The sequence below is a fragment of the Gymnogyps californianus genome, chromosome 10, assembly GCF_018139145.2.
Source record: "Gymnogyps californianus isolate 813 chromosome 10, ASM1813914v2, whole genome shotgun sequence".
NCBI lineage: Eukaryota > Metazoa > Chordata > Aves > Accipitriformes > Cathartidae > Gymnogyps > Gymnogyps californianus.
Genome location: NC_059480.1, coordinates 28,103,821 through 28,247,638, shown reverse-complemented (window position 1 = coordinate 28,247,638; position 143,818 = coordinate 28,103,821). Strand labels below are relative to the sequence as shown.

The window sequence follows — 143,818 nt, the reverse complement described above, 5'->3', positions numbered from 1 at the left end:
AAATGCAATATTTGGAAAATAACTAAACTCTACAGGTAAGAATGAACCTAATATTCAAGATTTGGGGCATCTGTTTCTCAAACATCAAGGTCTGGTTCCCCTGTTGCTTTGAGATCTGCAGACATATCCTGCAGGTAATCCAAATAAAAGCTTCTGAAAGCAGGAAATACAAAATTACGGTGGTTTATTTCATCCTTTTGCATATCTTTCACTTTTTATTCTGGTCAACCACAAAATCCCCTGTTTTGGGTGCTGTGGAGGTTTGTGCAGACTGACGCTGCACATGTATGCTTTCCAGCCAGATGTGATCCGAGGACGGCAGTCAGGCCATTTGTTGTATGGAGGCCACTGAGGAACTGTAACTTTCACCTGCTCAGGAGGACTCTGGGTGGGTGTGCCGCCTATCATGGAGGTACTGTAAGCTTTCTTACAGGTCATACTAGCCTTTATGGTGTGGTGGAGAAATACAGGATGAAAGTAAGCCTGGAAGCTGTGTCATTAATGCTTCAGCACAAGGGCTGCACTAGGGGAGGCTGAGGAAGTTGAATGAATGAGCCTTTAATGTAAGCAGACCTACCACATCGTGTTTTGTGTGTAGAAGACAATTAGTAGGCAGCAGGATGGCAAAATGAGCTAAGGGTGTGACTGAGGCAGTGAAGCACTGGTGTAGGCGCCAGGTTTGTTGCTGCCTGTTGGGTCCATGTTACGACCCAGACTGGACAGACCAGAGGGTTGTAGAGGTTGTGGGGTCCCCCCGGGCTAAATTAAGGTGAAACGACACCAAACAATCTCTTTGAATGTTTTATTTGAACAATCCAAACTGTGGAAGGTGTAACGGTGGGCAGCGTGGGTTGCAGCAAAACGTTCACAAGAAGAGAGAAAAGAGAGGAAAAAAAAGAAAGAGGGGGAAAAGAAAAGAGATAGTCACCACCCTTGGATCCTGCGGCGTCGGTGAGGAGCGTGGTAATCCTCCGGTGATGGGTGCACCCAACGTGGCTCTTTGCAGTTGTGTCTTTTATAGTCTAAATCTCCGTCCACAGTCACGCCTCTTGAAGACTTATATGGGTTCATTCTAGACAGTTCTCAACATATATAGTAGTGTTCCAGAGGGTTCTTTATCTACTGAGCATGTGCGGCTTATTGGGGTGGTGGTCTTAGGGACTTTCCAAGGAGCTACAAGCGCCCTCCTCAAATAAGCTTTGTGTGGCCTCTGGCCATCTATGGTGGGTTACCAGCCTGGTTCTGCGGGAACACAGGACTGCATACCCTCCGGCACACCCCCTGTGCCCATGCCAGCCAACTTCTTGCTGATGGCCCTCTTTGTTATGCAGACTGTACCTTGGTTGCTACAAGGTTTGAGACATTGACAGACGTTAACTCTTTCAGTCCCTCACAGTCCATCCATTTGGTTGCTGCCTGTGATTATATATTTAGGCACAAAGGATGCCAGGCAATCAGAAACAATCATTTAAATGTAGGATAGTCAGCTTGGTCTCTTTAACAGCATGTAGATTATAAGCGGTTCACATGTAGTCCCCACACTAGGGATATATCAGGTGATCTGCAGTGGGATTATGCCAGTCCGGTTCAGCAGTCTGAATCCCTGTTAGTGGGAGGAAGTCAGCCAGATGGGATTTCTGAGTCTGAAATGCGTCATCCTGGCACCTACCCACCCGCTACTGCTCCATCCTTTAGCAGTGTAGGAGGGTCTCATGGTGGTTGGTGTCACTTTCCACCTGTGAGTTATCTCTGGAGTTTCCCATTTCTGCAGCCTTGAGTTTGGCAAAAGCCTTCTGGATCTTAGCCATAGGGAAATTTTAGCCTATCGTGTAGTCAGAAGAGTTGGCCATCCATGTGCTGATGGCTTCTAAAATGCTAGTATCTAAAGTAAGAAGGATGAACTAGAACCTGACGTATCATGGGAAGAATGTTGGATGAGTGAATACAAGGGGCTATTTCTGACTACTACATCTTTTGAATGGTTATTTGTAATCATATCTAACACAGACTAGGCTTGCACATTGCAAACATTTGAACTCATCATGGTAATACCCATTTCACTGTAATGGTCTGTACAGAATGAAGTACATAGGAATTGCATCCAGCCAGCTGTAGAACTTTAGGTAATGGTTGAGCTCAGGTTTAGCTAATAAAAAGTCTGGAGATAAGAGGAAATCTGATTAATAATAATACTGAGGATTCTGTAAGAGTCAGGCTGGGTTTAGCAGTGCTAGCACTGAGAAGGGCATCACTTCCTAGCTGGGCAGAGCTGACCCAGCCTGGCCCTCACAGGATATCTGTCGCAGGGGAGCAAGGTTATGTGCAGGTGTGCTCTGCAGCAGCAGCATTGGATCCAGGGAGTCTGCTGTGGAGTGAGACCTAATGAGTAGGACAGGAGCCAGGCTGACTATGGACAGCCACTCAGGTGTCTGCAGTGGTCTAGTTCTTCTCCAGGCTGGATCTATTGAGCTTAATGTAAAGCCCATGTTATGGGAAAGCAGTTCAAAACTTCTGTGGCACAGCTGTACGGAACTGCTCTTAGCAGCAGTATAGCTACAAGCCTGTGGTGATCTTGAACATGGTGCAGATTTGAGCTAGCTCTGGATAGAACTGATTCAGGTTCATTTATTTCATGCCATATTGGTGTAGATTGGAGATTAATCCATCCACAGAAACCAGAATTAGCTTTGTGTTTTCTAGCTAGCCCATCATGGCTAGACTCAACCTGGATCTATATGTCAGAGGAAATTCTTCCAAGTTATGTTTTTTTCCTAATTTAAAAAACCTTAGGAAATGTAAAAGAAAAAAATCTTCATGAACAGAATTAATATAGCAAGGCATTATCCTATACCCTTCTGGAATGCTGAATTCAGCAACACACAGATTGCAGAATTCTAGAAATAAAGCATTTATAGCGTACTCCCACACAATAATTCTTCTGTAAAGAAATAATCTTTCAAATGCATATTCTCATTCTAAAACGTAGAGCAGAGCATCTCTTGGGCTCATAGTCACTTAAGGCTATTTCAGACAAAGAACATCTGCTGAATATAGCAATCATTTTGCTGTTTTCTGCATGATATTATCTAACGCTGTGGTTTTATTTATGTGTTCTGCAGACTGTATCCACCCAGCTGCTCACAATATCCACAGCAGGGAGGCTTTGGGAGTCAACACTGAGACAAACTGTATGCCATGCAGTACTGAAGGAAGACATGCAGGATTTCTAAAGCGATGTGTGCATCTCTTCTAGCTGGTTGCTTACGTATGCATTAGACAAAATGAAGGACTCATTCCATTTTCTTCCAGATGGTTTCGTATCATTAATCAGGGTTAGAACTTTACTGTGTTGCTACCGCTGATCTGGAACTATGCCTAGCCCATTGGATGCACGTGATATGTTTGTGAATAATTTCCATTATTACTGCCATTTTCAGGAGGCACAATTAAGTTTGAGGATTTGAACATTAACAATACTTCCTGAGCTTCAAATTTTTGTTCATCTACTGCATCTTAGAAGAAAAATGTTTTGTTGAATTTAGTGTTAATTTCTTCCATTCATTTCTTTTATTTTTAATTTAAGATGCGAATGCTGCTATTTTCCTCCTTGCTGTTTGAATCATGCAGAGCTGGGAGAAAGGGCAGTCAAATTCATAATACCCCTCCCTTTTATATTGTAAGGATTGACCTTTTCAAGGGATGTCTAGAGAGATCTTTATTCACACCTTCAACTTTTCAAGGGTGTTGCAGGTCTTTGTAGAATCAGTGTTTTACCGGGTAACTAAAGCTCTAATGAAGTTTTGCTATAGTGAGCAGATGTAAAATATTATGGTACTGTTACCTTCCAGGTGTCCCTTTATAATTTGTTGGAATTTTTGGTTGAAGAATGGACATTATTTGCATGTAGATAGTAAACTACCTGTCTGTTAGATAGAACTAGCTGTTAATTTTAGAACTGTTTAAATCTTAGTTGGCCAACACTGCCTTATGAAGGAACATTCCCATTCTGTTTAGTTTACATAGGAGTCAGCCTAAAGGAGAAAAAACAAAGCGCTGCCACCCAGACATTACTGCTTACCTTGTGGCAGAATCCATGTGTTCCAGAATCATCAGCGTTTTAGAACTAACCTTCAAAAAATCTCAAAAATTATGTGGTATTGTATGAATCAGTTTGTATTGCTCATGTTAGTTAAGGATGCATGGTAAGTGTTGCCTTGGCCTTAAATCTACATGGCTTACACTGGTTTAAGAGACTTCCACAAGAGGGTGCACCAGTTCCACAAAATCCCACATAAACCAAATGAGCGTGTCCCCATGGGGGGGCGTATCTTCTGTCATTTTATGTATTAACTCAGGTATCTAAAGCAACTTCGAAACTGGATGGGTGCTTTACTCAGTTTAACGTCCCAGAGTGTCTCTCCAGTCTGTAACAGATACATGACTGGATGCATGGCGCTTTGCGGGTGAGCAAGTCAGGAAGTTGAATTTTGAACAAGAGACACTGCTTCCAGAATTCCCGTTCGCACTGATGAAAGGCTGTCTTCAGACTCCAGTCACAAAATGATATTTAGACGTTTGGGTTTTCTTAGGGTACTGAAATGTGTTACCTGTTCCTGATTTATGCCTGATGCCCTGCAAATGCTCACTACATGCATTTTAAGAATAAAGTTTTAGGATTTTTTTTTTGTAGTTTTGAAGCATCATTAATTTTCCTCTCAAACTGGTACAACACTGGATAGTACAGCTGCAGAAGAAGACTCCACCTAGAAAGATGACTTCTTGAGAGACTGCTGACTTGAGTATGACTGATACAATTTTTTTCTGTTTCTATTTTGTGATAAAATTATTTCTTGTTTCATAAGATAGACGGGGACTCTTAGTAACGCTTCAGCTTGAGTTCTGTAATGTTACTGTACTGATATGCTAAAAGCATTAAAGTGTTCCGCTGCATGTGTAGGCCAAAGTTCTAGGTCCATTCCTCTAAGACTGCAGTCCTAGGAGAGTAAGGTATCTCTGCAGAAATGATTAACTCTAACAGATTTTCCAGGAAAAGGGCCTCGCTTTTGAACCATGCATTCCCTGACCAAATACATGAATCATAAATCACAGAGATAAGATTATCTGATAGTCAGCAAAATAACTAGAAGTGTGGTGATATTCATATGTGTAATACAATTTTTTTTTCTGAGAAACGCTGTTTTCGCCAAATTTTCTGGTTTTATTAAATAAGAGAAACAGAATGGTGTGCTTTTAAAACTTTTAATTACTAGTACAAGATATTAAAAGAAGGTGAATTTGAGACGATGGAAATTAGTATTTTTTGTTACTGCTAGCTGCAAATGTAAAAGTTGGGTCTGGATTCAAAAGGTTTCATTTACTAATATTGATGAATTGGAACTACTCTAGTTTTGATACTTTTCTTTTGAGCAGTGTAAAAGAGAAGACTATGAGGTTTTACTAAGAAATCACCACCACACAGTGAATATGTCATTTAACTAGCAAGAAGATTTTTATTTTAAAGAGTATAAACTACCCACCTTCTTCCATTTACACCAGTTCTAGATTATCGTGTGTAAGCAGATGAGGGTTTGTTTTTTTACTTGCTTGTGGATAGGACCAGAAGAATAATCTGTGTTTATATTTTTTTAAAAAACACTGTGGTTTTAGGTCATTGCTGCCCTCCAAAGAGCCAAATGCATCTACCAGTCAGATATGCAATGCTGCTCAGTTATCTAAGATTCCTGGCTATATCCGATAGCAATAGGGTACAAGGAGGAATAGTAATTACTGTAGTTATTTACTTACTGATCATATTTTTCTGAATATAATGGCATTTCCAGAAGCAATTCTTCATTCTGACAGTGTCTTGAAGTCATCCATTCTTAAAGCCATAGATATACAACACAGATGCTCCCCTCTGTGCCTCCCAGCGAAGTAGGGTCCCAGCTGCTTTTCTAGGCTATGGCATGAAGCATTTACCGCTCCCGCAGATCCTCCTTCCGACCTGAAGTTACATGTGCCAGCCTGGCCAAAGTTCAGTCAATGTTGAGCGTTTCCAGTGGAGGGAGACTTTAATTAATAGAAAATTTCATCTCAGCCTGTTTGGACCTTGAAATTTCTGCCGTCCTCATCTTACGGACAGCCCAGAGCGAGATGTAACCCACTAGGTGTCACTCCAGCAAAGGCTACCCGAATACAGGTGTTGACTAAACCTTCGCTGCCCTCCTCTCTCTTCCTCTTCATTAGTGAAAACTGGCTTGCATTATTTCACCTTCATCTAAACACAGCAAGCACTTTTTTCACTTCTTAAAAAAAAAAAAAACCAAAAACAATTAAAAAGTCGTAGTATTAAGAGGGAGGATAGAAGTATGCACAGAAAATAAAAATTATAAATATTTTATTTATGCAACTTGTAAGGGAGAAAAAAAGAAATCTATATATAATAGGTTGACATACCATATGATGAAAAATGGACTATTGCAAAAGTCTAATAGGTATGGAAGCGTTAGCATATGTTGATAACAGGGTGAACTGATCAGAGATTCTCTTTTCCCTAAAAAATGTCTGCATCATTGACATTTCTTTTCCCTTGGGACTTACCTGACCTGACTTGCTGGCACATGTCTGTGTCAGAACAAGGGTAGGGCTTGAAACGTTATTTGAAAGTGGTTAGCATTTGTCATCAAGCACTGGTATGGAAAAGAACCATCTCTTTGGTTAATTTTAAAGCATTACAGTAAAAATTAGCTACATAGATGTTTCATATTGATTTCTGTAATAAATGTACATCTTTTGTCCAGTACTGTAAAACATTAATAGATCGGTTTTCCACTGCTAAATCCAAGTCAGAAGTTTAGCATTTTTACTAAAATAAAGGTGGTGTAACTTTGTAGTCTGTTTCCTACTGCAAATAATAATGATTCAGTAGCTTGAGAATAACAACTTTCATTCCTTTTTTCTTATTTTCAGCATTCATATCTGCTGCTACATAGCAGAGAGAGGCATACACATTTGTATGTTCTCTCTGACTTTGAAGTGCTAAATGGTTGATCCAATGTGTCACGTGCCGTTGTGTGAGTCAAGGGACCTGTGTCCTCTTCCAGTTGCCACTCACTTGTTGCTTAACCTTGGATATGTCTCATTTTGTATTTTTGCTTAATTGTTACAGCAGATGATTAAGAAAATATTAATATATATTACATAATAATGATAATATTAAGGAAAAAAAGCCTGGAACTGTAGATTTCAGTATTTTATGTAGTAATAATATGTACTGATTTCTTTACTTGTATGTAGTGGAAAATCCAGTGCTAAAAAGCAATTTTAAAAAAAATGTAAAATGTTATGTAGTGATTGATTAAATTGGTGAAATGATAGAGAGGTTCTTGGAGGAAACTCTCGTACTACTGAAGTCAACTTCCTTCTCTTCTTGATTTGCTGTGTAAAGTGAGGTAGATTATTTTAGACGTAGAGAGTATAAGCACATTGGGAACAGTAGCACTGAGATTCCTCACGAGGAATTTTTTTGATGCCTTGAAATCAGTGAAGACCACCTAAGAACAGTGTTACGTGTAATCTCAAAACAAGTTAACTTCCAACCAATATAACTTCCTGTAGGCGTGAGTTTCAGTCATGCAGCTTCTGTGTTGAGTAGCAAGATCTTGGAATTATAGCAGTGGTTTTGTGATTATCATACTATCAATTAAATGAATTATCGTACTATCAATGAAAAGTAGTCTTGCAGTACTGATGGTTTTGCATGATGACCTTGAATCACTTTTTTGTGGAAAGGCTGCCTTATCTTCTGGAAAGGCCGCCTTAGATACTGTGGAAGGGTGTGTGCCACGTAACACCACATAACGTCCTGCCTTTTCTTTTCAGTAGTTTCAATGTTCACCTGCTCCATTATTGAGAAGACGAGAATGTAAACACGTTAAAAGTTTTGGACAGCTGACTGAAGTAGATAGTGCAGTTTAGAAAGATATCCTGAAGGCAGGGAAGTATTTTTAACTTTGTTAACTTATTTTCCTGGTTACAAAGAATCAGGAGAAAAAGGTTTTAAAACATGTTGGTCTATATACTGCATTGGTTTTGCTCCCAAAAATGTCAATCCGCAACATCCCCAAAACTGTATCTGCAGGGATTCTTAATCTTTAATGAGAGGGCTTCCACACACACACTGCTAGCCACTGCCAACAGTTTTTCCCTCTGATTTGATGGCAGAAGATCTTTAACATGGCTCAGTTTTACCTTTACGTGACAAGAACCATAGCTGTTTCCCCATGTGTTACTGCACTGGGCACATCTAGCATCACCGTGGCCGCCTTTTTTCACTTTCCTTCAGGAGCCTTTACTTTCCCTTGAAAAATAAGTTGACATTAGTTTCTCATTGTTTCTTCCACAATGTGTACCTTAAAGGGAGTGCTCCAGTAGAGCAGCCTAACAAAGGTCATGAAGAGGCAGTTTGCAAGGTAAAGGCATCCTGAGAACATGTGAAATACAACTGTGGAAAAGGTTAGACTTTGATTTCTGAGTCTCTATAGTAATTGGGTTATATTGGAACCTTTTTAACGTTGCCTGATTTTAAAATGGTGGTATATACCACTCCTAAACTTGTTGGGAGGGGAGAAGTTGTGGAAGACAGAGAATGTGGAGTCTAACAGCTTTCTTTTCTGCTGGGTTGTCTGGCAGAAATACACTGAGCTAAAATAAGAGCTTGTGGCCATGACTGTTCCTCTCCCTTTTCCTTCTTGCTGAAAATGCAGAAAGCAAGAGTCTGTGCAAGACAGACTTGGGATGTAATGGCTTCAGGGGAACCGAGAAGAGACAGCACACCTTTTGTGTGCTGCCTTGTTCCCCAGCATCCTTCCAGTTCCCACCAACATTTGTTGACTTCATATAAAACATCAGAAAAGGACAGTTAACCTTCCTGTAATGGGATGTGTTCTAAGAAGTTAAGAATGTTCATTGTGCAAGTATTGAGGTAGAAAAGGAGGTCTTGTTTCTGTCACTAGAAAAAAATGTGTTGGAGCCTGAGAACTCTTTTTTTTAGCGTGAACATTTAAGTCAAAGACGTTTCCCTTCTTTCATCAGTAAATAAGTGAAGTGTGCATACTGATTATTCCATTATTTGCAAGTCAGAATTGTAAATTGCTGCATTCACTCTGATGCAGTTTACCATCTGAAAGAAATAATTAAAGCTTTCTTTCTCTTGCTTAAGATTTAAACGTGTATTTAAAAATGAGATCATACTTCCATGGTGGTCATAGTTTCTTTATATATTTGTGTGGGGTAGCCTCAGAAATGGGTGTATGATCTGCTGGTGTGCCGTGATGTATTTCCTTTAATTATACATTTGTTTTGAGAAAGATGGTTATTCCAGGCCTCCATCTTCCCTCAGTTACATCCTTACAATCCCACTGCAGGGGGAGTTGCGTGTCCCTTAGTGTGTAGTTCAGCCATATGTGCTACTTATTTATATCTCGTGCATGAAATAAGCTATGCCAAACAGATAATTTCTGTTCTGGTAATAGAAGATAAATGCAAGTGTGTATACAGTTCTTTCTCACTAAATGAGGATATGACACATTGCCAGTCACCGTGCTTGGTAAAGCTCTTGTTTTGTCGAGTCCAGACAGAGTGTAAGGCTGTGCCTGTCTGATGTTTCAGACACTCAAGAGTTCAATTAATTTACAGATGATGATTTGTTTTCAGCTCCTGTAGATATGGATGCCTTCTTTACTTAGCCGCTATTGTGTCATTCTAGAAGAAGTCAGCTCCAACTGCATGAAGCTCAATTTTTGTAATTTGTTTGCAGAAACGGCATATTCTCCCTGCATTATAAACGCAGCTGTGCAGCATTTTCAAAACGCACCGTAAAGCTTGTGCCATCTTAAATGACAGTTTCTTTCCAGCTGCCTGTATTTTCTGTATATGTGGTTTCATAAAATCTCTGAGCACAAGGAATGAAAGACTGGCTTTATTTAAAAAGAAAACAATAAGACAAATAATATAATAGGTGTTCCATCAACAAATTTTACCTTCTGAAGTTATTTACCTCTTTGTAAGTTTTTTATCTGGCCAAGTTAGTGATGCAGATGCACTTAATTTTGGCGGTGTCGAGTCCCTGTGAATTGATGGATGTGTCCTATTGAAATTTCCTACAGCCATACAAGCGTGTGATTCACCGGGGAAGCGTCCCAGGCCGTCACACCAGCAGCTGAACTAACCCACCGTGCTCTCACACACGCACAGCGTGCAGCCAAAAGATGACAGCATGCTAATGGCTTTTGGACAAAAGAAAGTTAACTATGCTCTTAATGAATTCCACCTATAAAATACGCCATGTAAGTAGGTAGTAACTTACTGTAATTCATGATATTTGCTGTACTACATGCTTTTCTTTTTCAGAGTGTGTCACAGGCAGTAACTAGCACAGGCCCAGATCCCGGCAGCCCCGTGCGAGAAGGGGACTGAGCTCAGGCTGTGTAGGTACAGAAAATGAGTCACGGTGACTCTGTTCCAGGATGGGCTTCTGGTTTGCTTCTTAGTCATTAATTGGTGTTCTTTGAGTAACTTGCACTGTGAAATTCTGTAACGTTTGGAAGCTGAGCGCGCCGTCTTTGGCTTTAGCGAGGACTGTTTATTCCAACGTGCTGCGTGACTTTCGAGCTGCACGGCCTGGTGTGGTGTTAAACTCGCACGTTCTCGGCAGCAGCTCCCTCCTCGCGTGCAAGCACACACGCACGCATGCCTGTGCGCTGCCCTTCGCCTGTTACCAGTTATTTTTTTGCCTGAGGAAACCCTCCTTGGTAAGACGCTGGGGCTCGCAAGGTTTACCGAGGTGAAACTCGATGCTTAACGGGTGGTAAATCAAACGCCAAGGCGTTTCTTAGCCCTTTGCTGTTGGGAATGACCCCGTCGCTGCGCTTTCGGTTTTCTCTGGCGTCGTGCGCGTTCAATGCGGGGACTTTAGACACGCGAAAGGACACGAATCGCTGTCGCGACTGTGGGAACAGGGCATACTTGAGCCTGGCCGGCTTTGTCTCTTCGTTCGGGGGGGGGGAGAGGAGGCTGGCGGGGCGGCGCGGAGGGGGCGGGCCGGCTTCCCGGCACCGGCGGCGGGGAGCAGCTGCGCCGCCGCCGCCTCGGAGCTCCTCCCCGGGCCGCGCAGCTGCCTGCCGAGCGCTCTCGGGAAAGCGATATTTAAAACAGCGAGGAGAACATGTGAGGAGCAGAAGGAGCTGCGGGGCGGGATGGGCGGTGTGTCATCTACCGCTGGGCGGGTAGGGCGGCGGTGAGACCGGGCTGCCGCTCCCCGCCGCGCCGGGGCTCGGCTCCGGCTGCGCCCGACCTCCCTCCCTGCCTCCCTGCCTGCCTCCCTGCGCCGCCGTCTCTTGGTAACCCCGAAGGCAACTCGAGAAGCAGCCCGGGACGTGCGACCTGAGACGTTTCTGCATTTTTAAGGTGGAAATACTGGCGTGCGAGCGCCCGGCTGCAGCAGTCAGTTAATTGATTCCCCCCCCTCCCCCCGAAGACTGATCTGGTTGGGAAGGTTCCTTAAACTGCGTCAAAACGCAGGAATCTCACTCCAAGGGAGCAAAAGCCGGTAGGTTTCAGCGGGGGAGCGCTGCGGGGGGAACCTGCTTGCCTGCACAGTCTTCAGCCCTGCAGAAAGTTGCGAGGCCGTCTGTCCGTCAGGGTTTGCTTGCTTTTTGTTGTTGTTAGGTTTTGTGCTTGGGCTGTTGCTTTTTTTTTTTTTTTTTTTTTTTTTTTTAATTTATTTTAGGACCACTAGACTTGCTTTCTCCAGCAAGGGAAAAGGAGGTGTGGTTCGCGTGAGACGGCGAGTGCTTAGGGACTGAAAGTTCCCAGCAAGAGATCTGCCTCTGTTGAAATATATTGTGCAAATATAGCATTGCTCTTGGTGATTGTTAATGTTGTTTCTAGATGATAGCGACTGATTCCGGATGTTAAAATGCTGAAGTAGAAATGCCAACAATTCTGATACTGTTCATTCTCACTGCTTTCTATTTATAGAGTTGTTGGAGGATTCAACTCTATACAGTAAGGCAGTTCTTTAAAAATAGCAGCAAAACCTAAATGATAATCAAGCGAGCAATAACAGTCTTGAAATAGCATTAAAGATATGGCTGAAAATGACCAGAAGTCACTTATTTAGCTCCTCGGCACAGCAGGACTCCTTGAACCCTGGGAGATCCTCCTGCATATCCAAGGGGCTGTTAAACCTGGGCACGATGAAGTTGAAGCATCTGATCCCTTTCGGAGTTGAGGATTTTTAAAGCTCTGAAGTTACTTGAAGGTTTAAGGTACCCTTGGTGGTTTAGAAGGAGAACTGCCTGGTATGTCTGTGGAAGAACAGAGAGAGCAATTTTGGAGTTTGTTTTAACTGGCAAACAAATATACCAGTTGCTTTAAATTTAATCTAAAAATGGGAAACTGGAGAGGTACAACTTTTTTTCTTTTTCCTGGCAATCCTGACGTGCTGTTTCCCAGGGTGGTGCAAAAGCCTTATAAATGAATGTTCCAAAACAAGGACGACTTGGTGAGAAATTTTCCAGAGCAAATCATCAGTAGTAAGAAATTATTGCCAAATTTTATCTGTTTTCTGGGATTTTGTTTTGAAATGAGAAGTTACTTTGCTTGGAATGCATTTATCCAGGAAGTAATCCTTAATGTGCTCCACTCTGAGCTTTGAGGCTACGTGCGAGGAGATTGACGAGGGTTTAATTAAATGTAATCAAATATTACAAGATTCCTGATTAAAAGGTATAGAGCTTGCTTTCTGGTGACGTACGAGACATAGTATTTATTTGTACTTTAGGGAAAAAAATTTTTTCATCTTACAAATAGTTTTGTTCCCCCCCCCCCCCCCCCCGTTCCTGAGTAACTAGCGCCCTTTTGTTTTCTTCACTGCCCGGTTTTAATTCTTGTTGACTAGCCTAGCAAGAGGCAAATGAGCTTGGTGTGTCACAGCAGGGTGACGGGAGCGCAGCCTGTGCGTCTGAGTCAGAGTGTGAGAGAGTGTGTGGGCATGTGAGAATGGCTGTGTGTGAAGTGGGAGTGTCGGGACGTGTATGAGACTGTCGGTGTCAGATGCGTCGCAGGAGGAACAGGGTGTAAGCACTTGAATTCCTGTGTCTAAAACACCAAGGATTAAATCCTGGCCCCTGCTGAAGTCAGTGTGAAGTTTGCCCTTCGTTTAAGTGAAGCCAGCAGTTCGCTGACGATGCTGCTGGGTGGATGTGTGAGATTGTATGAGGGAAGATATATGTGAATGGAATGGGAATGTGTACGTCTACCCATTTATCCGGTGGGAGAAGAAATGGTGCATGAATGTTTAAAGTGTGGTGGGAACATTCAGGGCTGTCTGTCTGCTGATGCTTCTGTTCTCAGGTCTGCGTGTGAGGGAGGCATAAAGATGAACAATGCGATGTTCACTTTTGTGGAATATAATGAACTGAAGTGCTGTTTATTATTAAACATCCTCACAAGGAGGAGGGCATCAGACTGTCCCCCTTTCCTGCCCCCCTCCGGGGACTGTGTGTGCGTGCCTGAGTGTCTCTGAGATTTCATGTGCGAGAAGACGATGAGTGTGTGTTTGGGATTAATTAGCCTGAGTTTAGCTGGTTTCATGCTTTACGTGCCTAGGGGCTACCCACAGTCACAGAGAAGGGAGGAGTTTGCTGTTGCTGGCTCAAAATCCTCTCCAGGGGTGATCTTGTTCGTGTCAACCATGAGCAATTAGAAAGATTAACTGTCTTGTTTTCCTTTCTGCCCTAGATTGATTCTTGTGAGGCTCTGGGACATTTGAAAGTGATTTGGAGAGAGCAAAGTCTGTGTCTGATGGACACCGAACCAAAGCCAGCGTGTGTTGTGCAGCAGGCTCACTGCCCAGGAATGAAGTGCCCTCCTTCAGAGGACTTTCCTCCTCAGATAAGACTGTCTGAAAAGATACCACCAGTGAAGCCTTGCTTCAAGAAGAAGCAGCAAGTGCAGAAGAGACTGGACACAGAAACTCTCCGGGCTTTGCGGCCTATCTTTACCAGTTTGCTAGGAGCTGGGACCTTGGATAGGGTCTTTGTGCCCCGAGGCCAAAGTGGTGGTCATAGTGATTTATGTGAACCTGCTGTGAAAAAGACTCTGGACCTCGGTTCTTCTTGCCCCCAACCAGAAAATAATGTGACTGTGCTGATGCCAACAGCACCAGATGTGCAGAGTCAATTGCCAGTAGCTCGTCCTTCTTCTGGGCATCCTGAGCAGGATGTCCAGTCAGGAGAGCAAGGCTTCTCACCAGAAACTACGCCTGGAACTGCTGCTGATAACAGTAACGAATCATTCCGGGATCATCCTTTGCACCCAGCTTCCAGTGATGGTGCAGCTTGTCCTTTGTTCCCAGACAAGATTCTGGAAAGCTACACATCTGGCTTATTCCAAGAGAATAGCTGTCCAATGCAATACAATTTGAACCCAAGCAATACATTCAGTGCTGGGATATTCCAGGATAAAAGTGAAGAAGCTTCTCTTGATCTGGTATTTGAGCTCTTGAACCAGCTGCAATATCACACCCATCAGGAAGACGGAATAGAAATCTGTGTGGATTTTCTCCAGGGCACTTGTGTTTATGGCAGTGATTGTCCCAAACATCACACAGTCTTGCCTTATCATTGGCAAGTGAGAAGGACAGCAACCCAGAGCTGGCAAAGTGTGACCAATGATTCCCAGGAGCATCTGGAAAGGCTCTACTGCAACCCTGACAATGATAGGATCAAAGTGAAATATCGGTAGGTAACTGAATTTACTCCCTTACTAGCAAGGGTGCTTCACTGAGCAGCAGTGCAGAAATAGAACGTGCGTTCTTTTTTCCCGATGTTTTGTATACAAGTGTTTTACAAACCCTGTGATAATGTTACCTGAATAACATCTAACAAGTTTGCCACAACAGAAGATTCTGGCATGCCTATTAAATGTGCTATTTAGCATCTGGAAAGTATTCTTTGAAGCTGAAGGACTTGAAGCATGTGAAGTAAGAAAGCTTCAGCTCTGTAGAAATTGAGAGAGTTCACAGAGGCTGTTGTGTAATGTTGTTCCTGATGTTCCTAATGAGTCTTTTCTCTGTATTAGAAAAAGTGGCAGCATGACTGAGCCTTTGCAGCGATTGAAACAGGAATGATACAGCAATTGCTTTCTGTCACTGAGAATGCACATTGACTGTATGCACTCCAAGCACAGTTTTCGTAATTACATTCTAAGCAACTAAAATCAGATAGGTGCTCTGTTACGTCCTTTGACTGGAAATTTCATATAGTTGATAATATCTGGAGATGTTTCAGCTAATTCACTATGAACAATCTGAGCGATACCTCCAGACGTGCTGATCATCTATTTAAGTTGTCATCTAAAAATGTTAAACCATTTATTAGAAGTTACTGTTTCCTCTATACATAGTAGCATTTATTTATCTACTTGTTTTCTGAAATTAGAAAACAGCTTTTAAGTTTCCCTGGTTATGTTATCAATTTAGGCTTGATCTTGCACCCTGAGATCTAAAACAACACTTCAACTTTTATAATCCAGGTTCCATGTTGAATAGTAGTGGGGAGTGCTGATGTTTACAAGTTCGTCAGATCTATATAGTCCATGTTCGTGTGAGTGCAGCAGGGTGTAGACTGCTTTTTTTTTTTTTTTTTTTTTTTTTTTTTGGAGGAAGTGTACAATGCAAATTTCTCGTATCTTATCTGCCCTGCCATAATCTGTGAGCCCGGTGCAACTCATTCTGGTCATAGTCAGTTCAAAGTGACACTTCTGTAGTTCTGCAGTAAAAACTTCAGATTGCCTTTGCCATCTCATTCCTTGTGGTTTTGTTCTCCCTGCCTCTTCTTCCTTCCGCTTCCTGAAGAAAGTGTATCCCTTCTTCCTTAACGTTTTAATTTTCATTTACTGTGCTGGGATTTCTTATTAGGCACCAGAGACCCAATCTAATGCTTAAAGTCAATGTGAGTCTTTACTTTCACCTAACTGGATGTTGGATTAGGCACTAAAACTCAGGCTGCATCAGCCTACGGATTCATCCTTTTTACTGAAGACAGTACCAGAATATAGATACCCCACACTGAAAATGAAAGTGAAGTAGGAAATAAGAATTATATGTAGTAGGGAATAATCATATTTTATAGAATTGTCTTGAAAAAAAAATGCCAGTCTGTTTAAAAAAAAAAATCTTGTAACTGCGTAGCAGATAAAATTTGCTGTATTTTACAACAGAGAAACTTCCCCTTTTTCCAAGTATTTTACATGATTTCTGAAAACAAAACAATACATGTAGAAATAAGACATGCAAGTAATTTAAATTTGAGCTCTGTGCAAATGAGCAAAAAGTTCTCTTTTTGAAGCCTGTATTGCAGAATCCATCACTACACACATGATCTACATGTTCTAAATGATGGAGTTAAGAATGATTAATTTTAAAAGAAACAATGCTTCGTAATTGCTTATTCATCTCCAGCCTGTAAAATTGGCTGAATAGCGTTGTCCGCCTTTACACTTACTTTGCAGGTTTCCAGTCTGGTGGGTATTTTGGTCTCTTGATACACAGAGTTTCTGTCTGTCTGAACCAGTCGGGAAGAAACTCATCGGGTGCGTTGCCAGTCATATGACATTCTGTTACCGGGGGTGAAGTCAGAGGAGCAGCGTGATCTCCGAAAACCCAGGTGTGCTGGGTCAGAGCTCTGCTGCTGGTCCTGCAGTCGGCCTGAAACTCTGCTGTCGAAGTGGAGGCAGATTCTTTGAATACAAACTAGACTTCATCTTGTTGAGTTGAACTGGCTACCCAGGGAGTGTCTGCCTGACTCTTTTCTTTGGGTAAAAGTAGACTACTGAGACTAAAATTATTTTAAACAGCAGTATTTTCTAACTAAATTCTGTTTCGAGCTGCTAATTCTATAGCCTGTACTCTTCTTCCTTCTCTTAAAAGATGTTGCGAAGATCTTTGCTTCAGTCAGTGCTACACAATCATGCCCCAATGCAAGCTTGGATGGCTGTTGTAAATTTATAATATCCGCTTACCGTGGAATGACAAATTGGCAGTTTCTGTAACTCTTGTATGTATTTCATGTTTGAGCTTCATGTTTGTAGATAAGTATCAGTGAGAACCTAGGAGTGAAACTTTTTTTAAGACTAGAGCTTCTGGTTTCAAACACTGAATCTGATATGCCTTACAACTTAGACTTAACAGGGTTTTGAGCTAGATTTTGAAGTGCGGGGTTAATGTTTTACTATGTATTGTCGCCAGTTTCTTCTTGCAACATCATCTTGTATCAGAAGAACCTGCTAAACCTTTAGCTGTGGACTGCTTGGACTCGCTGTGACTCTTCATGGAGTTCACTGGTGGTCACTGCAACCTGGCCTCCCTTATGTTCCTGGGCGATGTTGTGTCTCCTGGCAACAAGATGCAGATAGCAGCGTGTTGAACCTTGCCGCGAGGCTCGCAAACATGCTAGAACAGCTCATCGTTCACATGGTTACCGCATTATTTGGCTAAAGCTATTAATCTCTTGTGGTCAGACTAGCTTTACAGGCCTATCTATACAGATTGCATACAACAAGGAAATGTCTGTTCAGCAGTTTGCATGTCCAAGAAAGGCCGTGCAGAAGCCAGCCTGACAACCAGTGGGTGGTAGTTGTTTATTCCTCTTTGTTTTAAACACAGTTTATATGGCATAGTAAGTAACGATTACAGTCTATATGCATAATACTGCTGTTGTGTACTGCTCCAAGAAAGTTGGGCCGTTCAAGAAAGTGTTGGGCTATTGGCTCAATTAGGGAATAAGCTCTGAATTCAAATATGATGTTCTTCAAGTAGCTATTTATATGAATTTTTCTTCATCTTAATGTTACTGAGTAATGTAAAATATACATTAAGTTGTTACCTTTCACCTAAGGGAACATGATCTTGAAGCAGGAGAAGTGGTAAACCTTGTTTAGTTACTTCTTTGTAATACGACTACCTCAGATACTTATTGCAGTTTGGCCTCAAACTGAATATAAAACTTTATCATAAGTTGCTCATAGTTTTGCTTTCTTAAGTCTATCAAGTATTTAGAGCCAAATACCAAGCTATCTAAACAAATGGGGGAATATGAACTTAAGCAGGTTAAAATACTTAGAAGCACTCAGTTTTCTTCATACATGTGAGGAGAGGCCCTGGAGAAGTTCCAGCTTGCAGCAAAGTATTAGAGAGAACAATGCCAAGTACTGCTTTCCAGCATGAGAGTACCCAAGCTGGGATATTTTAAGATGCTGTTTAGTAAGGGGAAATACTTGGCTGCAGAACTGAGCAGGTTTTCCCCCCCGACACACCTGTCCAATCGTGCATATGTTGCTTTTCAAAATAAGCAACATCATTACTGATTACACAAGGATTTGTTTAAAACAACTCTGCAGTTCCTGACCCATCAGTTCCCCTTCTTTGGCTGAAAATTCCACCCCTTCTCTTGGCAAAGAGACATCCCTGTGTGCTATGGGAACTGCAGCATCTGTTCAACTATGTGTAACCCGGCATATACCAACTCACGTGAAACAACACCTTCTCATAGTTGCTTTGATTTCTTTTCTTTTTTTTTTTTTTTTTTCCTGTAAGTTTTGTGAAATGGCTCCTCCTAGCTAGAAGAGAAAGGTCAAAATGAAATGGCTCCAGTCAGGGAAAAGCAGGTGGACCTCCAATGGTACGTATTCTGCCTGGGAGCAGTTGACTAATTACTCAGTAGACATGCATGGTTCTTGGATGAAGTCAGAGGAAATATTGTGTGTTCCCCAATGGGGTTATCAATGGGCGTATGGAGGGACCTGGGAAGGAACGGTAAGGACAAAAATAAATGTACAGGAAACTAGTTTTCCTTTGTTCATGTGTTCATGGGATAACTTGTTTCTCTGATGCTGTTAGAATATGCTTACATGATTTTAAAACCATACAGAGCACAGTGGAAGCATTTCAGTCATTCAGGGACTTCTGCAGGTCGTCTGACCAACCGAATAGTTAAATGTAGGAAGTTCTCTTTCTGATCTGCACAGCTGCCACAGTGTACGAGATAACTGGTGTGTTATTGATAACACCGGAGATGAGAAAATAGCTGAAATTCACTGTGCCTGGCGATTTTGTGTGCGGTGTTTCTTGAATATACACAGTTGAATGGTTTTGAACTTCTTTTAATTCCTTGCTAGAAGGAATGCAAGACAGAGACTCTAAATAAAAAGCATGTGAAGTGATTTTAGAAGTGTTTGCCTTGTGCTTTATAACAGTATGCTCCAATGAATTCCTATTTACTCCACTTTATAGTATCATTTACATATGAAATAAAACTAATTGGCTTCTAGCTATACAAATCTAGGGAAGTTACAAGTGTTGGGTTGAGCTGCCATAGGAATCGGCAGTCACTCATATATCCCTTTTCTTGTTTCACGTCAGTAAACAGCTCACAGTTTTGGAAACAGCTGTCACCTGGCTTCAGGTTGAGGTCAGTCTGTTCCCTGTGTACTTACGGTAATAAAACAGTCCTTTCTGAAACAAAGATTTATAATTGGTGAAACAGATTGCTCAGAAGAGTTGCTTACAGGTAATCCAGCAGGCACAATGTTGTAGCATTGTCTGCCTGCCCGTTTCGGTAAGGATGAGGAACAGAAAGAGTCTGTTACAATTATTTGCTTAGCAAGAGCAGTGATCGTGAAGTTCCTTCCTAGTTGGTACACGTATGTGTTGAAATCAGTAGGGATTTGAGCTGAGTAATAATTGCAGAATTCAATACTTGTAGTCAAATGTATAAAGGAGTCCTTTTTTGGGAAGCTGGATGTGGAGGGTGTGACATGAAACATTGACATGAAACATTGGATGGAACATTCAGAAACAAACATCCAGAATTGGTGGTCACTAGTTAATGTTAGATTTGTATGTGATCATCTTATGTAAAGCATTGATGAAATTGATGCAGTTTCATTATTTGTCATAAATCTCAGAGGTATTTTAAGTCCTGAGATTGGATAGAATTCTAAAAAAAAAAAAAAAAAAGCAGGCCTGTCTGTGCAGAACATTTTTGAAAAATGGGGCTTTGAAAATGGGGCTCCAGCTAAGCGCTTTAGAAAGTGTTCATATTGCGGCTTTGTGAAAGCGAATGCCTCTCTCGTGACATGAAAACCCTGTCCCGTATCAGCTCTGTTGCCACTCAGAGCTATGCTTGTGCTGTCTCTAAGGCATATACCGATATAAAAATTAAAGCTGACAAACAAAACTCTCTGCAAAACATACCCTCATCCGGTGTGGGTAGGAGACCTTTGAAACCAGCAATCTACCTCAGACAAGGACATCCATGTTTATCCTCTACTGCAAATAGAAGATGTAACTTGGATTTGAATTATGAAATATGGTACATGCGGTAGTTTTGAATGTGTCTGACATCCTCATTGCTACGCATTTTTAGAACTTAACAGTACTTCACACTAAAGGACCACTTTAACCAAGTACCTCGTTCAAAAGTGGCCAACAGTGGGTTTCTTGGGAAGAGCAGAAGAGAACAAACATACTTCTCAGTACAGTCTCTTATCTTCCAGCAGTCATGCCTCAACAACTTCCTGATCCAGAGATGGTATCTTTGTGCGTGAGAGAGCTCGACAGATTTTTTAATACCTCCCCCCCCCCCCCCCCCCCCCACCAGGAGAGATCTGGGGCCAGGCTTTCATCTAAGCTGTATATGTATCTGGACCAGTATCCCAGTAGTTGTTTCAGGCTTACAAACATGCAAGTCAGGCTAGACCCTCTCACTGTGAAAATTACGGAAGATTGCTTTTTCAGGCACCCTCAGTCACCAATTGTAAAGGCAGGAAAACCTGCCTTTCCAGCTTTTTTAAAAATAAATATAGGAAAAGCAGTAAAGCTACTACTATATTGATAGTTTTTTTTTTTTCTCTGATGATAGAGCCTTTTAAGTGTAGAGGTAAATCTTTCTGCAGCACCTTTCTCTTTTTCTGAGTCTGTCCCACTGTGCACCTCCTGCATGGCTTACAGTCACAGCAGAGAGAAGCAGTGTGACATGATGAGGGAACAAATTAAGTAAAATCTGAGACTAATTTCCTGCCCTGTCACCTGCTGCCCCTCTCTTCAGTTGAAGAATGATGAGATGCTGATAAGATCAAGACTGCGGGATCATGTTTGCCAGCTTGTATTTGTTCTTGCCCTGATGCAAAGTATTGCTTCTGTGAGGGAAGGTTCCTGTTTTCCTTTCACACTCCTTGTAGCAGTAACTAGGATTTAGCTGCATTTTTATTGCTATGTTGTGACGAGCTGTTTGATGAATGTCCCTTTATGAGTCTTACCTGGGCCCTTGCTTACTGTTACTTCCTATGGAATCGGTATTGGTTTCGATGGGAGCAAATTTTGGCTGCTCTTGTCTAAGATCTGATGTTCCTATTTCAGTACCTTTGCTTCAAAAGAAAGATCTTATTAAGACAATATACTTTAAGTGAAGTTCGGTTTCATACAGTGGAGTTTAAACGCTTGGTCCCTCACCCAAAGCTGAACTACAACCTGCAACCTCAAACAACTGTTTGCTACAAATAAGATGAAACGGTGCTGATTTTGGGTCACCAGGAAGTGTAAATGCCTGACTTACATCTCCTACAGTAACTGAGTTCAGTTTGACTAATCTTTCAAACTTAAGTACAAAAGGTTTGCATACCTGTTTGGATCTTTTAAATTCATTCGTTCCCCTGAGTGGCTTTCAGGTTGTTGCTATTGCAGAGAGGAACTGGTTTAGTCATAGAGAGAAAATCAACAGTTTCATCATCTGAGTGGTGTTTAACTCTCAGTCTTGCTTTGTATCACAGCTGTTCTGATGGGAACCGAGTTTCATTTCCTGTACAGACCTTTGTTGATCGCTAGGTTTCTTGTTTTTTCTGAACTCTGTTTGCGGTAAGACTCATGACATAGAACTGAACTTAGGAGAAGAGTTCGAAACCACATGCATTTTCATAGCACTTACAAAAAAATATTTCTCCTAGTCATCTATTTGTACATAACATCTAGCGAACATTTGTCTTATTGAATGGAAAGAGCACAGATGATTCACACATTCAACTGAAGTTCTTCAGAAGGATGCAAGGAAGAGTGAGCCCAAATAGCCTTATTTTAGCAGGCTACATTCATCTGAAAAAAGACTTCAATGTTGTAACTTGCTAGTCAAGGTACCTACTCAGTTCAGCGTCCTGAAGAGACTATGTCTTTGTGTTATTTCTTATAGTTAGGGTACAGAGAAAATGTAACTTACTCGAGGAACCAGGTTCTGCTATTGAGAGCACTTGTGGAATTTTATTTTGAATTGCGCTGTTGTACAACACCAAATTTGGGTTGGTGTGCTGTGTTCTTAAGAGAGTTCAATACGCTTATTCTTTCAGTGCAAATGATTCCATTGAACTGCTTTATTTTATAAATAGAGACCTTTATTTGGTTAGTCAGTGAAGAGAAGTTCTTAAGAAATCTCTGTTCCCGCCTCTGTTGCAGATTCTCTCTGGGACTTTTGAGAAGCTATTTTAGTCTCTGTATATCTGTCTTTCCTGGGGAAAAATGGGGATAGTAATTTTCTACCTCAGAAGCAAGATGAGGCAAAGTTTTGTGGTATTTGCAGAGAGGTTTAATAAATATTTCTGTAGAAAAAGACAGTGTTGTTTTTATTACTGGTTTCAAACTGTACTGAAGCCTGTTCCTGCTGCATGATGCAAAGAGGTAGTGGGAGTAACACTTTGCCCCACCAAGGTGCTTGAATACATCTCCTGCTTTCCCAAACGTCTGACAAAGTATAGCCTTCATCATCTCCTTCCCACTCTTCTCCAGACTGATATTTCCGGATAGAGACTTCAAAGTCCATGAGTAACAACACTAGATTTTTTTTTTTTTTTTTTTAATCACGTTAGCTACAAAACTCTCCTTTTCCTAATCACAAACTGCCCAAGAAAAGTATAAAGAGCGATGGACCCCATTCCTGGAGCTCGTCTTTTGGAGGCGCTGCAGAAGAAGTGTTGAGAGGGGCCTGTTTCACCCCTGCGCACAAGAAGGGATTTTAATTGCTGGGTTTGTGTGTGTTCGTTCTGCCGCTGTTGTCATCATAGTACCCAAGTGTTTCATCGCCATTGCATGTGAGCATCTCCCGGAGGTGCAGTTAGTTGTGCAGTCACGTGTCCATGATGTGTTGTGTGTTCTGTCGTGCTCCCTTCAGGGCACAAAACAAGGTGAGTGTGCCTTGCTGGTTTATTGTTGTTTTTTCCCCTCTCCTAATCTATGTGTTATCCATAATCTATACATTACGGAGGATACCCTTTACTTCAGATACTGTACACTGTACCTCAGAAGCAGTAAATCATTATACTGTGCTGAAGATAAAGTGATGTTATGCTAAAGAACGTATCGGACATAACCTTGAGCATCTCACATTCTTGCTGTTCTTGAACCCTAAATTTGGGGTCTTTCGCCTGTATTTAGGCCTCGGGCAGTTGAGAGGTACAGTTGTCACATCTGCTTTCATCATTGGTGTCTTAAAGCTGAAGCCAGGAATGTAATCACGCAATCACTTGCTGTAATCGCAATTCTTTTTTTTTATGGCTTTGCATTATGTAGGCTGGTAATAGGCTTTTTAGTATACAGAGGAAGTGCTTTAACTGAAAAGCTATTATTAAACGACTTTCCTAATATATTTTAGGGTTTCAGAGCTTAAAAGCCAGTAAATGTTATAATTTGAAAAAGTTAATACTTCTGAATAGAGAAGTACACTGTTAAAGAATGTAAATGAGCATTGGAGTAATATAGATTTTATGTGAATCGAGGTTTTTTGTGAAAGAGTATCTTTCCTTATTCCCAATATTATAATTAGGAAGAAAAAAATCAGGCTTTTGGGCACATAGTGTGTTTTTCAGATGCAGTCACTTAAATAAATGCATTTGTCTAAAATTTCCAGCTCTATAAAATAATGCAGTGTTATTCCGAATAGTTTCTTGTTAGGTAGAAAATGTATGTGGAGTTTAAAAATTTTTAGTTAAAGTATTCAGGGAAAAAATAAAACACTCTTGTGTAGATTTTGGGGTGTTTAGATATTTTGGTCACTTAATTTTCTGTTAAAATTAATGGGAAGTAGCATTCTGAACACTTTACCAACTTGAAAAATAAAAATACCATTTTTAAAGCATCCCTAATGTAACAGAAGTTTGAGTTCCAGGAAGATTCTGCTATGTTACATCCTGAAACTGCTAAACCTTTCCCTATTCACAGCTAAGGGAATGGATAGAGGATACCATACCAAGAAATATCTTGACCACGTTTTTTCTTCAAGAAATAATTAGAGAGAGCTTTTTTGGGTTCTGAGCTGCAGCTCTGACTCTGAGAGAAACATTAAGTAAACCCAGGTAGCAACTACCCAGAGCCGGTGTCCCCATCTTTAATTGAAGAGTGATGGATTTGTATTAAACAAGCTGAAAGCCAGTGCTAGCTGTGCAGGAGCTTGGAGAGCTCTGCTCTGCTCTCCGTGTCACGGGCACGCACCGAGAGGTGGGTCGCTGAGAAACGCTGTGACCTTTACAGTCAGACAGACTGAGCGGTTCTATTTAGGAATGGGAAAACAAGAACACTTAATGTGTTATATCGTACATAGGCTTTCAAGAAGAATGTTTGAAGGGGTGGTAATCAGCTGTTTCGGTGCTTGATGCTCGGGTTCTTGTTACAGCGAATTGTCAGCGTAAGTCAATGAGCGATGACCATCCTGTCCTTCTCAGTTTGCTTACAAGGGAGGAGAATCTGATAAAGAAGAGGCAGAAACAGTGAGCTACAAAAATGTAAAAAATTCCAAACAGCAGACAACCATTACATTTTTCAGTACTGAGAAATAATTTGGCACGTCCTCTACAGGTTTCGCAGAAAAACGTTTAGCTTTCAGAGAAGCTGTTTTCACTGTAAGCTGTCACTACCTGCCAGCCTTATAAATCTTAGAGTCTTGTGAGATACGTAGATGCACACTTAGCTGTGCACAGATTTTATTTGTTGTAGGGAAAAACTTACCGCAGTTTGTTTTACTGGAATTGTATGTGAAGATTTCATGTAGAAGAAAGCCATGTAAAAACCGTACGGTTCCCCACCTGTTTTGCAGTTAGAACATGTCTGCACACAAATGCCCTTTTTTGCATACGTACTGTCAACCCAGAGTTTTAGGAGTTCATCCTGAAGCTCTGCTTGCTCTGCATTAAAAGCATGAGGAAAAGCAGTCTCATACTGTGTTTATCTCGGAAAGTGTTTTTCCTTCTACAGGGTCCCTCCCATTGCATTACTTTGATTCTCCTTGCTTTGCTACAGAGCTATGTGTGTCTGCTGGAGACTGTATTTTAACGCAGTTGAGCCCATATTAGAAATACCCAGGTCATGTGTTGGAAGCCGGCCATGTTTCAAGTGCCTGTGGAATTTGTTTTCCAGTCTTCAAAATTGTACAGACCTTTAACTTTTTAGGATATTAACCAGTATGCGATTACTTCTAAAAGTAGAGTTCAGCATGCTAGTGGATAATCTTTATTGTGTTTAGAGTGTATGTTGATGTATTGGGTTTGCGTGGCAAGGTTTTGGTAGCCGGGGACTACAGGGGTGGCTTCTGTGAGAAGCTGCCAGAAGCTTCCCCCGTGTCCGATGGAGCCAATGCCAGCCGGCTCCAAGACGGACCCGCTGCTGGCCAAGGCTGAGCCCATCAGCGATGGTGGTAGTGCCTCTGGGATAACAGATTTCAGAAGGGGAAAAAAACTGCCAGCAATTGCAGCCGAGAGAGAGGAGTGAGAAGATGTGAGAGCAACAGCTCTGCAGACCCCAAGGTCAGTGAAGAAGGAGGGGGAGGAGGTGCTCCAGGCGCCGGAGCAGAGATTCCCCTGCAGCCCGTGGGGAAGACCATGGTGAGGCAGGCTGTCCCCCGGCAGCCCATGGAGGTCCACGGGGGAGCAGATCTCCACCTGCAGCCCGTGGAGAGAGGACCCCACGCCGGAGCAGGGGGATGCCCCAAGGAGGCTGTGACCCCGTGGGAAGCCCGCGCTGGAGCAGGCTCCTGGCAGGAGCTGTGGCCCCGTGGAGAGAGGAGCCCAGGCTGGAGCAGGTTTGCTGGCAGGGCTTGTGACCCCGTGGAAGGGACCCACGCTGGAGCAGTCTGTTCCTGAAGGACTGCGCCCCGTGGAAGGGACCCACGCTGGAGCAGTTGGTGAAGAACTGCAGCCCGTGGGAAGGACTCCCGTTGGAGAAGTTCGTGGAGGACTGTCTCCCGTGGGAGGGACCCCATGCTGGAGCAGGGGCAGAGTGTGAGGAGTCCTCCCCTGAGGAGGAAGGAGCGGCAGAGATAACGTGTGATGAACTGACCCAAACCCCCATTCCCCGTCCCCCTGTGCTGGTGGCAGGGAGGAGGCACAGAAAATCGGGAGTGAAGTTGAGCCCGGGAAGAAGGGAGAGATGGGGGGAAGGTGTTTTAAGCTTTGGTTTCATTTCTCATTATCCTACTCTGATTTGACTGGTAATAAATTAATTTTTTCCCCAAGTTGAGTCTGTTTTGCCTGTGATGGTAATTGCTGAGTGATCTCTCCCTGTCCTTATCTCGACCCACGAGCCTTTCATTATATTTTCTCTCCCCTGTCCAGCCGAGGAGGGGAGCGATGGAGTGGCTTTGGTGGGCACCTGGCATCCAGCCAGGGCCAGTGCACCACAGTTGATTTTCAGATTCTCTTTACTTTGCACTGCATTGGCATAGAACTACTGCAAACATTTTTTCAGTATCAGTTTCCGTTATAACACATGCAACATACAAAGTTATAATAAAATTAAATAATCCTCTGGGTTTTACCACCTTTAAAAGAAAATAATTTACTCATAAAGAAAAGGTTTTCCATTTCTTTGCACGTTCTTGGAGGTTGCAGACCTTTGGAGTAGGGAGAACCGTGTTACGGTATTTGACTTGAAAAGAGATCGAAGTGAGAATGAATGCTCAAATTGTGAGGTTTTGTACTGAAAAATATCTTTTTGGGTATTTGTTTCATACAATATGCAGCACAGTACCTGGGGGTCTTGATTCAGGACTTGGATATGTGCAACATAACCCCAAAACAGTGAGTCCAACTCCTCACTCCAAAAGGATAATATAGACAATATCAATTGCTAAACGTGCTTTTCTCAAAAATGCCAGCTTTATTAGGCACTGAAATTCAGAATTGTAAGACTACGTTTTGATAAGAAAAAGCAAATGTCCCTAAAGCAGCATTAAAAATATATTCAATAAGAAATTCACTCAAAAAATCATGCTTATGGTGCTGCCTGCAAATACTATAAATAATAACACAGCTTGGTATTTCTGAGGGATGATTTCCTCATGATTTCACGCATTGTTTTCAAATAAAGTAGATTGTAGCTTGTTGTTATGGAACAAAATGACTACATACCAGGAAGGTGGGGTGATCTGTTACTAGTTTTTTCACTCCAGAAAGCATGTGTATTTTTTTTAAGCCCTAGATTTAATTTCAGTCCCTTCATACTGGTCATTTATTTTGGTTAATGCTAGTTTTCCTTCTGACTAGATCTGTCTCGTATCACTTGTATCTGACGTTTGTCTTGTCGTGCTATTGTTACATGCGTTTTCTTGAGTCGCGTGGGTGCCCGTGCCCTCGCCATTGATGCGGTGGGCTGTGGAATGTCAGCTTTAATTAGTGTATCAGACTTCTTGCGGTGGGATGCAGCTTGGGTGGGAAGACACGGGTTATTAGAATACACCTCCTACGCAGAATAGCTGGTTTCCTCCTGTACTCATATTCTAACCATAACGATTTTGTATGCCGTTGACGCAAGTAGGGAACAGGCTGTTAAACCTTCTACGGATTTGGTGTGATAGTGTTGTCTTGACAAAATTTTCATCTTAATTAGTGTGGTTCTATGACAGTTTTTAGAGAACCACGTGCAGGGAACTGGCAAGATGTTCCTTTTCGGTAGTAAGTTCTCGGCGTAAAGGGGAGGAAAGCTGGCTGGAGCCGTTCCTACTGCAGGCAGGTCTGCTGGGACCTGTGGCAGGGACAGCCGCCCTCGGGGTGAATTGTCCCCGAAATGAGTCGGACAAAGCTCGTCCTGGTTGGGGCTTGGTCTTGGGGAGTTGGAAAAAGAATGATTTTTGTGTCCAAGGAATTTTAAAAGTAGCTCATGGAGCTGCATTTTTAAGACATTTGATGCGACTTTTGGGACTGCTCTGTATCTTTAAGTCTATGTGAAAGCTTATTGAAAACAAAGAGAGCAATCTAAATTTACCCAAACAGCGGTGGATCAGATCCCCTGATTGTGAGCCCATAGGAACAGGCACATTGTCCTTCTATCTATGGCAGGAAGGCGCTTAATACTTCAAACCGTGCTTAGTACTTCACAGACCCAAACGCAATTAATTGATGATGATAAATACTAAGAACAGCTATGCCCCTATACCTCCTGTTGAGAAATGAAGGATCATTCCAGCTGATCATCATTTTTTAAAGTGGGAACTCTTCAGTAGTTTTCTGTGAAAGTAGTATAATAAAACTCTTCAGTAACTGTACCAGTAAGAGTGTGAAATAGCTAGCAAATTGCAGCCATTCTCAAGCAAATCTGTATTCATAAAATCGTATAGATGTTTAGAATAGCTGTCACTTGATGTGGCAAATTCCATTTGAAAATAAACTGTAGATTTCAAGTATCAGCTTGATTTATGTTTACTGTTAAGAATTCAAAGAAAATATTTTATATAGTCTCAAAAGCTGCATTTCCAGTTGCCAAAGATTAGTAACTGTTAATGAATACCAGTAAGCTGACAACTTGTAAAGAGATTATAAAAGTAGAAAACTAATTATGTAAACAGCATTATTTTGGAAATATGTTAATCCCGGTTCTAAAAAAACGGCTTTTGTAGGGAATGAATATTACTGTCATTTCTTCCAATTTCTATGAATTTCTTAAGTTCTTGATTGCTAATAAACCAGTGATTGTCTGATGATCAGCAGAGCTTTAGAACTCCGTGCTTTACTTGAGAATGTTCTTTAATTTGATGTCTCTTTCTTAACACTGACTAATGAAACAGCGTTAGAAACTGTTTGCTGAGGCATTCCACAGTCACTGTTAAACGTGACTTTGTAAAGTGTAGAGAAAATGCACTTTTATTTTCTCCTTTAGATAAAGGGTAGACTCTGGTTCTTAATTTGTAGCACGCTGCTGCTGTTAGGTCCTTTTGAAAGCGCCAGTCACTCTACGTGAAGTTGCATACTGGCGTTGATTTTTTGTAGCGGCAATATAGCTACTAGAAAAAAAAGCCAGTATTCCTCAGTGTAGGCTCCAAAATTGTGAAATCATGTTTCCTTTTCATATTATGCTAGTTCTCTTCTGCTGCATGTGATGAAAGATACTCAGACTCTCTGGTGGATTGGCAGCAGATGCTCCTCATCTGGAGCCATTTACATTTTCTTTTCTTCCCTGAAACACTAACTTTTACAAGAATAACCTTTTGAATAGTATGTGGCTGCTTCATCAAATGTGGTTGTGTGTTGTATTTACTTAGTATGCTCAAAATGTCAAGGGTATGTATATTGATTTTTGTACCATTCGTGCATACTGAATAAATAGCACTGGCCGAGGAAGACTGCTGGGTTTGGTTTTTTGTCTTGCTGTGCTGAAGACCATGTTTTTTCCACCATTGTCCCCGGAGACTTCTGCAGAGTTACTTTGCCCTCACAGCTCTTCAGTGTCCTACTCTACGCGCTTGTCTCTGTGTTGTGCCCACTTCAAGCTCATGGGACATCCTCATGGTCACGGGAGTTGTGTGACATGAGCGCAGCCAGACCGAGGGTATCTCTGAAGAGGACTATGCCAGCTGTAGTTCTGACTGTCTAGTTTGGTTGTCTCTGAATGATCTTTTTAATGGATGGCAAAAGGTGAGAATTCTTTGTTTTTCTTGTTCTTTCCAGGGGACATGAGTTTTGGGTGGATTTGAATGTTATGAAATTATATGAAACTGTTGAGTTTGACCAAATGCGGCGGCTGTCCACACCTTCCTGCCCCAGCTCCAGCTCCAACTACTACACGGTCTGGAAATACTTCTGCAGGGACCACTTTGGCTGGAGAGAATACTCTGAGGTATTGAACACGTTCCAGAATCCTGCTTTTGGGTTGTAACCCAAACCTCTGTGTACAGTATACGCTATAAACTATATATACATTTTTAGTCTGTTTCCTCTTCAAACATTCAGGAAAGTTACTTATTGTTGAGGAAGATAATCAAGAAGGTCAGTGTTGAACTGAAAAAGCAATAAAAGGAGAACTCTGCTCTGCTGGACTGCACCTTGAATTGTCCCTGAAAACATCGGAGACGCAGAGGCTGACCAAATTGTCAAATTTGAGAGCAAACTGGCCCATGTCAGTACCAAGAGAGTCCTTTCTAATCCCTAGAAATCTGGTTTTAAGACGGGGGGGGACAGCTTTCTGCAGCCTTTTTAACACCATTACCAGTTAGCTTTGCAGTTTTGAGTTTATTTACCTGTCCCCAAAGATAGCGCAGCGCAGGACGTGAGCCTCCGGAGTCGCTGGATCCAGCCCTTTGCCGTCTTGTAGGCTGCACTGTACGCTGCTGCGGCTGGATGGTCCCGCAGCTGCCAGCCCCGGCTCCTTCGGGACCTTTTCCTAAATGTCTAGTTTAAAGCTGTTCACCGATGGTTTAGGCACACTCGTTCCAGTGTCACCATCGCCCTTTGGTCTCTAACAGCCAGAGTTTTCCATATCAGGTTTTAAATAGGCCTTCTCTCTTTCAACTCTTTAACCCCAATTATGGACACAGAAGTCACATCCACTGCAAACAGTATTGTGCTAGACAAAACCAAAACAAAACCAGAATGCTTCTATGCACTTCATTCAAGCAAGCTCTCCAGTAAGGCTTTTAAATACCTGTAGCCAAAGAGCTCATCTTTGGCTGGCCAGAGCCGTACATAATATTTTGCATAAAACCGCATCAGTGTCTTACAATTTTGGCGGTACCAGAAATACCTCCACCAGTGTAAACTAGATCATGTTCATCTTTTCCGTGCGTCATGCTGACTTTATAAGCGTGGTAGGAAGCTTAAGGCAGAGCACTGTATACAGTTTGGGACTTTGCAAATGAAAAAAAAAAAAAAAGGCAAGAACTGGGGAGAGTGTGGAAGAAAGCACCACAAATAACCAGAAGTTTAGGATGTTTGACCTGCAAGGAGAAGTTAAAAGAACTGGATTTCTCTAGCGTAGAAAGGAAAAAAAATGATGAGAATATATTAATATGTAAATGATTGTTCCACAGCAGACTTCTGCTTTTCACATTCAGTGGGCAAAGACAAAAAGTAATTTGTGGCAAGGGAATTTTAGGTTAGATATTGGGAATAACATTTGACATGTGAAAATATGATAGCACCAGCACCAATTACGTAGGACAGTTGTGAAACCTGCCTTGTTGGCAGGTCTTACAAACAGGTAGCGGAACATTTCTCAGCGGTGTAAATGTACTCGTGCCTCAGAGCAGGGGAAAGAGAGGGGAGGGGAAGGGAGCAGAGAGAGGGATTCTTTGAGGTCTCTGGCAAAAATATTAATTTTTGAACATGTAATTTATCATGTGTATGTTTTTGTTTTCTTAATTTTCTTGAAACAGCCTGTTGTAAGATTGATAGAAGAAGCCAGCTGCCGGGGTCTGAAAGAGGTTCGGTTTGTTACCTGGCATAATCAGTATATCTTAAACATCAAAGATGGATTCCAGCAAAATGCATGTTTCAGAAGAGAAATCAAGAGGAGACCCCTTCTTCGCTCATGCGTTGTGCTGATGCCGTTTTTACAGTATGTATCCCAGCAAAATGGAAACTTTGCATTTCTTCTCCATGTTGGTCTGTCCGTGAGAATTGTATTCCTTAAGATGTGACAAGGAAGTAGGCGTCATTGGGTAGAAAAATCAGAAGCAATAATAAAAAAATCTGGGTCATACTGGCAGCTCTCGCTTGCCACTTTTCAAGATAAGTATTATCTGAGGAACTCCTTACTGCTAGGCTCTGTGTGTTATTTAAAGGTTATAATGTACCTTGTGGATCTCGGAACATCAGAAGCACAGATGTACTTCAGGTTTGCCAAAGTATTGTCCAGCTTTCAGCATCTCACCGGCTATAGTCATTGCCAGGCTATCAGTTCTAGGTCGCATAAAAATGAGCGTTCAAAAACATTTTATAATTTTCAAGCACAATTAAAGCACGCCTTGTTTTTATTGTCATCTCAACTGGGGGTGAACACGCTCGCCCATCAAAGGCAGAGTGAGGAAAGTGTTGCACTGTAGTCATTTTTGATTACAACTCATAAAAATGCCATTTTTGTGATGTCACCAGCACCGCTGGAAACATTATTCTCAGAGTTCAGTAGTTAGGAACGTATTGTCCTGTTAGCAAAGGGGTGGAAGTCATTAGTCTGACTGGCAGCTTGGCACGCTGGGCCACTCAAAGGAGCTTTAACTGCTGCGGTAGGGCTAGAATGCTCATTAGCTTGCAGAGTCGTTACCGCATCTAATTGTGAGGTGAACGTGAATTTGGTCAGAGCCTGAAAACACATGGTTGTTAGAAACATTTTTAGATATGGTTTTACGGGAGGAAACCCCAAAATTATTAAAGAGATACTGGGGGGATGCAGGTAAAAAGACCCAGCGTGAACTTTCTGGTTGTAGCAATTCTGATTATCATCTTAATGAAAAATAAGGATTTCAGGTATTCTCCTGATGTTTTGCTACCAGTGACTATTTTACTACAGTGTAAGTCTATAATTTTGAGATATGCTAAAATTATGCAATTCCCACTAATTTAGTGGACCCTTGAGGGTTCTACACTCATGAGGGCTTGACCATAACTATTCATGTCAGCTACCAAATCTATAAACTAAGCTCTGAAACTTCTGTTGTTCTGCAGTAAACTTCATTTTTATTTTCTTTATCTAAAGACCTTGTAATGCTTACTTAAAAATCTACCAAGTCTTAGCAAGGAACAAAGGAGTATGTTTAATATTTATGGGAGCTATCCTTAAGAAGTCAGTATTTGCCTCCACTTATCCCACAATGCTACCTGAGATTTTTTATTTCCCTCCCCTCCCACCTGCTTAAATCTGTTATCAAATTGGGAAAGAATTCTTGAGTAGGAACTGTGGGAAGTGGGTGATAGTGGTTGACAAATGTTGACTTTTTAATGGCTTCCCTTGTATAATAAATGCTTACAAATAATTTACACTAGTCAGAAGAAGTGAACAAAGTACACCAAAGGATTGCAGTATTTTTATTGTGTTTGATGTCTTACTCATTAATCCATAACTTACTGTTAATCTGTGCTTGATTTTCCAGTCCAAGTGTGAGTGAATGAGATTCTATAGTAACATGTTTTTACCCATTGACTTTAGGAGGGGAAAAAAAAAAAGCACGCTGTAATATTGCAGACTGCTATTTTAATAATCATTCTTAGAAAAATCCATCTTCTGGGTTTCTGTTAAACTATTAATAAACAGTGAGAAGAATTTTGAGTTGAGTCAAATCCATGCAAATAAAGCGAGGTCTCCTTTTAGCTTTGAACAGCAGGTGAAAGCCACGTGAACGCTTTTTTAAAGAGTACGTCTACTCTGAAAAGTGTGAGTGCTGTTACAGTTTACTGTCTCTCTCTTCCAAATCAAATGTATCAATTTAAAAATAGACTTTTTTCCCCCAGCTTTTTTTCTAGACCTGAAAAGCTCAACCTGCAATCAGAAAATCACATTAAATTGTTTCTGGGTCACACAAAAAATCACACACAGTTCTTTCAGGCTTGTGTATCACTAGCATTAAATATGCTGAAAGGCAACCTTAATTGACATTTCTGTAGGTGAGATGTGAATAGCAGCAGAATTCTTATTTATGTAGATAATTATGTTGGCTCTGCAGAGAAAAGCAGGCTAACGAGCAGGGACACTCGGCAGTTGCTCTGCGGTTGTGTTCCGGTGTACCTTGGGAACAGCTTGGCTGGGTGCAGGAGTCACGGTGACGCGGCTTTTCAGGCAGCATCGTGCCTCGAACAAAAGACGACTGATTCCTGAAGAGTCACTCTGGAGAAAATGGCTTTGCCTTTAGCAAAGCTTGGAGAGTTTGTTTGCTCTCCGGTAAACTTCCTTTTTACAAAGACGGCGTAGGGAATTGAGTTTGCCTGTCGCTCCTGTGTGCGAAATCCAAACGCGTGTATGCAGGGAGGCAGGATTTGGCCTTGGATGTTGTCGGACCTCAGCTTGCCCAAGATGAATACACAAAGGAATCACTTTCCCCATTTCCTCCTAGTCAGAACAGGTTTTCTCCTTACGCTTTGGCAGTGATACGTTATCAGAACACAGGCGACCTGAGAAACTTCGTGAATTTCAATGTTCATTAAACTTTAATTTCATGAAGTTTAAATTAAGGTCGTCTGTGGGGTTTAGAGACAAGATTCACCTTGGGTCTTTCCAGCCAGGCAGTGGGAGCCTGTGACTTCGTAGTCTTTCCTAACAAGAGCTGCCTACTTCTGAGTGCACCTTACCCGTTTGCATTCCTTGCTGGTCAGTCCTGGAGTCAGTAGCAGCTTCTCCTATAAAAATACTTTGGTAAAACACTCATCTGGTGAAATTTTGAGATAGTTCCATACATTCTTGCAACTGAAAGGGAACCTCACCAGCTTGCAGGAGCTGAAGAGCTGTGTGCTTAAAGTGTGAAAACCAGAGCCTGAACATGCAAGCTTTACGCGTTCAAAGTATTTTCATTGACGTAAGAGGGAGAACTCCAGTAAGTAAGGATTATTCAGTTGAGTAAGGCTTCCTTGTTCAGATTATAATCAGGTGAACATAAGCCACAAATGCCACACTCTTTATCTAAATTTAGCAGCTTCAAGAAAGTGAAAAATTCCACAGAGGTGCAGGTATTTATTAAGAACAAAGTCTCGCCCCACCACACTCGGTGTCCTTAACTGGATTTTACTGGTGTCTGTTCTTTTTCTGGCGTCCGTGCTGCTTTTCTGGCACGGCCGTTACAGGCAGCAGCTCCCCTCCTTCACCCCTTCCTGACTTCGTACCTGGCAGCGTTCCCAAGAGGGGGCTGCTCTGTCGCATGAAAATAAGCGACTGCAAATGCAAATCTACATCTGGCCTGTGCAAACGAAAAGAAGGGAGCCTTCCTCAGCACGATACTGGGCAGTACTGAAAATACAGCATCTCCTCTTCTGCATAATGCAGTGAAAGATCGGCAAGTTTTGCCTATAAAATGTTGTTAGCTGGGGTTATTCATTATTCATACTGTTCAAGAAAGTGTATGTTTCTGCTCCTTGTATTGTATTCTAAGGAAATTAGGTCAAATGTTGCCACATTATTAATCTTTTCTTCTTCTGTATGTCCTATTTGCTATGTTAAAATCACTAATACTTTAACGTACGAAACAATTGTATTTGGTAGCGTTCTGCCTGCCTGTAGTTTATAACCCCACCCCAGAATGTGAATAATGACGATAGCAGGCTTTTAAACACCACCAAGCAGTAAGATTTCCCTACATGGAACAGTATCCCTGAAAGTCAAGATACTGTTGTTAGTTTGTGTGGATGGAGGAGTTATTAAAATAGCAGAAATAGCTGGCATGCTTGTTTTAAACAAGCATTAAGGATACGTAAATGGTTACAGGACTGAAGAGCAGCAATTGCTTGGGACACACTGGTGATGAAATAAATGTGGTGAGAAGCTCTTCTGTTGGTGAATGTTTGTTTAAGCGCAACCTTTTTCTTCTTCCCCAACTAGGACCTTAGGTGGCAACTCTCCAGTACCCTCTCCATCTGAACCAGCTTCCTCACATGTCCTATCTCAAACTGCTGTTACCTCTCCAAACTTCTATCCTGAAACCTGGATTAGTATGGATCCATCTCAGGACTTCATCCAAGTGCCTGTTCTGAAGGAAGATAAAAGCTATAGAACCATTTATAACCTGTTTCACAAGACTGTGCCAGAGACCAAATACAAGATTTTGAAAATTCTGAGAGTGCAGAATCAGTTTCTGTGGGAGAAGTATAAAAGGTAAGATAATGCAAATAGCATTCTTCTACAACAGTGGAAAAATACCTTAAAATATGTAATTTGGGCTGCAAAATAGACATTGATCATTAAGTAGAATACATAAACTCCAGCTTTTCTGAGGAAAAGGAGCATCTTCAGTTGAACAACTTTATCTGAAAAATACTGAAAAATATCTTACCCTGAAATCTCCTGTGTAAGAGGTTTAATGTACTATCTACTGATGACTTCTGTAAAATGCATCTTCACAGAAACTTCACAATAAATCTAGGATATCTAGTTGAAAAATCTTTCAGTTCACTTTCAAGCCGAACTAGGAGGCATTGTTTTCATCAAATAACCTCTGTATTGGGGACAGCCATTCCTGCCTTGGTTCCCCAGAACGTGGCGACCCAGGGTCTTACAGTGGTCTCGCAAAGGCGAAATCCTATGTCAGTCAGTCCCGTTCAAAGCAAAGATGCTGTGTCTGAAAGTTACCGTCCGTTGACCACTGTGTAACTGATACGAAATGAGATTTGTGGATTCTCTCTCCCTTCTCAAGAAATGCAGAATCTCAGGAGGAGTCGAGGGATGGGCTGTGTGAGCAGAGACTTTCTTACAGTATTCGTGCTGGTCTAGAGCATCGTCACCCACCCTGTCTCTCAGTAATTCCTCTCCGTGGCCTCTTCTGAAGCTATAGTGGGATTTAGTTTTTGCACAGCCCTTGTTTTCACTCTGAGGAAGATTTCCTTCTGCATCCAAGGTGAAATACAGGCAAAGATAAGCAGGCAGTTCTCTCTCTCTGCTTTGCCTTTGCTGCTGTGCAGGTGAGAGAGCTCTGCCTCCAGCAGTATCAGCTCAGGTCCTTTCAAACATACTTATTTCACACAAAAGCTTTATTTGAAAGTGGAAGACCCACTCTGCTATCCGTACAGAAATGTTTTCCTATCTCCTCTTACAGCTCTACTATTCCAGAGGCTAATACTGATACTTTAAGAGCTGCAGTGAAAACTGCTTTTCCCTTGCAGATCTGCAACGAATACTCATCTTCACTTTCCGTTTTCTATTCCAGGAAAAAGGAATATATGTCGAAAAAAATGACTGGGCTTGACAGGATAATGAACGAAAGGCATTTGTTCCACGGCACCTCCCAGGACGTGGTGGATGGAATCTGCAAGCACAACTTCGACCCGCGCGTCTGTGGGAAGCATGCCACCATGTTTGGACAGGGCAGTTACTTCGCCCGAAAGGCAAGCTATTCCCATAACTTTTCCAAAAGGTCACCCAAAGGAGTTCATTACATGTTCCTGGCGAAAGTACTGACAGGCAGGTACACGGTGGGCAACCACACCATGAGGAGACCTCCACCGGTGAACCCCGGCAGCATCACCAGCGACCTCTATGACTCTTGTGTGGACAATTACTTTGAGCCTCAGATTTTTGTCATTTTTAACGATGATCAGAGCTACCCTTATTTTATTATCCAATATGAAGAAGTTAGCAACACTGTCTCCATTTGAAAACTCGTGCTGCTAAATTATTCATTTTAATAAACTCTCTTATCTGGCATTGGTAGCAGTTTTTGTGGAAAAAAAAATTTGGACATTGCAGAACTGATTAAATTACTTGCTTGGAAGGAACTAAATCTCAGAATATAGACAAGAAGATCTGAAGTGACCAACTGTGCACTTGCTGTTTGATTATGTATGTGCAAATTGTAAATATTTTTCCATTGTTTATAGTTGAAAAATCTGTGCCTTTTGTTATAAAACACTGTTTATTTATGTTAGTAAATATTCATGTTTAAAACTGTGTGTGCGTGTGTATAATTTCAGTTGCGTTCTGTGTATATTACAGCGGCTAGAAAATTGCGTCCGCCCTGATCTCGAAATCTTATGGACGGCCATTTCTAGATAATCAGAACCAGATCATTTTCATCCCACGTACATTAAATAAGAGATTCTCCCAACCACTATTTTTTATGACTATATTTCAGAAAGATCGGGAGAGATTACAAAACTAACATCCTGCTCATACTTTGGATTATTAAGCAGGACCACACAAATAAGTACGTCATTTTCTAAAATCAGCCCTGAGTGACTTTAGGAAGAGGTCAGTATGGCACGCAGTCCATCAGGGTTTAAAGCCGGATGGCTTCCCAGCAGCTTCTGGGCTATCCAGTTTATCACTTTTTGCCGCTGTGGCGGGGATGGGCAGGCCGCCAGGTCTGTGCCATCGAACCCGTGCACGGCCGGGCACGTCCCACCAGTCCCCGTCACTGTCAGACATCCCCAGTTAAAGGAGGGTAGCTCTGGGGAACGGATTTCCTAGAAAAGAAACGCCCAAAGCCTGGTTTTTATGAGGTTTTAAATTTGATCAAGGATGAAAATTTGTGTTAACGTCCCTTGATGAGGCTGCTGTTAAATGAATTTTAAAATGACTGATACATTAAAATGCTTGTCAACACATAATCCTCATTTAATCGGGGTATTTTTTGTGTTTTCCAGGCAGCTATGCTTGGCTCAGTGCTCTTCAGTACCTTTAGCGGTGGTACGGAAAAGAAACAGAAAGTAGCGACTGATGCTTGCAGCTGGCCCAAGCCAGCCGGGGTCGATGGTGGAACCGGCGGCTCGGTCGTTCCCAGCTCCCGCGTTGCTCGGGAAGACGAGCTCTTCCGAGCAACGCGTGCTGTAACGCACCCTGGGGCAACTTACCGTCGTCGTATCTCGAAGGGGGGGAAGAGGGGCAGCGCGTCGTGCATGACTACGGAGCCGAAGCTTGCACCGGGGTGATGTTACACGGCAGGATCTGGCAGTCGACGGGAGCGACCCCGGCAGCAACGCCGTGGGCTTACGGCACGGCGCGCCGGAGCTGGCGCTTGCGGAGGTTTGGAGGGGCTCCCGTCTGCTACGCGGCGGGCTTCGGTGAATAGCTGAAATCGCTGCACTAGGGGTTTTTATGCTTTCTGAAAAAAACAAGTCTCTCAAGTGGGATCAGAATCATTTCAGAACGGGGATTTAAAATTCAAGAGAACTAAATAATAATTACCTCCCTTCCAAACCTTGGCGTAGTTTGTGTTCTTGGCTCAGTCTGTTTTCTCTGAGTCATCTCCGAAGCACCATGGAGCCCATGCCACACGCTCGCCAGCTGCCGGGCCAGCCCGGGAGCCGGCTCGCCTACTGACTATCGCCTGGGCTCGTTCCACCAGAGCCATTAGAAGCTCGTCACAGGCACGCTCCAGTCCCTGCTACCTTACAATGGCTGTTACAGGCTGGCTAGCGTTACAAAATTTTAGTTATATGGCAAGTGACATCATTTATAGCTCAGCAAGATTAACTTCGATGTTTCGTAATTGTTCCCCTCGAGCACCCCGAGTCAGACGTACCCCAGATGCCCTGTCCTCATCGGGATCTTTACGAAGTGCTAGGTTTCTCATTATAAAGGCTACGCCTGCTTTCTTGGTGCGGGTATGGCCTAGGAGGGCTCGGGTGGCCGCTGGACCTCTGCCAGCCCAAGGAGCAGGTCTGGTGGCTCTCTGGCGTGGGAAGGGAGCTTCAGACTCGGGGGTCTTTGCATCTGCGGCTCAGCAGCAAACCTTCTTCAGCTGAGCCTGGAGCCGCGCTTTTGTGATAACCTGCTCAGTATCCACTTTCTCTCCGGGGCCTAATAAAAACGTGTTTTGCCATGGGAGAGAATTATTTACTCCCACCAGCACTCCTGCTCGTTTCCGTCCCGCTGGATCACTCCTCGTTACCTGTAGTAGGTCAAACCAGCTGGTAGGTGAGAAGAGGGGAAAGATCCAGGCAGCTGGTCCCAGTTAACTCCCAGTCTGTTCTGAGGCTCTTGGCAGCGCAGGGGAGAGCTCAAATTTGAGGGGGTTTGGCATGGTGGGATGGGAGCTACCAGCTGGGATGTGCAACACAGAGGAGCTGGTCCTGGCCGTAGCTTGCCTCCCTAAGCGATGACTTTGGAAAGGTAAGGGGATTTACGGAGGAAGGGATTGTGGCTGATGATGGAGTAAAGCTGAGGTTGTCTCCTTTTCAAAGCTGCTAAATCTTCTGGCTTGCCTTCCCTTCTTTCCGATGATAATCAGGCTTTCCTGCAGTAGCTAAAGCCACAGCTCGGCAGTCCTGCTGCGAGGTGGTGGTGTGCCCCTGTGCGTTTTTGGTCCAGCCATAGTGGAACTGGGGTAGAAAGGCGAAGCTCTCTAACTGCTTGGACACCTTGCTGGAGAGCACTGCCCGCTGAGCCCTGCAGCACCAGCGCTGCTGCCCTGTCACCGGCAACCGCTCCTGCCTGTCCCTGCCCTCTCTGGGAGCGCGGGGCAGCATCTTGGGGGGCGATGGGGGCCGGGAGCGGCTCCGGCACCACGAGCTGATTGTCTGAGGCAGTTAAATTACATCTACAGCTGTATCTGCGTGTGCGTATTTTAGAAGTGTCTTTACAGCGGACACTGAAGTTACTTCAGAACTGAGATTTACTTAAGAGACAAAGATTTGCAATAAGGGTTGATGTTCTTTTGAGACTCGGATGAACTTGATCAGCGTGGGAGGTGGGACTGCTGCCGAGGGTGGGGAAACGCATCTGGGGGGGGGGGGCACGTTGGGGGCTACAAAGCCTCACGCTGGGGATCGGGGGCTTCCCTCCGTTCTCAAGCCATCATCGGGGAAATCGGTTGTATTTTTTTCCTCGGATGTTGTAATGGGGTTTTGGTCTTCTGGGACCTTCTCCTCCACACTGCTGGTTTGCTGCCAGCCCTTCGCTCCAGCCCGCTGATGCTCCGGGATGGTTTTCCTGAACCTTCATCTTCTTAGACTTTCTTCATGAGCGCGTTGAAACGGCCGCGGAGATGGGTGATAAGGAGCTCCGGCCACACGCTGCTGACAACGTATTGAAAATATTTATGTTGTTTCCATGCCAACCTGTTCCAAGTGTACGAACCATCCTGCAAAGGCTTAGCAAACTAGCAGCTCCTCAGCACGCGGCGCGTAGTGACGTGGTCCTGTGCGGAGGGCACAGGACCCGATTTCCCCTTTCGTGCCGATGTAAGTCTGGCCCCGTAGCTCACATTGCTGCCGCCGTTGGGAGCCCGGCCGGTCACGGGGATGTGCTGGCCGAAATTCGCCACGGCCGGTCCGCAGCAGCGGAGGACGGGCAGAGGCGTGCCGTGTCACCGCGTGCTGCCGATGCATGGCAAGGTGAACATCGATAACCCTCCCGGTGTCCATCCGTAGCTCTCCCGGGGTGAGTGGAGGATCACTCCTGGCTTCCAACCTCCCTGCGGGGCAGGACCGGGGCAGGAGCGACGGAGCTGCGTGGGCATCGGGGCAGAGCCCGGCAGGAACAGAGCGTGCCCCTAATCACTGAGTTGGCTGTTAATTGCGTCCTACGTGCATCATCGCAGCTCCTTCCGTAGCACCGGTTGCTCAAGGGGCATCTCAGCAGAGCTCTGAGAAGCTGGCTATTACTAAATCCTGCTCCGGAGCTGCCCTTAAGAGGAACATCAGGAGAGAATGGGCCTGATCCCAACCTCGCTAATGGGAGTGCTCCCACTCGCTTTGGGAGGCTGCTGCAATTCTCCCTCCGTGTGTGTTTATCTATATAAAAACCATACATAAATACAAGTGAAGTGAAACCCTCACACGGCCATCGCAGCTGGTCTATTTAAATGCCTGCCACCAGATTTCCCACCCCTCCCACTTCCCCCTTGCTATTTGGTATTGAACTCGGCTTTTGCCTGTGTCCGCGCACGAGGTTTCTGGGGCAGGATGCGTCCCCGTCCGGGGATCCGCAGCACCCTGTGCGGGGCTGTGCCGCGGCTGCCCAGAGGGGTCTGGGGGTTTGCCATGGTGTGAATAAATAATAGTGTTTTCTTGCCCTGTTTTTGGTGGTGTCACTTGTCAAGGATTCGAGGATGAAACTAGGCGAAAAATGAGTATTCGTGATAAAGATCTCACTGCGTCGTTATTGAAATTGTAGGTGATGACACGTGCTTTGGGCAAAGCCGTGTCATTATGAAAAGCCGATCAGCGCAACCCACGGCTGGCGTGGGGGTGGCAGTGACGATCGCGTGTGCCGAGAGGGACCTTCTGGGCTGTGCTCGGCGTTTCCAGACCCGTGGGAAACCAGCGTGGGCTGTAAGGTGGGGTGCGGACCCTGGGCATCCCGGCGGGCTCCACCAACTTACGCCTGTATTTGGGGACCCTGCCAAGTCAACGCTCGCAGCTTCTGGAGGCAGCAGTTCCAGCGCTGGCTTGGGCTGCAGTGAAAGATGGGGTCACATCTGCTTCGGTCGCCGGTGGTGCCTGGGAACGGCGAGCGATGACGGAGGGCTCTGTCATGAAACAAACTGTTCTAGACAGCAGGATAAAGGCGTCTCGGTGGCCGGGAGGAAGGAACAGCTTGAGCGTGTGCTGGCTTGGAAGCTGGGTGGAAGGTCTGGAGGCTGCTCCTCAAGGAGAAGTTTCAGTGCCAGCTGCCCAAGAGGTCGCGTGAGAACAGCCAGACCGTTGTGATTCCCGTCCCCTCTTCCTACGCGTGCAGGCACGCTGCTCGCTGAGAGCAACCGCTCTCCTAACAGCGGCTTGAGCCTGGCTGGGCTGTAAAACACCCTGGGCAGGGACCCCAGCTGTGCGTCTGTTTTGGCCTGTATCTCATACAAGTGATGTTCGGGGCTGTCAAGCTTCTAGATTTCTTCAAAGAATAATAACCTTGGAGCGGGAGATGCTCCCCATCCCCTCCTTACAGGTGCCTTAGGATGGCTGCGCAGACCTCGCGCCTCTGGGTGTAGCTCTGCGGGAGGTGTTTGGGGAAGTGGCCTGAAGAAATGTGGCAGCAGTGGGTGATCGTAGCGGGAAGGTTCCTCAGGAGGTGTCCTTCGGGTGGGAAGGAGCCGCGGGAGGTGTCCAGACCAACCTCCTGCTCAAAGCAGGGTCAGCTCCGAGGTCAGACTAGGTAGTTCAGGGCTTCGTCGAGCCTGCTCTTGAAAACCCGCAAGGGTGGAGGCTTCCCCTATGTCCGATAAAGTTAATGCCAGCGGGTTCCAAGACGGACCTGCCGCTGGCCAAGGCCGAGCCCATCAGTAACAGTGGTAGCGCCTCTGGGGTAACAGATTTAAGAAAGGGAAAAGAAGTTACAGGGGAGTTGCAGTTGCAGCCAGAGAGAGAGGAGTGAGAAGATGTGAGAGCAACAGCTCTGCAGACCCCAAGGTCAGGGAAGAAGGAGGGGGAGGAGGTGCTCCAGGCGCCGGAGCAGAGATTCCCCTGCAGCCCGTGGGGAAGACCATGGTGAGGCAGGCTGTCCCCCTGCAGCCCATGGAGGTCCACGGTGGAGCAGATCTCCACCTGCAGCCCGTGGAGAGAGGACCCCACGCCGGAGCAGGGGGATGCCCCAAGGAGGCTGGGACCCCGTGGGAAGCCCGCGCTGGAGCAGGCTCCTGGCAGGAGCTGTGGCCCCGTGGAGAGAGGAGCCCAGGCTGGAGCAGGTTTGCTGGCAGGGCTTGTGACCCCGTGGAAGGGACCCACGCTGGAGCAGTCTGTTCCTGAAGGACTGCGCCCCGTGGAAGGGACCCACGCTGGAGCAGTTGGTGAAGAACTGCAGCCCGTGGGAAGGACTCCCGTTGGAGAAGTTCATGGAGGACTGTCTCCCGTGGGAGGGACCCCACGCTGGAGCAGGGGAAGAGTGTGAGGAGTCCTCCCCTGAGGAGGAAGGAGCAGCAGAGACAATGTGTGATGAACTGACCCAAACCCCCATTCCCCGTCCCCCTGTGCCGCTGTGGGGAGGACGTAGAGAAAATAAGGAGTAAAGTTAAGCCCAGGAAGAAGGGAGAGATGGGGGGAAGGTGTTTTCAAGATTTGGTTTTATTTCTGATTATCCTACTCTTATTTGATTGGTAATAAATTAAACTAATTTCCCCAAGTTGAGTCTGTTTTGCCTGTGATGGTAATTGCTGAGTGATCTCTCCCTGTCCTTATCTCGACCCATGAGCCTTCCGTTATATTTTCTCTCCCCTGTCCAGCTGAGGAGGGGAGCGATGGAGCGGCTTTGGTGGGCACCCAGCGTCCAGCCAGGGCCAACCCACCGCAAGGCTGCACAGCTTCCTGGGCGACCTGCTCCACCACCCGCAATGCCCTCGTTGTGGGGGGAAAAAAATCCCCTCACATCCAGGATTACGCTGCCCCATGATTACACGCCCCGGCTTCTGGTGTCCATACGTTGCAATCGGTTTATATAATTTCCAAACTTGGTGCAGGGGGGTTTAGAAGTGGTGGTGGTGATGAGCGAGAGCGTAAATGATGCAGTGAGACACTCCTTGGCAGCAGGCTGCAAGAACTCGTGCTGGATGGCTCTCCAGGGACTTCCACGGGACTTCTGCAGCTCTCTGACAGCTTGCTAAAGCCTTTCTTTTTCTCAGCCCTGGAAAGAAACTCTTTCCTCTCAACTTTGCCAGGAAAGGCAGAGCGAGACAAGGCCAGGAGAATTTTTTGCCGTCAGTGTCACGGCAGGGTGGTCACGATCTGGCCCAGGGTTTCCTTTTGCTGGAGGGGAATTCAACGCCGCCGGCTCTGAGGGCTGAGACCTCACATGATGGGCTACTGAAAACCGGGCTTTGAGTCATGAGGTTTCGACAAAGCACAATGCACGAGGTGTCTTTTTGCTTCCTGGTATCAAAACCCCTAGTAGCACACACAACTTGGGGTTTCAGGTTTTTTTTTTTTCTTTTTCATGTGGAAATCTGAAGTTCTCACACAGTAGCGAGAACTGGGAACTGGGTTACAGAAGTAGGGAGCATCTCTGGCTGCTGCTGGGGTTTCTCCATCGCTGGCAGTCCACGGTGTCATGGCCACGCTAACAACACAGCAACCAAAACCATCCTCTCCATTAATTATTTTTTTTCTCTTATGGCTACAAAGTCTGTTTTTACGAGAATATCTTCCCATAGACTGGACAACAAATGTCAGGTTGACCGAAGGCTTGTTCTTTCCTCAATTTCCTTCAGGCTCCCTTTTCTCCAACTAGCTGGGTACAAGCTGTTTCAAGCATAATTAGACTATTATAAATCATCTTCTGCTTTTGTTTTTTTCCTTCCACAAGGAGCACATTCTCATGCATTGATACGCACTCGCGTTTTGTTTTGTCTCTTTGGCTTTGTGCAGTCCTCATACCTCTGCAGCTGACCAGCACAACGTTGTTTACCAAACCTCACCAAGAACGAATCTGCAGCCTCTCTCCCAGCAGCGTTTTGAAGAGGAATCAATCGTACAACCAAGGATCAGGGGTGCCTGGACCTGCAGCCGCTCTGGGATGGGCTCGTGGTAGGACACAGGTTCAGGTAAGTGGAGGTGACCTACTGCTGTCCACGCAGGACTGTTGGCCTGCTCCGAGACCAGGTCATGGATCAGCTTTGAGAGTGAACCTCTCTTTTTTTTGTCCATCCCAGTCGACGGTGGGGAAGCTCCTAACCATTTTCAGTTCCATTATCCACGGTGCAGCATCCCGGGGCCGTGCCTGGCTGTATCTCCATGCTGTGGTGGCTTCTCGAGGGACCCTCTGCGGGGTTCCCCCGCTGCTGCCTGGGCACGTGGATGGGAAAGCAATTCTCCTCTGCCCAAGCAGACCCGGGGTACCAAAGCAGGCTCAGCTCGCGGTTGCAGTGCGGACATGCCCTTCGGGCTCCACCGGCATGGTGTTAAATACGGGGCCTCTTCTGTAACTGCACCCTGAGCCCAGATGAGGGGAAGGGGTTATGAGAGAGAGGGGACAGGTCTGAACCGAAAACATGCCCAGGACCTTCTGGATACCGGAGGGGAAGATGCTGTCTCTGATTACTTGCACACAAATACCCTCTTGGCATTGCCTGGCTGAGTATATTTTGGTGGCTGAAAGTAAAAAGCCGCAGCCAACAGAGCCCAACAGAGCTCAACACAGAGCCAGTGCCAGCGGGGAGCAAAGCAAAGGAGGAGACGAAGGAGAAGGAAAGGAGGAAGTGATTTCAGAAAAGTGAGAATTGCTCGCTTGTGAGGAGGAGGAAGGGAGGGCGACAGGAGCAGGAACAGAAACCGGGGAAGGGATCACAAGAAGCACTCAAGGAAATGTCCAGAGGGGAAAAAACACAAATAGAAAGTGAGAGAGGAAACGTCAGGAAATGGAAATGAAGGTGCAAACGGCAAGAAATCATCGACAGTCAGAAAAATAAGGGTATGCAAAACCCACAGAAATCCAGCCCCCAGGTGCGGTTACGGGTGCTTTATCACTAGTGGGTGCCTCTGCGAAACCGGGTGCTGCTTTACATGTGCCCCTGTGCTTTGGGCTCTCTGCCTGCCACTGCCGGCCAGCGGGTCGATGCCGTGGGGGTACGGCGTGCGGGGGTCTCGCGGGGGGCCGGGCTGCCTTTAATGCTCTTGCAAGGAGGTCAGCTCTGCAAAGGGGCAGATGGTTGTCTTGCTCTTCTCGCATCCTCCACCAAGCGTTTCATCGCTCTGCTGGGTGTTTCACAGTCGGAACCTGCTCAGTGTCCCCTCCCGGGGGGGGTCTGGCTGCTGGTGGGACCTGCTGCCCCACGGCTCTCTTAGTGACCAGGGAGCGATGGGCAGGACTGCGGGGCTGCAAACACCCGCTGCTGAGTGATGGAGGGCAGGGCTCTCGAAAGGGCAGGTAACTTCTTTTTGTTGTCTTTTTTTTTTTTTTTTTTTTTTTTTTTAAATTTCCACTTAACTTTTGGCGTCGTGTTGGAGGATGCAAATACGCCCTCGGCCCCTGAACGCGGATGCAGCTGCTGGAACTGTTCATGCACCACACAGTTTCTGATGTGACCGCTGGCTTTCACGGCCTTCTAACGAAGGGAGAGCTGCGTGTTTGGAAAGACTGGGCAGGACTTGGCGGGCACGCCGTAAAGCATTTGTGGGTTTTGTTTAGTCTTTCGGGGGTGGCTTCTGAAAAACCTTGCCTTTCAGCCTGGATTGAAAAGCTAATGAATTAAGTTAAATTATAGCCGTTCTACCTGCATAAAGCCACGCTCTTGTTATCAAACCCTTTGCGAAAGGCAGTGCCTGCGGACTGCCGTGCCAGGGACCGCGCTGCCCTTCCGCACGCTGCGGCTTTCAGTGGAGCCGGTGGGGGTTGCAGGCAGGGCAGGGCTGGGCCAGGGCTGTGTTTCATGCACCCAGCCAATTTCTGAGCTCTCCCGTGCCAGTAGCTTCTTGAAACGGTGACTAAGCCCATAGGAGAGCGCTGGGTGACAGATTAACACTTTATGGGTTTATTGCTGCCACGCACTCCGGGTGGAAATTTTGCACATACTCACCTTCCGCTCTTTCTCCAAACACTGAGCAGTTACCGGGGCTTTTAGGTGCTTTTCCAACATCAGGATCGCCCGCTATGTCCTGTCCTCAGGAGCCGAGTGATGTTAAAGCGGTGATGAGGGAGCAGCCGCCAACACGAGCTTACCGACTGCTGAGATCTGCCCAGCTCTGGCAGCGGTGGCCGAGGGCATCGTGCCTGCCTGCACCGTGGGCAGGCGACAGGCAGCTCTGCTGGGGCTGTGCCGGGGGGAAATGGATGGGAAGCATCCCCCAGAGATGGGACGCGGCTCACGGGCTTTGCTTGGGGTTGGCTGGCAACAGGGTGCAACCAGGGCAAGGCTCGGACCCGATTTCTCACGATTTCCCTCAGTGCTGCTTACGCTGATGTTGTCTTGTCCAGCACCCGAGTCACGGCGCGTTGCCTGGTGTTGTCAGAGCTGATTGCCCCTGTTGTTTCCCCTTGGGGCGACTCCTGAAACAAAAATGTAAATGAGTGTTTCAAAAAAGCTCTGTGTTTCCTGTTACTTGGAAAAATAAGCCTGAAAAACTCATCGCTAGTGATGAGCGTGTGGTCTGAGCACAAAGCCTGGCCAGCTGAGCCGCGAACGAAGCCCTTGCCTGCGGGCTGGCTGCTATTGATTCCTAACAAATAAAATATTAGTGGGCTTGTAACAGAAATAAAACCAGGCTAGGGTGACACCTTCTCCATGCTGCAGCTTTTCAGGGCACTCGGGACTCCCCTTTCATTACCGTTCATCCTAAACGAAGGCTTTAGGGGCACGCTTGCCTCGGGGTCGGTTTCGGAGGGCTGGCTCCTGCTCCCCTTTCTGCCGGCAGCGAGGCTCCATGCGGGATGCTGTGGGATGCCCTCCGCTAGTGCCAGGCTGCTGCGCTCCCCATGAGCTTCTCATCGCCCCTCAAGCGAAGGGGAGGCAGGCCAAGTGTCGTTTGGGTGCGTTTCGGTTTCTTATCTTCATTTCTCTCTCGCCCCTTGCTGATCCTACAAAATAACACAGAAGTATAAAAATTGAGGCCATAACTTTTCCAACAGCGGTCACTGATTTCCTGTACGCATCCTCCGCTGCTTTCACAGCACCCGCTTGGTGCAAAGCACCAGCCCTTCTTCATGCGTCGAACGGGACATGCCGAGATGCGTCTAAAACCACACGAAAACGTACACCAGGCTTGTAAAAGCAGCAGAATGAAGGAGTTCTGCTCGATTCTCTGGTTCCCACCAAGGGCTGCAGTGGGGAGGTCACCCTGGCTGACCCGTGGTGCTTCCCAGGCAAAGCCGGGAGCACGTACCCGGAGCGTGCATCGACTGCCGGCCGCTCCCGCCCTGGCAGGAGCTGTGACCTGTGCTCAGGTTTTGCTGCCCCAGGAGCAGGGGGAGGACATGGTGCAGAAAGGAGCTCTCCTCTCTGGCCAGCACAGGCTCCATTGAGGGTCCGAGGTCTTTCTTGCTGCTTTGGCGAGGCAGCCGGGCCAGGCTGGGACAGAACTGCGACCCAGCGAGTGGCAAATCTGCGTGTGGGATACACGGATATCTCTGTTCCTGCTTTCTTTGGAAGGCCAGGCCTTCTGCAAGAGGAAATGGAAATCGTGAAGCCACTGCCTGGAGTGGTTCCTGTTAATATTTTTCCATAGAGTGAAACTGGAAATGACTTTTTTTAGAAAAATATAGGGTGACTTGTCAGAGTATTTTTGTTCTGCAAAAATACCTCATCGTAATCCACAGCATCCTTGCTAGGGAACAAAAATAAGTGCATTGCTAAGGCAGAGCTGATGTTTATTCCTCCTTGCATAGCAATAGAAAGCTGACTGGGTTCCAGTTACTGGCATTGCACAAATCCAGAGAATTTCGTTGGTGTCACTACGGGTGGCTTTTGCTTAGCAGAACGCTACAGGTAAAAAGAGTAAAGGAAAGGGATGGGATGGGATGTTTGACCGTGAACCTTGCAGGGGCAGTTGCTTGCAGCAGTGCCGGCAGTCGGTCACGATGCCGGTTTGCTGGCCGGGGAGCGCCGCTCAGCTGACACCCAGAGCCTGTCAAGCGCAGCCTTGAGCAGTCTGATTAAATTATGATTATTCTCTCTCCTTCCTTACCTGGAAGATGGCTTCAGGCTTGTACCAAGCCTTCACCTGGATCACTTGGCAGCGTGCTGTCTGGGTCACAGCTCTTCCCTGCTCGGGAGAAGTAAGAGTATGCTTCATGTATCGTAAGAAGACCTCTGTGCCTGTCCTGAGGCAGGATTCACTTCTGAATTCACCCTGATTAAAGTCAGTCCAACATATTTCTGAAATCCTTCAGAGTTGGGAAATGCAGAAGCCTCCTGAATGCCTGAGCCTGACGATAAGCCTAACCTTCCCTTGCTGAAAGGCAAACCTGTTATTACATGTCCTTCCCACAGCACTCGCAGGCGGTTTGTACCCTTCCCTTTTGCAGCAGCTTCTTACATACCTAGAGAGTGCTGTCATGCCATGCCTCCGGCTTATCTGCTGCAGCCTAAACAAACCGGGTGCTCTGGGGGCTCCCCCCGGGCCGTGCTCCCCAACCTCGCCATCCCTCCTCCTTGCCTTGCCCCAAACTGGGCCGTGCCTTTGGTCCTGGCCGGTGCCCCGGAGCGGGGTCCCGCAGGGCTGAGAGCAACAGCAGGGATATTGCGCACATCCTTCAGCGATGCTGATACACAACAAAGTTGATATTTGCTTTTTTGACGTTCTTTTGTTGTTGTTGTTGTGTTTTGGGGTTTGGGTTTTGGTTTTTTTTTGGCAAGAGCTGCCATTATCGACTCGACTGCACAGGAACCGCTTTTCCAGCGAGCAGCAGGCTCCCCGGCGCCCGACGTGCCAGATCTCTGCTGGCGCTCGGGGACGAGACGGGCTCAGGCGCACGGGCCACCCCGCTCCGGGAGGGCGTGTGCTCATCCCGAGCTGTGCTTCAAATGCCTACCGAATTTAAATTTAATAAGCGTCCTTATTAATTAAATCTCAACAGGTTATTAAAACCGGCTTTATTGGAGATTAGCAGCTGAGAAGGAGTGACATCCCCATTTAAATAAACTGGGGCTGCTTCGGTTGTGGGGTTTTGGTTGGTTTTTTTTTTTTTTTAAGCTTGGAGAGCATGTGAAAACCACTCGTTTGGCCCGTATGGGCTCTGCTAAAGACCTTGTGGCTTTGCCTTTTTGTTGCTCCCCCCTGCGCTGTCGCCCAGGGCGAGCAGAGCGCAGCAGTGGAAGGACGGCATGTCTCCCCCAGCCCTCTGCCCCGCTCCTGCACGCGTCCCTGAGCATGGCGCAGCCTTTGCGTCCAATCCATCGCTCTCCAGTTAAACCTGACATCCAGGCAAGGGCTGGAGACGATGCGCCGAGGGTCCTGCCAGCCGTGCGCACACCCTGCTCCGTCACCCTCCCTCCGTCCCGACCTCAGCCAGGGTCTAGCACAAGGCATGCAAATGGCACCAAACTGGACCCTGAGGTTTGCCTCCTTCCACGGACGGCTCTGCAAAAGCCAGACGGCGCTCGGTAGCAAGGGCCCTGCTTTTGGGCCCTTACTCGTGCTGCTGGGCAGCTGCTCCCCTGAGCGCTCCCTGCTCAAGCAGTCGGTTTGGGATGCGAGGAGGGGACCCACAGCCCACGCCTCCAACCTGGGACACAAACACCCAGCGGCAGCGGCCGGGGAGCCCTTCCCCTCCACCAGCAATCCGGGTCTGCGTTCAAACCCCATCTGCAAATCGGCTCTGCGATAGAGCGGCACCGCTTTAATCCCCTGCAGCAGGACCAGAGCCCCAGCCAGCTCCAGCGAAGCACTCTGAGCCGTAATTGCTCTCCTGCAGATTGCACCCAGCGCCTTGTTTACTCTTCTATAAATAGCTCCTGTTGAACACTGCTCACAGAGCAAAACCCAAACGGGGTATTACCAAAGAGCTGTCAAAACAGTTCTCAAATTGAAATATATGTATATGGAGTAGTTCGGCTGCCAGTCCCCTTAAATTACAGCTTCCACACCTGCAATTTTTGGTAAACATTCTAAGGCATTTCTTTACACACGGCCGTTCGAGCAGCAAAACCTGCCTCAGCACTATGTACAGACGTCTTGTTCTGATCTTGGTTTGCACGTCCAAAGTACTGCGTGAAAGCAGCCCCTGGCCTCGGCACCCGATGCCTCGTACGAACGGCTGTGCTGGATCGTGGCAGGGGTCCAGCTGAGGCTGTTTGCTGCTCCCCCCCCTGCCAGCAGATGTTCAGAGGAGGGTAGAAGAACACAGAAGAGTATAAAACCTTCTTGAAACAGATCATGTCCAGCGAAGGATCTCTGTGTCTTCTGTGGTCTTTTATGGCTCACCCTCCCATGCCTGGACAGTAGCCACGAGGACTGCGTGCCTTTGCTGACGACAGAAAGCAGGGCAGTGCAGGGTCTCACCGGCCTTCGAGCATCTTCTATCCATGCGGGCCCAGATGGCCAAAGCACAGCGGGCTTTGACACCGGGCACCTCACTTCTCCCGTGCTGTTCTTTTTTTGAATGATGCAGTTTTTTTCCCGAGTTTCCTCATGGAAAGCCACGGGAAGCAGCATGCTAGCAGGCAGGCTCCATCGATTTCCTGCAGAACCTTGTCAATCCTCTCTGCGGGGATTCTCCCTCTCCGCTTCATGTCAGATACGCTGGGTTATATGAGACTCTGCACGTTTCTACCTCTCTCCTCCATCTTCACAGTTTCCCAACTTTTGCAGTATCTCAGCTATGGGAAATAAAAAGCTGACTGTCTTATTTGATTGAAAAACATTCACTCTGGATTTTTCAGACGGTTGAATACCGGAACCTGTGACAGTGCCTCCCCCTCCTACCAGCCACCAATTCAGCCATGCACAAACTTTTTACAGTAACTTGCCTGCGGATCAGCTTAATCAAAAGAGCTGGAGCGAGCGGCCCAGGGGATCTCTGCAGTGCCCTCCTAAGTGCGACTCTCCTCGTTCAAAGGAACGCTTGCAGAAAAAAAGAGCAGATTTTGAATTAGGAGGGTCACAGTGACGGGGCCGGATTTTGCTTGCTGCGTTCATGCGAGCGGCTGCAATGAAATGGGAGTGCTGTGATACGTGTGATTGATAGATGATTTTGGATTAGCTGGGGGGGGGGAAGTTGGTACGCAGTATCTAAAGCTAACAGGGCCTAAACTGGCTTTGATAAAAACATCACCGTCCAGCAATGCCGTGCGGACTGCTCCAAAGCTACTCTGTATTTGGAGGCTGGGCTGGGAAAGGTGCAGGTTTACAGCCTCCCAAACGCTGCAGCGGAGCAGCCACACAAAATATTGAAAAACATGCTGGTAGGTTTACAGGATCCCTGGAGGCTACCCCTGAATCATTAACAGGGCTGTGATTAGGCTTCGCAGCCACTCCAAAGTGCAGGAACAATCTTAAGCACCGACTCTCATGGCTGGAGAAGCAAGAAATGTGAATTTGGGCGAGAGAGTGGGGAGTTCATCTCCTGATGCCACGCTCTGCCCTTCGCCGGAGAGCAGCCGAGCCGGCGCGCACCGCGGTGGCAAGGGTGAGGAGAACAAGAGCAATGGCTCTGTCTCCAGGAAAGAAAAGCACTTCATTTGCCACCGGTGCAAAGGGTCTGGCTGCTTCAGCAGAGTCTGAGCTCTCTGCTGAGATATCCGTGCGGAAGCTGGGCTGGGAGCTTTTATCCGACGAGCATTGCTCTGCGGGGTGCTGGCTGTTCCCGGCGTGATGGGTGCCTTGCTGCCGACGTGCGGTTTTTCTCCTCCAACGTCCAGAGAAGCGCGAGTTCCCAGGACTGCGCTGCTTCGGCTGCACTGCCCGGCGCAAGAGGCTCCTCTTGGTGCGGCTTTGCTGGTCCTCCTCGTTCCAACCAGAAACGGCCAGAGAGAGGGAAGAGACAGAGCTGGAAAAGGAGCCGAGAGCCAAGCTGCCTTGACACAAGCTCAGCACGCAGGGTAGGACGTGGGCTCCCCAGGGCTGTCCCGGGCAGTCGGGATGTGCTCTGCAAATGTCTTTATCATTAGCTCTTCTCTTTTTGCTCCAAAAATCGTTCTTCATGTTGAAAGGCCTTTCCCAACGCCCAGCTTTTGCAAAGACGCAGCATCCCTCCCAGCGCCCGGCATGGCTTTGCCCACGTGGGCATTGCGGAGGGGGAGCCTCCCAGTTGCGCTTGCTTCGGCTCTGACGGGGCAGGTCAGACGTGCCTGGAACAAGGCTTACAGATACCTGTGAACTCTTTTCATTTAAAATCAATGCAGCCCTGTTGATGCACTAACCTTTAGTAGCAAATCTTCTTCTTTAATGGTCCTACCAGTGGGCACAGCACAACGCGGGGTATCTGCGCTCTCTTTTGCAAGATTATTCTTACCAGAACTGCTTGCCAGCTCTCTGCTTCCAGCCTCTGGGCTCTTCTGACCTGACTTGTGTGCATCATGTGTTCATTTTGTACGTCATGCGTTTGTTTTGTACATCTGCTAAGTTATTTCTGCCTGTGGTAAATACGTCTCCCATCACCAGACTATCACAAACCCCGCAAACCTTGCTGTATCCAAGGTGCAGCAGATCTGGTAAGGAAGATGGAAAACAGAGGTCCAGAGTGCATAAATAGCTTCTTACATGACCATATGTATTTTTTGGCCAGTACAAGAGATCAAACTCCATTTTGAAACTAGTGTCCTCATCAGTGGGCTGTCCTGCCCGCTCTGGGGCTGTGGATGCTCAGTACTTAGAAGAATTCAACCCCAACTGTTTAGACCTGGAAGAGAAATATGTGAATATAGTCCCTCGTTAGAGATGGCTGTTGTCACACCATTCCAGGCTAGAGTTTTGTGATCTACTCCTTATTTTCCTTTTGGTTGTTGGGGCAACTTCTTTATGGACCCGTGCAAAGGGACTCTCCTTCCCTGTCCCCTCTATAGGCGATTCCTGTTTGGAAGATGTTAGTATGTGACCCCAAAAAAGGCTCCAGGATAGGAACTAATGGTTGGCTGTCAGTGCCTGGAGCTCTTGTACTGCCTATGTCAAACTCTAGTCGAGCTTTCACAGAACTTGTAGAACTTGCTCGTGTGGCCAGACCTTGGTGTACAGCCCACCTCCGTTTTCAGCAGCGTCTCTGCTCATTGCCCATCAGTGCAATTCTTGCCTCTTTCCTTTCAGAAAGAGCAGTCTTGCTGTCTGGCCGCACAGATGTCCAAGGAGCACCAGAAATTTACTCCCTGTTGGACAATATTTATTTGCCTTCATCTACATGATAAAAAAAAAAAAACAACCAACCCTGGTGCTTGAGAGAGAGGGAGCAGTGCCAATACCTCCATAAACAGCCAGTCTGGAGCTGCTGGCCACTTGCATGAACTTGTATGTGTAGTAAAATTTCCCAGGAAAGCAGCCCGGAGGAAGAGTATTGGGCTTGTGTTACCTAAATAGGAGAGCATAGTATCAGTCTCATGCCAGAAAATAGGTAATCTGATGTACTGACACTACTGATAGCAGGATGGATTCACGCCCACCAAAAATAACTTCATAAAGCTGAAGTCCCTGTAAAATTAGCATGAATAATTGTATACCTTCACAGACCTGGTGTGCTCATCCACATGAAGAGCAGGCCACTGGAAACAAGGCTTTGTAATAAACACAGGGGAAGAGCTCCTGGCCAGACTGTTGCACAGTATCATCCTTTGGTGCTTGTTACCTGCAGCTTCGGTTATGACTGATCCGATCACAGCCATAAAGAAGCAGCAGCAGCCATTTTATCAGCACTAAGAAAGGGTATCTCTCAGGGAGCACGGAGAGGAGACACATACCCCTAGAAATCCAGATCTAGCCTCAAAACCTAAAGCATGCACCAAATTTGGGATCTTCGGTTCTAGAGCCACTTTGTATGGGGACAGGCTGGACTACCTTCCCTCGTTTTGTTTTAGGAGCTGGGATGCAGGGTAAGAATTTAAACAGCTGTGATAATGTTGTGGATCAGGCCTAGGTTTGTAAGGCATTTTATGTTCTTCCCTTCATGGAAAAAGTAAAGCCTGATATTTAAATGCAATGATATTTCAAAACTATAGACTTACAGGATTTCTTTTGTTTTGCATGCCAAGACAAACCACGTACAGATGTGTAAGAACGAGGATCTCCTTCAGAAAAATCCTAAACAACTAAGTTTTGTGCAAGAGTTCATACTGTTGCCCACCAGGACAGGTTTTTATTGAAAATACCATTACAGAACGCCTGTCGTGCCAGGTTGCACGAAGGACTGGGTAAGGCAATTTTGCAGTAAATACCACTATGGAATCAAATTCCTGTTTATTTCCCATGAACTGAATATTTGCATAGTCAGACCAAATGGCTTTAATTTTCACTCAGATATAACGATGAGGCTGACACACCAACTGATGCCTTTTCCAGATAATCTCTAGCTGTGATCTGCTGAAGTCAGAAGACTCCTGCTGACGGAGATGTTTGAGCTGCTTTCTCTCTCATTCCTGCACATTTTCCAGAGCATTAAGCATGTGAAGCAGATTTTAGAAACGTTCAATAAAACTGCAGAAGTGTTTATAGGAGTCTACATTTTTTACCACGCTCTGGAGGCCATTATAATACACAAAACCGAATAATTATTGCAAGCAGCATACCAGTTAAATGACGAATATTGTTTTGCACTAAAAGCACACCATGTGTCCTAGCCTGGCTTGCTGGCCGGTTCCTAGCATCAGTTGGCCATGACAAGGCATTCAACGCTCGCAACAGTCAGAAGAGCAGCACGATTGGCAACGTGCCTCCATAATGCTGACCCGCTGTACCTACCAAACGTTGCTACTCGGTTTTCATCACCTCAGATCTTCAGTATAAGCCCTAAAATGCTGAGACAGCCAAATACGGAGCGAGCCGTGGAGTGAACTCCACTTAACCTTCCTCGGTTGCTCACCACCACATCTGACCTCTGCGCTGGAGGTGCTCCAGAGGGAGAAGGCGAATTCTTCCTATCACCCTGCTCTCGTACAGCACTTCCTTGTGAATGAGCTTATTGAGGGGGCAGGTTTAATTTACTGCTTGAGTTGTGAAATCTTCTTTAGAAGCATCGGAGATTTCTTGTTCTGTCGCCAAGTGATATTTATGCAGCTTGATAAAATTTCTCGAGCGTGCAGGAGGTACGTGCTGGGACAGCGAGTGTTGCACGGGGCGGGTGTTAAATAGCCACGCTGTCAGGTCCTCTATCAGCACCCAAATAGCTGATTGAAAGGAAAAGACGTCCAAAGACAGGCGGTTGACATTGCTCTTTCATGAGCCGTGGGTAACTGGTTGTGCTTCTGGGAACCAGTTGTTCCCCTGTTATCTCCTGCCCGGGCACAGCGCAGGACGGCGGCAGCTCCTCCCCGGGGGGGGACACGCAGCCCTGTCCCCTCCCTGCGCTCAGCACCCCAGGGGTTTGCAAGAGCCTGCTGCCCTGCCCGCACTCGGGCAGGGCTGAGGAGGGGTTGTGAAACGGGGTTCACCAGTGATTTATGTGTCTTTTGTTTTTAAAAGGGGATGAATCTAGGCCTGGAACGCAGGCGGTGGAAACTCTTCGCAAGTCATCGCAGTGGCTTTATGGAAATAAAAGCTGTACCGGCTCAGCGCTGCTGTATTCCAGCTGCTAGGGCTGTGTTAGGCTACCTGAGCCCCCCGCACCTCACCGTGTGGGTCAAGGAGAGGATTGCCTGCTTTTCCCCTTGCATCTACAGCCTCCCAAACCTCTGACTGCTCTCACTGCCCTTCTTCGAGCATCTTTTGGTTTCGCTTGCCCTCAGAGAAGAGGCTGAATCTACCTGCACACCCCTCTTTGAAGGCGCGCGGGCCGGTGCCCCTCTGCCCGGGCTGCTGGTGCCGAGGCGTGGGACGTGGGCGGTGGTGGCTGCCCCAGCCCAGGGTCTCGGGGCACCCGGGCATCTCGCAGGGAGGAGCTGCCTGCTGAGAGCAGCCGTGGGGAGATGCTTCTGTTTGGGCAGACGCTCACGCCAAGGGAGAATGAAGAACTAGGAACAGTTTTAGCCAAAACCAGAATGACCAAAAAGGCTCCTTAATGCTCCCGTCCTCCTGTTTGCCTCCCCTGGTTGTGAGGAACAGATGCTTGAACCTTTCTCTTGAGCTGGTGCTAAAAATCTGTCCTGAAGGAAGACTAAAACTGTTGCTGGCTGCATCCAGGCAATGGTTTGCTATAATCCCAGTGCTGTTATGGACCTGCTGCTAATTCTGCTTTAATATCCAGTGGGCCCAGCTTGCGTGTGCATTGAAGGGAGCTACCTCGAGGAGAAACGTGCCCCCAGGCCTCCTCACCGCTGGGGCCAGAATGCAAACAAACTTAATCGCTGGTAGCGGCGAGGGGCTGCAAGAGCCAGAGCCACGGCTCTCGCTTCAGGCTCACTCAACACCACGCAGAGTTCATCCGCCCTCCCCAGATGTCTGCATTTCTGCTCGCGGAGGTTGTTACAACACGAGAACTCGGCGTGTGAGTTGTTCAGATTGTTCCTTCTGATACGCAGGGTCTTGCCTGTGTCTTCCCTGCACTTCATGCGCCGGCGTGTTGCTCAGTGAGCTACTCTGCTATAATCCTGCCGAATCGCTTGCGGTCCAGACAGACTTTGCTGCCTTGCTCTTCGCTTCATCTTCTGGGTTGAGCACTAACAGAAGTGCGAGGAAGCGCTGTCATTAGGCTGGCTGCTCTTTCCAGGGTGGTACATGGCTGTTTCGCTTTTTCTTTCCCTCTCTCTCTCTCATGCACACAGCATTTATTTGGCAGCCAGGCTTTACCTCTCCCCTACAGCCTGCATGCTTTGCTAAGAGCTTCTCACGAGGGGCTGTATCAAAAGCTGCAAGAGCTCTCAATAAACAATTTTTCACTGATAACACTTCAAAAGTGCAGTAACAGCTGAAGTAAGCACGACTAAATGTACAAATGCCACAATAGGTTGTTCTTACCCATTAACTCCTCTTCACAGGGAATGTTGCCTGCTGCCCAGAGCATAAGCTGGGTGACAGACTCGGGCAGGATTACAACCAATGCTGAATGCAAACCCCGGGGAGAATAGTAATAAAGTACAAGCAAGGACCAGCAAAGCTGAGCTCCCCCGCAGAGCCAGTCAACCCCACAGCCCAGGAGCGCAGAGTTCAGTGTGAGCTTGCTCCGGGCGTCTCAGCTGAGGGGCAGGGAGCGGGGAGCGTGGCGAGGCGCAGAGGAGCACGGCTGCGGCTGCAAGGCACCTTGTGCCTGTAATGACTGAAACTCTCATCACCTCCGATGGCTCCCTGCAATGGGCGACTCCAGGATGTAAATACAGAAAACGCAGTAGCACATCTACCTGACTCTAATGGATGCAGCATCAAAATGCAGCACAGATGCCATCACGCTCCTGCTTCCAGCTACAAGCTTGGCAGCTTCTCCAGCCTGGCTTGGAAGTGCAACGCAAGCATCAGCTTCTCCCGTGAGCTCTGTGTTCCTCAGGTTTGTGTTGCAAACATCTGGCAGGCTTTTGTTTGTTTGTTTTTCCACACTTGCACACATTTCAGTCATTTCTGCCGTGCTCTGAACGTGCTGCTGTGGACGATGCTGGGGGAAGCCACGGCGCTCTGCAGGAAGTGAGTCTAGCCAGTGCAAATCTGTGCTTGCTTTGGGAGGGAAGTCGGGAAGAATGAATATTTGCCCTGTGGCATCAATTTCCTGTCTAGCATTCTCCAAAAAGCAGCTGGAAAACACCCAGGAACACAGATGTAGATATGTGGGCCCGGCACCCTCCTGGCAGAGGTGAGAAGGAAAACCTTTGGTCTTTCCCTCCGCTTGTCATAGACCTTCTTCCCTAGCCCCGGCCGCTGTCCCCCTCCAAAATTCCCAGAATCATCACTTTGCTGGAGAGCTCCTCTCCTCCAGACATACAAATTCGTTACTCAATTTAACGTACCGTACGGGCCCATGTGGAAAAATGCACATTCTGCCTCAGGAGACTGAGTGATGTAATCGACTGGGTCAGCAAGCTGTGTGCGAGGGAGGCTGGCTGCACGACAGCTCCCGGCCCGGCTGCACAGCCAGCAGCTCCTCTGCCAGCGCTTAAAAAGCCTCACTCAGCTTGTCAGGACACCTCCAAACTACTTGACCTTTTTAACGGTAGTGAATTTTAACGATTTCCTTTACAAGTCTGACGCGTGGTAATTCAGCGCCATCTCCACTGCTGACATCCTTTGGTAGGAGTTGGTGGGATGAGAGGACAGAGGAATATAATTCATTAGTCGTAGGGAATTGCCTCTCGTTGCTGTGTAGTTTCAATAATAACCCCCCCCCCCCAAAAAAAAACACTGATCGATTTTAAATGTGCCTTACCTAAGGATGAAATTGTGTTGTGGATTTCATGTAAATGGCTTTTAACGGCTCAAGTTTTGCATGCGTCACGAGTGCAGGTTTGCTTGCGCACGAACTGCTTTAGCAGGCAGCTGCAGTGCTGGGGGCCTTGCTGGGCAGCGAGCCCAGAGCTGGTGCCTCCTGCACGGCTTGAGAAGACCCCTCTGTGTGCTCTGCTAACCAGGAGAGTTCACAGCACGGGCTGAGTCCACCTTCACAACAGGGTGCTGCATGATAGCCACTCCATTTACGGTTTCAATAGGTAGCGTCTGAATCCTGTTCTATTAAATGACGCTGCTTGCACACAAGGTTTCTAATGAAATGCTGCGTTGTCTTGGCCCTTGCAGATCAAAGAAGTATTGGCCCCTTCCCAGGCATTTCTCGTGCCCCTCTGACGGTGCAGAGCAGAAGGACGTTTTCTCTCCCAGCTCCTTCCCACGCGGGCAAACGTCAGCTAACGAAAGTTGGCTTCTTAATCTGACCTGAATCAAAACTTCTCAGTCCATGTTCTCGCTTTCCTTCTCATGAAACTTATTCAAGAAAGACTTTATCACTTCACAAGCTGTTTGTGGTTATTGGTTCTGGTTATGGAAATACTTTATTTGACTAGCTATGGGAACAAATTTCAGCCTACGGCTTGGTTCAGCTCCAGTCACCTCCTAGCAGCACTGAAGCTGCTCTGGCTGGGTCTGGAGGCACTGGTTAGATCTCCTCCAGTGCTGAAGTAAGAGGTGAAAATCAATAACTTCCTTTTGAGAAAGGTAAAGGGAGGCTGCAAGGGCGTGTGAAGGCTCCGTGTTCACCCAACAGTCAGCTCTCAGCTGCTGTTCAGCCCTACAGCCATGCACACAAAGACGTTGCCGTCATTGCAGTGAAGGGACTGGAATGACAGCATGGCAGCAGTTCTTCTTGAGGAGGAAGGACAGGAAAGACTACGAAGGTTGTCTTGGAAAGGAGTAACAACTGAAAAGAGTTGCATTATGGTAACAGCCGGAGGACGGCGAGCCCGCAGTGGAAGGCAGCGTGCAAACCAGTAAGATGATCTTTGCCCTAAGAGGCTCAGAGTCCAGCTGAGGGCAGCCGGTGCAGAGGGAAGAGCACTCGACGGACGTGTGAGCACGGCGGGGAGGATTAGCTGGGCAACAGCAACAGATTAGCTACACTAGCGGCACAAGGCTACGGGGGCAGCGGGGGGGAATGCCACGTCCGCGATGAGCCGTTCTGATAGCTCTTGACATTGCTCGCTCTCCTCCCTTGCCCTGCAGCAGCCTGACTGTAGCTGGCCATCTTGGCCTGCACGCAAGCCAATGGGTACAACGAGTGCAAGGCTCCCGGCGCCCTCCAGCATCTTGCATCATCAGCTGAGATTTTCTGCTGATTTCACTGTAGGTCCAACTCAGAAATGTATTTAAATCTTATTTACAGTTCAAATACATGCGGAAGTTAAGCAGATGCTAAGCGCTCCCCTGATACAGGGTGCTAGTAGTGGGCTTGGGTTTTATTTTCCTTTTTGGATCAAATCGTGCGCTGTTACAGCATAAATAATGTGACTGAATTTATTTGGCAACCTTTTAGTCTGCAATATATCTTGTGGCTTTTGAGGGGGAGGTAAAGCAAAAATAGCTATAGCTATTGTACTAAATAAGGCTGTCACCAACCCCAGCTGTGGGACAGGGCATCATTACCTGTCTGGACAAATTAGTCGATTCTTCTGTCTTCTAGGGTACGTTTTCCCTTCGCTGTGCCTCTGTAAGGCCAATTAACATTAATGGGAGTTGTATATGCACACCCAGCGGAGACCAGACCCTTACAGGAGGACCTCGTTAGCTCTTTCTGACTGTGGCTTTCATTCTGAGTTGCTAAATTTTATGGATTAGCAAGAATGCTAAAAAATATGGAAAAGGAATCCTGGATATTGCCATACCAAAGTGCTTACTTCATGAATTTTAATGAGTCAGGTTTGACAATGAATTGGTAGGTCCATGTATAACTAGACCTCTGGAAAAACTATACGAAGGCAATCTGATCAGCCAGCTGTATAAATATCCCACTGCATGGTCCTGACCTCTTCCACTCAGACAGTATAATTCCCTGAGAAACTCTGTTTCCGAGGGAAAAACACTAGAAATTCTCATAAACTTTGCTTTCTCAACCTGCCAAAGAAGAGGCGTTTGCAAAGGGAGTCACGCGTAGGAGAACACCCAGAGGATCTCCTTGGGACAATAATGCTACAAGGATTGCTCATCTCCTGGGACAACGCTGTGAGTCCCAACCGTCCTCCATCCTCGAGCAAACGGAGCTGGTATTTTTAAGGACACTGTGTATTTAAGACAACTATGAGAAACCTGCAGCCCCTGACAGCACTTCTCTGGCCTAGGGATGCTTGATTTTTCCCACGTTATGGTGGGATAACATTAGATGTGCTTTCATGTGTGGTCTCCCAATGGAATTTCAAGGGCCCTCAGCAAGGAAAGATTCTTCCCTGTGTCTTCTTCTCCCTGTGGGTTTGAGGGAATGTAACTGCAGGAGGAGGCAGGTTCAGCAGTGAAGCTGTTTCTCATCCCTGTCTCACCATACGCACCCTGCACCCTGGAGTGAGAGGCCTGGGTTGTATCGGAACAAACGCTACGTATTCGTCGGTCAAACAGTGAAGCATCTGAATTCAACGTGTATCAATGTGGATTAATTATCAGGATCATGGGAAAAATGAACACAGCTGAAAAGGAATGACGAAACCGTGATAAAGCACACGGAGGCTGGGAAATCACCCTCCTTTTTAAAGAAGCAAGTTTTGAAAATCTTAAACAAATGTAGGATTTAAATAGAAAAATGTCCCTGGGCAGTAGCAATCGTTTCATCCAGCTGGAATCCCACCACAAACTCTGCCTCCCGTTGCTGCTCGCCAGCACGCAACGTGTTATCTTCTGCTACACGATGCTCTCCTGCCGTCCCCTCGCAGAACGCCCGCTTACAGAAGGCAATTGCTGGGGTACCTGAGGCAGTACACAACCCCGCTCAATTCAACTCATTACTTTTTTAAAATGAAAGAAAGCTGGCATTTGTGTGGAATTCTCGAAGGCCTGGAAAGTCTCAGGACTAGTCCGGAAACTCTCTTTCCTTCCCTGCAGTCATCTTCAAAAGTATTGCTGTTCTTTTCTGCTCCTCCATGGAATATTTTTTCATTCTTAAATTGATGATTTGTCCTTTCTGATGTTTCTGTGGGAGGATTTACATGCCCTCCAACGAGGCACATCAATAGAAAGGTGAATTCTGAAAGCCATGCAGCCTGGATTCTGTATCTCTGGGTTGCCGTGATTTTTCCCCTGACTGCTGACCCTGAGCGTCCACTTATCTCCACCTGCATCTCTGTTCTGCACCAGACAGGTCTCACTGAACCAGGCTCACCGCGGGACAAGACCTAGTTCATCGTGCTTCCTCCAAACAACGCACAGACTAAACACTGGCTCTGGGGGAACTGGCACTGATTTCACTAATTTGCTTTCGAAACCCAGTTACCTTAAATTGCGCCATGCCCTGCTTGGGGCTTACCTGCATTTGCATCTGTAGTACGCTGACTTAGCTCAGAAAAAGCTCTAATTAATGTGGTCAGCTGGTGCAAAGCGTGAGGGCTGAGCGCAGGGATGCCCAGGGAGGTGGGAGACAGCGAAGCCTCCGAATACCCTTGGGGATAGAGGAAGGGGAGAGTTAGACCTCTGGGGGAAACTCTGAGTGGGAGGACAGGCAGATCCATGAGAAAACCGAGTGAAGACGGGACCCGCGGGTGTCTTCTTTATCCTCAGACTGTCCATGGCCCATCAGCCTCCCCCTGCTTGTCCTCACTTCCCAAGTCAGTGAGTCTCGTTTACTTCGTTTATCTCGCCGTTTACCAAGGATGGGACTGCAGCAGAAACCATGCCAAGGAGGGAGAAGAGGCTCCTGCAGCCATCCCACACGAGCCACCTGGCTATTTTGACATTTTCATCTCGCCTTTCAGGCCCTGTCATTTTGAAATTAGCTCTTGGGGTTGAATTTAGCATTCTTACTTTCAAAAAAGCAAGCAAACAAAAAGACAAGGTTTTCTTTTTCATTTTTATTGTTGTTTCCAGTCCACCTCTTTAATGCTGTTTTTAGAATCCTGTGTTTTAATGCTGTGGCATGAATTGCTGGGACTTCCCTTTGCTAACATAAAATAGATGATCTGCACTTTGGTATTAGCAGTCAGCCAGAAAATCCTTGCCTGGTGCCAAAAATGGGCCTTCTTTCATAAATCTGTATTTGTTTTAACTTCCTTTTGCAGCAATGACACACCAGATCAGCTGTGTTGGTTTCTTGACATATTATGTAGTGCCATACAACACGACAGGCTTAACTGGAAATGAGAGACCAGATTTGTCTTTGATTCACTGATGATACACACAGCTGGGAAACGCCGGTTTGCAAGAAGTCAGGGAAGGGACTATTTTCTCATCCCTATAAAGAAGAACTGGCAGAAGGCAGCCGTTCTACAGGGAGCTTTAAATGTTTGAAAACATAAATGATGAATCCTGTATGTCTAATTGCCTTTAACACTGTGACAGAATTATCTTTTACTGATCATACATTTATTACAAGGCAAGGAAGCTGTAATCAAGTAGGCTGAAATCAACTGAAGGATCCGGATCCTCTTCCAGCTCTGCCACTGTCTGAGCAACCTGCCTCTGTTTTGCCGTGAAATGGGAGTCATTCTGTTGATCCACTTTTTGTGCAGTCTGTGAAGGAAAAAGGCTCAGTATAAATAACTTGTAATTATGCTTCTCTTTGCATCAGAGTTAATTTCCAAAACATTCGTGTCCTGTTGCTACTGTGGCTGGTCTCTTCCTCTCAGCCAGGAAGGTATTACATGGTAAGGACTACGTGAAGCAATTTTTTAACTGCTATTTTTAAGAGTTCTGAAAGGCGATACCTAAATGTTAGTCATTGCCATCCTTAAAATAAACAAAATGGCAGCTCCAGGCACTTTGACATTCATGGTTAGCAGGGAACACACACAGCGCAGGGAATGCAGAGCAGCAGCGTGCGTGGCGCGGCATCGCTCTGTACAGCTCGCTTTCAGCCAGGGAAAGGTTCCCGGTGCATCGTACCAGCTCTCTGGCACAGTTCCCTCATACTGCCTCACAAAAATACACCTCGTGCAGATGTGGTCCAGCAAGGACTGTGACAGCCAGTTCCTGGAACAGGGGTCAAAAGGGCTGCAGTTTATCTCCCCGGGATGAACTCCCTTCTCAGGGGGACAAAGTTCGGCGGAGCTGTTCAGAGCAGCCCTCTGCTCTGTGCTCGGGGGGAACAGCTCACCAGTCACCCAGCGAGGGCTGCTCTGGGGGTGCTGGGATCTCTGGGGTGACCTGTTAAAACACACTGGCAAATCAAGCCAGGCGATTTGTGTACCACTGGCAATGCACGCAGAGCGTGAGGCAGCAGCCTATGAACAGATTATCGGAGACCTAAATTCATCTCACAAGCGGATCCCTGGAGGCTAATGAAGTCCCAGCGAATACGCCGGCACAAATGCCCGAGCACTCCTCACTGCACTGTGCTGCAGCATGATCATGTACAGGAATGTGCACGTGAATAAGCAGGTCACGGGAAGCAGCAACAGAAAGAAAGGCGCAAACGCAGCAGTGGCAGCAGGGATTGTACTTGGTTTACTCCTCCGCAGTTTGGCCCGCAGTGATGCGCTGCATCTGGCTCTGTACCTTTGAGCTACGCCCGGTGCCTCACGTAAGGATCTTCCCTTGGCGTGCCACGAGCCCCAAGTCATGCTGGAGGTAAAGGTGAGCTCGGCCTCGCTTGCTTTGTTGTGCCAAAGCTGACCACTTCAGACACAGCAGGCACCATGGGGAGGCAGTGCTTTGAGCTGCTAGAGGAAGACGTTCAATAATCTTCCAGATGTGGACAAAGATGATGGTTAGGGGCATGTTACACACGTTCTTGGACTGCTGAGCACTAGACCTTATTTACTCGCAAGGCTGCGTTTCCACAGGCAGGCTTGCGTTCGGAGACAAGTCCTGTTGATGTCACTGCGGTCCCAGCCGGTGAGAGGTCCAAATCCCACCCCTGCATTTCCCTTCAAGGTCACCTGCTTCTACGATTTCCTCTGCAAGCAATGCCAGGCTGCCCTGACCAGAAACTGCTACTCTCACCCCAACCCCAGTCCTGGGCTTAGTCACTACCAGCCACTGGTTCTGCTTCCTGCCCCGCTGCTGCCGAGGCCTCTTCTAATTGTGAAACCAGTGGTTAACATCATGCCCAGCAGTGAGCAAGCACGCCCATCCCACGTGTCAGCCACCCGCCTGAGGCAGTCTTTGCCTCCTTGACTGTATTAATGCCTGCAACACGCCTGGGCGAAGCAGCAATATTTGATAGCTAAGGAGTTGCCCAAGAAAGAAGCAAGAGTCGCTTGCCCAGGACTTCTGAGGAATAGAAATTGAATGTAGACCTCGCACGGTCAAGGACTGTGCTTCTACCTACCAGAAATCCTCTTCTTGTAATGGGGAAAAGGTTGTTCCCATCAGAAGAGGTACTACTCAATGCAGAAGGCATCCCCTGTGCTGTACGGTTTGTTTTTTTCCCAGCTCCCATCCTGCCTACTTCAGGAATGGTGCATCTTACAGAAGTCAGGCATTTTTAGCAGAGGGTCCTCATCTGTAAAACAAACGGGAGCCAGAACTCGGCATTAAAACAGAGCCTCCACCCTTCAGTACCACTGATAACTCAACTGGTCTTTCCGCAAGCAGAAGGTTTACGAAACAGGCATGGCAGGGCAGCTCAGGCAAACAACCACCCCCGGGCAGTGGGTAAGCCTGAGCTGGGGCTGCATTCTTTTGGGGCAGGGACCGGCTCTTATCGTAGGTTTTTAGAGCACCAAGTACTGTGGACCTTAATCCTGATGGGGCCTCTAGGCGTGACAGCTATATAAATATTTAATGTGCCTTTAATCTCGGGGTGGGGAATGTGACTTGTATCCCCAATAGGAAGTGCTGATCCTCCGTTTGTGTGACTGTGTCGTCGTTGTACTTAAAAGATACCACACCGAGTATCTACTACAGTATCAACTAAGATACTGTAAAGTGTACTCAAAGGGATATTGCACAAAGAGCAAACAGCAGCATGGGAGCGCTTTTATTCTGCAGGCACTAACGCCAGCTCAGCCAGTAAAACACTGCAGAACTCCCAAAATCGCAGTGTCCTTGAGTCGTATCTGACTTGGAGCCTTGAAAGGGGGGTTCTGCTGCTTAGCGTGGTGCCCACCCGCAGGGGAATGGTAAGAAGGAAGAGTGCAAGGACGGTGGGACACATTCTGTCCTGGTGAGCTGATCCCAGCCCGCTGGGGTGCCAGGCACCTCAAACCCTGCTGAGGGAAGTGGGAAGTGGCCTTCACCCGTTCGCCAACGGCTGGTTGCTTTGGCTAGAGGAAGGCTTTCTGCACACCTTGCGGAACAAAACCACAGCCTTTCCTCTCACATCTGGAAAGAAAGACCATCAGGTAAAGGTCAGGAAGCTTACGTTTTTGTGTAATTTTGTATTCTGTAGGGAAGAAAAACATTGACTGTGAAAGGAGCCTGTAAACAGTAGGATGCAAGGTTTGTTCTTCTCCGCGGCTTTCCTGTGGCTAAGGACATGACTAATCCCCTGTGACAGCCCCGTGCTTGGAGCCTGCTGCTCTTACTGGTGCAGCTGGGGACTCGGTTGCTTTTCACCATCACAACATGAAATGAAAACTCTTTTGCAATGAAATTGTTTCTGCAATGAAATGGAGGATCACTAAAGCACTTGCCACAACCGCTGGGAACAAATTCGCTTTTATTTTATTCACAGTATTGTGAATAAATGGTGAATTATGTATTGCAAATGTCCCCTGTGTGGTACGATGTGGGTGTGTATAGTCCTGAATGAAATGTGAATACCTTTGGTTTTAAGCCATGACCTACGGCACTTTAAGATGAACCCAGAAAGCGTGGCAGCACCCTCTTAGTCACTCTGGTGGAACCCCAGTTCAAGCCTGACTTCCCAGTGAGGTTCAGTCTCGCACATGTACCAATGAAATGTAGGTTGTACCTTGCTGTTCCGGATTCCCTGGGGAGCAATTTCACTCCCGTGACATATCTGGGCAACCTTCCAGTCTGCGGCTGCAGCTTCAGTGGGCTTTCAGCAAAGAGGAGGCCATGGCTACATCTCCTCTCAGCCCACCGCGATGCAGCCTCCTGCACTGCAGCATCCTGCGGCAAGCCCAGGCTCAGCGCAGCCAGCCCTGTGCCTGCCAGGGAGCCTCTTCATTTCAGACCATAAAAAAGCTCTGGCAAGTTTAGTCGCCATGGCATGTCCATGTGGCTTGAAAATTGTGGCTGCAGTTCACCAGAGACGGGTGCAAAGCCACTGGTGAAATGTTATGTAAACAGGAAGATAATATGCCTGTTCCCTTAGTGACTCCATAGTGACAGGGAAATGTCGTCCAACGTCACCATCATCTCTTTCCTCTCATGGGTCAAGTTCGCCGGCTCTCCTGACTAGGCCTACCACTGTCAGGTGAGTAAGACAAGCAGGATTCAGCCCTCAGCAGCACTTTGCTCTGCACATCATGACATGTCTCTGCCTCCGGACTGCTGACCTCCCGCTTCTCCCTAGAGACAAGCGGCTAGGCAGCTAAAACTTGCACCATAGGCACCGAGCTCTGGTAAACAGCGGGACGTTAACCCGTCATGGACCTTACCTAGGGGTGAGGCAGTGTAGACATCAGACAGCAGAACTAAGGTCACTCCACACGCTGAACCTCTCTTAGAGCCCAGCAAAGGGCACACTGCTGGTGAAAGGCTGCAGCCCAAGCCCGGCTGGCACTAGGTATGCTTTTAGCAGGAACTATGAACACCTCTCTGTGTGTACCTCTGATAACATACTGTAGTCTCCGCTCGTCCTCCCAAACATCTCAACAGTTCCGGGCCTTCTGCTGACAACTGTGCCAAATTCTTCAGTAGCTTTTTTCAGGACAAATGGCAAAGAAGCCTAGAGCTTTTAAAGCAAGTATTTTGTGTAAAATTTCCTTTCTTAAACCATTTAGGATAATTACAAGTAGCAAACAGATTATGTAAATCATGACTTGCTGACAGATAATTCACAGGAATGAGAGCTAAATTAATGCAATGAATTGTGGTGCTGAGCAGGTCGTCACGCTCTTCTTACGTGCTACAGGAGACCTGAAGCAACCACCTTGTAACTTCTGCTGATTTCTATTCCAGGCCTCTCATAAACCAGCTTGCACGATGATGGTGATGCCTGCCACAAGTCATTTAACTACATGAGCTCTCACGAGCTGCCAGCTTAGCCTGCATCAGAGCAGCAAGGCGATGCGGGTTACCTTAGGTGGCCACAGACCACGACTGCTGAGCTCTCTTTTGCTTAGTGCATTTGCTGATGGCAGTGCCATTGGTCGTAACAGTAAGGGAGCAGAATCAAGTCAAACTCACTTGGCCATCATCTACCCCAGTATCTGTCTTTAGATCCCAGAAATAACCATTTTTGCACTTCAGTAAATGTTACCTATATTTTGGGTAACAAAAACACAGGCCCCCATTTTGGATAGGGTCTTGACCTTGCCCCATTTGAAGTCAATGGGTTTAACTGATGAGTGTAAGGGAAAACATGTTCTAAAGCAGAGCAAGAAAAACCTTATTCTATCTTATTTTCATCTGAGTTCCACACACCAAGGTATAAGGATATGGCTGTATTTTAACAGCAAGGTTGTAGCAACAGCATGCAATCAACATACACATGGTGTTATCTCTTTGTGGGAGATAAATCTGTCAGGCCATGCCATGGAAATGCAACATTTGCATTTTCCTATCAGGATGTGCCCGGACATTACACTGCGATCGCAAATCATGAGGTAATAACGTGGAGGAAGGAGTAGCCTAATCTACTGCAAAGTACTATATGCTGTTATTTAGTATTTTAAAAGGGTGCCCATAGCATCAGGGGATGGAGTGGAGCCCAAGAAAAGCTCCAGAACTGTTTCAACAGTAGATATCATAACACAATTTCAGGGCTTGCAAACCTCAGTATTCCTTATTCATATGGGTAATCCCATTCCCTTCATTGTAGGCTGGGAGATCGATGCATCGGTTTTGCATGCTGGATCTCAGAATGATGTATACGTACTGATCTTGCCTCCGAGACTCAAGTCAGCCTCACCATCCTCCTTGGTATGCTCTGTCCTCTAAACATCCAGGCTTCCTTCATTTGTTTTTTTCTCTTTTTCCTGCTTCACAATGACTCCATAGTTCCTTCATCATCGCCTGATACTTCTTCCAGTAGCTCACTAAGACTGTAAGTAACATCTGTCTTGTTTCATCCATTCTCACCCTCTTTCAACGGGGAGGGCTTTGTGTGCAGTTTCTATTTTGGCAGGATTTTCAGGGTGGTTTTTTTTTTTTTTTTTTAAGCCAACAGTATAAACGTTTTCCTCCCTACAGATTGTGTGTTTAAATTAGGAAAAAGCAGATCACTCTGCTCGTGGATGGGGGGAAGGGGAAAGATTTATGGGGTTTCTGAGTTCCCGTGGGAGTTTCCTAGCAGGCCCCTGGGAAACTGCTGATTCCTGCCCAGATGAACCTCACCCTTATGGTAAAAGTTCTGTTTTGCCTGAGGAGCCATCAGAAGTGCCACCATCGTCATCGTCCCAGAGCATTAGGTGATCTTTTAGATATGCTGAGCCCAGGCCACTGAATGCCTTAGATAAAGAACAAAACCTTGAACCCTTCCGCACCGATCTCCCAGGGGTTTGGGCTTTTGCTTGGTCGCTTCCTCCCCAAATCACTCCCTGCTAGCTGGCTGTCCGTGCCCTCTTGCCCTTCGTGCCCATTCCTAACTGCTCGACTGCTGAAGCTGCCTCTGTGCTCTGTATTCCTTTCTCACTTCAGCCTTGTATCTGTGACACTCTTCCTGGCACCCTTCCCAAGTTCTCCTGCTGCCAACTCAGACTCAGTACGAGCTTCTTGTACTCCCTTTCAAATCCTTTTCTATCATGGCAAATAAACCCCCTGTCCTCTACACATACACTCCTGATACTATCCTTGACAGCTCTTCGCGTCTGGCACTCAGCTGCTGCTTAATCATACAGATTCCTTTTCTGATTCACCTCATGTGCTCTTGCGGCCAAAAGCTTGACTTCGATTTGGCAATGTCACAACAGGAGCACTGGGATCTCCTCCCTCGTGATCCGATTCCTGCCTCGCACGCCCCACTGTCATTAGCACGCTCCTGTTTCACTCTGCTATTTGAGCCAGCGTCACGCTGCCTTCAGAGTCCAGTGCCATCACCTTACCTCTGCCTTTCTGCACATACCACCGGTACCCTGCTCTTTTGTGCTTTTCCTGATTTTATCATTTTCATGCTGCTTTGGAGAGTTTCTATCCTACTGCTGTCCCTCTGCACAGCACGACCTGCCTGACCTTGACTCCCAGGTAGCCCTCACGTTCAGATCCCTCCTCCAAACATCCTTCCACAGAGGCTGCTCTCCCACCACGGTCTCGTCCTGGTGACATTTGCAAAGAGGGGGGAGCGGAGCAAACCAAACAAATCTAGCAAACAATATAGCTTGGAAACGGGAACTAACACGATGTGCATGCAGCACCAGAAATAACCCCGCTGCCATACGCCGTGCAAGCCCTGTCCTTCCCTTGACCCCTCCCTCTGCACGTCTCCTGCCATCTCTCCTCCTCGCGTCAGCCTCTGCTCCTGGCCTCAGCACAGGGACCCCTCCTGCTCCTCCGCAAAGCCCCCGCGTACCTACGGCACCGCAGGTCTGAGCGATAAGCGCTTGAGCTCTGCTCTGCCCTAGCAAAACAACGGGAACCGCCAGCAGCTTCCCAGAGGAGCTGTTTACAGGCAACGCTGCAAAACCGCTTCCCTGCGCTGGTCTTTGTCTTGAACGAATGAAAGGACAGCCTAACACAAGAGGGCTAGTACAAAAGTGTGATTTCTCTTTTACCCAGGAAACGTTGCAGGCGCAGGCACACCTATTCACCCTCACCGCCCCCCCCGGGCCGGTCCTGCTTTGTGCAAAGAGGGCGTTCGTGTTTATTAGCCTTTTTCCCTAGCTGCCCACTGGCACGGACTTTGCTCCTCCGGGTTGGGATTTCTAAGCAGCGGGAGGCTTTCCACGTGTGTTTGAGAAGGTACAAAGCCTGCCGGAAAACAATGGAAATAGCTGGCTTATGACTGCTGCGTGTCACGCACTCATTTCTTGCCTGTTCGTTTGTCCTTGGAGCTGCTCGCACCGCCTGGAACCTGATCTGGAGCGGTCCCGGTCGTTCAGGCTGGCACGCACACCGGCCTGCCGCCACGCCACGTGGGCGAGACATGGCCGGACTCTGTCACGGCTTGGCTTCCCTGCCTTGCGGGAGCTGGAGGCCCGCGGGCAGGGGCAGACAGACCCCCCCTCAGCCCACCGGAGTCCCGAGCCACCCTGGATGCGTGGATCGGGACGCAGGGGCCGTGACAGAGTGGGGATTTTGTGTGGGCTTCGCTTCAGAGCGGAGTGTGGCGGGAGCAGCCTCTCCCGTGCTGGGCTTTCCCCCAGGGCCCGCAGCCCGCGTCCGGGCTGGCAGCAGCATGGCTCCTGCCGGGTTCCCCTCACCTCCAGGACAAGCCATCTCCTCAGCCCCCCACGCATGGGCTCCCCTCAGCCCCCCCAAGCACAGGCTCTCCTCAGTCACAGAATCATAGAACGGTTTGGGTTGGAAGGGACCTTGAAGATCACCATCTAGTTCCAACCCCCATGTTTTTTTACATGCTTGCATAAAAACAAAAAAAAGTCCCCCCAGGACAGGCTCCCCTCTGCCCAGGCTCCCCTCAGCCCTCTAGGACAGGACCTCCTCGGTCCCCCCCACGACTGGATCCCCTCACCATCACCAGCCCCCCCCCCCCCCAAGGACAAGCTCCCCTCAGCGGGCACAGCCGGGAGCGGGGAAGGAGCAGTCACCGCTCCACCACCACCCTCCTCCCTGCATCTCCCTCCCGCTGCGTGACGGCCGCCTTTCCGCCCTCCTCCCGCCCCGCAGGGCCGCGGTTGATCCCCGCTGATCTCATCGCCCCGCCGCACGACACCCTTCCCCGGCACGTTAGGCGGCCATCGCGTGAGAGGCGCGGGGGGCCCGGCCCGCCGCCGCCCCCCCCCGCCGCCGCCGCCGCCATCGCCATCACGCAGGCGGAACATATGCCGGCAAGGCGCGGCCAGGGCCCCCCCACCCCCGCCCGGCTCTCCGCGCCGATCAAAGGCGCTGCCTTCCCCGTCTCGCTGTTAATGCCGCTCTTAATTAAATACCTCCGCGGGGGGCGAGCCACCCTTCACACGCAATCCCCCCCCCCTCCCCCCCCGCGGGGGTGAGCCCCGCTGCCAGCCCGCAGGCCCCGCGTGGGGGTGGGTGCAGCGCGCTGGGAACCCCGGGACTTTATATTTTATTTATTTTTAACCCACCCCCCCAGCGCTTCATTCTGACCTTTGAGCGTATGCGATGGGCGAGTTAATGTTTGCTTTGCGCTGCAGGGCGATGACTCGGGTGACATTCCCACGCCACCCCCCCCTTTCCACGCGAGACACCCCATCTGCACCACCCCCCCCCCTTATCCCCGACCTCGCGTTGGATCACGAAGGGGTTAAAGGAGGTGGGGGGGACGGGGGGGGGGAAGCGGGGGCATGCGGCTCCGGTTGCTGCCAAACCGGGGATTAACGATGCAGCGCAACACGGAGGTCGGCACGCGAAGTGGAGCGGGTCACGCCGGCAACAGACGCGAGGGCTGGGGGGGGGGGGGCACCCACCCGTGGGACCACGCTGCAAAGCCGGGGGGGGGGGGGCGAGGGAGGGCACCGGGCGCCGGGCTTTGCATCCCTATATCATTGCAACAGCTCCTAGTCATGCAATTTTCCTGTTTTCCGATAAAATTCACCATCTTCTTCAATAGCAAGACCCCCCCCCCCCCCCCCCCGCCTGCAGCTTACTCCACCAAAAAAACCGACTCCCTGTTCAGCTGCTTGGCACTGCTCTGAAAAATATTGCAGATGCTTCGCCCTATGCGGAGCTGCCCCAGAGACTGAACCTTTGCAGTTAAGAGCAAGTCATGCATAAATTAAATCAGGTTATCAAGGCCGGTGGAAGGTCGCCTTGTTTTTCACGATGGCCTCTTTCCAGTTTTTAGTGGCTGTCCCTAAGTTATTTTTGGGGGGGTGTATCTTTTTGTATAAGGCTTGTAGGGAATGCTTTGGGCATATAGGAATTGCTTTTGGCATACAGAAAATGCTTTGGACATATAGAAGATGCTTTGGGCATGTAGGAAGTGCTTTGGGCATTGAAGAATTGCTTTGGGCAGGCTGGAAATCGGCTTTGGGAGGTGAGCAGCCCTGCTGCGTTCATGGCCCCTCATCCGCAGCATCACACGTCTGTGCCAGGTTCAGGTGGAGAGAGACCCGCGCTGCCTCAGCTCCCTTGCTGGGGACCGTGGGGACGAAGCAGATGGCCGCTGCAGCACGGCCGATGGGATGTGATAAAACCCCCGAGTCTCACGGCAACTCCGTTGTCTGGCCCGTGTCGAAGGGGCCGCGCATAAAATAACGAGCGATGAAAAGGAGAGGGGAGGCAGAATGTGAAATTAATTCCCTTGAAATGGGGTTATACTGAAAACTCCTGGTTCTCACATCTTTTCCTGATTTATTTTTATTGCTTCGCTGGGAACCCAAGTGGATTTCATTGGGAGCTGGCAGCGCAAAGCCGGTTCACAGCGAGGTTGAGCACATGCCTCGGTTTTGACATGCAACTGACCCAGGCGTCGGGGTCGGTTTTTGGGGTGACAGCCCAAAGGACACAAAGGCTTTGCAGTGAAACCGGCTCGGCGTTCCCGCCGCCGTCCTCCCCCTCCAGAGCCAGCTCCAGCCCTGGCGATGCAGCTCCTCCCATTCCTAGTTATTAATGTTAAATCGGGCCGGTTCGTTGTGCCAGGGCTCGGGGGGACTGGGCCCCGATCTGGGGGGGGGCACGGCAGACCCTCAGGGCCCCCCCAAAACTCCGCCGGCTTTGCGCGGGCCCAGGCCGCGGGCGGCCCTGCGCCCCGGCCACGTGACGCGCAGGCGCAGGGCCGTGCGCCGTTGCCGTGGTTACGGAGGAAGCCGGGGTAAGAAAATGGCCGCCCCTGTCGTCTTCCCTCACCCCGCTTCCCTCCGGCTGCCCCGGGCTCCCGTGCCTCCCGCGGCCTCCCGTACCGCCGTGCCCCGGGGCGGGTCGTTCTCCTTCCCTCGCCCCCGCCGCGGCCTGCACACAGTGACCGCTCCCCGGTCCCCGCCGCTGCCGGCAGCCGCGGCCTGTCCCCGAGGAGGCGGTGCGGGCGTGGGGAGGCCGCGCGGGGCTGGCCTGGGCCGCGTGTAGCATGCGTGGGCTTGCGTTTCCGCGCGTGGGCCAGAGGAAACGTGAGTCTCCGTTGCTGACGGCAGGTTCTGACCCTCCCTGTGGCCTCTGGCAGCTTCCCGGACCCCACCGCAGAGTTTTGGGAGGCCATGGAGCAGCACATCCCCGTTCACGCGCTGCCCGAGGAGATTCGAAAGGTATGAAACGGTGGAAGTACAAAAAACCCCAACGTTCGGAGGCCAGATACTACAGTAATTTAGGGATATTTCACTGGCCTTTGAACACTGGTACGTTATCTGGCACGTTCTGGTCCTGGTTTTAGATTGGGTATGTTCTAGGTTTTGTCATTATATATAAAGTGTAATTACACACTAATGCTATGGGAACACTGTAGAGGAACATATCCTGTAGTGGTGGTGTCACTGCTAGGTGAGTTTCAAATTTTACCCCGTACAGCATGTTTTGTTGCTGTAAGTTTGGAATGATTGCAGAGCATAACGTGTAATTGTTCCAAAAGAGCGTCAATACAAATAGGAACGGAACATTCCCCTTCATCTTTTCTTGTATCTTCTCTTTGTGTGTGAGGCTGTTCTTTTGTTTGGGGGACAGATTATTACCAATGTAACAAGGCTGCTGTTTATATGGGTTAACTTATGAGGAGGCTCTTTATATGCGGTGATGCACACAAGTGGAACACGAGTCACTTTTTGTAACACTATGGAGTTTTTACTTTGGCAATAAAACACCCTGCTGTCCTCATTTTTTGGTATGTGTCTAATAACAAGTAATTTAAAAGTTTTATGTACTCACGCTAGCACAGCCTGGAGAAATTCTCCCTGGAATAGTCCAGGAAACTGTTGAGACAATTTCTGAGCCATCAATGGTGATTTCTGAGAATTCAAGGACGGGTAAGATAGCCAAAGGAAGGGAAAAGGAATACTTGCCCTTAAAAAAGGGGAGGGGAAGAACCTGGGAAATTTGCAGACTCATTAGCAGCTGTTTTGGTAGCAGGAAAGATACCAGATATGTTTGCTTATTTAGAAATTAGTTTGCAAGCATCAACAGGATAAGGTGGTTAGCAAAAGTCAGTGCAAGTTTCTCAGACAAACAGTTGTGCCAAGTTGTTAGATGAAGTATATCAGGGAATTGTTCTGGATCTAGTACTGCTCAATGTTTCCATTAATGACTTAAGGCTGTAGTCTGGTGGCACTTCAGCTGCCTGCCTTTCATTTGGATCCGTTCCTGATCGAGTTCCTGGTCTGTGTGCTACGTGTATGCTAGCACGAGGAGGAAGCAGGTGTGAGTGCAGGCACAAATTTGGAACAGAAAGCGGGTGACATTATTTCTTTCAGTAGGAGTGTCGGTGTTTGCTGGTTTTCATTGAGCTAAGATCCTAGATTACAATATGGAATACACTGATGCCAGTCTGGGAGGGGTTGTGAGCACTCTGGGAACAGCATTAAACTTTATCTTCTTGGTAAGAGCAAGGCATATTTAGAAAGAGTACGTCCAATGCATCAATACAAAATACATAGTAACTGATTGAGCTTCCCTGTCACTTGTCAAACCTAACACTGAGGTCTATAATCAGGTCATAAGCAGAATAATATTAACAAAGTGATGTTACAAAGAAAGCAAGTATTAAATGTATTAGTATAGGAATTGCACGTGAAACTTGGGCCTTTGTTATTCCTCTGCTCAGGGCTGTTGAGGTATCAGTTCTGAGCTGCAGGCTTTAAGGGAAAATAACATGACTGATGGGAATCTAGAAAAATGCAAAAATATTAAAGAGCTTAAAAATCTTGTTCTTCTAGGAAAGGATAATAGAACTGGGTTTACTTCTTCTGGAAAATACTTGAGGGCACAGTAACAGTATTCACATGTGTAGGAAGATGGTGGTTGTCCTTCATCTCCAGCTGAAAATTAATCTTATCCTCACCTTTCTGGACTTGCTTTAGTTGAATGTTAGGAAACTGTAGATGCAGGGGTGGCTGAGCTCTGGAGCAGCTCACCCAGGAGAGTTGCAGAATTCCTCCAGTGGCACTGTGGGGGACAAGTAAGGCAAACTTTTGCTTTGGAGTAAATGACCGGGCAGGCAATCTCTTGAGATCTCTTTCAGTTTTGCAGTACACCTTTAGCGAAAAGATTTATATGCAGAAGGCACATCGATACTTCTAGATATGTACATGAATAGGCTTATGTTCCTGTCCGTCCTACCCTGTCACCTCAGTGTGAGATATGGGAACTCTAAGGCAACGACAGGCAAGATTTTGGGATCAGTTAAGAGTCGGGGTTTTACATATCCTTTGCTGCGGCTCATCTCTTCACTCAGCTGACTTGCATTGTAGTTGCAGTATAGTTACAAGATACAGATCTTGATTACAAGCCATTCTCACAATTTCCTGTCCTTGTATTTTCTACCTTTGATGTACACAAGTTGTTATTCCCTTCACGTTCCCTGCTTCTTGGATTTTATAGCATCTCTTTTGGAGTCTTTCTTTTACATTGCTCCCAACATATGCAGAACTTGTGCTAGCTGTAGATTGCTCTGCCAAACTGAGCACATGCTCCCAACATGCAGTTTGCTGGCCAAAGGAACATGTGTGTCTGGAGGGAGTATGTTAAGCATTGTGATATCAGCTGCAGAATGAAGAATATTCACTGCTAGGTGCCATTTTGAGTTGGCTTGCTGGAGGTTGGGTTGTAGTGCTGACAATGGATCAAGCAGCTGCCTCAAAAGAAAGGATGCAGACCAGAGCTCTCATCATTCCTCTCCTTCGTGCTCTTAGCGGATGGAGCTTCACAAGGTGTTTATCAATACTTGGAGGAGTGACATAATGGCCTCCAAAATTGCACTCTTCTAGAGGATAGTACCGAAAGGGGAAGGGAACATCTTGCGTCAACCTGGAAAAGCCTATTCTGCAGACTGTTCTACTGCCAAAGTCTGCCAGAGAGAAAGAGCTGTTAGAGTAAAGCCATGGATGTCATGGCAGAAGTTGATATAAATAGAGTGTTTGCAGAGTGGGTCCAGTAGGTGTTGCCCACTACGTTTATTAAATTTTAAAGGAAATTTTAATCTAGAGGGGAAGAGATTTCTTGGTATTTTGTTAATGAAATGATAGATGTGAAGGGACGTTGGTTCTTCAGGTTCTGATCAATTTTGCCTGAGAAAGTCATGTAAGAATTTTACATGGCCCTGCTTCTCTCTCTCTCTTTCTCTCATTCCTTCTACTGCTCTCATACCTCTTTCATACAATATGCATTGCAAGATGGGTGCCAAATGAAAAAAATGAAAATCAGCAGGCAAATAAACATCCACATGTCTGTTATTAAAGCTTATAGTATTTTTTGTATTTACAGTTGCATACTTCTTAAACTAATTATTAGAAAGATCTAAATCATGGTTTGTTTCTAAAAAAAAATTTAAAAACCCTGGAGTCATGACTTTGCCCGTTAGCAGTTTGGTTACCTAGCTCAGCAACGTTTGTCAGTGTTAGAAGTCAGCAGGAGTCGGTTTTCCCTGCAAGTTTCGAAGGAAGCTATGCCACATGGCATGGGGGTGATGGCGAACGTGGGGAACAGCTGCTGCTGGTTTGGCAGCAGACATAGAAAAATTGGTAACTTCCCGGGAGGGAAATAACTACGTCAGTCAATGGCAAAGTCCAAGCGATAGCTTATGTTCTCTTCTGTGACAGTTTTTGGGGAGAGTATTCTCTACCTCTTAGCCTTATTTTAGGGACACTTGTACACTTCTAGGAGGTGATGCTTGCACATTTGGTGTGCCAGATAGCACGTGTTTTAGCTGATTAAGTTGGTTGGTCTGCCTCAGTAGAACAGTACATTTTCTCATTAAGTGTATTGTCACAGGACTGTAGAAAGAACTTTGCAGAGATCGCTGGCTTGTAATGCCTGCTTTTTCATGTACTTACATGTCTTAAAGTTTATGCCATCAAACTCAGTCTAAGAGGTATCATAGAGCACAGGACAGTAAAAAGGAAGTTAGTGTTTCCTTTACTCCAGTGTTATGGATGTGTATTTTTGGGGAGTTCTCTTTTTGTTGTTTGGGGGGTTTTTTGGGTTGGTTGGTTGTTGTTTTTCCTCAAGAGAAAGAAGATTATCATATTGTATCTTGTTAGCTGTCTGTTGCTAGTGGTAGACAAATCTTTTATATGCTTGTGAACTTACTGAAGTTCTGTGTTTGTTTCAGCATTGTTGTTGTCCATTCAATGTAAGTAGGTGGGAAGATGCAGGTTTTCCCTGAAGATTACTGAAATTCCCATTACTGAAATGGGAAACAGAACAGCAGGCACCTACATAAGACAGTAAAATGACCCCGAGTCCTCAAAGCAGCAAACAAAAAGTTATATTTAATTTTATTTGGCAAATAAATAACCTTTGCTTAACATAAATCATAAAATTAATTGAGCAGAAGATACCCTTACAGATTAGTAGTTCTCTCACCATAGGACCTTAAGAAAGCAAGCAGAGCAGGAACTTTGAAGCTGTGTTATACATCAGTACAGAACGTTCCCGTGGTATCCGACTAGCCACAAAACATCACGTACGTTACTAGTCGCAAATGGTTACTCGTTAGATTTGCCACATGTGCTTTAGATTGAGCACATTATGGTATCTTTAATTTTTCTTGCTGTCTTCAAACCTGGGGTTATTTTTTTTTAAAAGGTTCTTACATAGTTCCAGTTGTGTTAATTAGCTACAGAATCTGTCCCGTCCACCAAGCCTAGCTTTGTAGAAGTGAACAACATAGCTATGTATTTAGTACTTACAATATTGATACCAATATGGATTCAGAAGCAGCAGCACTTGAATTTGTGCCCTCCAGATGAACACGGTAACATTTACATGCAGAATGGGAGGAGGTCTTTTCAGAGTCCTGCTGTGACATACCTTATGAATGCTTCTTAAGGTGATGTTCATGAGTTGCCTCTGTGCCCACTGAGATTTTCAATACTTGGCTATCGAATTTTTAACATTTAGATTTCATTGGGATGACAAGCTCTGGCTATGTGACTGTTCTGAGTGGTTGTAACGCACTTTGGAAATATTAGAAAGTATCTGCTTATTTTTGATATGAGCCCACATGTTACAGCCTGAAGAGGTGGAAAGCTCTCGACAGCAAACTGGTTACCCATTGACCCATAGTTGATTTGGGAAAACCAGTTCCCAGATAGAAAAGGCAACCTGCTTTGTTACCACTGTGTATTGCGGTATCAGAGGATTTGTGAAAGCAGATCTTCTGAACTTGGATAATGATCTTCTGTTCTTAATGTGACAATTCTGGAGTCACTGATGGTCACCTAGGGCAGCAAAGCATTTTGATCTCTTGCTGTACTCATAAGGCTAGGGCGGTATTCACTGTATTTGAACTTTTCTCATAAAGCTAGGGCTGTATTGACTATATTCAAGCTTTTCTGTACCCTTTCTGCAACCAGCGTCCAAGTATGTTGCTAGGAATTGGAGGGATTGCAGTCCCTCTTGCATCACAAGCAGTTGGGTTGTAGCTAGGAGGGGGCTTCCCAGCAGTTGCAACTACAGGTGCAAAAAGTCAGCATTTGTCAGGCAAAGATATGGTTAACAATGGGCTAAATTATCTCTTGTCTGCACAGGCATCGCATTTTGTTGCAATGTCCTGCAATTCAGTTTATAAGAACTCTCTGCTCTGTATTGCGCTGGAGAGCTGGAGTGTGCCAGTAAGATCTGCGTGGCCTGTGGGACGTGTGTTAGATATTTGCAGAGCTTGTGTGATTGTGTGCAGTTACTAGCAGTGCAACACAGTCATTTATGATTCATTAGCCTGCTTTACCCACAGGCAGGAAAAAATTAAAGCTACCTGAAATCTGAGTATTATTTCCTGTCGTGACAAACTGATTATTTCAGGGCATGTTTTGAATGAAACTTTTGAGAGCAGGACATTCTGTTTTTACTACAAGCCTATTTCTGCACTATTCATATGTATTCAAAGCAAGTACTGGTGATTTTTATTTTGCAACTGCTATTTTATGGAAGTTGAGCAAATAATTATGTATGCAGCATGGCTTAGCATTACAATCTGTATTACTTTCTGACTAGATGCTGACTGAAAACTTGGCTCACGATAAACTTTGTTTTTAAAGTGAAGTTTGTACTGAGACTCTTAAAAATCATTCTTTGAATAATAAAAAAAGATCAACTTCAATCAAATAACTCTTCAGTTTTGCATATACAGCAGAAGACTCCACTTTCTTCCTAGAATATCAGTTATGTGGTTTGAGTAATGACTTCTTTTTGTGTAATAGGGATTGGCTGGTTTGTCAGGAGAGGGACAAACAGCATGAGAGAAACGAAAGTAGTATGGGAGAGGAGGAGTAAAACAAACAGAAAGTAGATTCAGATAATAAGGTAGAATCAAGTAGAGGCAGAGTAAAACAATCAATATACAGAAATAATTTAAGAGCACCCAGCTGCAGCATAATGATCCCCCCCCCCCCCCCACCCCCCGAGTTTTATGTATTGTTCTGCTACAAGTGTTGTTTGGACAAATATAGGATTTTTGTTATTTGGCCAGTCCTTGCTAAAGCAGTCTCAGTCCTGACAGGTTGACTGGGGAGGGAGCAAGAGCTGTTATTACTGCATTATGTGCCTGAGGAGCACTGCGTGATGCAAGGAGGATGGCGAGTGCTGCAGTTCCCTTAGGCTCTCCCTCCCCTGCACTGTAAAATTAATGTACAAGGAGTACATCTGTGCTTATGGCTCTATGTTTTTATTTCAGCGATGGACAGAAATATATTCAAAGCTTTTTCAAAGAATCTCATTAATTGAGGACTTAAGTTCTGGCTTTTAAGAGTCATGGCTATTTATTAGCTGGTTGTAATGGACTATTTCTAGCATAAGTGATCCATATGCTGGATGTTGTAATACCAAGGCACTGCTAAGTGAGAAAGTAGATAATTTTTCTTTTAACAAGAATTTAGCTCTTTATCGTGGTAATTTTTGTGAGTGGAATCTGAAATATCAGAGGAGAAGAATAGCAGTGCACAAGCTGACGCTCCCTGTAGTTATTTGGTCAAGTTGAAATGATAGAAATTCTTGTCTTATCATTCAAAAGGCTAAAAATGGTCCAGACCACCAAAGTAATTTTTTTTTCTTTTTTCCCTTATAACTTATGCTTTACAGATGCTTACAGTACTGAGTCAGATGTAATTTGAGTGACTATCCATCTTGGCTCAGTTCTCCACTTGCCCTTGGTAGCTAAAGAAATCTATGTAACCATGGAATAATATTAGTTCTTCCAAAACCCAACACAGCTGTGAGTTGAAACTACTCCCACAGATACTGTAGTGGAGCAGCTGCTGGAGTGTCACAGCTAGAAATGCTACCTTGTGATATGGTTTGTTCTGGACATAGCTCTCTTCCTTCCTTTGTAGCATCTGGTGTAATGTGTATCAGAACTGTAGCTCAAAATCTTATGGATCAAATATCTTCCTAGTTCAAGCACTTTGTCCTCGGTGAGTTTGTTTTTTCTTTTTATGTTGTTACTGTGCACGCAGTACTGTCATGCTAACTCAAATAGCAGGGTTTTTCAGTATCCCTCTGTTACCTTTTTCAAGTCCTGTTTGCCCTGAGTTTCCCTGTCCAGGCTGACCAAAAACACAATAGAAAAATTACCTTCTGTTTGGTTTTTTTTAATTCCTAATTGATTTTTTTTTTTCCTATTCACAGCGTATTCTCACTGCTAAGGACATATACAGTCCCCTTTCTAGTGAGAGCTCTGATAGTTTCCTTTTCTATTCCTTCCAAACTCTGCTTTTCCCCTGAGTTTTTTTCTGCTTTGCATTTGAGAAGATGACAACAGTCTTTTGATCAAATGTAAATAGTGAAATATGGAATCTGAAAGCATAAATCACTGTGTATGTAATACACATTCTTAGTGGTTACTCAGCAATAATATTACTGCAGAAAAGGTAGCTTTGTAAGCATAAGAACTAATGAAAATTTGTTTCCTATAGACTTTTGTGTAACGGTTGATCAACTTTCTTGTCTAAGATACAAGGTCTAATGGAATCTTTTCTCCTGGGCAGACCATTTATAAGGCTCTCTCCTATATGGATTATCTGGTAAGGACTGCGCTCACACTCCAGAGTTTTCTTCAGCAGGGAACTTATGAAGTCTTTATTGCCTAGCTGGTTGTCTAAAACTTTTTGACACTTAAATAGTTCTGTCCTCAGTGTCAGAATTGGTTATAAATGACCGAACATTCTGGTTCACAAATTATTGAAGGGTAACAATAGAGAAATACACACATAGACGAAGTAATGTTATTTCTCTTGGAAACTGTGCAAACCCCAAAAACATTTCGTTTCTAAGTAGTCTTCAAAGCTGTAAAATGCTTTCTGGCTCTGACCCTTAAATTGGCGTAGCCATAAGAGAGCTTTGTCGTTATTTTGACTGAATGAAATCAGCATCTACAGCTTGACAGCATTTCTCTGTACCTGTCTGTGTGAAGCTTCAGTAGCTTGTGAAAAATGTCCAAACAGCTCAGGAATTTCAGGAGATATTTTAAGTATCAGTGAGGAGAACTCGGGTTGTGATGTTGACAATGTAAGAGAGAGGGGGGGAAGGAAAAAAAAAAGGAGAGAAAGTCCTGCTTTTGATTTGACCACTATGGGCATGAGAGAGGAATCCTGGATTTAGGATGAGAATTCAGATCAGTATGTCCCTTGCTCTGCCCAATTCAGGCCTTGCTCTGTGGAGCTATTCACTTTCAGCTGGGTCCTGTTAACTTTCTAGGCATATTGGGCATACATGTGCTGGATTTAAATTAGTTAGCTTGCTTATTGGTGTTAATCTACAGCAGCGTGGAATTTAGTGTGGGCTAGCTTGCCTGTTGAGCATCTCTCAGCCCATGCCAAATTCATTACTGGTATTAAGAAACTGCTACTTATACTACAGATAGGTATTTTAAAACTAGTTCATGTCTAGATACAGTATGTTGCAGTGGTTGCAGGATAATTGTGCATGTACAGAAGCAAGGTCCTGATTAAAAGACAGAACTTTCTTTCCTTACTGCAGTAATACAAAGCCCTCAGGCTTTCCTGTGATTTTTTTTTTTTTTTTGACTGTGTAACAAATACTTGAAATAATCCAGCCTGATCTGAAGTCCTTTCAAGTTTTTACTTCAGCTGAGGAATGGACGTGAAGAAAAACGGGACCCATTTCCCGCTCAGTCCAGATGGATAATATTTATTGTTCTATGACTTAATTTATTTTTAAGTTCAGTAACAAAATTGAATTTGAAAACTAAGAAGTTTTAGTACTTGCATGAAACACTTTCAGTTCAGGACCCCAATTGTTTTATTTTGTTTTTAATCTTAGTACCCAGTGAAATTTCTCTGTTTATTTGAAAGACAGCGGTGGTGGTGCTGCAGGAGAGCACAATGTTCTTTTGGGGAGAAGAGCCCCCCTCCTGTGCTCCTTATAACAGCTCATTTTGTCCTTTTTCAATATAGTAATTCTAGTGCTTTGGAACTTTATGGTAGTTATCCTGAATAACAGTTTCATATTTCCAAGCACAGTTTGCAGCTGCCAGGAAAAATAAACTTGCATTTTCAGCTCATTCAGAGCAACTGTAGCTAGGGGTATCTTAAACTGGGGCAAAACTAAGAAATCGGAAAATAAAGCTCGGCCTGGTAATTCCAGGGCATCCGGAAATATAATTTTTATCAATCTGTATTTAAAGTGCTAAATATTATTGAATCATGGGATAATGAGTCTTTAGTTTATAATTTTTGAAAGCTGTTTTCTTTCATGTAAGTATGATTTCTCTGAATTTATCCCAATGTCTCAAAATGTCTTTTCATCTTTCTTTTTCTGTAACACAAGGGATTCTTACATTCTTTGACTTAAACTACTTGCAGTTTCCCAGCTTTCTGGTTTTCGTAAGTCATCGTGTTAAAATCCTCGTAACAGTTGATAATTGCAAGAAAGGTTAAAGCGTGTTTTAAGCTCTCAGTACATAAACACACAACTGCTCTTCCAGCTGCCACCCATTTTCCATCTTTCATGTCTCCAAGCTTACCAATACCTTTTTATATTTGTTGCTTTGAGATTGTCTCTTTAGCTGTATTATGAATGTCTTCTGATCTAGTCTTAATTCTAACCCTCTCCTCTCAAATGCATTTATGCTGTGACCCAAGGACGGGGTAAAGCCTGTCATGGTCAGGGATCTGTGATCTGTGCTGGTAAGCAGATGCTTACATGTCCCTTCTGAAGTGTCAGACCTTCTTGGCTTGGTCTGGCTGATTTATTTACTCAATATCCATTTCTTGTGTGGGTTCAGTTCTGCAACACTTGTAAACTGAGCATTTCTTTTCTGGAAGTGAAAATGATTAAAATACACAGGAATGACTGATACGCTGCATAATAAGTATGTATCAAAGTCAAAGCACATCTATCTGTTCATATTTATGAAGCCTTGCTTGCTGCAAAGCTTAGTAATTTGATGACTTACAAAAGTATGTTTCTCAATTTAAGAAATGGTCTTTCAATTAGATGTGTATTACGTACTCTGTATTTTTTTAATCAGTGATGAATACTTCATACCTAGTAAATGGGTTACATTTTCCACAACACTCAAGTGCTATGGACACTACATCATAATAATTAGTCCCTTACTCATTTGAATCATTTTTTTAAAGATTGCTGGATTACATCATTCTGTTCACTTTCCACTTTTCATCTTGCCTACTTCAATTGGATATGAGTTGTCAAAAAACCACAGTAAACAACATTTTTCTGGCTCAGGCGATCACAAATTCATTAAGGAGATAACTTCGTAAAACACAGCATTTTATTTTAAATTAATACATCAAACATAATTCAGAGGCACTTCAGTTTAGAATTCCAGCGGGAGTTCCCACACAGTGAATTGCATAGTTGATATATCTTGTGAAGTTTCCAGTAAGTGAAAGTACTGCTATAGCTTGATTTCATTTTACTAATGTAGAATTTTATTATTTGTTAAATAGTAGTCTTTATTATTTGTTAAAGCAATAACATCATCTGATCATAAATGCTCCAGAGCAGTAAACGGTTTAAACTATTCAGATTTATTATTTAGTGTCATTCAGGTTTTTTTGTTCAACTTGTTCTTACAAGCAATCTTAAAATTTTATCTTTTTCTAGATGTCCCGGGATGAGACAGTATGCAAATACTGTGGAGTCAGCTATTTGATACTTCATGAATTTAAGGTGATGGAAGAAAAAGTAAAAGCAATGGAAAAGGAAATTAAATTTTATGAAGGAAGTATAGAACGGGAAAAAGGACTTCAAGCAGAATTGCAGTCTCTTTACCAAGACCTTGAACACTATCGAGCTGACAGTGAATCAAAAACAGAAAGGTCAGAGCATATTATCTAGTCTGATGTTATTCTCGTGTATGTGTATTAGGTAATTTCATTCCGAAGAAGTTCAAAATACAAATAAGTTTTGTCTTTCTTTTATCAGATGTAACATATATACTGTAATACTTAATTTAAATCACCTTTCATAATATTCTTTGGAAGCAAGTTTTAAATTCCTTAATAGTTTACAAACAGTCAATATATTTAAAGTGAAAGAAAGGCCAGAAGGCATTTCAGAAGTATTTCCCCTGCACACACTCCCAAAGGGAAATGATCAAATATTTCATCTTACCATTTTGTAATAAAATTGTAATATTTTAAATGAAATTCCACAGTATTGGGAGTTTCACAGTTCTGAAATTTTTACTTGTTGTCTCATAGTAACATGGTAAAGAATTACCAGTGTTCTTACCCTGAGAAGCTTACAGTTCGCTCTCTGAAGGGGTGATACAGAATACTAAGGCAACTATGAAAATCTTGGGTACTGCTTGTGGCGTTGTTCCTCAGAAACAGGAGTTTTTGCAAATGCTTACTGGCAGGTATGTGAAGGTCCCAGTTAAAGGGGGAGTTTTGCACTCTTAAGAACTCCAGTAGTTAACAGTAGACCTCAGAGCCACGTTTATATTTTTAGGGCACAATGATTAGAACCTTTAAGTGTGTTCTCTTTCAGCTCATACTTACAGGTTTTGTTGTACTACTTTTGTTGTGTTCTACTTCTTTATCACATCGTGATAGCTTTAAACTTAGAACAGGATGTCATACTTCAAAAATATTTGTCCTTTTGATGGGCGTACAGCACAGCTTTCGTTCCTAAACCTTCAGATTGGTACACCAAATATAAAACCTCATTTTGGGGTAGACATGAGAAAACAAACCATAAAAGGAAAGTTTCAAAGACTTTTTTTCCCCTCTGCCCTTCCTTCATTCATCATTTCTAAGATTTTTCCTATTCTTTGGGTTTGCAGTAAAAGGTGCAAAGGTAGTTATACCCAAACTAGCTTTAAAATACATGGCTGATTCATGTGCTTTTGTAGTAAAGCTGGAACAGTTAATAAAAAATTTATCTCTGCATTTTTTTTTTCCCTAAGGCTCAACTTGATTTAAAATCTGCTGAAATCAAGTGGAATACTTTCAGTAGGCTTTCATTCAGGCCATAAATCAACTATTGTGCCTTGTTAAGTAACTTGTCTAAATATTCCTTATCTCCTCTTTACTATCCTGGGCCTCTCTTGTTACCTTGTGCTGTTGGCATAAACTAACTATTCAACATACTGTCTTCTGGTTCTTGCAAGTTGACAAATCATTCCTCCCAAAGTGCAAATGTTTATCAGAAGCCAAACAGGGCTTTTCTTTAATCTCTGGTAGACCAAGAGATTTAATCTTTCTTGTTAGTTGCAGACTGTTTCATTTTTATATTCCTTTTAGGTTAAAGTATTGCTATTGTTTGTACCTGTGGTTAACCTTGAAGGCCACCTGGGAACCTGAGCTTTTGCAGAAATTAGTTACCTACCCTTTGAGATTTTGTCACAAGAAGGGGAACTAACCATCCTACACTGATTCGATTTAGCTATTCAAGTCCTATTCCGTGTTAAAATCTCTTTAATTCCAGAATACTTGCATGAGAGCTATTCCTGAAGGGCTGTGGCTAGCTTGAAGTAGCAGTGCCAGTCAGTACACATGCCGACTTGAGGCAGGCTGGGCAGCTGGTACTGCATCGTGCTCCGCGCTGCTGGCTCTTCTACGAGATACTGGCTACTGTCTGCAAGAGCAATGATTCATGCTTAGTTAAGCTGAAACGCTGGTGTGTCATTTGACTAACCATTTTTGGTCTGTTACCTACTTAAACGTATTAGTAACAGGCACTTTCATTGGGGGCTTACTTCTCTAATTCATTGGAGATACAAGTATGATTGGATTTAGCCGTGCCTTTGTGTGGGACACCCCCCCCCCAGATTTCTGGAGTCCCTAGAGCTGAGTTTATTCACAGGTTTTCTCTGGCAGTGTCTTTTGACATTTGTGACACTGCAGGAGGGGTACACTGTATTTGTGATGTCCATTTTGATAATTCTCGCAACATCCAATATAAGAAATGTAAAATAGATTTAAATACTAAAGATGCTTTTTAAAGGTATAGTAGTGCTGAATATCATGAGCGTGACAAGGAGCAAAACATTTTTGTGATGTTTAGATGTGTGAAGAGGTGTACAGATATCACTTAGCGAGTCCTATGTCAAAGATCCCTTGTAAATAGATTCCTGAAAACTTTTTTACAAATCTAGCAGGAGGAGTTACTTGTTGGTTACTACCATGAGGTTTATGCTCCTGAGTCATGCATGTAGATGTTGAAAATTTTATCCATAAATAATAAAATCTTAAAGATAATGTAAACCTAACATTTTAACCTGTGGAAACTGTATTTTTCCATATTTGTGCTTTTTTGTGTGTGTTTTCTTGAGTTCGTTAGTTCCTACCACAATGGCAAAACTTAATACCACGGAAAATGCTTTGTTGTTGAATTTGCCTAAAATAAATCTTCTTTTTTGCAACGTGATTGCTTAGGAAAGCAACAGCAGCTACCTGGCTTGGTAAGGTCTAAACTTGTAATAAAATCCTAAAGTGACTGGGCAGTGATAACAGCACGCTGCTGAACCTACGCAGCAGTTCGGTAGAAATGATGTGTGGTTTCTTGTCCTAGGAGACTGAAAATACTGGAAATGGGGAGTGGCACATGCTTTAAGAACTGTGTCACCATTTTAAAAATAGGTTTTGAAGGGAAAGAACACAAGGCAAAAAGGTCACTGTAATAGCTTTTTTTTTTTTAATATGTCTGTTTCTGTTGAATATTTAGTGATAAAGTGGAGTTGGTGTAAAAAATTGCTGAGAGCCAAATCTGGATGAAATAAACAAAGAAGTAAAGAACTAACCTCTCCTTTTCTGAATGTGGTTTAGGGCATACAGTCGGTTATTCTTATTATATTTCTTAACTTGGGAGATTGCACATCTTTTGACTGTTTTAGAAAGCATGACTGATGAAGAAAACGTTATAACCTCTGCAGCACTGTAATGTATTTTCAGAACGATATTGGTGTATTGTCTAACACATAAGAAGAAATCAGTTCATAAAGTAGTAAATGAGTGTTCTTCATCACACTGCAGATGTTCTGTGCGAGTCTCAGGTGTGTGCTCCTTCAGCGGCTGCTTGGAAGAGACAAGTTAATACAACAAGCTGCCAAGAGGTATCAGCTGGGCATGGGATTCAGTGAGTCCCTGGGTTTCGCACTCATTCTTTCCCAGCAAAAGGAAATAATGTAGTGGTTTTTCATTGTAGGGAGAATATAGAGCACATAAGTGCTAGAATTTTGCTGGCTCTTTATGCGTTTAATTCTGCTTTTAGCTAGCTCAAGTTGCAGTGTTTAGAAGTGCACAAGAGCTGGTTTGCACTTGGAAGTGCCGTGTGTGTGAGTTTTCTGAGGAGAGGATATGAAGTTTACTAAGAAATAGAGCCTTTAACTTTTTTATTGAAACTGTTTTCAAAATAACAACAGTGCATACTTCTCTAATTAGCTACATGATAATTTTGGGGTGTACTTATTAACCAGGAAAAAGCAGAATTTTGTATGATGCCAAAGTGTTTTAATATCTTCTTTTTAATAGTTGCAAACTGATCTGTACATTTTGTCCTGATGGTGTCATCATGATGACTTGGGTAGGGCTCAGGCTTGTGCAGAGAGCCAGCAAAAGGCCTTAACAGGGTTTGTGGGACCCAGGTCCTGTGTTCACCCTCTGTACAGCAGTGAACTTCACTTTTATATTTAAAAAAAATCACTGACACATCTTGTCACAGTCTGAGAAAGCCAATCAGCACAGTGCCGTGGGGAAATAATCTCTTGCTGTTAGATTCTTATGTAAAGTATGTTGAAGCCAGTGTCTTCCCAATAGGATACATGCTTTTTGCTACTGATGAGCAATAGCTCAGTCCCACTCTTGATGTGTTAAAATTGTGGTGGTTCTAGTTTTGACAAGGTTTTTTCTATTAACATGATTAAGTGCCAAGATTGATTATTAATAAGCAAGACAAATTTGTTCACAGAGATAGTTCAGAAGAGTGATTCATGAGGTGCAAAACTCTGCAGTAATGCTCAACCTTCTCCCAAATTCCTGATAAAATGAACTTTCTTCTGGCGAAACAAAATTCCTTATCTGGAAGAGGCTGAAACAGCAGTCAGTGGAAAATGCAAAAGGCAACATGAAATCTGCTTTTTTGCTTCCATGCATACTTTTCATGTATATTTCATTAAAAATATTTTCATATTTAATAGGTAAAATTAAAATTTGAAGTTACATTTAAAAAGTTATCACAGTTTTTGGCATCTGAAAACGGTGCCACATAATGCAAAAATGGCCTTGAGAGGTGTTTCCTGACAAGAGAGCTCCAGCAAAGATTCCGCATATGTCTATGCGTGCCTCCATGAATGGCTAACTTTTCTCAGGAAAGTAAAAGTAGTTCATCTCCCTCCGTGCAGGTTTTTGTGTGAGGCATGTATTTTCAGTTCTTCCTCTGCTTATTGTTTGAATGGTTTATATGCTACAGTTCTTGAGGTTTTCCAGTTTCAGTGCTCACAACCATCCGCAATTACGGGGACTAGTTCCTCTGTTACACCCTCGCGTGGTTCCAACACGGAGTCCCTGCACAGCATCGTGTACAATGGCAAAGGCCGTATTTACCTGTTTACTCGGGAAAGATATCAACAGGTCATTGTATAACTTAACTCGTGTGGACAGCACAATTGCGTATGAGAGATTAAAGTAATGCTTAATATTATTTTATTGTAACCTGCTTATGGTATTCATAAATTGTCAGAGAATTGAATTTGTGTTTAATATCCTGTATTGCATGGTAGATGCAATGAAAATGGTGTGATTCACATTTGTTTAGGTTTTTTTCCGTTCCTCTAATGGATGGTCGTTTATTTGTTCACACTGTAAGCTCAAGTTAAAACTTTCAGTTGCTTGGGTATAGTGAGTTACTATCCATTTTGTTATCGCTGATTAACAGCAAGAATGACCCATCAAGAAGTTTTTAATAAAATGATTTTTCGTGCCTCTGTTTACCTCCACTTCAAAATGTAATGTGAGATTTGTAAGCTTGATCCGTAGTTGTAAAATTGTTCTCGGCATAACTGCAAAGCCTTAAACAGTTTCATTCAGTCCATACTCAGAGAGAATGTCTCACTGAAATCCACAGGGGTTCTGCTTTATTATCTTTCGAAGTGAAATTTGAAAGCTTTGTGGTTATTTACTGAAGAAGGTTAATATATTGTGTGCATGTGCATACAGGACAAGGTGTCATGTTCTGGAGTTCTCTATGGCCACGTAGCAATGAAACTTGGATGGGACCAGGGGGTGAACTCAGGCTAATCCTTCAATACTGAGACGCCTGTTTTCTCTTCTGTTTTTGACTGCCTCTTGCACTTCACTCCGCTTTTAAGACTGCAAAATCAGAAGGTGTCCACCCAGAGAAAAATCTGGGGTAAGCTCTTTTGACCATGGCTGCGTTCTGAAGGATTCCCTAGTAAAGGGAAGAGGTGAGTATGGGATGGATGAAGGTCTCTTGCTGCTCTAGATCACTGGGCTCTGTGGATTTGGAGGTCAGGGAGCCCCTCATCAGAGGGAAGATACGGAAAAAGAGATTTCATGTTTGGCAAGAAAGAAGTAATGAAAAGAGGGGTTTACTCGGATTGTGACTGTTTTAGAATTCAGAGGAAAAAATTTAGTTTCTGTTTGCATTCAAAGATGTAATAATGTATGTAACAGATGGCTTCATCAGCCAGGCACTTGTCTAGTTTGAAAAAAATCCAAACACATAAAATGAAGTATATTTGTATTATGTTAGAGAAACGCAATGTATTGTCTTACTTCATATAATTATATGGTCTCGTCTCTACCTGCAAAGTCTAGAAACCAAGAAGATTTCTGCTCGGGAAGTATACTCAAACATACACCTTGGGAAACTTCTATTTGAATTTGCTGGTGCAAATTTGTAGTATAAGTAAAAAGTCACCTATAAATTTGCCTTGGCACCTTTTCTTTTTTATGCAATCATCAATTTACTCATAACTGTAATCTCATTTTAACTGAATCAGTATAATTCCACTCACTTCTAAGAAGTTATTCCTGAGTTACACTGCTCTGACAGTACTGAGTATGACTGCTATGACTGAGATCGTGTAAACTGTAATTACTGTAGATGAAATTGGTAGCTGGATTGGTAGCTCTGGGAAATTAAATCTTGGGTTTCTTCAAAGATAAATTTTGAAGTACTTGTGACAAGGCAGTCATCTTTCTATCATTGTTTTTCAGACCTGTTCCAGAGATTTACCTTTGCTGGAGCAAAAATTATCCAGGCTGTCTTCATAATACATCTTATTTCTGCTGAGATAATAAAGATAGATAACAATTAATGCAAGATTTGAAATGACTGTCAGCCTGCATGAGACTTGATAGAGACCTTCACAAAGAGCCTCTTGATTGGTTGTCAGAGATAATTTTCATTTGCTGTCAAATTGGGCCGTATGCTAACCTGCAATCAAGAGGTGAATGATTCTGTAGCGGCACATGAAAACTATTAAATAGTCTTGTCTTAACTTGAATAGTCTGTGCTGAACAGAATATAAAAAAAGACAATTATTTAGAAGTTTGTGGATGATGTTATGTGCAGTGAGTTTCAGACTGTGCAATTTTATATGTATTCTGTGCCAAATTTATGAATGAATACCCAGCTTCTTCATAGGGATGCACGCTGACTTGTCTATTGGAAGGCATGCAACATGCTGAAATGAAAATGGGCAACTACTGGCTATGAGCAGGTCCCAGAGTTTCACAGAGCTGAAAATACTGTAGTGAAACTTTTGTCATTGACAGCGTGTTCCAGCCTCCTTTGTGCGTACTGTCCCTGCTGACTCCAGGCAACTGGGGATGCAATTGCTCATTCAGGCTTAAATGGGTCTTACTGGAACTCGTAAAGGGGCTGCGTACCATGTAGTCTGCAAAGGTGGTTTCTTCTGATCTTCACTGCTGTGAAACACAACATCTTTAATTCAAACAAACATGGTAATTGCTCTTGTCATTACTTTTAGGACAATGAGTGTATTTGTTTGCTGGCAAGAATCCCTTGCAACTACTTCTCTAGTTTCTCGTGCTATTCTTTTCATTGTCAGCACTGGTAGTTAACATGTTATAATTCAACTCCCACTCTGGGCAGGCTTCCTCCTGTATTCACTAAGAAAGTATGCTGGCTGCAAAGATAGGATGTTAATTTTCACAGTTCATGTGAACTATAGGACAGAGGATGAGATCAGTATGTTCTCACGATTCTCTCGTAATGCCAGCATTGAATGACCTATTGAACTTTTTCCTTTGTGCTAAATATCACCAAAATAACATGTTTATTTTTCTTCCTGCTTATGGTGATGATAGTAGACAGAGTACAACTGTCTTGCCTTCTCTACCTGTTGTTTTGTGTGCGAATGACCAGAACATACTGATAATGTCCCTTTGCGATCTGAGGCTGCAGTTCTGCGCTAACCTCGTTAGATCAGATCTCTGGAATGGAAAGAGGAAGAAAATGTCTGTACTTACTTGCAAGTTTCTTTTTTAAACCAAAAGATCTTCAAATACTGCCCATTCTGGAATGAGTAAGAATAGAAAATGAACATCCAGTTTTCCATGGATCCCAAAGTTTTGGTTTGTTATTGTTCAATGATAAATCACTGCTTTTTTTCCTCAAGATATAGTTAACAGAATAATCATCTGCAAAAATAGATTTGAATTTATGTAACTGTTAAGGGGATGGACATTTCCTTGTTAGTCAATGACACCAATCTGATTCTGCTCCCAAAGGCAATCAAACAGATTTTATTCTCTCCCCTCCTGCCCTCCACCTCCAAGAAATTTACAGGTAGGTATGGGTAAATATTCCTAGCAAGGTAATGCAAGAAATTTCTTCAATTTTTTTAATAAGGTTTTTGTTTTTTCCTTTTTTTTTTTTTTTTTCTTTCCAGTGATCACAGTTGAGCTCAAACAACTTGCTTTTCAACTACCAGATGTTCAGTTTTGGTTTTGGCAGAGCTCTCCAGATCCAAGTTTCTTTATCAGGACTAATATTTTTTTAAATTTGCATTTCGGTGCAAATGTGTTATAGATGATCTATCTGATAACAGTAGCTAATGCACATTAATATTATGGCTTAATTTTTATATTTTTTTAACTGTAAATCTCATTTTATTTTGCTTTTTAAAATTGAAGCAAAGGCTGATGTAATGCTTCTGCCATCCTTTGGTTTGGTAAAATATTTGTAGATTCAAATATTATTTATTTACTTGTGACAACGAGTCACCACTAGACAAATAGATCATTTATTCTGCTGGCAGTAGGTTAACAGTAAGTGTTGAAAGCTTTCAAAGGGACTGGTTTTTAACAGTTGCATATCATTGTAGTTCTACTTTCGGGGATAGAAGAGTGTATTAGAATGGTTACCTACAGCTAACAGAAAAGAAGAAAGTTGCACTGTAAAGTGATAGTGATGTGCTAGGTGGTATTCTTTCTGCGCACGTAACACAGGAAGGGAATTGGGTTCAACTGTCTGTCATTCCTGTACGGTTCTATTCATTTCATTACAATTGTGGGAAGAAGTCCCAAGCTGTTAAAAGAACAGTGTTTAAAAAGTATTTATTTACACTGTGATAGCTGTGCTTGAAAAATAAATAGGTCGGAACTGCTGCTATAATGGAAAAGTTCAAAAGGTAAATTTTAGAGGCAAAGAAAAACTCGCAGGTCAGCTGTCTGCTCCTTTGAACTGGGCGGCTGTGTTTGCTGTGGCTTAGAGTCCAGCACGAAGGTGGGTCGCATCCTCAGCAGGCCGGAGACCAGCGCGTGCAGCTGTGCACAGCTGGGCAGTGATGGAAAGCTCCCTGGGCTTCCCAGGGGCCACCCTCCTCCTCCTCCTCTCCTGTGAGCAGGCGATGGTGGTAAAAGAAATACCGGTCGGTTCTCCTGTGTCTTATCGTGGGGCTGTTTTTTTCCAAAATATGAGTGCAAACCTTGAAGCAATTAAAATGAGAAGATCGTTCCGATGTTAGCAAACGCGCTGGGCAGCCACTCCGAGCAGGCGGCATCTCTGCGTGCTTCCAGGTGACTGCAGGAATCGTGCCCGACCGCAGCCTCCGCCACACCTGGTGTGGGAACGGGCCGAGCCGGCTGCGGAGCAGGCAGCCTGGCTGCCAACCCTGCGAGCGAGGCTGTGGGAGTGGGAAATCCCGTAAATGGGGAAAGCCCCCGCCGCATCAGCCTCATCTGATAAGGCGGCTGGTTTCGTTCCTCTTTTCTCTGGGTGGGAAGCGCTGTGGAGATGGAGCAAAGCCCCTGCGAGCGGCGGTGCCCCTTCTCCCCGCCCGTGTGATGCTGCTGTGTGGCCGAGGCAGGGGCTGGTTAAGCAGCAGTGTCTGCTGGCTGTGAAACAAGCTGTTAGTCCGCAGTGGTGAAAGAATGGGTTTTTTTCCCCACTTTGTACTTATTATACATCTTGAGTTGAATATTCTTGTACATAACCATGAGCACGTATCATCTGTTTCTGATTGCTTCTCCCCCAGCACAGGTTTTCTACTTCTGCAATGTCATAATCTCATTTAAATAAGCATAATTGAAGCACAGATGTGACAAACATTAATTTGCATTTTTAATAGGAGGCAGGGTACTCAATATATTTGTGAATCCTGATAACAGTAAGCTTTTCTTTCCCAATCCCAGATTTAGGATCTTTTCTGGTGTCAGATCTGAAGTAAAATGTTGAAAGCTGTCACCCGCACTGTAATTTAAAAATCCATTACGTGCTGTTGTGATGAAGCACCCTGGAAGACCAAGGAGGAGGAAGCATGAAAAAACTTTTCAATCTATTCGAGGCAAATACTTAGAGGGTGTTGTGACAGTGTCTCCTTTGATCTTTTTCTGTAAGATGATTGCTTGCAGGCGTCCCGAGGGACGTTAGGAGAGGGAGGGGAACCCGAGGAGAGCTGAGGCTATGGCAGGAGCCCAACACCCAGCCAGGATTTGTCAGGTAGAGCCATCAAATCACATCCTTCCCACCCCGTCTCATGGTCAACAGTGTTCTGGGCCCAAAATCTGTTGGGTGGGGTTTTTTTTGCTGAAAGGAAGAAGGGGGGAAGTACAGAAAATAAATGTGTGTTTTCTCTGGCATGTTGTGGGTCAAGCTGGGAACGTAGAAACCTAGCTGTAGTCCAGAACTTACTGCCCTCTCCTTAAGTCTTCCTTAAGAAAAATGTAGGAAAACAGTCTTACTAACTTGACATTTTTGATCATTTTGATGCTAATGTCATTGCCTGAGTACATAGAAGTAACATCTGGTGGAAACATTTTTTGTGAAAAGTTTTTCTTTAGCTCTTTAACATGCCATTGTCAAGCAACAGAGGCCTAAATTCCAGTTGGTGTAAAAATAATGGACAGGAATATATTTTACATGTGGGGTTTTTTTTATTATTATTTGCTGAGCACTGTTAGTTAATTCAGCAGTGCAGAAGTACAGTTCCATGATCATGAGTGTGAAACTGAGGGCAAAGGGAAACAAGAGTGACTAACCGGGATTCATGTTTTGCAAATGTCTGAAATTAAGAAATAGATGAACAATCTCAATGGAAAAAAATTATGGTAACAGTAAGCAGATATTTAGTATTTGCTGTTGGTTGACTTTAGAGAACTTCCCCTTCAGCTTAGATGAGCTCTCCATTACCCTTCCCTGCCCATCTTCCAGTTGTGTGTAGAACCGGCGCAGCTCACTGCGGTACCTTTCATCACCCTGCTGGGACAAGGTACCTACCTTTTAGGTATTGTAGCCCCTACGCTGGGTACCCAAGTTGAACTTTGAACTGAGATTTTCATAATGGCATATGTTTTTTGGAGGATGAATGAGTTCTGTGTTGCATCTGTGAATGAATACTGGGTTCTTGAGATATTTATATAGCGTTGCATATGAGCTGATATTGGACATAGACATTTCCACATTATTTTATGGATGTATTATGCATGTTATTTTGAAAGAGTTGCTCAAGTGGCTCATACAGTAGCCAGAAGATTAAATTCTCTCTGTTTGGAGATCTGATACCTCAGTCTGAAATATGTGATTATCACCGTTGAAAAGACTTTCAGCGTGTTTTTAATTTAAAGCTGAAACAAAAGGTAGAGGTTGGTTAGTATTGCAAATAATACTTTCTGATTATTTTATTTACATCTATAGAATAAAAAACCTAACCGTGGAACTTAAAAACAAGCAAGATGAATTAAAAAATGTGAAAGAAGATTTGCTGTATTTCCAAGAGGAAAAGGAAGCTGCCTATAAGCAATCACAGGTGCTCAGGTAAGAACCCAAAAAGAAATGCCGATGTTGTGTCTCCTGTGAACGTGTACGATCAGTTGAGAGGATTCAGTGGAGATGCAGGCACAGGGAGGGAGAATACTGTGAGTGAGAAGAGTGTTTATAACCACCCTAGTGTTTCTTGCTTTTCCGGAATGTAGCGTGATGCTGTAGTGTTAGCAAATGTAACCGGAAAATATCACTGCTGATAGCTGATGTTATTTGGACTGGGATAAGTTCTTCACAAATTCAAAAGGATTAATTAACACTTAAAAGCAAGTGTGTACCACTTGCTTGTAATGCATTGGAAATACAGTATTTTGTACATGTATTGTTTATAAAGAGTCAACATAAGCTTGGACATGTAGTCATTTAAACATGATGACTTTGATTTCTCAATAAAAAGTGATTGTACAATTGTCTGTACAGTTTTCTTCATTTATACATATAAGTTCTAAATCAACATTTGGAAGGGAGAAACTTATTATAAATATATTCAATATACAGCATATTTCATACACTAAATTATTGTAACCCAATATAGTATAAATTATATATTATAGATAACCCAATATAGTATAAATTATATATATAATTTATACATATTATAATATATAATTCTAATATATAAAATATGTAATATTATTATATATTATATAACAGAAAAGTTAAATATAACAGAAAAATAGTGGTCAAGTTTACTTTAGTTCCCAAGTTTACTAATAGTATTTTGTCATTTTAAAAATGTACATCTGGTATTATTTTTCTGTCTTGCAGAAATACATTGGAACACCATTGCTCAACTCTCAACAAGGCTGTCTCACTGTTTCCTTTTATTAGAAGTGAACTAGACGGTATTAAAGAAGTCATCTCCAGTAACCTGGAGAACTGGTCTGCCATGAAAGAAGAAATTTTTCTACAAATAAAAACAGTTAGCAAAGAAGCTTTGACAGGTAAATCATCTTGCAATAATTTTGGGCAAGATAAAATATTTTTTGGTAGTGGAGTGTAACACAGTAAATTAGAAGGTAAAATTAATTAGATAATTTCTAATTCTGACATAACTTGTCCAGATCCAAAGTATATGAAGACCTTATCTACTGCTGTGGCACCATGCGAACTGAGCTGAACTCAGTCCAGTTCCTGTCGGGTTACTGTCCTGGACCAATTGTTTGGTTAGCCAAGTCAGACTGAAATGGAAGTAATTTAAATACTTACCATGATTTGAAACATAAATAATGTAGTTACTGTGACTATATGGATGTGATTGCAACACAAAGACTTGGGGATATTTTAATTTGCCTTGTCTCCTATTGCCAGTTTTTCACACATGCTCGCATACACACACGATACTATACGGCAATGGTATAATATCCTTTTGTGGAGCTGCTTGAGGGTCCTGCGGTGCTGCCTCCGCATTGCGTGGGCAGGCTGCATGTCTTCCCTTGACCAGCCTACTGGTGTACATGTTGGGTTGCCTTGAATACATGAGCCGCTGCATACGAGCAAACCTGCACCCAACGTGGAGCAACTGCTCCTTCCGTTTCTGAATAAGAACAAGTAATACCCAAATACAGCTGTCTATTTCTGAGGGATCTTCGGGATTGGAAGGGGCATGGAGCAGCCCATGGGCTGAGAATAATTCACTTGGCCCACAGCCTGCTTCCTGCTCAAACAAGGGCAGCCTTCAGGAAAAGAGAAGCTGGGAGCGAGTCACAACTGATGGCTTGTTCGTGAAGGTCGTGCCCAGCCCTCAGGCTGGCGGTCGTACTTGAAGACTCAGATTTATCCTTGAATACCATTTTTGCTCTGCCTCCGTTAAGAGATTAGTTCTGCTGAAAAAAGTGTGCAGTAGTGTAATTACAGACTGTAACACCCAGAGCGTCCAAACAGGCCCTGTGCTGACTTTTGCAACTTTAATGGCCTTTGGACATAATTTTCATATATGTATTCCTTTCCTTACAGTTTTTCAGCGTGCTCTGTGTGTATGAGCTGATGAGCTGCTATTTGCTCTGGAGGTTAGTTTTATCAGGGTTATAAGGCAGCAAAGAAGTAGGTGAGCTGGTACCATGCTTTCTGTCCTTGTGAGAAGGAATATAAGGGCATGGTGGGCAACGTGCATCTCCCAAATCACTCTGCTGGTGAAACCGTGTGAAGTCCAGTGCAAATTCACAGCTTAAATGAAACCTGCGTGCACGGAGTATCTCAGAAAATATGTAGCTTCATTTTAAATAATAGCTCCCCAGTAGCCTATGCTTCCTGTGAAATTAGAAGTAATTTTTAATCTTTTCAATGATTGCTTTGTTCAGACTGGGAAGAAATAAGCGGGGCAGCTGTGCTGCAGGAGCGAGTAGGCACGCATCCCGCTGAGACAGCGCCTGGGTCCGAACAGAGAATTCTGAGCCCGGGCAGCAGAGAGCCCAGAAGGGAGGGCTCTTGCCTGCTGAAGATGAGCGTGACTGGAAAAATCACTCTTTAGTATTCAGTTTTTGTAAGAACAATTAATTTAAATGTCAGTGTCAATGTCACGCATTTTGATTCATGACTTCATCTCCTAATTAGACTGAGTATAGTATGTCCCTAAAGATTCCTCTCTTCCTGTGCTCATTCTCTGCCTACTTCTAGCTAATAAAGGGAATATGAACATGAGTTTCTGCAGGCATCTGGAGGTTGAAAGAGATTCATAACATTTTAAGGCTTCTTTTCTGGAGTATCCCTTGTTTTATTTGTTGTAATACTGCAAATATATAGAATATCTGTATGGAAGCAGAAGTGCAGCCTTTCACGTTCTTTTAATGATTATACGTATCATTATACATCCTACGTATCCCTCACTGCATTCAATATATCCCTCTGAGAATAGTGCCACACTGTGAATATTACATACATCCTTAAGTCTAGCTTTCTAAATCAAAACAATTTAGTCACACATAATTATTTTTTTTGGCCTGTGAGTGCCATTCAAAAGCTTTTATGTTCTGTTTTATGAGTTTTTCATTATTAACATATGGTAACATATTAATATATAGTAATTTTTAAATTTATTTTACCTTACTGTTTTTGCAACAAGATTTTTCAGAACTTGTTTTCCATTCAGATTTTGAGAAGAAAAATGTTACATGAGGTGCTACTCTTTATGCATAGACCAGTTTGCTTGGTTAGTTTGAAAACAGCTTATAAAATCCCTTGTACATGTACATTATTTAGCCTTGGTTAATTAATGGCAAGTAGAAGGAAGTATAAGAACTTAAAATCTTTCTGGTATTTACATCATTTAGTCTAACAATAAATTGATTTAAGTGTGGAGTAGTTGGGAGAGATTGTAGATAATGAAAATATTTGCACCACAGAAAGAATTTAAAATTTGCATGTGGGCAACATATGAAACATATGTAATAGCTGACTTGACAGTAGAATTAGGCTTCATCTAACTTGAACATTGTCATTATTAATGTAAATAAAAGTGATATAAGTTCTCTGGACAACTGAATGTTTAGGACTGTAGTTGGAGAAGGCATAGAAAAGAATTGCAACTATTTTTGGAAATGTTCAAATGCACTCATCAAGGATAGCTGAACTCAAGGAAAATTATGAAAATGTAGGAGACCCACTATACCCCACCCATGACTTACTTCTTTACCTTGCAGTAAAAACTACCTGGGAAACTTCCTTGGGACTGCCGTTCTTCCATGTTGAAGAGCTGATGAGAGAGAGAGAGTGACAAAGCCTGTCTTTTATATAATGAAGATGCACTTTGCGATTAGTTTAACAGCAGTAGTCATCTAGGGAGTGAGAAAATAAAATGTAATACACATGCCCAAACATCTTCTGAACCAAACGTTTCCAATTGAGCTTTAGCAGAGGCTAACGCCCTTGATATCTTCTCAAATTAATTTCAAAATGAGTCTGCAATTGTTTTTGTATGTCAACAATGGTTTGTGTATCTTCTTAAGATAAAAAGCTTGGATTCAAATATTTCTGTCACCTATTGTTATTTCATTTGGAATATATACGTGTATTTTAATTTGATTTTGAGATCTTAGAGGAGATACATATTATTGCTTAGAGTAAAACTTGTATTATTTGTCAATAATATGTGTTTGGCTAAGTACAAGTTATCTGTGTAAAGAGATATTGCACAAAGCACTTCTTCTGGCCCTTTGCATTCTCAGCAGAAGTATTGCTAATGTACATGGCTTACGCTGATCTGTACCCAAACTAGGGTTACAGAACACTGAAGTCCTGAGGTCATAAATCAGGTGTAATACTTTTTAGTGAAGAAGGTAAATTTGACACCAGTCTATATGATTTTTTTCCTCCTCAGAAATACCCAAATTGAATCAAAGATTAGCAAAATCCCAGAGAGAGAATGAATGCCTCCAAGAAAAGGTAAAACATCTGACGTTGGTGGCCGACACGGTTGAGCTGAAAACTCAACAGCTTCAAACTTCACTTCAGCAAGGGAATGAGCTACAAAGTAGATGCCGTGAACTACAAAAGGAAACATTAGGTAAGAGAATTTTGACATTTCAAGCAAACTTCCAAGTAAAATGAAATGCAAAAAAATTTTTTTAAAAAGCACCGAAGTTGTGGCCGTTACTGTGAAAGCACTCAACAGCCCAACTGGGGCCCTAACAAAACGTGGATGTTGTGGAGTCGGAAAGACAGTATGTCATTCTGAGGAGTCTGTTACCCTGCTGGGAACACGAGTCAGCTGAGCGGGGGCGGAAAATGAAGGAAGGGAGGAAAACAATGAAGATGGTGGTAATGCAATTATGCTGTTCCTTGTCAATCTTATGTAAAACATCAGGGAGAAGGCTCTGAGATTAAAATTAAAAGAAATGCTCTCATTTTGAGTGGAAGGCCAGGAAGGATTTTTGGCTATCAGCAATAGAACTGAAAAGTAGGTCAGGCTAAGCCAGTCTCTTTTCTCATAGATTCATTAAACTTGAGCCTGTCTAATGATTTGCCCTTGATAGTGTGTCTCAACAAGCTAGAGAGTCCTCTTGAAAACTGTAAGAGCAGTGATAGCACTTGAAATCATAATATCTTGTGAGCTCTGTTGAGACAATAACTCATTACAAAAAGATTATTTATATTAGTATCTCTTGAATCTCTTTTCTCTTTAAAGCAGTATTGCATTCATAGTGCTGGCTCAGAGACATTTTAAGACCTTGAAAACATATAGAGGTTGTGCTGTTCCAGGCACAGTTTTGAGTCATCAAATTGGCACAGCAATTACCATGCTGCCTTATGCACAGTATGTAATGTCAAATTTAAAGCAGTAGGTCTCAGTGTTAGTCATGATGAAGGAATTTCACTGATCCTTCATACCAGTGATAATATCAAATGTGAGACTGCAAAGCAGAAGACTGCAGACACCATCCAATGAGTTATCGACCCATGTTGCTGAGAACAGTCTTTATTTTTGTCACTGTATAACAATACTGTCAGGAAAGCTCCAGCAGCGATGTGTTTGAATGGTAGAAATGAGCAGATAACTCTACATCACTTTCCAGACAGTGTCCATATAAGAAATAGACTTAATATGTCTTCCTTTTTGTGGTACTTATTCAAAAAACTAACTTTAAATGAATGCAAAATCAGGTAGATTTTGCTCTGACGAGATTCTTCTGTGGACTATTCACAGCATCTGCTTTTGTCTTTTTTTTTTTTTTTTTTCTTTTTTTTCCTTGGGGAGCTGCTGAGTGTTCCAGTATCTCAAAAACTTGCCCAGGACATTTTTTGGTAGGCTCATTCTCTGGTTGAAGCTACCTCTTGTTACATAGTCCTCTGTTCAGAGTAAACTCTGGCAGGCAAGATGTGGGGAGAGGGTTGCCTTAAAAGTGTTTAGCTGTCAGTTATTAGCCACAGTATCTCATTCTGAAGACCTGAGTAAGTGCAAAGAAATGCATCTATTCTATTTAAATTTCCTTTTTCAAAACAATCTTGAACACACTGTTGGATGGTGTGAAAATTTGTACCTTTTTGTTTGGCTTCTATGTAAAATCACTAGGAGAGATTTTTTAGGAGACATGAAATAAAATGCTGGCAGTACCTAAATGGTATCTGCTGTGTTGATTTTTTTTTTTTTGCAAGAAAAGTAAACAATCCCAATATTATATGTACATTACATATATATATATATATATATATAAAATGTATTATATATCTGAGACAAGTGCCTGGGTAAAAAATAATAATAAAAAAGCCAAAATCCCAAATAAGGTCAAGATAACGTCGCTAGAAAAGACAAAACTGAAGGAATTAACTAGTTGCACTGGTTAACTAAATCACGTTGCTTGTCCCAAGAGCATAAGGTTGCCTCTGACTCCTCATGTTTTGGTTGAAACTTGTATGGAAAAGATGCTAAAAATGCATTCTTTTCTTCTGAAAAGACAAATGTGTTTCTTCTCCATTAAGAGATTCATGCTTTATCCAAATAATCTGTGTACATTTATAACTGCCAGGTTTGACTATTACAATGCCACGGTCCAAAATTTGGAAATCGTATCCTTTAGAATATTCTGCGTGTTTTGTTTCTTAACGTTCACTTTCTGTCTTTACTTATGCTGAAGTAACGTTAGAGATTGAGCTGAGAGGCTCTTACTGTACTAGAAATTGCTCAAACGGATAGTGTCACTCAAAAGAAGATAGCCAAGGTGACTGGCTTAAAAACAGCATGAGTGCCGCAGATCCTGCGATAAAACCTACAGCAATGATTGACTGCGATTGATTAAGCTTTCCTTTCTCTGCTAGTAGAGTAGCACTTAATGGAAAGAAAGTTTGTTCGGTCTTTAGTGTGGTCTTGTGCCATGCAAAGAAACTGTCTGAAAGTTCATTTGTACAGGAATCTGGATATTCTACTACAAGTGCTGATAATTGCAGTGATTTACGTGTCACTTTGATTGTCACAGATACTCTGTTAAGAATCCATGCACCAACATTTTGGTACGTGCTTCTTATGTGCTTATCTAGTGTGATGTTTTGGTCACGCTGTTGTATTTTTTAAGAAGCAGTGGACATAAAATGCTTGTTTTGCCCCAATACTTGGCTTTCTTCTGTGTTCAATATAACCAGAAAACCTATTTCCACTTTCTTGTTAGGAATATCTTATCTTCTATCTTTGTATAAATAGACACAGGTAGTGATAAGTCATAAGCAGTTAGATCATTTATTATTTACTTTTCTCTAGAAATCTGAGCTTCTGCAATTTTCAAAATGGGTCTACCACCTGCCTGCCCTGAGGAAAATATAATTAAATTTGACATGCATTTTTTTAGGTGGAAAAATTAGTCAAAATAAAATAATCTCAGTGCAAAAATAGCTCCTTCTCAAGTATACTTTGACATTTCATTTGTGTTGAAAAGTGTTTTAATTGTTTTGGGTTTTTTTTTTTATATGAAATAAAAAACTTGTGGGTGACACAAGTTAAATTGTCAGTGCTGGTGTGCAGACTGTTGTAGTTCCTTAGGAACAGTCCTTCATACAATTTCCAGAACTGTAGATTTTACTTTTTATAAGGTGCCATGTCCAATATAACTCAGATAATTTTGCACGTTACTGAGTTAAATTTTTCTGGTGAGGTGGCTGTATATGGGCATGTGAAGCTGTCTGTGAATTCAGCGGTAGTTCACAGGCATTCTTGGGAGCTGGAATGTTGGCACTCGCTGCTGTTGTAGAAAGTCTAAAGTCCATATAATTCAGTATCCTGTCTTCACTGCTGAAAAACACAGCGTGGTTCAAAGGAAAGAGCAGGAACTCTAGAAGAGCAATTATAGGATAATCTATCTTCCTTATGTGTCTCGTCTTGATCTAAGAGGGCCTTGAGCCTAATAAGACAATCTTTTAAGCTTTGAAATATGTGGTTTAGTATCATTACGTAAGATATTTGTATTGTTACATTTATGCTGATATGAAAACTACCCTTAGTTAGAGTTTCCTTTTTGGTTTTGTAAAGCTGTTTACTTCAGAGGCTCCTGTAAACAATGAGGTTGTAGTTTGTTCACGTGCGTTGTAAAAATACACTTTCAGTTTTGCCCACCTTTAACTCCGTGGACAATTGCCTTGTTCTTATGTTAGAAGACCAGAGAAAGATGCTCGCAGTCTGTAACTTTTTTTTTTTTTAAGATTATTTGGTGTGTTATGTATTTTTGTGATGCTTGCATGGCTTTCTGGCGCATCTTCTCAAAACCTGAATTTACTTCCCTAAGTTGGCATGTTGCATCATGCAGACCATCACATCAAGCAGTTAGTTATATTTAGGTTCTAATTTCTTGCCTTTAATTGATATGCATAATTTAGGGCAGTAACTGTAGTATATATATGAGTACCACATCATGAGCAGGTTCAGGCCAGCTCCCATAGACCATCTCTACTTTTTGTGCTGAAAAAATCTGAGCTTACAAAGAAGTGCCTGGTCTAGAGGCCCTATTCCAGTCTGCGGATCACCATGGGTTTTTTAAGTATTGTTGTATAAGAAAACCAAGATTGCTCAACATTTCCTATAAGATGATCACTGTTTTCAGTGGCTTAGAGTATTACCAAACTTAACTAATCAGTGATTTTTTTAATATTAATTCCAGTAAAAATGGGATATATCCTGAATATTTTGTAATGCATAGTTAATAAAGCATGAAGAAGCAGCTGATGTTTTTATATGTTGGACTGCCGCACTTACCACAATCACTAGTGCAGTTTTTGAGTGTTGCACTGTATGTATCTTATCCTGCGTCCTAGCCTGCACACCGCCGTTCTTCAGTGAGAAGCAGGATTAGAGCCATTTCCTTTTTGGTTTGAGACCCAAAGTCTACTGTCCCATTCTCCTTTTGAATCATCCCCATGGTCATTGCAGGGTGTTCTGGAATAGTGTTCACAGAAGGAAGCTGGAGCAACGTGCTAAAAGAAATAACTTGGTTTGGGTAAGATAGTTGTGCTGTGTGGCGGCTGGGAAGAGGGTGCTCTCAGCAGTGCGTGTCGAGAAAGAGCTAATGAGCGGGTGGCTGGGGTCAGTGTCCTTCATCTCTCCTGCGGCCAGGGAAGTGCAGCTTTCTCCAGGCTTTGTGCTGTGCGAGGAGAAGGTGACTACAAAATGCTGTGTGGTTAAACACAGCAGGTACAGAAGGAAGAACAAAAGAGCTTTTCCTCTTTCCCCTCTGGCCTGGTTCCAGATGACTCTTAAGATTAACAATGGTTTGTTGCGTTGTGTGTCCTCAGCTAAGCAACAGCTCCTGTGTTCTCAGGCACTTCAGTTCTAGTTTCTATTTTTCTGTTGCCAGTGAATCGAGGGAGGGGAGCGTACAGAGTGTGCTTTCAATGGTGTCTAGCGTTTCACTGGAGCAGATCAAAGGTGTCAATAGCAATGGGACTGCTAACTGTCCTCTGCCCCCCCGCTCTCCTGGCATCTCAGTCTCGCATACACCACAGCTCACTTCCACCTCAGTGCCATCGCCAGGAGCTAATGATGTTTTTACCAAGAGAAAAGTTGATGAAAATGTCCCCTTCACCTGCTTCTGATGAAAATTTTACTCTGTCCCCATAAATCCCGTGGATTTGTATCTGTATCAGCGCTGCTGGTGGATTTCGTTTCTACGTTTTTGTGTCTTCTGTTGTATATTTATGGTTTAAGAAGCTGTACATTGTAGTTTCTGTAGTGATGGGATCAAATCCCCCTCTGATGGCTGGGCATTCGAGACTGTAACTGGTACCGCGTACCACGTTTGTGGGTATGCCTCCTTTTGCCTTTACTCCTTCCATCCTGCCTCTGGGTGCCTCCAGGAGTGAAGAGCGCTCACTGACTTTTCTTCCAAACGGTATTAACAAGACTTGCATATCATCTAGTAAGCTTGTTGACCTCTATAGGAAATTGCAAAGTAAAGGCATATTAATCCGCAACCCAGGTGGTGAGTATCATGTCTTAAGGATGGAATGTAAACTTACCATTAACTGTCCCTGAGCTCTCTCCAAAATTACTCCTTTCATCCAGAATCCTTCTCTGAGATAATTTGGGGAGGACATTTGTGATTCAGCTCTCTCCAGTTATGCTGCTCTTGGAATTTGTGTTAATATGAGCAACTACAGAGTTCTGGTTTTGATGAGAGAAAAAACTTGGGATTTATTGAACTAAATTATCATTTTTCACTGTGGTGTGACATAACTGAAAGTGAAGGCATGACTCCTGAAAGAAGCCTAAAATGTTAGAATAGTCTGAAAAAGTTTTATCCATGCTTACATCTTTATTAATTTTTTTCCACTGCTAGCATTGATAGGAGACCTAGTCAAGAGCTGCCATCTATGTTTTTGTCTTTTTTTTTTTCCCCTGTCCACTTCAAAGGAATATTTTGGAAGCTGCTTCTTTATGTTTATAAAGAGATTTGAAAATTTACAGTGCTCTACAGAGCTACTCCTTCCCTCAAGAAGTCTGAAGTGCCCTGCCACATTATCTCTCCTGCTCACTCACCCTTTTTAAATGTGTTTCCAGAGAAGAGGGATTAAAAAAAAAAAAAAAAAAAAGGCGTATGTAGTGGGTTCACTGAAAGTTATCTCAGTGGTTAGTGTGACTGCGTGGATTCTCAGGCATCTCGGCGGTGTAATAATTGAGCAGAAGGGTCACTGTGACCGCCGCTCATCATGCTGTGCTGTTTGACTCACTATTTACTTATTTTGCACATGTCAGGCTTCTTTTTTAAACTGCATATAATAAAAACTTGAAATAGCAGGCGTTTTGTGGAGAAAACAAATAAAACATCGTATATGGAATTCATACAGAATATTAGGACTCTGCAAAATCTTAATGAACAGCTAAAATATCAGCTAAGCAGGTTGATGTTTTATGTGAGGCATTTTAAAATTTATCAATAAAAAAGTGTAGCAGTTACTTCATAATAAATCGGTTCTTAAGAAGCAGTAAAATGTTTGATGTGGATATCCAGAAGGAGATTTCAAGGCAGAAAGACTGCTAGCTCAGGCACTTTTATTCTACCTTTCCTAAATAGATCAGTAAACCACAAATCCATACGCATTTGAAGAGGTCTGTCTATATGGAATTCGTTGCTGGATTGGGGCAATAAAGCCGGCTAATGCACTGATGATAAAAGTGCTCTCTTTGAAATACAAAACATGATTTTCTTCATGAAACAAGCATCGAATATTATATGAGTTTGCCATTGTATTAAAATAAATTAGTGGGAACAAAGAACACGTTGGGTTTTTTTTTTTTATCGCCTCACTTGATCTTAGTGAAAATCAATTCCAGTTAGTGGATTTACACCATATAAAGTCAGTGTGTAGGAAATCAGCCAGATCTAGAGTGTCTGTGGTTTGGGGGGTTTTTGTTTTTTTGTTTTAGTTCGCTTTTTTCACCACAAACTACTTTGAAGCTAATATCCCTCTTTGGTACTGGAATAGTTCAATGCTCCAGGAAAAAAAAAAAACTACCAAGATTTGTGATTTACATGTTTTGAAAGGGTTTCCTTTCTGCAACCAATATTTTGAAGATTCTTGTTTTGTGTATTTATATAGAGTTGTAAATTATTGAGTATTTCGTATGATAGCAGTCATTTGCAAGAGCTGAAACTAAGCATTAGTTTCTGCTATTGTTTCTTCATTCTTGTGCTTCTCATGACTTTCTGAAAATTATCTTTGTGAGTTACGTTTTGCCAAAGAGCTGAATTTGATTCCTGGTTTCATACCACTTTTCAGACTCACAATGCATCATCCAGTTAGCTAGAGATGACAGGTCTTGAAAAATGCTCAACGCAGGGTAAGGTCCGGTGAATAATTGTCTAATCAAATAGACTCACCCAAAAAAAAATCAATAATGCCTTGTGACAGTGTCTTTGTCTGTATTCTTAGGGTCGGGAGCAGCAGAAGAGCTGCAGTAGCACATGCTCCTAGAAGAGAGGAGCTGATATCTGTGCTTTCATTTTTATTACCAGCCAAATCCTTTCCTCCACTTAATCACAGATATAGAATAATTTTTCTTCACAAAGTCATTGCAGTTTTTCTTTAGCCCACTTATAGTTACAGGTTTACCTCTGTATGGGTTTAAATTGCGGGCTATGCACGTGAAATCTGTCTTTTAAATCTTTTGATGCTCCTGCTTCATAGGCTACTTAAGTTACTAAATATAAACTTAGTGGTCTGCTGACATAATAAGACTAATGAGAGATGATTGAAAAATGCAGGCAGCTGTAGGAGTAGCTGGGTAGTTTGAGTGGGGAATGTTAGCACACTTCATGGAAAGAAGGAGCAGTATTTTCATCTACATGAAGTGTCTTTAATGACACTTTAAAGACTGCTTTGAAGAGCTTTGAAAATCCAAAGAGAGAATAGTTTCCTGTAGTTTTAGGTAGGCTCCAGTTCAAATATCCACTATTCATACTACAAGTACTGTTGAAATATTTTTTTATTAATTCCAGCTGCAGTACTAAGAATTTGAAGGGTGAGAGCTGGGGAATGCAGTGTTGGTGTTTGAACAGAATGTGACAAATGGGTTAGACGAAGCGATGGCTCATTAGCGCTTTTCAGCAGTCTCTTAAAGTGGAAGAGGAAACAGATGAATACGATGGAAAGAACAGCGTCCTAGTTCTCTTCAGCTAGGTGCTGGGATAATGCTGTGTTTGAGCGTGATTGAGTTACATAAGGGCCCCACTTTGCTTCTTGAGGAAAAGCAAGAATCCATGTTAAAGGAAATATATTTATTATATTTTGTTTCATCTGCTTGGCCTAAACACTGGGGGGGGGGGGGGGGGGGCGGGGGCGGGCCGGAATCTGTCTCCAAGGAAAATTAAGGTCAGAAGCTCCATTTTCTCACCTTTCCCAGCCAATAGGTAAGGTGACAGTATTTCAAATCAGTTTTAATCCATAGGAGAAGCAGGTCTCTAGGAGCAATTCTGAAATATCCCGGTTAGCTTGGGTTCAAAAAGGCAGGAACGTATGCAGAAAATTCAGGCTTAAGGACCAAATCCTTTGATGCCGGAGTGTGAACCATGGCCATGGCTGAGCAAATACCATGTAAGCAATCCCTCTGACTGCAGAAGTGCTTGTAACATGTCACTCGTGCACTTGGGGAGTAGGGGGGGAGAGAGGGGAGCGGGGTTTGCTGAGATAGCGTTGTTTCTCTAATTAAGCACTTCATAAGGTCTTGGAAAAGATTGCCGTCGTGTTTGCATGGTGTATGCAGTTGCTGGCTTATTCTTTTGAGGGCACTGAGGATGTTCTAGATTTGTACCACTCAAAACTATTTAGAATCTGGTCCCTTCTCTTCCTTTTTCTATGCTTGTTTTATATACGAACATGAAAGAATTAACATACTAGTTCAGACCAGAGGTCCAGAAAGCCCAGTCCTGGCAGTGGTCAGCAACATATGGTGGGGGAGATAAGAAACAGGCACTCCTTTTTCTGGCACATCCTCCCAGTTCCTGGCAGCTTTTAGTGATTTAGAGACTTCCTGGTGGTACTGGTCAGGCCTCCAGAAAGGATGTAAATCTATATGGCTGGAGTCCATCCCTGGGCTCCTTCCAGACAGGCTTGTGCTCAAATAAAAAGAAGTACTTTCTTGTGCATACAAAAAATAATTTGTCTTAGAGAACATAGTACGTGAAATATTATAAATAAAAATAAATAGTTCTGTTCTGTGTGTGCGAGGACTTTGAGTATTTAGTTCACTTCTTTGGTCTCCTTAGAAACATACAGTGAGGCAAACTATTCCTACTCTGACACAGTAATTTTTCATGTATATGTTTCATATTTCTCACAGCTTCCCTACTATGCTTTTAAGACAAATGTACTTCAGAGTATCTGTGTTAAGTGTGCATCTGAATTTGGTCTAGCATTAATGTTCTAAGAAAAATATTTTTATCCCTTTGGACATAGCTCATCAGCCAATATTCAGAGCCTCATAGGTTGCTCCCTACAAGGAGTAGTTATTTAGTAGGTTTTAAAGAATACCTACAACCTCCTGTTTCTCAGAATACCAGAGAGATTTGGCAACAGGAGCTGGGTTCCGCTCTGTCTTGGCTGGGGATCTGTGCACTCTCTCCATTTCAATCTCCTGACCGTCTTCCAGGTTTGAGCTAGAAGTATTTTCTTGACCCCTTGGATTCTCTGTTTCTTTCTGCCCGTCCCTGTAATGTTACTGGGCTGCATTTGCCCTGCTCCCCCTCTTCCTCAGTTCCTCTATGGCAATATTGTGGCTCCTGCGTTTGAGTTTCTGTTCCAGCCAGTCCCTTCTGTGCCCGAAAGAGCCTAATTGCTGCTCGCCGTTTCCCGAATGAAGGATGCTTCTCACACCCACCGGCCTCAGGGAGGTTTCCTTCAGTCTGCCAGCATGACAAATATTGTCTTGATCTGAGGTAACACAGGGAGCGTCCCACACTGTTCGTGTATATATGGACCAAGTCTCTAAAAAACATTGTTCCTAAAATGAGATTAATTGGACAAAGGAAACCGTATCATGGCGAGAGCCAGGCTTGGTCCCAGCTGGCCAAGAGCCGGGGGACCTAACAGCAGCCTGGAAGTGCCTGGAGGGGAGATAAGAAGGTGGTGGATCCCAGCGCCCCTGGGGATTTGCAGGTGGTAATGAGGCAGGGGACACCAGCCACAGCTTTGGAGCTTTAAGCTGGACCTTGGGAAAAGCTTTTTCAGCAGAGGGTGGTGCGGCGTGGGAAGAGGCTGCCTGGAGGGCTGGGGGAGTCTCCAGCTTTGGGGGTCTGCAAGACTCAGCTGAATAAAACCACAGATAACCTAGTCTTGGTCTTGGCAGCAGTACTGCTCTGGGCGGAAGGTTGAACTATGCAACCCCCAGAGGTCCCTTCCAGCCATCCTCTCTGTGAATCTGTACCCGGCTGAATCATGATGAGAGTTTCATAAAGCTTGATAAAATAAAAAAAATATTTTAATCTGTGATTCTTGTGCAAGTAATTGTCTACTGCTGGCACACGTGCCCTGAGACTGGATATTTCTAGTCAGCAGGACTGGAGGGCAGCATGTGCAGCCTACACAGCCTTTCTGCTTCTCGGTGAGAGTGTGAACGGGACTGCCCCAGCAGCTCTTTCTCATCAGTGACTGGTATGATGAGTTGGAGCTTGTCTTGTTTAAACCAAGCTATCTGTCAGTTGTTCCCCAAACCATACTTAAATAAAGGGAAAATGAAACTACTTTCTCCCTGGGCTGTTTTCTATGTGCTGTAGTGTAGTGATGTGGTTAGAAGTAGCAAATCCATTTGTTTGCAATCCCCAGCCAGGTAGTGAGAAACAGACTGTATTTCTGAAATTGGAAGCAGATGAACTTTGTAGACACGCATTTATTCTTAGGTAGGCACAGTCATTTTAGACCAGAGACTTAGTGATACAGAACAGATTCATACCGTGGCTGGCATTGACCTAAATAGAGCTGTGCTGTTGAGTTTGTGTCCTCCAGCAGCTGAGCTGGTGCTGCTAAGGCAAAAGGGTCTCAAGTAAGGACTGGGGTCTGCGTGTCTTCAATGGCAATACCTGTTTGAACTGTGCATATTAACCTTTCTAGAAAGTCTTAACGCCTAGCAAATAGTCTTCCTTTTCTTACACGCGTATAAAACACTGAGCTTTTATTTAGATGAGACCAAAATTTTCAGAAAGTGTCTTGGATTTTTTTTGGTAGGTTTTGCAGGAAAAGTAGAAAATTACACAGTTCTATCACACATGCTTCTGAACTGATATCATTGTGAAGCTGTTATGAATTAGCTGCAAAGTTGATGGCTTCCAGAGTGGCTGCTTACCCAATGTAAATATAGTTCACAGTGCTTGGGGTTTTTTTTGGTTTGGTTTTTTTTTTTTCACTGAAAACTTTACCAGTTGTTGCTATTTACAAAGCAGGAACTGGAGCCTTCATTCAGCACAGTGCCGTTGGCCGGGCAGCTGGAGAGGATGCAAGCTGGGTGGCTAAATTCCTGAAACCCATTTCTGGGCAGACTCCGTGCTCGGTGTTTTGCAGACACTATGGGCTGCATCTATGGGAATTCACCCAGATAAGAGGAAACAGTCACCAACTTTGGTTCTTTTTCTTTGATTCTTCAGGTCTTTTCTTTGTGCACGTTCTGTGCTGTGCCTCCTCGGTTTCTGTCCTTATCACAACAGAGTCTCACTTTGTGGACAATATGATACTGCTACAACACGGAGGTGTCGGGGAGGCAGTCTCTGCCTTATCCGCCTTTTGTCGCTGTGTGAAGGCAGGGCTGATAGCACGTGCTGCCTGAAAGGTTACTGTTGACTGTTTATGACTATGGTAAGATCCATTGTGAATCACAAAGATAAGTAAAATTAAACATGAATGATATTGAGGTGGATTTGGACTGAATATTCTTCAAAATATGGTACTTCTTGAAGCTTTAAAATGAGTATCAGGATTACAAAGCGTGAATGCTTTTTGTTGGTTTTGCCTATTTTGCAATAAGCTTTATTTTCATTACTGGAGAACATTTTTACACAAGCATATTTTTCTTTATTCAGCAAGTTTTCAGCATGGATTTCCATTTGTATTACCATTCTCCTTATTAGTTTCCTCATTTTTACTATGATTTTCAAACTTGATTGAAATCTGTGTTATTTAGTCTCTCTGGGCATGGGTCTGATCCCTCAGACTCTCTGCTAACCAGCTCCAGTTGACTTTGGTGGGAACTCTCTCTAGAGAAGACTTGCAGAAACCAGCCGTATAATTGAATCCATCTACTTCCTCATGAAAAACTCCTGTCAAATGCTCAGTCATTATGAAAACTTCTCAAAACAAATTGAGTAAAAGAAGAAACAGAGCTGAAAGAGACCACCCAAAGTACTAGAACCAAAATAAGCATTATCCCTTTCCTTTTCTTTTATTCCAGAGCTTGTGTCCATACTCCCACTTCTAGGAAGAGGAAAAAAAGACCACAGTTATTAATAATTGCCAGAGATCTTCTATAATAACAATTTTTTTTAAAAATTGTCAAAAAGATATGTTTGTGAGAAACTTCTCTGTAGCAGCCGTCCTCATGCGAAGAAAGGCAAAGGGCTCTCCTTTTTGTGGTGGTTGATCTACACTAATTTGGTCTTAATCTGTTTTAACAAAGCAGTCACATTGCAGTAGAACTTGCTGTTGTCAATGTTAGATTGTTCCCACATGTTCTGTCTAACATCTGCCTGGTGTGTGAAGCCAAAGTTTCTCCTTTTTCTGTAGGCATTCAGAGCCATTTACTTCATGAGCCAATGTCAGGATGAATGACAGGAAATTAAAGTTGAATTATTTAGCTTTGGAAAAGCGTACAGAACAATACATTACTGAAGACTGCCCAGCTGAAGAAACTAAAGTAAATGAAAGTAACTGCAGGTGGTCTAATCTGTCCTCCGTGTACTTGGCCACGACTTCCCGTTCGTAGAGAAGGCGAAGATGCCAGCTCTGAGCAGCAAACGTCGCAGCTTGGTCCGGTGTCTATTGTGCAGTTTTTTGATGCAGGTAACAGGACTTCGATAACAGTGACTGCATGGCTTTGATTACAATGGGAGTTTGTCAGAGAAGTCTTTAAAACAGCTGAGAGGAAGTTTTGGCAAGAACACTGTCACACAAACACGGTTTTTAAATAGTCGTAAGTTGTCGGTGATTTATCTCTATGAGTTCTGTTCAACAGCAAGTATGGATGCTCAGTGGCTCTTTCCCAGGGAACTGAGGGAAAACGTCGTTGCCTTTCCAGGCCCAAAACTGAAACAGTGAGAGGGTACTGAAAGATTATAAACCACTGGTTCCCAGTGGTTTTGACAAGCAGTTAAGCTACCCTCACCATTTATTGTGGTCATGCACCACCATCAGACTTTGGGCACTGTTGACAGTAGCTCTGTGGAACAGCTTCAGACCACCTTCCATCAATTTGAGGAGCACAGTCAAACCAAAGCACCTGAGGACTTGATATTGCGGGAACGGCAGGGACAAATAGGGGTAAATGCAGGCTACCAGTTATTTAGTAAATATTGTTCCAGGTGTAGTCAGCATCCAGTACATCAGAACAGGGGTGCAGCCATGAAGAGCTGGGAATGTCCCCTAATTCGAGTAGGAAAAGAGAAGGTACCAGTCTCCATCTCTTTTTTTTTTTTTTCCTCTGGGCATCAAGGTTAGCCGTCTTCAATCCTTTTTCACTGCTGAATGCTAGTCCTTGGGCATGCCCAGCTTAGAAGTGGCACTATGAGGAATACTGAAAAACTGTAGAATCTGAAACAATTTGATTTTTTTCAGGAAAATTCCTTTCTAATGCCTGCAAAGCTGCTGATTGCTTAACTCATCGCACAAGAAAACATACAGTCATAATGGGGTAAGGAGGGATGGGGAGAGCAGATGAAAAAATGTTGAACCAAGTTTTAGCTGAATAGTTTGCAGCAAAGTGGTGTGTGCTATTAAATAGGGTTACTGCCGCTGAGCACAGTGGTCAGGGAGGTGATGTTTGGAGGAATGCCTCTTTAGAGCCGACTGTTTCTTCTTCACCTCAAGCCTCTCCTAGCTCGGCGGTTGCTGCACTGTGTTTTATGGTGGGAACGTATTCTGTGTCTGCTGCTGCTAAGACCGGTGTTTTTGACAGTGTCGGTGCAGTCTTCCCGAGAGGACTTGGCTCTCCCCCAGCCGACTGCATGCCTGTACAAGTGGAACCGCACAGATCCTTGCTGTTCTCCTGCCTGTCTCTGTACAGAACCTACTCTTCGCCTCTGGGGAAATGGGGCAGGGACTGGTCTGCGGAGGTAATAAATGCCACTTGGAACGGAGGGCGAAGGAAGTTTAACTTAACTTTTGCCAGACCGTAGCTTGATTTATGCGCGAGGCTTAATTTCGCTGTTGCCAGACCTTTTCACTTTCCATTTCTTTTCAATGTTGTCATGGGAAAACCAGCCCTCACCACAAAGCTAGAAGTTTCTTCTTCCTATATGATGAAGAGGGTCAGTCCCTATGGATTTCTGAGACTTCTTTTGTCTGAATGCCAACATATGATGCTCTCGGGTAGAACTGTATCTAATTGATCCTTTTGATTCTTTAAGTTTCTGAAAGTCTGATGTAAATGGTAAGTATTCGTTACTAACTGAATATAGATAGTTAATTAGTAGTAGTAGGTAACAGTAAATGGGTGAATTATTATCTATGCTTATGAAGTCCTTCTCCTTTTAATAGATGCAATTTCCAGAATGCCCAGAATGTCAGCTGTGTGTGCGTGTATTTGTAGTTCATCTTGTTTTGAAGTTTTGTGGACTACTTCCCTCTTGAAAAATTAAAATACAGCATGATGGTATTCTGTGAAAGACAATTTCTGGAATATACTGGAGCATTAGTTTACACCAATCTAGCTACGTTTATATAGTTTTTGCATGAATTCATTCCTATCTTCAAAGAGGAAAAAATCACCTGGTGAAGTGTTAGTGCAAATGACCTCTCGTTCATATACTTTATGAAGTGGGAAGAAGAAATTCTGAGTTGTATGTAGTTTGACAGAAATCTGAAAGTTGCTGATAACTCACAGAAATGCTGTGTACTTGGGCATGCCTTGCTGAGTGCCGGAGACCTCCCGCGTCGGTTGGATACCAAAAGGTCCTTTTGACAGTTTTATGAGGAATGCCAAGGAGATGGGCAGGCAGGGATTCACCTGGAAATAGTCGTCATCATTTACCCCTCCAAACCTTCTCAAATAACTCACTTGAACAACAGATGCCGGAAATTATTGGAAAGCCACTAACGTAAATAATTTAGATGTTTTTTAAGAAGCCCTAATTTCTAGATAAGTTTTTACCTCCTGTATGATACTGTGCAAGGTGTTTTGTGAGTATCTGTGATGAATAATGTATATATTAAAAGACAGCAAATGGTCATTCCATTCAAACTTTGGGAACTGATTTCACATTAGTCAAACAGACATTGCAACAGAATATATATAGAAGTAACCTTAAGCTGTGAATTCTAGGGTTTTTTGTGATTATAAGGGGTTTTTTTTAGTGGCAATACTGTTGTATCAATGCCTTTAAACAAATTTATCAGTAAGTTTAAAAATGTTTATATTTCATAATTTTCTTCTCTTTCTAGATCATTTATTGCTGAAAAACTAGGGAATGGAAAACATGCATGAATATTCACATTTGTTTATATTATACAAATAATGTCAAGTATAGAAATGCTTGTGAACCTCTTGCGATCACACTCTGAAAAAATGAGAGCGCTGGTCGCAGATTCCTCAGCTTCACGTAATTCTTTCTACAGCTTTGAACTAAAATATTTTTCACAAAAATGTATTTTATACAAAGAAAAACGTAAGATACTCTTTGTATTTTTTGAATAGTTCTAGCACAGAAGTATGAGGACTACTCTCTTCTTTCTTCCCATGCTGCACCCTCAGAAAGAGGCACAAGTGCTGGGGAGAAGAGCCGAGCCACGGGTGAGCTAGATACAGAAGGGTTCCTGGGCAACCTCCAGCTTCCCTGGTCCGAGCTCACACGCAGGCAGCCCGACAGTGCCCGGTCATTGCTGTGGCTCCCTTTTCCTCCACCCACATTAGCAGCACTTTATGAAAAAGTACAGTTACAGAATCGTAAAATCATTTTATAGGTGATACCGCTGTGCTGCTACTAGAGGTAGTTTTGTTTTCTAAGTGTCTTTTTTTTTTTTTTAAGAGTCTTCCAAGAAATACTCTTAGTGTCACTTGTGTATTTACTTCTTCAGTAGCATCAGTGAGAAGAGTTTGGGGGTTTGTGTTCTTCTGCTGGTTAATGCAGAAGTACTGGTGCATCCATAAGATTGGCAAAAATAGAGGTAAGCTTGTGGTTTTGTCTGGCCAGTAATTAAGGACATATTTTTATTTAAATAGTGGGCTTTCCTGATTCTGAATTATTTTTTGAGGACAATCAGTCATCCAGGGACAGGCAAAGCTCTTAAACAGGGACTAAAAATCCCATACTCTTTAGGGAAAAAGCAATTGGGGCAAATTTACATTAAGTTTTCAAAATGAAGTGAATTTTCGCATGCGTTTGGCTGCTCCATTCACTGCTGTGTTCCTTTGCCATAGCAGTAACTTATTTATAAAGCATCACCTGCTATACTTTAGGGCAAAAGAGACAGATAATTTGGTTGATAAAAAGTTGGTATGGTTGGAGACCTGGAAAGCAACATGAGAAAATAGACTACTTCAGATATAATCATCCCTGGAATGGAAGATGGAGTACAGAATGCAAACGATGAAGCAGAGCCTTTGAGGAGAAAAAAGAAAAAATCAGCTCTCCGGGCTAGAGAGGGTTTGCTGTGCTTCTCACCGCGGCCCCGGCCGCGCTGAAAGAGGCTGCTTTTCCCATTGGAAAGCACTTCAGTCTGAGTTTTTCTCTCGGAGCTTTCACCTGTATTTCCAGATGAGATAAATTACTTGCATCATCTCAAGAATACGGTTTTGTTTTGTTTTGTTTTTAAAGAACAGCATATCATTACGGACTCTTGGATTTCCAAAACCAGGACAGGAAAAGTTCCCTGTGAATTGCCGTTTGCCATTTTTCAATATAATTTGGCAATGTTAACATTTTATGAGTTAATACCCTGCAAAAGCATTGGAAAAATAAGAAAAATAATGAGTGGAAGTAAATAACTTTAGACTTTCCTTCTAATTGTCGGTTCTCATGCAACACTGTTGATTTCTTACTATATGTATAATTTTATGTGTGTATGTATATATACACACGCTATTTTTCAGTGTGGTACTGATATAAACTATACATGGTGATTAAACACACTTTTTACTTTTTCCCAGCAATACTGTTCTTTTCAACCTGTTCAAAAATTGCGTTTTCTGTGATGTCTCATGTTCCGTGGAGTAGGTCAAACTGTTTCAAGGAGACAAAAAATAAACTTGGATGACATCAGGCTGAAGTAGCTCACTATGTGCGCAGCAAAGAGTGCTGTCAGCATCCCCTGTGTGCTACAAAAACGAACAGATGAACTCCAGGAGGATCTGTAATGTCCAGGTCCGTTCGCTTCTGTTGATCAGGGCTTGTAACGAGCGGCGCTCTGTGTGCATCCATTCTCGTTTATTAAAAGGCTTTTTTCCTTGAATATCTACTTACACTCTTCTATTTGCTCACTTAATTATGTAGACTCTGACTGATGTGAATCAGAGTAGAAGCTGTTTCAATGTTAGAAGGTTAGTGACAGGGCAATGTCTATTAACAATTGCAAAAATGAAGGCAGGACTGCATTAGTATTTTTGTGCCTGAAATGTATAAACACAATGGCAATGGTATATTATACAAAAGTACATTTTATTTGTTTTGTCGTCAGTGGCAGGTGGTATAGAAGGTGCTTCTATAATTAACTTCCACTGACTTTTGCAAGGGCTTAGTCAAGCCCAAAGATATTTTAACTTTCTTTTAAAAAAGCTCTTTATAAATGCTGATAGTTTGGGAATGTATCTGACGGGTAGTGTGTACTTTACCCTATATAATTCTCTCCCTGATTTTTTTTTAGTTGTAGTCTGAGATAATGAACAGCTTTCCTTTTCCCTTTATTGAAAATATGGGCGTCTTTCATGTAGTAGGGTTTAGCAAGATAAGGTGTGACATGGGGGATCGCTGGTAGGAAATCCCACTCTGGGATTATCCATCGTCGTGATAGTTGCTGGAAATGACTGAAACAGGCACATAGGAAAAGTTACAAAAATTCAGTGAATTCTGATACCAGAAATGATAAATTGAAGAACAGGAATCACAGTTAGATTTGGCTTCTTGGAGGATATATCAGAGAGCTTTGAAGACAGAGAGGTTGGGCTCCCTTGGTAGCTGTTCATCTTCAGAGAGGAAGTCAGCTCATTTAGTTTGCTGTTGCATTTTCAGGGAAAATCTTGGTTTTTCTTCCACTTCTAGATTTGTTGCAATGTTCTAGCGTACATTTTTTTTCCCATGTAGTTTATGATGCTGTCTTTTCTGTAGAGGCAACTTTGATTTCAGGTCATTCTTATGTTTTCTTGCAAGCCAGCTCTCCTTGTTCATGAGCATATTTAGATATGTTTATTAAGATGAGAGTTGGATTAAAGTACGTGCCGCTTGGTTTATAGGGCTTCAAATCTTGAAGTTATGACTATGCTTAGGATTTAAAAAGAAAGGATAATATGCCACACAAAACTAGATGAGATTTCTTTGATATATAACTGTTTAAGAAGGTTGCGAAGTTTGAATTAATTGTTATTGTGTTCTTTGAGACAAAATGGTCTAATACGTGTCACTGAGGGATTTTAAGTAAGCTTTTAAAACTATTTTGCACCTGTAAGCAAGCAAACAGACTTAGTTAAAAATGGGGAGAATGTTTGTTCTGTTCTCACCAGCCTGTGTTTTTGCACAGCACATGCTTGTAACTTGTGTGCACCAAAACGCTTGGGTGCTGTGCTGCGAGTGCACACTGACGGCTGGCTGTCCTGCAAAGCCGTGTTTGGAGAGACCCGGCTTACTCAGAGGGGTGAAGGCTTATAAATCAAAAGTGTTACATTGTCTGCTGGGAGTAAATTTGTCACTTTTTCATTTAGGTGAGACTGTGCAGAAGGAGTGATACTTAACAGTTCTTTTATCTTTGCTCAATATTTTCTTTGGAAGTTTTTTTTTCCAAGTGGGGGGAAAAAAAAGATAATTAAACTAATTGTAGAGATGAAAAGAACTGGACTATATACTGGAAAAAAGGCAATGGCTGATTGAAACTGATAGGTGATGTGCTATGAAAGATAATATTTAGCTAAGAGAGTCTAAGACAAAATATATAGTACCATTAAGTCAGTGTCAATGTTTTATATGAAGTAGCATTAACAGGTTATTTTCAGGTCCGCCTTCCTGCATGCTTTTGCTCTCAGCATTATGTACAAACCGTAAGATTTAAAGCATTTCATATTTACATTTAGTTGAATTTGATGTTTCCTGGTAGGATAAAAAAACCCAGAAAACAAAAACCAGCTTCTTGCTATAAAGCCAGTCTCTGCTAGGGTACGAATAGAAATCAGAAGGCTGTTCTGAAGCACACAGCGACGCAACAGCATTCCAACCTTTTCAGTAAAAGTAATTTGTTATTCTTAGAAAATATAAACTGGCTTATACGGTTTGTAAGCAGTGAGAAATCAATTCAAATATTACAGTTCATAAACCTGTACTTTTCACAGATAGCCATTTTGCGTTGTTCAGAGGCAGTGCTGTGGTGTACTGCTTTGCCTGTTTGAGGTGGGAGTGAGGAGCTACGTGTCTGAGGTGCAAATAAAACACAATGTGTATAAAAGTGAGTTATTTTAGTATGAATACAGACACAACCCCCATGTTTTTGTTTTCAGATTTAACAAATCAAGTAGAGACAATTGGACTGAAGCTGCAGAAAGTAACAGCCGAGATGGACCACTACAAAAAGCTGTTAATGTAAGATTTCCGTTTGCTTGACTGTTTTGCCGCTGCGCATAAAGCTGTGACAGACCACTTTTTTTTCGGAGTAGCTGCTTGTCATGATGATTTGAGAAGGTTATGACCAATAGAGAAAGTATTTTATCTTTGTATTAAAAGGTCTGTATTTCTAACCAGCTGACTGAGCATGTCTGTCTGTGGAAGCAGGGCTTTCTTCCTCTAGCTGTGTTTGATGATACGGCAAAGAGGAGGGTTAAGTCCGCTCAATCCGACACTTCATTTAACACACGAGTGTAGGATACATTTTGTGGAATCCACAAAACTTCTGGACTAAAAATGTATGTGGAAAGTAGTATTTCACATTGTAGGTTTGGGATGGAGGGAAGGGTGCAATAAAACTCGTCAGAAACTTTAGTATTTAATCAGTGACTATGATTTTTTTTTTTTTTTTTTTTTTTAATTCGTGGTCCCCGTCCCCCCCCCCCAATAATGTAAATTTGCTGTGACTTTCCCCGCCCCCCCCCATGCGCCAGTATGCTGTTGTGGTTTGTAATTTTACTGTGTTGTGCCTATGGTTTCAAGTAAGAGCATGCAAAACCTAAATTAATAGAGCAAAAATAAAATGTCATCAAATACTTGTCGGAGCTAACTGAAGCATGATGACTGAAAAGAGAGCACTCACAGGGAGTGAAGAACTCCGCTTGCTCCGTCTCCAGCCCACCCAAAAGGAGCAGTGCCCGCAGCAGCGCCTGCCCGGCCCCGGGCGCTGCTCCGCTCCGTCCCGCTTTCAGACACCGCTGCTGCTGCTGCAGCCCACAGATTAAGGGGAGAGCAGATTTCCTCTATCAAAACCTGAGGAAATAAGAAAAAAGATGCACCTCTTCTTAAATGTTGTTGGGCTGTTGCGCACTGTTCTCCTGGGTTATTGTTTTAATGGCCAGGCAAGGGCCGTGCAGCGGAGCTGCCACGTTCCCCGCGCCCCGAGGCTGCCCTCCGTTGACTTTTGTGGGAGCTGTATCGGGCACCCAAAATCGGGCCAGGCGACCTCCAGGGTCCCGTCCGGACGCAGCGGTGCTCAGTGGGACCCGTGTCGTCACCTCTAAAAGCTGCAGGATCCGGGATCGGAATGCTTTCCTGTATTTAAAATCCTCGTTGCTTGCATATAGCGTAGAAAATCCTTCAGAGATGGCAGCACTTTATAATTCACTTTATAACACTTTATAATTCACTACTGAAAATAAAAATTACTGTTTCAAATATTAAGCTCAAGAGTAATGAACTAGTACTGCCAGTCTCAAGACCAGCTATCATCAGTCTCTTTGTGTGTTTTCCTGAAATTTAAACAAGGATTCATTCTTTTATGATGTGTACTTTCTGGTTTTGGTTCCTATATTCAGAGGGTCTGATCATAACGAAGTTGCAAATATTTGGAATGCTTAGCAACAAAGTATTTTAATGATAATACAAGTATTGAGTATGTAAAAAAGATTTCATGAACACAGTTAAATAAACAGTAAAGGGTTTCCAAATGTAATATTAAAATTTCAATGTAATATGGGTACAATTTAATAAAATAACATATTCTGTATCTGTTTAAATGTAAATATGAAGCTTAGCCATGGTTATTAATTGGTGAAATGATGACATAATGACAAGAAACCTGCAAAGTTTCCAGCCCTCTTACCTACTAAATTGTTATTTGTTCATTTTTATTCATATCTTACTTGAAACTTTCATCAGTGTTGCAAGATCTCACTTTCTTGTTTGCAACATTAAACTTGTGATCCTAGGTTAGGCTGAGATTACATTGGAAGTGTAACTTCCAGTTACTTAAAAATGTTAGCTACAACTGAAAGAACTTTTTGTTTGTTGTCTACCTTTTTAACTGAAACAGAAAATGCAGGCTAGATAATACCTCAATAAATGATGTTCAGGTTACCATATGAGTAAAGGCTATCATTTCTTTGGACAATACATGGGGTTTTTTAATGTTTTCTTAGGGTGAAGTCAGCGGAACTTGATGTCTGTCAAAATGAACTGAAAAAAATGAAATACGAAAATGGAATTTCTGAGTCAAGGTAAATGCTGAAATTATATTTCATAACATAACATACACATTTCTGAGCAGTGAGAGCAAAAATTTTGTGATTTTAATGCAGTTTTTATACAATCTTTTTTTTCTTTTTTTGTGTTCAAGTCACTAGATTTAACTTCATAAAGAATACATAGGGTTTTGTCTAATGTTTTATTTTCAAGGTACAAATTATTTCTGTCTATTTGGTTTCTGTCTGTAAATAAGAATATAGTAACTACGATGCTGATATTTTTTTATTTCATCTGTAGACTTATGAAAGAGCTCAAGGAAAAGGAGGAATCTCTTCTAATTTGCCAACAAGTATGCAAACATTTACAGGAAGAAGTGGCTGAGAAAGAAAGGAAAGAAGACGATCTAAAAAGAAGAACCGGTCGATCAGAAAGTGAGCTGGAAGCACTTAAAGCTCTTCTTAGACAAACAGAGGAAGAGGTGGTGATGTTGAAACAAGAAAGGTAATCGGAGCTGAATCACCACGGGTAATCTCCTGTGACTGTACGTTTGGCCTAGATTGGCTTTTTGGAAATCTATTAAAAATAAAACATTCCTCCTCTGCCAGATCCTCAACCTCTCACTGTTACCGAAAGGACAGGTAGATTCTGTAAAGCACCAGAGGTGGTTTGCGCCGGTTGGGTGCGGGAGGAGAGGCTGCAGAACGAGGAGCGTGGCTACGGGCACTGGGCAGACTGGGAGAGACCTGCTGGTCCCAGCTCTGCGTTCTGAAGTCGCTGCCTTGCCTGTGTGTGCAGGACAGTCCTGCCCTGCCACTGCCCTCTCTCATCTCCTGCTTTTAGGGCAAAACGCTAAAAGCCTTGGCAGCCCTGAGCTCATATCCTGAAATTCTGGAATTCATCGGATGGATTTTTTAAATTATTACAATATAGACAAAACTTGAATGAAAAAGAAAAAAAGAAAAAATCCTAAAAAAAAAAAAAAAAAGGAGGAAAAAAAGCCCTGCTTCGCAGTCCAGGGCTCAAGCTTAATCAAAACACCCATTTATTGCAGTTGTTATAGCTGCTATTTGTTATGTGAGGTTTGTAGAGCAAAAGCCCTGGAGAGTTTAAATTCTTGTAACTTACGTTATTAGCAACTTGCAAACCGTAATGATGCTATAAATACTACAATGTGCCAGGTTATTGGATATGGTCTAGTATTTGGTGAAGTGTATGGACAACTTCCCGCCAGTCTAGTCTTATTTTGAAGGTTCTCAGATACCAATGAAGCTGCCATTTTCCCTGTAATTACTTTTCAGTGCTTTATTTTCCACATCTGAGCTTCTGAGGATTGTCTTTCCTGGAATGGTATCTAGTTTGAGTGCCTTTGTTTCAGACTTCTGCACTCATCAACCTAAACACACACTTTTTAAAATTGCTTTGAGTGTAATCTGCATATCCAGTTTTATTCCTAACAGTCACAGGCTTGTTTTAGTATTTAAATGTCCTGCTAATAATTTTTCAGTTACTGATAAATTAGCTTGTCTTTTTTTGGCAAAATAGAAAGTGCTGTCCCCTACTTAAGACATGACAGTATGTTATTTGTTTGATTTGTGTACAATGGAAAATGTATTCAGAAAAGTGGCTTTTGGAGAAGATAAGCATTTTTTGAGAGTAATGTGCATCAAGAGGCATTAAGCTATTTTCATATTTAAAGGGTTTGAATGTTCCCTGTACTTTAGTACCTGCATGAAAAGATATTACATGTTAATTTAAGAATATTTCTCTTCTACTTAAACCCCAGATACATGCATTGTTCCAGTCGGTACATTGCTAATAATCTAAGTTACAAAAATTTAAACTCTCCAGGGCTTTTGCTCTACAAGCCTCACATAACAAACAGTAACTAACAATGGAAAGCACTCGGTGGCTTTAATTCAAAATCTATTACAATTTTTTAATTAATGATAGTAATATTCCGAGTTCATTAAATAGAACATTTTCTGTTTTGAATATTATAACAGTTTTTCAGTGTTCTTCAAAATTTGACTTGAGAAATATTAAAAATATTTGAGGTTTAAATATGTGTGTGTGGAAGAAAGATCAACTATAGTATTTTCTTTAAAACTTAAAATTCGTAAAGCATGTGATGGCATTATGCAAATGCTAAGTAGTGATTACAGCTGTGCCTCCGGGCTCCAGACAGGATTCCTGGGCTTGTTGCACAGAATACTAAACAAAGAGGAAAAGGCGAGCCTTTGCTACAAAGGACTTAATTGCAAGAAAATGGCATACCACCAATCTGGGCAGAGCACATATTTACATACGAGTTTTTGTGGTTTCTAGGGAGTTAATGCTGATTTCTCATCAGAACAGAACAGAGCAGCTGCAGGAAACATTAAGACAGAAGATGTGGAATGAAGATAACTGGAGGGAGAAGGTAATACTGGATGTGCAGTTGGCACCCTTTCGATTTCTTCTTTATTTTTTGTTTTTTCAATTGTAGTCAGCTGTCACGAGTGAGTACAGTAAGCCAGATACCTGTCTCCTCAAGTGCAAACATGTCAACAGTATTCTTTGTACGAGAGGTTTTAATGGGTGATCTCTCTACATAGGCTGGAACTGAATGCGAAAGGTATTTAGTATGAGTGTTTACAGACTTGGCAGATGTTCAGGTCTGATCCAGACTTCCCAGGTTTCAGGGTATTTGCGAAGTGCCTGTGTTAGGAGTGCACTCCCCTGGGAGCCTGGGTGTGAGGAGCAGGACTGAGCCCACTGAACCTCTGATCTTCCAAGCTCTGTGCTTTCCCCGTGTGCTCTGCAGGAGGGGGTGCAGCAGGCAAAGCTCAGTCTCACGGGCTGTTGTCCTACACAAGCTCCAAGGAGGTGAACATACAGAGCCCACCCTGTTCTGTGTGCGACAGTCCAGGTTGTAAACCCTGCACCACAATTGTGCATGGGGGGAGCACATCAGTGCCTGGATCTGTTTCCTGACATATCTGGCAGAGAAGCATAGGAAGGCATACATTTAATATTGAAGTAGTTTCCCAGTAAAAACAAGATTGTGCATTGTTGACAAGATGGAGAGAACACAGAGCCTTTCTGCTTGCAGGTTAGGTGAACTGAAACTAGAGATTGCTATTTGTAAAACAAGTCTATAAAATAAATAATAAGTAGATGAGCAAAAATGTCCTTTCCTTAGAAGACAGGCGTTTGCAAACCAAAGCAGAGCTAAACAAACAAGCTGTTGTAGCATAGTGATTCTGCAGCTATCAGGAGTTGTCGAATAGCAAAAGGCAGTGGAGTTGTTAGCCGTGCAGCTGACGAGGAAGGTGAGAGGTGTGTGGATAGCCTGCCTGGTACTTACGGCAGCTATGAAAGCAGGATACGTGTTCATGCCACCCCTGGGACGATTCTGTCACTGATGGCAATAGGCAAGTAAAGAAGTAACATGGTAAGTTTTATCCTTTCCAAGTCCTCTGTGAACATGAAATTTGTTGTTGTTTTGATATGAACCCATAGTTCCCGCTGGTGTCAGGACGAGTCCCCACATGTATGGAGAGGAAAATGACACCCCCAAATTAACAGTGTCACCTAGCTCAAGATCTGAAGTACTTGGAACACGCATTGATTTCAGCCTGGGGGTGCAGGGAAGCTTGTGCAACCTGGGGTTCGGGGTATGCGTGCTCCTCCAAGCAATCTCCCTGCCGACTGGTTGAGAAGCACCTCGTTCTGCCTGACGGGGCAGGCTCTGCGTGCCCACAGACCGAGCAAACAGCTCGGTGGGAGATGGATATTGGCTTGGTGAGTGCGCAGCTAATTACAGCATGGGAACCTCAGCAGAAGACAGGTAGTGCTGGCTGTCAGCTGCAACGGGGGGCTAGGGGAGGGGGCTAAGGAGCACGGTGGGTAGGTGGAGGAGCGTGGTTAGACTGGGGAATTGGGAAGGGAGACGTGGTAGCAGAAAGAAGGCATGTGGCTCATCCATTCACTTGAGCTAGGGGTCCTCACAATAAAAAAGAGCTAAAGGAGTTGCACAGTGAAAGTCCTGGAGCCAGAACAGATCTCTAGGGTGCAAAAGGCTTCTGCTCTTTCTGCTGACCTCCAGCATCACCAGTTCCTTTCAGGCAGTCGCATCTCTGCCAAATAGGCTCCTGCCGACTCTGCTGGTTTTTTTCACTTGCATTCCCTTCAAATCAGAGCAGTATGAAAATAAAGACTTCAGTGAAATTTACTGTGAAAATACCTCTGTATTTCATTTGAAAAGACTTGACACTCCTACGACTTGGCTTGTCCGTGAAATGGCCCATCTTTTGTTATTTTATTCATTGACTCTTACAAAAGCCTGCAAAGCCACTTTCATACGCCTTCCCACCTAGGCTCTTTCGGTAATTGGATGATGGTTCCTTTCACAGTGAGGAGGAAGGGGAAGGTGGGAGGGAGAATGATACACCTTCCATACATGCGTGCTCCTTTATACATGCTCATTTTTCCTTTATTTAATGGAGTGAAGGAAAAAAGAAATTAAGGAAAGGCTACAGATGAGAAGGATGGTTAAAATACAGCCAGGAGGACACCCCAAATTCAGGGGGTAACTGGCTTGGTTGGGGAACAGAGAGTGGGAAATAGGTGAGGTCTAGTCCTGGTCCCTGGATGTAGGATGCAACATTATGAAAATAGCTCAGACGCAGGGCAGCACACCCAGCTGCACGCCCGCCCTCAAAGCACCTCGCCGCGGCCGTGCCGGTGCTGTACGCGTTGCACAGGTCTGTTCCACAAGCATGAACTCCTGATAACGTACGTTTTCTTGTTAGAAGGGTTTCCCACCGCTAGTCGCATCTTTAATTGGTATTATTACATTCTACAAAGTTAGGTTATAATTTGTTGGTTTTCTTTGTGTATGTACTTGGGTTTGGGGTCTTCTGTGGAAAAATATTTTCAGCTGACTTAAAAAATATATGTGTATGTGCTAATTGGATGGGTTTCTTAGCTAATTGCACAGCTGGTTGGAATGTGGCAGTGCTACAGCTCCTCGTTCATACTGGGCTTTGAGCAGCCTCGCTGCGTAACAGGCATCTCTGGAATCGGGACCTTTGGCTCTGCTCTGCAGGACAGATCGCTTTTTCTTGGAGTTCTGGGTCATAGAATCATAGAATCGTTTAGGTTGGAAAAGACCTTTAAGATCATTGAGTCCAACCATTAATGTAGCACTGCCAAGTCCACCACTAAACTATGCCCCTAAGTGCCACATCTACACGTCTTTAAAATACCTCCAGGGATGGTGACTCCACCGCTTCCCTGGGCAGCTTGTTCCAGTGCTTGACAACCCTTTCAGTGAAGAAATTTTTCCTAATACCCAATCTAAACCTCCCCTGGCACAACTTGAGGCCGTTTCCTCTCATCCTATGGCTTGTTACTTGGGAGAAGAGACTGACACCCACCTCATTGTAGAGAGCGATAAGGTCTCCCCTCAGCCTCCTTTTCTCCAGGCTAAACAACCCCAGTTCCCTCAGCTGCTCCTCATAAGACTTGTTCTCCAGACCTTCACCAGCTTCGTTGCTCCTCTTTGGACGTGCTCCAGCACCTCAGTGTCTTTCTTGTAGTGAGGGGCCCAAAACCGAACGCAGTATTCGAGGTGCGGCCTGACCGGCGTGCCGAGTACAGGGGGACCATCCCTGCCCTAGTCCTGCTGGCCACGCTATTGCTGATACAAGCCAGGATGCCATCGGCCGCCTTGGCCACCTGGGCACACTGCCGGCTCATCTTCAGCCGGCTGTCGGCCAACACCCCCAGGTCCTTTTCTGCCGGGCAGCTTTCCAGTTGCTGTGAAGTTCTGAGCTGGAGACTCTAACTGGCATTGGAGAGTCCAGCTGCCAGTGTCTTCCAGTGGGATTTGGAAAGCTGTTTACCATAAACAACTGTGAGCATGTAAACTTTGTTTTAATCTGCAACTTTTTCACATGAGCACCAAAAAAACCCCAAACTGAATATAAGAAATTAAAAAAAAAAAAAAAATCTGTGAAGGAAAAATTGAAAAGAGTGTTGAACAAAAACTCTGGCTTTTCTGATTTAAGCCTTACATAATTGGTGACTAAAATTACTGTCTTTTTCTTTTCTGGTTCAGTACGCGATAAGTGTCTGAAAGCTTTATTTAGTCTCAGGAAAATTTTTGGACTACTAGCAATTAAGATCAGTTACATTTCTTTTAAAACTTCTTAACCTCTCTGTCACAGGATATAATTTTAGAATGAGGTCACACTGTCTGCATAATCACAATGTATTGTTCAACCTGACATTAAAGCAAGATAAAGACTGCTACTAGAGAGCAATTACAGCTTTGGTATCACAGCCATTAAAACGCAGTGAACGGCAAGTGCTCTAAAAATGTTCTCATCAGACAAAAGAATGAGAAATGTGACAAAGTGACAAAGTTATCTTTTTCTTGGGTCAGTGTGCCATTGCGTAAGTATAAAGTGTTCCAGTTATCTATTTAAAATACAGATGAGCCTTAAATTGTTTTAATGGAACAAAAAAAATATCTCTTCTACAAAAGTTAAGATTGATGTAAACGTTTGTTTTGTGGATTATTTAAAATATTAATTAATGAGGGGCATGTAAGTGGTTTTAAAGCAATCAGTAGCCGCTATGCTTTCTTTGAAGATCAACTGCCATTTTATTTCCTGTTCTGGTTATCAGCTTTATTAGCTTTAAGTGTTAAATGTGAAAAATGCTTGTATAATCTTTGAAATGAGCTCAGTTTTTTATGCTGCCTTTATTTTTTTAGTCTTTGTAATCAAGTAGCCTCCAACATATGATCAGCTTCTATAATAATATGTAGAGTTAATAAATTTGTTTTTTCTACAATTAGAATCCTAACTCCCATATCTAATAACGTAGAAAATATATCTATAATAATAACAATAACAACAACAATAATAATAATAACAACAATAATAACAATAATAATAGTCTACTTCGAGGATCTTACAAATATACCAGTTTTAAGCTAAATATTAGTGGGGGATTTGTGCCTATTCCATGCCCAGAATTGGATATATTTTGATTTAAAGAATAATGAAAATATTTCCAGTTTATCTTTTCCCCAAAAAGAGTTAGGGGGATTTGTTATACTTTTGCTCATAATTAGTGTGCAAAATTAGATAATTGTAATTAAGCTCATTTGGGGCTTTTCTGTTTTCAATAATTTTAAGTAATTAGGCTAGTGTTGTGCACGTTTAATGTGCCTTTCATATTCTTTCAGCATGCTACAATTAAGTCCATTAGAATTCAGCCTGCAGAAATATAATATTAGCATACTGGTTTAGGAAAAATATTTTTCAAAATACAGCCTTCAGTATTTCCTCCAGAATCCAGGCTTTTATTTTCAGGAAATTATGGCTGAATTCTCAAATTTGAATTTATAATATTAAATATGTGAGATGCCTTCAGGACTGGGATATTTTACCCAGAGTTTGCAACTCTCTCACTTTCGTTTCTCCACTTTTTTATCCAGCGCTTGTCCCACATACATACCATCAGTGCCGTGTTGTCTGGACCCTAAAACGAGCTGGAGCTGCTCCTCGCTGTCCTTGAGCCGTGGAGCCCCGCTGCTCCCGCTAACCGCGACTTGGCGATGGGGCCGGCACGGCGGCCGCGTGCCAGCGGCACCGGGCGATGCTCGGAGAGGCAGGCATCCTGCTGATGCCTTGCTGAGAGGGTCTGTGGAGATTCCTTGAAATGCTCCTTCCCCTAGATTTCTGGTATTTACAACAGATGTAGTGGAAGGGGGACACATGATAAGATTGGTATGCGGTCCTAACGCGCGCCGCGCTTCTACATTGCAAGGTAGCATGCGTGGAGTATGTGTCATCTGCGTGTGGTCCCTGCGAGCAGACAAACATTTTAGATGGTAAGTTGCTATTCCCTGACAAGGCTGAGTGGCAGAGCATGAATAAAAAATGATTTTATAAGAAACAATCCACATCTATTTTATAAGAAAGAGTTATACAACACCTTTATATTTTAATATTGAGCTTACGGCCTATTTTTAGCACAGTAGATGTCGTTTACCGTGAAATGTGTCATTTTGCTGCATTTGAAAATAATAACGAGCTGAGTTTTACCTCCAGAGCAAATGCTTCCAGCAAAATAATTATCTATTTTAAGAACCAGCTAAGGATTTTGTAATTTAGTGTTTTCATAGTGATTTAGCGTGAAGTTCAACTGCCTAAATGTAGGCATCTAGCACCACTTGAGACACCATGGGGCTTGTGAGACATCTTCCCGGGGCTGCCGGCTGCGACTCAGCCCTGATGCTCTGCGGAGCAGGAGCCATCCGTGCCGCGTGAGCCAGCGGGAAGCGGGAGCTTTCCCTTGCCAGGCTCCAACGGTTGCAATCATTCGGATGTGTCTGTTCAGCACCCAAAATCTCAGTCTGCCAAATTTCACATCACTTCATTTATGGCAGTGTGGAACGTGAAAAATATTTTGAGATGAGTTGCTACGTATTGTTAAAAACCACTTGTTCCCTAGATGGAAATTGATCTGGCTAAAGGTGAAGCACGACACAAAGAGGCGATTCTTAAAGTCAAGGAAGAAGCGAGAGTGGAACTAGACATTGAACGACAAAAACAGCAAGAATTAATCACAAAATATCAGAGAGATCACGAAGAGCTCCAGAAGAAGGTGTGTAACACTCAAGAGAAAAGTTTTGTGGCAGTAGATAATGTAAACTTCGAGAAATAGTATGTGAAGGAGTAAAATCTTCTTTGTGTGTAGTCCTGTGTCTAGATGATACAATATTTTTTCTCCAGTCTTAGTATATGTTTGGGTTTTTTGGGTTTTTTTGGGTGTTTTTTTTTTAATGGAACAGGTTAATAAATAATTATTCCAGTTAGTTAAATGGTGTGGAAGTTCTTCCTTTGCTCGCATTTTCTCTACCCAGGGTTCATCTATGTCCGTAGACTGTAGTTGTTAATTATTTTTAAACTGACATCGTAATTTTTTAAAAGCTTTGGACTGTTTCAGGCTATGACAAGTTATCACAAAACCATCCACACTGTTTTTTTCCCTTCCCAAATTAATTCAGCACCGATGAGGTAAGGTCCAGTGGCCAGTTACCTGCTGTCTTGTCTGTATGGGTGGTTGCACCACATGCAGTTGGCTATTCCCAGCTACCCGGACCTACGGGTTTTGAAGTTTTATATAGAAATTGAAAACTGTACCTATCGCCTTAGTTTTCAAAAGATTTGACACACTTCTTGAGAATTCTGGAAAAATCAAAGAAATTTGATGAAATTATGTTGTTATTTAAAATTCGTTACATTACACGGTGTTCTAAAGAATTGAATATAACAGTTTGGCTTAGTTCACTTTACAAATATTTGACTATGATTTTAAAACCCTGAAGAAATACTAGTTTGCTGTAAAGAAGTTAAGTTTTCCCATTTTTACCTCTATTTCTCGGTTTGATCTTGGACATACTAATTCATCTCCCTGTTCTGAGTGAGTTTTGTTTAATTTACAGCTCTGATATCCTTTGAGGGTATTATGTAAATTCAAAGCAACTTTTTTTTTGTCTCTGAGGACATGTGTGTTTGCATTTGTGGTTTTTTTTTTTCCTGAAGTCAACATTTGTCTGATACTTAATTCTACATATCTAATGATATCCACTGAATGTAGACTAATGCAATTTTTGTCTAATCTAATGCAGATACCAGGATTAATATCCACTGCCACCAATAGCTTAAGGATGGAGACAGAAATTCTTGAAAAGAAGCTACAAGATGCCCAGATCAAACTTGCAGAGAAAGATGAAGATAAGGAAAAAGAAATTCAGAGCCTTAAAAGACTAATTACTGAACTTGAATTTCAGCTGACGATGGAAAAGAACAATAACGAATCATTTCTGGATAATATGAGGAAAGAAATTAAACACAAGTCAGATGAACTGGAAAAATTAACCCAGGAGAGGACACAGCTGATTCACAATTTGAGTCAAGTTCAAGAGGAGGTAGGAACATGACCGAGGAAATGCCTTGCTATTTTTACTTAGAGACATGTGATTTCTAAAATCATTCAAAGCATCTATATTTCAGACCCTGTTATGTACTGGTTTAAAAACCATTGAAATTAAAAGATTTATAAAACAAGTTCATAAATACAATGTATCACAAAATATGGGAAATTTTTAATTAGGCAAGCACTTAAACTAGTGTTTTATTTAAAAAAAAACATATTTTTCAGGTCCTGCAAGACATTTGTTTCCTAGTCTCTGGCCTCACATCATGCTGCATAACCATGAGTAAACAATAAAGCATTCTTCATGGTTTTTAAGGTGAAAGACACGGATATTTCTCATTCTTTGAACGGGACAGCAGCAATCTTCCTAGTAATCTTACTTATTTTGGACATCATTTGTAACAAAAAACTTCATACTGTCAACAGGAACGAGAGTGGACACAGTCCTGTTCTGAATGGCTTCTGGGGCAGAGATTGCATCTTTTAATGTGGGAGTATGTGTGTGCCTCCTGCCGTGCTAATGGGGATGTATCCCACCTCCCACCAGTAAAGCCACTTTCTGTAACACAGGAATGCATAAAAATTAATCAAATGTGAAGAGAAATTGGACTGACGGATATTCTTACCACAAGCATTTGCTGAATGTTTGGAATATAATGGGAAGGGAGGAGAGCAGGCTGTACTGCTTTTTGGGAAATGTGAAAACAGAGAAGTCAGGGACTGTAGATAAGATTAGACTGGAATGTCCAAAGTAATTAAGTGGCAGAAAAAAATTGGTAAACAGTGAAAATGAAACTCTTCAAAATGAATTAGGGCTTGAGTTGATATTAATTTCTTCCTTGAAAAAGGTTCAGAAACACTGTGTTAGTGAAATGAGAATGGTGTTGGCAGTTGTTCTGTCCTGTCCCTATGGAAAAAGCTCTTGGAAAGACACATGCCCTTCAAGTATTGGTCAGGAACGTCAGCAGAGTAAGGAACACACCATTATCCTCAATCGTGAGATTCCACCAGCTCTGCTTATGTTCTTCGTTTTCCCCGCTCTGAAGCAGAGCTCCTCCTCTAATATAATTATATTAGGAAATGGGGAGATAAGAGTGGTTGAAAATTGAAACCGGTTTTAAGATAAACTTGGCACCAGCATACCTCCTCAGATTTGCAGGTAACACTTTCCAAATCATTTCATGGACTATCAGTGACCATCTGAGTGGCAGGGAAAGTAACGTCTAACTTTCTTTCATTAAGTTGTCTGCAGAGGTAGGTATTCAGAGAATAAGTTATTTTGGATATTTACATCTCTCCCACTTCTACTTCTGCGTGTAGTTATGTTCCTTCTCCAACAGCTCCTTTGCTTGCAGTTGGCACAGAGGTTAGACAGCCCAAGCAGAACTTCTGTGTTTCCACTCTACATCCACTACAGATGCTTTGACCAAAGTAAAATTTTAAAATCTAAAAAACCTGGTCAACAAAGGACTTCTAATTTCTCCACCATTTTTCAAGTTTTGACAGGAACACACAGGCAAAATTTAATAGTGTTAGTAACCTCTTCTTGGCTAAACAGAGCTTACCACCTTCCACTTTAGTGGGAACACACTTCTGTGCTCTAACTTTACTGACACCAGTATTCGCTCTTCAAAATGTCAAAAAGGTGCTATTGAGATTATCTTTCCTACACATTTTCTTCCCCGTATACACCCCCTGTCATAATCACATAGAGAAGTTCAAATACAAATGTTTGTCCTCACTGCAAGGTGGTACATGACCAGACCTGGCGTACAGCTCGTACTCTTAGCACTAAAGAGGATTCCATAGAAAAGTTTGTGCCTGGGCAATGAGGTTGTGCGTGACTGAGGGTGTTCTCCGTTTGACTCGATCATCACTCGCTGTGTTGCTGACTGCCTTGGTGGTTGCTTCCCTTCCGTTCCCATGGACCTCCTGGTGTCAGCAACAATTGCTTGCTTAGAAGAACAAAAAAATGGATATTTTCTGCTTGTATTAGTACTTTCTAATTAGTACTGACTAAAAGTCAGTAGTTCTGACTTTTATGAATCAATTTCGTGATGTCGTCCCTGTGTTTTATTTACTTTTTGTTTCAGCTGGAAACCAGGAAAATTAGCATCACAAATAAGTTCTACATAATATACCAACTTGGGGACTTCTGTAATACGGAGGCAGTTTCAGTTGTCTACTCAAGGCACAGTACCAGTCACTTACCATTGAGGTGTCAGGAATCACAGTGCAAAGTTTGTGAAAACCACTAGGCTGAAAATCATTTATCCCGATTATTTCTGAAATAATAATCAATAAAGAATGCCATCACAAAAAAATCAGTGCACACTTATTTAAACCGCAGAGGAGGAGAACTTCTTGAACATCTTATCATAATGAAGTGGCGCAGTAATACTCAACCTCTGTCCGCTGCTTTTTCCTTTCCAAGAGCAGCATTCCCAGTTTCCCCCTAGTTGGAGGATGGGCAGGAGATCAGAAGTAGCTTCTGATAACTTACCTCATATTTTCCACTGTCTCCCGAGGGAATGAAGGGTGTGCAAATGCTGATGTATATCCTTTGAGCGACTTTCAGAGAAACCAAAATACGGGGAAGTATTGAAGGGTTTGTATGCATCAGTACCCTCCGGCCACTCCTGCCTTAAGCCTGAGGAGTTTAATAGGCACACTTTTTGCCTAATGGCATTTTGTAAAGCCAGCGTTTGTTTCTGTTTGCAGAACACTCTTCTCCAGGAAACGGTGCGCCGAGAGTGTGAGGAACGCTATGAGCTGACTGCAGCTTTGACTCAAGCCAGGGAACAAGTACTGGAACTAAAAAAGCTCAGTGGAAACTTCCCGTTATCTCCGTGTTCCCTGACTCAGGGCAGCCTAACCTCCTCTGCTGCCCTGCTTGCCGATTACGGACAGAAAAGCCGCACAAGCCCCGGCGCTGGGAAGGAAATCAATCTCTTTGGACAGTTTGGTATTTCAAGAGCTGCTCAGGCACCCACCTCCAGTAAGCGTAACAGCAGCGGCAGCGTGGGCTTGCCAGCACTGACCCCACCGCATCCTCCGAGAGGAAGGGCGGCTTCGCTGAATGAGCCCAGGAGCAGGATTGCTGCAGTTATAAGAAGACAACTGAGTCAGCTCTGACAGCTACATACGCATGCGTAGCACGTGGGAAACCATTCCAGTGCATCAAATGACCATTTACTTGTGGACCCCTGGGGTCCAATCTTAGCCGATGCAATCCATGCCTTTCTACAACTTAAAATTAAGTTAAACTTTTATATATTTTTGATGCAATAATGTTTCTTTGTCCATTGCATATCAATGTAATTACATGCTATCTACATTTCAAGATGAGAAAAGTAAAAAAGAAAAAATATTGTCTCTCCAAGAGGAGCACATCTTCAATAGATGTAATTAAAATAATTGCCAACTTCAAATACTGTTTTCCCTGACCACTTCATTGGAATTTTCCCATTTTGTGTGTTCTCCCATGTAACTTAACTGCTCGTTTCTGGTGTAAAAATGTGATTTGTTTGGTTAGAATCAGATTTTTGCCATTATTTAATTGAGCAGTGTTCTATTTGCAAATATTTGTGCTTAGGTCAGTGAGACTCGCTAGTTGTGAAGTATGTATCACTCGGCATGAAAATGTGGCAAATCCATGCGCTCAGTAGACTAGCCAGTGGCAAGGACATAGCTTCATCTGTGTGCGAGTCTTCAAGCTGTGCTAGTTAACACGGAGTTGAGGACTTAATACGTTTTGTCCAAAAAGATGGTTGCCTCTTGAATTTCATCAGAAAAGTGTCTTTGTTAAGCATAATTTTCAGCTTCAAAGTAGACATGCTGGGGTTCTCTGTAAAATTGTTACGCGGGAGGATCAATATTTTTATTTTACTCCTCGATACATGGAACCGTGGTTTGTTTTGGAGCATAAAAAGCCCAGACGAGTCTCAGTCATCTTTGTTAGCGTGCAGACGCTGCAAAAGTAGCTGCTCTTCGAACAAGGCAGCTCTGCTGTTGGGGCAGTTGGTCAATGCGGAGCACTGGGTGGGCGAAGTGAAACAGCGATGGGCAACGCAGACACGGTCTGAGATGTTACTTACTGTGTCACCAGATACTCAAGCGTTTGGGTGAGAATAAGCCCAAACAGGGCCAGTCGTTGGTGATAATAACAGGTTCTGGCGACAGCCCGGCAGTTGTCAGACAAGGAGAGGCGATGAAGCAGGCCTGGGTCAGCCTGGCAAGTCTTTACGTGGACTTGGCACATAGACCCAGCTCAGGCAAGGGCTGGGGCCAGGGCAGGAGCTGGGGCTGAGCTCCCGGGCCGGTGGCAGCGGTGCAGGGTTGGTGCCCCAGGCACGGGGCCAGTTCAGACCTGGTGGTGCCCCCAGTGCCCCGAGAGTCGCTCTCTTGCAAGGCCACCATTCATCTTCTGAGACCTTCGGCTTTGGCTTAGACAGAAACTAGATGGGAGGTAAGTTAGAGGGGAACACTTTGGAGACTCTCGGAGCGTGCAGGTGGACAGCTGGACAACTGAAATTGCCTGCTCCTGTTTAAGTTTTGGGACTGGGCTTGCTCTTCACTCGGAGACATGGAGTTGCTTCTTCACAGGACACTTTACTTGTAAACCCAAATACATTTATAATCGCACCATGAACCTTGATCTTCTCCTTATTTCTGAGGGATGAGATAGTCCTGTATGTGACAAAATGACAGCAGTAGGCCATGTCTTCGATGCTGGAGAAAATTAGAAAAGCTTTGTTGAATCCAATGGCATGACGGGGAATGCATTTTATTCATTAAAATCAGTGGAAGAAACAACCATTGCAGATTTAGCCTCTGGAGTTAGATTTAAAAACACACTTTGTCTTAGTCAGCTTCTGTTCCTACTGAAACCATCAGTAAGCCTTACCTGGTGTCAGTGGTAGCAGAGTTTATCCAAAAGCTCAAAAATCCTCTGTTCACAAATTCCAAAAGCAACAAAAAAATCAGTATTATAGAAGTTACTCTGGTAGCTGCTGCTGCACAGCGATGGCGTAGGCACTCTGCGGTCGCCTGGCAGATTGAACAGACCTGAACTGACAGTGGTTTACGCACTGACCTCCAAGAAACTGTTAACAAAGACCAGCTGGCTGGGCTGTGTTAGAATCGGACACAAATACCGTCCCCGGGAGAGCATAGACTCGGGCTGGTGGAGATCTGAGCCTGACAATTCACCTTTCAGCTTTCCTCAGCGTTGGCTCAACCGGAGGCCTGACGGCTGCCGTGGATGAGGCCAGCTTGCCTTCCCCGATGCAGAAGAGCCCGGCTCTAGCCTCCGACCCAAGCACGTACTGACAGGCTGCATCCTCCCTGTGCTCAGTGGAGCCTTGTCTAGTTCTGCTAAAACGGGACTGTGCTCAGTACCGACTGACTGCTTCATTGCGCAACGGCAACAGTGAGTCTTAAGCACAACCAAGATACCTGGGAAGCAGTGGGAACTGTCTACGGGACCTGCTGGCTTTGCTCAGATACTCATATTTTTCTTAAGGATGTTGAGAATTGGAAACGTGAAGGATGTGAAAGCAATTCCACTGAAATGCAAGCCTCGGGAAATTCATTTTTCAGCAGTTCCGCAAATGCAGAAGGAAGGGATGGGGGGCACTCCCCAAAGCCTGTTTGGAGGACGGCCGGATGGTCCCCTTCTCTGTGCAGTGGTGATGCTCATTTTCTTTTTTTTGGTTTAGGAAATGTCCTGACTTCTTCGAGCTTGAAAATTGTTATTCCGCTGTCCGCCCACAGTCTTCCTGTGCCAAAGTAATAGATTTTCATTGAGGCAGTTCTTAAAACGATGAGCTCCAGAGCTCTATGAGGTAGATTCTTCATAAAATTTTTAGATGAACTTCAGTTGTATTTTACAGTCTTAGGAGAATTTTGAACTTATGTAAATCCAGTAGATGCTATTACATGATTTTACGCCCTTGTATAGCTATGGAACAGGCGTCCCGGTGAACCCTGTGGTAGCTGACGTCGTAATCTGGAGTTTAATACTGGGACGTTTACCCGTGGTCCGTTCTGCTGGCTGGAGATCACCGCTGCCCAGTAACGTCTCTGTGCTTAAAGCAAAGCCAGAGCAACCTCTCCCGCTCTAATTCGTACCTTCTGTAATAGGCTAGCCCCAATTCCGTGTTGCGGCAGCCGTTCCTCCCCTTGTGCTGCTGGGGCCCTGCAAACAGGTCAGATTTAAAATCTGGGCTCTTGTCCCACTGCTTCGGTGTTTACGTCCTGTAGCAGCAGCAGCAGTAGTAAAGAATGACTCCGTGGTCATAAATTGTGAAGAGAGGGATAGCACATAAAATAATGAGAGCAGTCACAGAAATAACGTTTCTAGCATGAGGGAGTGTATAAATCATGGATCCAAACCAAGTCAAGAACAAATGTTTCCCTTATTTCCCCTCCCTCACAGAAACTCAGAACTCCTGCTGCTAAGCAATAAGCAAAATATATAAATGTCAGGAAACCTTTTTTAGCAGCTTTTAAAAACAATTACTTTAATTTCACATAGTCAAGGAAAGTTTACAGAGTATTTCTTGTAATGGGATGAAACACACCGGCAGAAAGTACCACGGAGAACGTAGACACCTAATTATATCACTGCATTTTCAGGAAACAAAACTTCCTGGAGGCAATACATCTGGTAGAAGCAGCGTCATTTATGAATGGGTTTTTCGTATGCTGGACCTTGCACTCTAGGACTCAGGGCACAAGGGAATACTAAAAAAATCCCCCAACTTGAAACAAATCTGCCTCTGTGGGATCCTGACCCGCTGGCTGTAGGCAGTAAGCCATCCTTTCGCTTCTCAAGGTTACAAGAAAACGTCCCATGGCAACGAGTTGTCTTGTTCTTGCCTAATGCAAAGGCTTCTGTTTCTTCCTTGACAGAGCTGATATTGTTGCCTGACCGAGAATAGTAGCTTGTACAGTCCTAAATCTTTCCATAAAGTATTAATCCCGCTAGCAGGCTGCCGGTTTGCATACTGAGATACCCAACGCATCAACATACTGTGTTATTACCAAATTTATCCATGTATTTTTAGCCGGTCGTCTTCACTTCCAGAGAAGCTTCGAGTATTTAGTGTCTTACTATTGATTGGAGAGAGTCTACGTGCAATGGTTGAGCACAGCATTACTAGGAGGAAGCAGAAGTGCCTGGGTGCAAGCTGCGAGGGGACTGCCGTCGCACGCGTGGGTTTGTGGATGGGCAAAGGAGACCGTGGCCGGGTCGGTCCCCTGCCAGGCCCTGGCGAGGCTGAGCTGGGTGTTGCGGGCCGTGCCGGCCAGCGCTGCCCGGTGCTTGCCCTCTCCAGCCTGCCCACCGGGCCAAAGCCTGATTCCTCTGGGCATGAAAATAAGAGTCAGTAATATTGGTCTGATGCTTTAGAGAAGGCTTCACCTGAGCATCAAACATGATGCTGCGGGTTGGCGAGCTGTCTCTTTTTGAGTGCAAAACGGTCATTATTGATGGGGAAAGCGCATATATCTGTGTGTGATGGGAGGGGAGGGACAGGGCACTACCAAAGCCAAGGTGGGAAAGGGCAAGTGGAGCCATCACAGCGTTTCTGGCATACAAAGCAACAGCAGAGTCCTTTTGGGATGCCTCAAACTTCTGCATGTGCTTTCTATCCCAGATGGTAGCCATTCTGTGCTCACCAGAGAGAGCTCCCCAGCCTCAGGCCAGGCCTTTGCTCTGCCCACGTCCCTGCAGAAGGTGCAAATGAGAGAGAAGCTGACGATGGAGCTTCAGGCTTGCAGGCCTTACACAAGCAGTGTGTATCTGCAGCGACACTTGGCTGCCGTAGCAGAACGAGTGAGCAATTTTTAGACGACTGCAATACAGGGGTTGTCCTCTTCCTGCTAAAGGCTTGCATCCCAGGAGATACAACCAGACGGACATGGCCAATGTAGTCTAGAGGGGGAAAGCTTTGAACAGGGGACATCCTGCAGGACAGTAGGAGAGGACCTCTTCTGGGGACAGTCCTTGGCGCAAGCTGTGCTCAGAGCTGTGCCTTGGCTTCATCTCAGAAGGAGCTTGCTGGTTCGCTCTGAAAGAGGAGCAGAAGCTAACAGGAAAGGCCGATCAAGTACCTACATGTAGCCTGGACTCTCAGGAGATTGGGACCCACGGCAGATCAGGGAGCCGAGTTCTTGGGCAGCATTGGAAGCACCCAGCGTGTAGACTCCATGGGCTGCCTTGGGAAAGCCAAACCTAGCTCAAGTGTCGATGAGCCCACGGTACGTACAGCAAGAGCCAGGCACGTTGCTTCAAGCACATGTCACCAATGCAAATCGATGGCTGTCGGACAAGAGATGGCTTGGATCCAGCCCGCGGGAAGCTCGGGCAGGAGAGCCTGGGCTTTCCCCAGACACGCTCCCTGTCCCAGTTCACTCGCTGGAGCAGCAATCGAATTTAAAGCTGTCAGTCTATGCCTCGTTATGGGTCATCACTTTTCTGCTGAAAGTTGCCCAAAATTTCTGTGTTCTCCACAGAAAATAGTACAGAAAGAGTCAAATCCACGCCTGGTGACATGGAGCTGTCTTGCCGCTCCTTTGACAGGAGATGAAATTATTGCTTGCCATATGTATCACAGTGCTTGCCATATGTATCATAGATAGAAGTGCTTGCCATATGTATCAAACTTTTTTTCCTCATAGGATATTACAAAATAAAGCAGTGATGTGCCTCATGTATTAAAAATGATAAATAGATCTCTAACTGAGTTGGTGTGTATGATTTGGGATCCCAGCCTGTGGCTTGCATATGGAGTTTTTCCACGAAGGAAGAAATTAGACTTCAGAAAAAAGCATCTTAGTATCTTAGCAGCATTAAAAGTATATGACAACAGAAACTGGAGCCAGACCCAACGCCATATATCATTAAAATGTATTAATCAGAAAAAAAGATAGACTGTCTTTCTTTTTATTTAAAGAAACAGTTGTGCTGCGAGATATTCTTTGCTTTAAATTCTTGATTTGGCTCCCAGTGTTTTATAACTAGTTTCCTTTAAATCCTGCAGTATGCTGCAGAAGCACTGTACATTTTTATGACAAAAGAAAGAGCAGAAGAATGAAATTGGGGAAATTTCCTTTCTCAGACAAAACCCACACTTCTTTATTTTTAGCTATTTAAAATGGGGACTTATTTACATAATGAAAATTTGATGTTCGATTTCGTCTGTAATATTGTTATAGGTGGTTAAGTGAATTCTACTGAAGAAAGAATAAATCCCACATGCAACTGCAGTGGTGTGAAACAATACAACCAAATATACTTAGCACTTACGTGGGGGTTTTTTTCATCCTCAAAGCATAGTACAAAATTAATT

General features: G+C 43.9%; 2 protein-coding genes across 5 annotated transcripts in view; both read left to right on the top strand.

Annotated features, from left to right (window-relative positions):
• TIPARP (TCDD inducible poly(ADP-ribose) polymerase) overlaps window positions 1-37,933 on the top strand; it is a 44,952-nt gene extending 7,019 nt beyond the window's left edge. Inside the window, exons 1-6 of one of the 4 annotated variants that reach the window (XM_050902216.1) lie at window positions 10,173-10,346; window positions 13,804-14,804; window positions 30,034-30,202; window positions 31,737-31,918; window positions 35,882-36,154; window positions 37,203-37,933. In XM_050902216.1, the coding sequence (XP_050758173.1) occupies window positions 10,311-10,346; window positions 13,804-14,804; window positions 30,034-30,202; window positions 31,737-31,918; window positions 35,882-36,154; window positions 37,203-37,650 (2,109 nt within the window). In that variant the 5' untranslated portion in view covers window positions 10,173-10,310 and the 3' untranslated portion in view covers window positions 37,651-37,933. Of the gene's footprint in view, window positions 1-10,172; window positions 10,347-11,316; window positions 11,609-13,803; window positions 14,805-30,033; window positions 30,203-31,736; window positions 31,919-35,881; window positions 36,155-37,202 lie in introns of those variants that run through there. The other 3 variants (XM_050902218.1, XM_050902219.1, XM_050902217.1) reach the window with 3 other exon arrangements.
• A 37,195-nt stretch (window positions 37,934-75,128) lies between these two features.
• On the top strand, window positions 75,129-137,966 carry LEKR1 (leucine, glutamate and lysine rich 1). Its single transcript, XM_050902420.1, has 12 exons — window positions 75,129-75,416; window positions 86,401-86,615; window positions 97,924-98,043; window positions 98,818-98,993; window positions 102,365-102,550; window positions 122,354-122,435; window positions 124,418-124,495; window positions 124,761-124,964; window positions 126,789-126,882; window positions 132,975-133,127; window positions 134,155-134,454; window positions 137,184-137,966. The coding sequence occupies exons 1-12, from the start codon at window positions 75,369-75,371 to the stop codon at window positions 137,595-137,597; spliced, it is 2,070 nt and encodes a 689-aa protein (XP_050758377.1). The 5' UTR covers window positions 75,129-75,368; the 3' UTR covers window positions 137,598-137,966.
• The last annotated feature ends 5,852 nt before the right edge of the window (window positions 137,967-143,818 follow it).

What these genes read in the sequence shown, in the direction of transcription:
- LEKR1 (XM_050902420.1), top strand. Translation starts at nt 75,369, where the DNA reads ATGGAGCAGCACATCCCCGTTCACGCGCTGCCCGAGGAGATTCGAAAG. An exon ending in TGCCCGAGGAGATTCGAAAG is followed by an intron (nt 75,417 to 86,400) that starts GTATGAAACGGT and finishes ATCTTTTTCTAG; the next exon opens with ATGTCCCGGGATGAGACAGT. An exon ending in AAGCAATCACAGGTGCTCAG is followed by an intron (nt 98,044 to 98,817) that starts GTAAGAACCCAA and finishes TCTGTCTTGCAG; the next exon opens with AAATACATTGGAACACCATT.